Source organism: Thunnus thynnus, chromosome 23 (genome assembly GCF_963924715.1).
Source record: "Thunnus thynnus chromosome 23, fThuThy2.1, whole genome shotgun sequence".
Lineage (NCBI taxonomy): Eukaryota > Metazoa > Chordata > Actinopteri > Scombriformes > Scombridae > Thunnus > Thunnus thynnus.
In genome coordinates, this window is record NC_089539.1 from 8,397,908 (window position 1) to 8,542,086 (window position 144,179).

Below are 144,179 nucleotides of genomic sequence, written 5' to 3' on the forward strand. Positions count from 1 at the left end.
TTTTACTTGCACTGAAATGCATCTTCACCAGCCTGACTGTTTGGCCTTTTCTGAATGGAAGCTGAATACTTTGTGTCACAAAGTAGTTTCAATTTTAACCTTAATTGTTTATTTTTACTCGTACATAGAGAACTTTACTAATTGCAGATATCCCTGGTCTGTTGATGTGCTGCTATGGAGAAAACTCTGATCATAGTCAGATGTGACCCTAGTGGTCACACACACACAGACTGGTCATCACCAGCAGTTATAATGTGAATGTAGCTTTGTATTTTGTTTTGAGATAAGTGTGTGGTTTTATGATGTTTTGCAGTGTTTGCAGCTGTATTCACAAAACCATGCTGCTCTCAAACTGCAAATACAAGTGTTGTTAAATACAAAGTTGTTAGCTGGAATACAGTAAGGTAAAAAGGTAATACTCTGGGTGTTTTCCATCAGAAGAAAATAAAATCATGATGAGCAAAATCAAAGAATAAAGGACCACTTACCAGCTTAAAAGCTTTCAGCCCTTCAGTCTTGAGCTGCCCCAGGTGCCATAATAATGTACCTCAGTCACATATAGCAGGAATATGGTAATTTATATTAAATGAATATTGTTTAATGAGTTCTTAATACAAAATAACAATAAATATATTTATGCTACAGTTTCATACAGCAATGCCAGTAAAAGAGTAAAGTTATTGAAAATAACTGTTGTGATTTCATTGTATTTATTGTAACACTGGACATAGTGCATTGATACATAGTCATGTACATTCATTCTTCAAGAAATGTGACCATGTATTTACAAATATATACACTAACAATATATTCCACAGCTGTGACATTTCATTGTTACAATTTGATTCAGTCAGTCTGATACACAGTATAGGCTTCAGCAGTTTATTAGACGTCTGCATCTGTATTAACTACTAAACCCTGACAACATTCATGATCTGAACACTTTCAAAATGGATTGTTGAATTAATGGACATTATGAAATGTTTCTGGCTAGACAAACAATCTGCCAGAGGGGCAAACCAGGCCTAACAATTGTTCTAGAGGAAAACCTATGATATTAACGTATGTACAGTATTAAATATTTCAAACACTGGCATTAAGGTACAACTTGCGTATAAAAAATACAAAGTGCGTTCTGTAACAGGTATCACGTTGTCATTCTTTTTCTGGCACTTTTTACAGATGGATTTTCCATTTCCCTTATGAGGCAAGCGTAGTTGATTTTTCTATAAGGGCAACTGTTGGGAGTAATTTTTGCGGTGTAATGTGTAAAAAGGTTTGTGTGTGAAAATAAAACACTGTTGCGTTATCTAATAAATATTTTTGACACTATTTTTGACTGTACGTTGGCTCACTGTCCCCACAATCTGTATTTCACTTCATAAAGATATTTTGAAGCGGTCTATGTGTGTAATTATTTTTCAGGTTCATAATACCTCTTCTTCATTGCTCGGTATTTCCTGAGGAAATAAAGAGCCTCCAGTTCCTTGATGACAAAGTCTCCACGGGCCACAAGCTTTTTGATCTTTTCAGGATCTGTAACATCTTTATTCTTCATGAAGGCTGACTTCAGTCGCTCTCTGAAAAAAGCTGCTCCCTGCGGGTAGTCACGGCCAAGATACAGCAGCTTTGGGGAGCGAGAAGCACATTTAGCTGAACCATATGTGTATATAGTACTACAGTAGTATTAGTAGTAGTAGTAGTGTATAGTGGACAAATTCACTTACATTTTTGTATAGCCTGATAACCTCACCCCTTAAAGGGTTGGCCATGTCAGAAAAAAGAGTGGCACCGCTCACTTCTGAAATGAGGACAAAATGAAAAAGAGAAACAGTGAGCAGGAGAGAAAGTGGACAACAAAATAATTAGCTTCAGCTAAATACCTAGCAACATTTAACACACACTTCATTTCACAAACTCGCAGAACAACAACGTTAAACGGTATATAATTATTTTACATGTGTTGGTTTGTTGGGTGGAGTCACTCTAACGGAACGATAGAGTAGGGACGTCTCCTTTCTCACTTTGTCCTTTCTTCGTCTGCGGTGGACTCATAGATGCACGTACAGCACGTAAGTCGTTTTTTTACGTCGCAAATAAAAATAGACAACTACGCATGCGTAGGCGTTTCTATGGTTACTTGGACGCTGGAGAGTTTTTCTTTTTCAGCATGGTGAGATTTTACCATTTTCTTTTTAAATAAACTGCCCCAGTTTGGCCTTAAACCTTATCATACTCGAAGTGTTTTAACTGAAGTGTTTAACGCTAAATAGTTCATAGTTAAATCATAGAAAGTACGGCTAAAAATAAGCTAGTAGCGTAACGTTAGTGCTATTTACCTTTAGTTGTCAAGTTAGCAGGAAGAACCTTTAGTTTAATGCGCTTTCTTTCCTTAAGTTTCTTACCCTGTGCCTTTAATTCGTGTAAATTGAAACCTTCTGTGACTTCATTTCTGTGTTTTCTCCTATGAATGAAAGCCGCCCAAGAAAGGAAAGGTATGAGCAAAAGGCAGCCAGCACATTCTCTCAATGTTCCTATAACCACGTTATGTAGTCGAAGATATATACAGCGAGGCACAGAAAATACCACCCACCTTCTACTGTTGGTTCATTTTCTCTAACACAAAAGAGTACAGTCACTGTACCCCCCTTCTCCTCAGCAATGCATCCATACCCAGTAAGCTGTCCCTGTTAAACACTGATTTGTAATGTTTTTCGAAATTCAACTAACCAAAAAAGGGACGTAAATTGAACAAGGCTCAGAGGGCGAAGCAGCTGCAAGAGGAGGAAGAAAGAAGACTGCAAGAGGAAGGTAATCCCTGTCTGTCAGAGTTGCGTCTCTCTTCATCTTAAAGATCCTCTCCAGACGTTTTAAGATGTATATAAACTTACTTATTTGAATAATAATTTGTCTGATATGTTTTTTCCACAAAATTATCAAATTATCTTGTTAAAATCATTAAAAGGACATCTCCTCCTTTTCCCTCATTAAAAATTCCAGAAACTATGAATATACATATATTTTCATTTCTAAAGTTTAACTGCAGGACACAAGATATCTCCTACTTCACTGTAAAGTCCATTCTCAGCTTCAAGTTTCCACATCACACTTGTGTAAGTTGAATATTGGACCAGGTTTGGCTTCCAAACTATTTGTGATGTTACAAATCATGCTCATAGGTCAACCCCTTAAAATTGGATTTTAAAATTCTAAATGTAGGAGCAAGAAGAAAAACACATTTTTGAGTGGAACTGGACTTTAACTGATCTTAAAATTTGTTGTTGGCATTGGCAACCATACAGTGTATGTGGTTGGCATGAAGCACAATATAATCCCCGAAGCAAACAATAGTGTGTTTAGGAATGAGAGAAAAAAAAGTGTTGAAGTGTGCATCATATGTTCTTTCCCCTTATAGAGGAGGCGCGGCTACAGGCAGCGAGAGAAGAACAGGAAAGGTTGGAAAGAGAGAGAAAGGAGCAGGAGCTGAAAAGGCTTGAGTTAAAGGTAAGTCGTGTAAACCATTTTCAATGGTGACACACATGAACTTACAGTGTATGCATTGTTATGTGATTCTTTTTCCTCAAACAGACAGTGCTGATCGAAAACAAGTATTGCTTTGAGTATGGATATACTGCATTTACATTGTTCATGGATGTCTTTTGCTGGCAGGACAGCGCACGCAGAGCGGATGAGCTGGATGAACTCCGCCATCTACTGGAGGAGAATCATACTGCAGTAACCAAATGGAAAACTGATGCTGTGGAGAAAGCCAAGGTGTGTGTTTCTGTCTGTCTGGGTTTATTAGTGAGAGGGAGACTATAAAAAAGGGATATCTGTCAGCCTTAAGTCCATGCTCAAGAAACACCAGCATGGAAAAACAAGGTGGATACAAAACTTTTTGGCCCTGTCCACGGTGCAGGATAAGCAGGAATTCATTGCCAGATTTCTTCTGGCTGATAAGAACACACAGTATGTTCTTTGTGTTCAGTGGGAAAGGTACATGCGATGTGATGGCACACCAGACCCGGCAGTACAGCAGGACATTAACACATATACCAGCTTATGGAGAGATGACCCAGAGGTCAACATCGCAATTGTGCTCAAGCAATGTAACCTCGCTCTACAGGTCTGTACTGTGTGTGTGGAGAAGTATGTGTGAGTCCTGCAATTGGGCGTTGAATCAATGGAGAGGAATTTGACTTCAACTATCAGATACCTCTGTTATTACTTTTGATACTGTTACATGCACTGTTAATCACTGACCATTGTTAATCATTGAATCAAACAATTAATTGATAAACTAATTGATTATGATATAAAAATAATTGATGATTGCAGCCCTATTTTAAATTCTGATTCAGACACATTCTTTCAGTTCATTGATAATCATTAGAAATCACAATCTAATTTCAAGAAATGTATTCTAGTGTTACAAAATAAACTTTTTCCTTTTAGCAGGTGGAGGAGCTGGAGGGTCTGCTCAGAGACGTTACAGATCCACAAGAGGGCCAGAAGTACCAGGAGGCTCTCATAAATTTGCAGGAGCTAATCCACACTAAACACCTCCTCACCACCGAGGAGATCCTTAAGGTTCGATAATCATCACTCACACATAGCGAAGCACTTTGTAACTATAAAAAATATGCCTTACAAATTGTGTGTCTCCCTGGTCACAGAGGGCCAGTGCCAACATCGACACTGAGACAGGCAACATGCAGACTGTGGTCAGAGATGACAACGTTACACTGTGTCTCTGGGCCAACCTCAAGAAGAATCCAAGGTTGTGTATGACTGTGTGTGTTTGGGGTAGAAGGGGGGGGGGCAGCTGGGATCTGCAGCTGTGACTGCTGATGGGTAGGGGACACCCGTACTCACCCGATGAGCACAAACTGTAGCAACTGTTGCGATACTTCTCTTCTGTTGCTAACTGGTCCATCCAGGTTTAAAGGTTTAACCTTTGAGGGGGTTGGCATGGGCTTTGAGCTTCCCAAGCAGCTGGCTGTGAGCAACATCGCTATACGGAACTTCCACACACGCTATGACCACCTGTCTTTGCTGGCCAGGATGGCTCACCTGAGAATACACACACCAAGCTGCAGGTCAAGCTGATAGTGCCTTTTACTATTGCTAATACCACAATTACCTTTACAGTAATAATAATGTTAGCATTTATAATTACCTTGTCTGTTTGGTCCCAGGTCTCTTGCAGGAGGTGAGGAGGCTCTAGCAGATATAGGTGTACCTGAGCAGGGGGAGACAAATGGAGAGGGGGAGGTGAAGGACGACAACGGCATGCAGCAGCAAAGAGCAGACGAGGAAGGATTTGAAGGGACTGGGAGCAAGGTAAAGGAGGAAAGAATTAGTTACTGGGCTGGTTACATTTCATGTTTTTATGCTTATTGCATCTTTATTTCACAGAGTGCAGCCAGTCTACAGTCAACAATCAGTGCCCAGCCTGCAGAGGGCCAAGGCAGCCAGATACAGACCCAGATAGAGGCGCTTGGTGGTAAGACAGCCAGCCTAAAACTTCCCAAACGTAAACAAAATAATGTTGATGTTGTCCAATGTTGATTTAGACTCTTGCCCACCAGCTAAAGAATGCTGTCAAGAGTAAAGATGGATGAAAAGCCAATGAAGATGCTTTTCTTCTACCTTTGATGGTTCTGTTTTTCTCTGCCTGCAGATGAGGGAGACTTGACTTCTCTCCCAAAGCAGCTGTCCATGATAGACTGTGGTGAGTCTTTCCAGGTGGTGGACTTGATGGAGTACACGCCTCTGGGTGGGGTCTTCTACTATGACGTGTTCCACCTACCACCACAGGCTCATCAGGTCAATGGCTGGGAAATTAGACAGGTGAACAGAGAGGAGTTTCAATGTGTGCCCAGCGGTACACCCCTTAAGTTAACCCTATTTTTCTGATTTTCTCTCATACCATACCACCACAATTGTGTTTTTCTAGCTTTTGGACACAGGGCTTCAATTTTTCCGCTACCCCACGGAACAGTCCAACTTAGATGACAACGAGGCCCTTACCTGCCCTCCTGTTGGGGTGTCTGTGACACTTCCTGAATCTGTTGTCTTCTTGGAGGCTCCCCAAGTGGCTCGCTGGAATGCTGCAGGTAGGCGCATTGCAATACACACTGTATAATCCTGTATTATACATAGTAACATAGAAAGGCATAAAACATTTTTTTTTTTTTTTTAAAGTAGACTAAATTGGAAATGACAGATCAGGTTTTGAAATACATTTTAAAGGCACCAAAAAGGCATACACATTGAAATTGTCTCTTTTATCCAGTGAAGCAGTGGAGAATGGATGGTATCACTGACATCTCTTACGTGGAGGCGGAAGCAAAGATCTCCTTCAAGATGGACTCCTTCCAGGCCTTCGTGCTGATGCAGGAAACATATGCCAACTTTCCTTTCCAAAGCTGGGAGCTCCGGCCGCTCGGCCAAGACTCAGCTCTTTTCACCATCAACGGAGCACTCATTGACCTCAGCATCACCATCCAGGTAAGAGACACGAAACAAAAACACAAGGATAAATCAGTGGATGTAGTCTGACTGTTATAATATGTACTTGTGTCTATTTTACAAACAGGGTAACCAGTGCATGTTGCAGTCAGAGCGAGAGATAGGCCTCTCTCACCTCGTAGGGAAGTGGATGAGTGGCCCCGCCCTGCAAAGAGCCATGCTCAACGCAGGGATCAACATCTTTGTGAACGAGTACACTGACAAATACGTCAGCACCTGTGGCAAGGTCTGCATCTCCTAACTGTTGGCTTGTAGAATAGAAGACAGACAATATAACAGGTTTGAGCTAAATTTGACCTAATTTGGTTGTCCGTGTTGTGTTGGATGGACAAACCTGCCAAATAGTACATACTCGCATATCTGTGTAGAACTTACTGGAAGCGGAAGATAAAACCTGATCTATTTCCCTTTAAGTATCATTTTAAGAGAACATTGCTCAAGCTGGTGACATATTAATTGTCATTGTGCCAACATTAACCTTTGTCTAAGTAGAGCCTCTTAGAGCTGTTGTTGAGGCTGTAGACTCTTAGTCTTGTTATGTCAGTAGATTACAGTCCATGCATTTCCCACAATATTACAAAATGTGCTGTATGGTTTGTCTCCTCTGCAGGACCCACTTACAGAACACGCTGCCTACGAACAGATGGCCCTCTTCGCCTCTGCCTGCGCTTTTTCGTGGAGCAAGTGGAATGCCAAATGTGGAGCTGAGCATCTGGTCATGCAGGTATTTTCTTTAACACATACATTAGATACAACATTTATTTAATTTAGTATTTTACCCTTTTTTCCTTCCAATGTGGAATGGCCAGTTCCCTATGAACTAGTCTTTTTGCTGCCATGTCCCTCTGTTTGTCTGAGGAGGGTGTAGACAGTCGTCTGTGTGCTCCAGTACACATGGAGCCTCCAGCTACATGCAAAGGTTCATTCCAACCACTTCCGCACTGGCACCCTGACAATCAGTAAGGTGTTGTCAAAACAGCAAAAATGCTGCACCACAGCCAGTTCACAGGTGCCACAGACAGGCACCTGGGTGTCCTCAACATAAACAGACATTTAGTAGACAGCCCAGAGGCAGGGCAAGAATGAGGAAGAGAGAAGTTATGTAATGCCACACTGTATGTAAAAAAGGACACTCTCTCAAACAATCAGCAGGTGATTGACTGTGGAGTTTCTGGCCTTTGTTGAGTGAGCACACCAGAGATGAAAACAGAAAACACCCAATCCAAACCACCAAATTCACTTTGAATTGTTTTGTTGTTTGTTTTTCCTGTTTATATACATCTTTCTCTTACCTCTCCTCTCCTCTGCCAGGTGTGTGAGCACCATGGCCCCACCCCTGTGCCTAAAGGCTTGTGGAGTCTCTACCTGCTGGGTGCCCAGAGGAGTCAGAAGCTGGAGATCACAGAGATGAGCGAGGCTTTCTCTCCAGACCATTTTCCAGGAAGTGAGTTTCACTCCACCTTCATCCACATGCTGCAGGACAACATGAGCACTGATGGCATAGTTAGGACCAGAGAGTCCAACTATCTCTTTGTTGACACAGTACAGAGTCTGCTCTGTGCCACCAGACCACTTATGTATTCATAAACTTGTGTGAGGAGTTACATTTTTTTTAAATTAACAAATTAAAGTCATTTTAACCTCCTGAATTTGAAATGTACATTTGGATGCACATAGGAACACACACCTTCTATTGTAGAATTGACTACTTTATTTATGCAAAGTTTCAAGCATCTTCTTTGGAACATACAAAAGTGTATGAAGTTGAAAACGGTGACAACCACAGCAAGAACTCAAAAAAAAAAAGGAAAATAAAAAAACTCTTTGGTGTTAAGACTGTAACAATGTATAATTATAACTTAAAAATAAACATTCACATCTCCCCACTCAAAACTAACAAACTCATAAATATAGATTTCAAAACACTTAAAAACACTTAAAATGAATGTTTATTACCAGTGTTTATAGACTTTAAAGTTATAAAATGTCCTCTGCAACCACTGAGGAATTCCATTAAAAAGGCTAGCAGTCCCCCTGTATCTTCAAGTGCATGAAATGTGTTTAAAAAGCCATCGTCCATGATGTTCGTCAATGGAAAACTGCATTCAGACTTTGTGGATCAGCGCTATCATTCTGATGAAGTTGTGACATGATTAGTCAACATTGTGGCAGCTCTGACAACTGATCAAGCTGGATTTTACAGATCGTGTTGGGTCCAGGTGAACAGTTGCCAGGAGCACTGATAGGGAAACTGCATCATAATGTTGAGCAGCCCACCATAAAAGATATTGGTTGCCACCTCCTTTATCTGCTGCTTCTTTTAAACACAGACACACGCATACACACACAGACTAACTAATTTAGCAAACGTTATGTGACACATAAAATCCTCCGTAGGGTTAACTATCCCCTGAGGACTGGACTGTGCTGTCAATAAGAGTCTGTCTAGGAATCTTCAGGCACCAGTAAATATCCAAACAGCCACCGCTCAGGAGTGGTACACTGTTCTTTCTTCATCACCATCCCAGTGAACAGATAATCTCTGTAGAGGGCTGATGGGCATAGCACCATCCACCCCGGATGTCGGGCTAGACGGGGGGCTGTCCATTGTGACGGAGCCCTGTGTAGGGCCACAGCAGCTGCTGCATGGTCATCCAGGAGTCCCCGGTCCCCACAGGGGCTGCATCTACTGCTGGCTGCATCACCAGGCTGGCCAGCAGTGCCAGGAGACCTGCAGGAGGAGAACCATGAACATTTCAGTACACAGAATGGATCTCACTATCCATTGTGCCATTAGAGGAAAACATCTATGCAGAAACATGGGTTGGATGTTAAAGGTGTAATAGCAGCTGTGTCACTGGGGTTACCAACTGAGCATCATAGACTAGGCCTGTAACACTTTAAAGAAATCCATCAGAGTTTATAGGCCTTAAAGAACCAAGCCAAAACAAAGAGCGAGCTCAAACCTTTAAAATACTGAACTCCTGTATTAGAAGTGCACGTGCAAGCTGTATGAGAAATTATCTTGATTTAAATGTGAAAATGCTCATTTAAATAGGCTTTAATCAGTATTTAGAAATGATCTACTGTATGTTATCTATAACATAAAAAATGAAAAAGAATGAAAAATTGATCTTAAAACCACTATCACTGAGAAACTGAGTGTACCTGCTAGCACCACCACCATGGCCAACCAAAGCCAGAGCCCCCTGCTGCCTCTGGCTACTGCTGCAGTCGCAGCTGCCCGGGAGGAGGTTAGGCTATGGGACAGAGACTGGGCTATTCCTGGATCTGTAGATGTAGGGCTTGATAAGGGACTTGGGCTGGAGGGGGGGGCAACAAAAGATAACAAAACCTTAGAGAACAGGATGGTTAGAAAATTAGGCATGGGTGATGGTTGACACTGAGAAAAGATGTAAAATTGTATCCAATAAAGCAAGAGAGTGAATAAGTTACCAAAAATGACATGTTGTGATGAGAGGGAGTTATCACAGAACAGTGCCATGAAAAACATAACACTTCCTTCTAAAAGCTGTGGGTCATTTGTGGTAACTAATGGATGGCAGGCAGTGAATTAGCTGCAGCTTGGTGCAATCTACAGTATTACCACCTATCTCAAAGTGTCAAAGATACAGAACCATTCACATTATCTTCATCAGCATAATCAAAAAGCTCTCAGCAGCACAGTGAAGAGTGGTTGGCATGGAGGTAGATTTGAGCAATTATTGCATGGTTAGGCAAAAGCAGCAGATGATTTTGGCCTGGAATCTGTCAACAGTAGGAGTGCTGCTTCAAATCACTTTACAGTCATAATGGGAGTCAGTGCAAGCTCAGAAGTGGCCTTGTATTGGCACTCCTACCTGCTAAATACAGGCCTTTTGCATGCATTTATTGTTTTTTGGACAGAGATAGAATCCACAAGCATTTCACACTTTGGACTCTCCTCCCTACACACTTACAGCATTACAAACAGCTCATCCTGACTCCTGAGCAATGTGGAGGGAGGAAAAGAGGAAAGGACAGTTCAGAAAAACACATGATCTGCTTGCAGAAAACACTTAGTAGCCCCACAAAAATAAAGAAAACAGTCAAGTGTAGTAGGTTTGCACATACAATTGTTAAGGTGGCTGAACATGTTAGTAAATGACAGAAGACAGCACCCTTTATAGATGGCTTGGGTATCAGTTAGAGGCTTTGCACAGTGCAAATCTGAACTTGAGACCCATGCATGAAAAACAAATCATGAAGCTTCCAAAGTCATTTGTCACATTGCCCAGTCCCTCCAGGATTTCAGTGTTTTTCTGGTGATTGTTGCGATCAAAAATGCTTGATTTTGCAGTGGCTTGTCTCAAAAACTGCGATGCTATTTGCAAAGTTTCATGTGATTTTTTAGCTCTAAAATTGCATGAATTGGCACAACTACTACCTAATGAATCGAATCATATGTAATCACTTCCTATGATTACTGGACATCACAGAAATAACATAATAATAAAAAATATTTTAGTGCTCATCTTTTTTAAATTTTCTCAACTTAAAAACCCTGATACGACTATGATACCATTATAAATCACAGGGATTTTGCAAAATTGCAAGCCCCAGCAAATACTGCGGAGCGTGGTTGAGTTTTCAAGAATCATTGCAATTGCAAGATCGCGATTTCCTGGAGGGACTGATTGCCATACACTGATCTCAAGTCAGTTAACAGCTGAAGGAAATGGTTCATTTCTGCCCTGAGTAGAAATGCTCAATCAACATGAGCCCCTGGAGCACAGAAGCTAGTCCAGAACAGACCCTTATCATGAAAGCTTCATCACTTAGGAGGTTTCATATGGTCATCCAACTTATCAACAATTTAAAAAAAAAAAACCCAAACACATAAGGATCATCTCATATTAAATCATTCCTTTGATTTACTGCTTGCTACTACAGAAAAATTATTTTGCCTATATATAGCTAATAATATATCGGCTAAATCATTGGATTGGATGTTAACGTGTCACACTACTGGACTCACATAATTTCTGTGAAATGCGCTGCAAAAGTACCACAGAAATTACTGTTAAAATTGGACGAATATGGAGTTTTGGATAAAAAATTGGAACCACCTAAATGATGAACTCTTCCACAATTCAGCTAGCCTCTTAGCTTTGCTGGCAGAAAGTGGAGCTGCAGTAGGCTAGTGGTGGGTATTTGGTTGGACTAACGTCTTGAGAGGCAGAATGAGGGAGGTGAGTTTGTTGCCCAGCTCACTGAGACTGGACCTCCTCCTCTCTACCACAGGCTGCTCCTTCTGCTCGTCCTCCGACTGGAAGTCGGTGCTGTCGCGGGCTGTCCTGTGGGCACGCGTGGGTCAGGCATTCACAAACACACTCTTCAGTTGCACATTCATATACAAGCATGACTGTATTACCACACAGGTTCAGTATGTGTACATGCACACATGCACATTTCATGCAGCCAAACCAAGCAGGCAGATGCAGACACGTACACCTTTAAATATTCATGATGTAAAATCATTTGCTTAACAAAAAAGATATGTTTGAAGTCGTTTTCTACAATATAACAATGCAAGCCCCACAATGCAAATTATATGCTCCAGTATTATATCATGAATGCACAAAACAATTTCACAACCTTTAAGATATTTGAAGAGCATTAGAAGTGCTTGATTCACATCATCTAAGCTTCAAGTTTGGCTTAGTCAGTCAAATATGGCCAATTCTACTCTTGTTGTCCAAACATTTGAAAGCTATATGGTGCTAAAATAATAGTCAACACTGTCTCTTACTTTACATTTTATAAAGACAGGAAGAAAAAACAAAACAAAACAAAAAAACGTGCAAGAACTGGAAAATGTCAGAATGTAGGCTTCTGATAAACACTTCCCCATGCGACCAGACACATGAATGATGGCTGCCAAGTGGTTTGAAGTCATCATCCCTGTTTTTTTGTGTTCTTAAAGGATAACACTGCTGTTTTGAGTTTGTTCTGGCTGTTTCGGCTTTTCTCTTTCCTTTTCCCTACACCCAATCCACATCTTTATGGGGGCATCCTTTTCTTTTAGCAAGGACAGAAGTTTAATTTCAAGCTCCTTTTGACATTGAAAAGTCTGCAATGGATCATCGTATTATTTAAAAATACAAAGTGATTTGAAGAAATATTAACTTGACCGTGACAGAAAGCTCTATAAACCTGAATTCTCAAGTCAACAGCAAGTGCACTGTGGGATAGATAATGATGATTTCACACCAGAAAGCTGCCATCTTTATGCATCTGGGTCCACAGTGAAAGGACTTGTGCGACGCAGTCTCCTTCTCCTTGGCATTTCTTACCCCTTCATCATGAGAGAAGGCTCTTCTGTGTCAACCCAGGCCGCAGAGCTAACAAAGCGTTTTAGTGGGGGGCGTGCTGTACTCTTTCCTGCCACATTCCTGAAAACCACCGTTATCACATACAGGCATAACAACAAAAACAACCCTCATGTCATGTTATGGCATATCTCTGTGGCCTGAGAAAAACCACAGCCACAGCGAATAGATTCAAACCCATCAGAAACAATGCTGGTGTGTTTTAACAGTTGAGTCATATAAAAGCTGATCTTGCTTTTTATTTTAACCATACACCCTTTCACATACAGTCTTGGTTAGCTATGCTTGATATATTATAATCCAGGTTATAGCATACACATACTGTACATACACAAATGCAAATACCTACCATGGAGATCGCCTGGTCAGTCTCTCTGTCTCAGCCTCAGAACCGTCTTGTGTTTTGGGCTGTGTTAGGAGATCAAAACATTTGAATCATGATCACCATAACCAAAAATGCTTCTTTGTATAACTTAAAGCATAATTACAACCAATTTCAACCAGGATCCACCATACTCAAACATAAAACATGTTTAACTTCATTTGACATAACCCTGAGTCATTTTTTCTTAAATTTGTGCTTGCCTGGTTGTCCGGAACAGATCAACAGATGCTTAAAAAGCCCCCAAAATGACTCAAACCATGTCCTACATTTAAGATGTTTAGGCCACTGTGGGAGACTGTTGCAGTCTGGTTATACATGATCTGACAAGTTTGTTCTGCACCATTTTACACTGTATTGCAAATAGTTTGGCACTTGAATTGGATCAGTAAGATTTTGTCTATGCTATGATGGTAAGCAAAGCGCTGGCAGTGTCGTCCTCACCATGTCAAAGTGCATGTTGCCTCCACCAGAGCGGGGTATTCCTGCTATGCTGACCCGCCGGGTTGATGACTGAGGGGATGCATGAGGGGAAAATAAATAAATAAATTGATTAATTAATTAAAAAAAAAAAAAAAAAAATCAGAATCACCTCATTAACAGACTTGGATATTTTTAACACATCAAATCAACATCAATCCTGAGTAATGGAGAATGATGAGATTATATGTAACCTAGCTGCAGCTGACCTTGTAGTACTGTGATGTTGTTGGCTTCTTGCCACGGAAGTCATCTGGAAAGAGGAACAGATCAATGACTTTGCATGTGTTGTGCTTTGTCTGTGTACTGCTTGTAACTGAGTATCATACTGTATTTAAACATACATCCATCTGATCATAGTGATCATATGCTATTGTCAGTATATTAAGCCAACGTTGGCCTTGTCAGTCTAAGTCTGATATGTTGTAATTTCTTGGCACATTTAATCCAATTAGCTGTTCAATTTTGTGATTTTTTTAAATTAAAAATTTACACCTTTTATTTTAAGGCCTTTAAGAACTTGCTTTAAAGAAGTGGCAACCACTTTCAAATTTCAAATATTTGGTTTTAGACAAAAAACGTGGGAAGAAACACTGAGTATTTTGTATTTATTAGCACAGCAATTGTCAAATTTAAGCACAGAGTAGCAAATAATTGTAACACCAGTCTAAAAATTCACTTTATGTTGCACCTTGATAGACATACCCACACGTTTATGTACTTAAACTCAAACCTCTTTCAGTTTGGGATCCAAACGACCTCTCGTTCTGCATTAGTGTCTCTCTCAGCTCCAGCAGTTCAGCGTGCTCCTTGGTGTACATCCTCCTCAGGTTCTCCACGTGCTGGATCATCACCTCCACAGCCTTACCAATACGACTCTCCTAACATGCATAAGACTCCATTGAATCATCATAATCAAAATGAACTTAATCATATGGTGGTGGAACTTGTTTTGCTGGAACAACAGTGAAAACAGACTTCAGTTTATAGCATGATCACACTACAAAACAACAGAAACCAATGTTGACAACACAAGCCCACCTGATGAATGGCTCCTAGCATCTCAGAGCGACTGGACACCCTGGTCATGGACTGGATGAGAATATCTAGATTCTTCTGGAGCCGCTGGATGATCTCCATGGACTGGTTGTCGTCCTCACACAGAGGAGTCAGAGCCTGAGAGGAGAGGAAGGGAGAGGGAAAAATGATGAAGACAGAAAGATAGAGAGACATAAAGAAATATGAAATTAAATGACTGCACATGGCAGAGGAATACTTTTGTAAAGGATTTTCCACTCATACTCACTGACTGACCTCTATTCAGTTACATCTGGTTGATGCAGTCATTCTTATTGATGCAAGACATTGTCCACAATATAGTATATACCTAGCAATAGGCTGCAGAACAAGATAAAGGGTACCATTTATCCTCCATTCTCTCTTCTACATTATGATGCTTTCAAGGTTCATGCAGCTCTCAGCCCATTTATTTACAACAGCCAATAATAATATATTGCTAAAAACAGTGGCAGCCTCAAGTGGTCTGTATCTATCCATTAATGTGAGTCGCAGTATTTTTACTACACTAACAGCATATAATAACATATCCAGTGGTGTGGCTTTTCTACTAGGTGGGGTATTTTGGCCGTGAGCATTCGCCATACAGTGTAGCAGAGAGCCAGCTGCTGGTGGCTGTGGCTAGGCTAGCGGTTTCTGAAAGTATAAAAAAGTATCTTCTAGTGGCCACTTAGGAACTGCTTTCACTTTACAATTATCACCACAGTACCACAATGATCTGTGTACGTTTTGCCTGCCCTCAGGAGGGAAATATGATCTAACAAGGAAGCAGCAATTAGGCGGAAAATCGCCCAATCTGGTAACATTTCTTGAGAATAAAATTTTCTGCACCAGATCCAGTTATTTTCGGTGTATGGTGTCAACCAATCAGGGGCCACCAGGAAAAGCCAAACATATTACACACATACTGCTGTTGGGTGGAGAAAAGTACACTCTTCAACACACAGACAAAGATTATAGGCAGTGATAGTCATTGCATTTTTCTGTAATTATATGTGATTTATGTGAGATTAACAACTGAAATTTACACACAAGCACAACACAACAATAACAAACAATTTTTTCATTAAAATATGTATTTCACAATTGTAATGGCAAGAGGGGCAGTGCCCCAGTGCCCTTAATGGACCACACCTATCTTTTGCAATTTTGTTTATACTCAGTAGCAGTCTAGTGTGACAGGTGGATGAAACGTGTTCAAACATGTGAGTTTCACCTCTTGAAGCCACACCACTCACCACAGAATATAAAGCCACAGCATGCTGTGACTTTATGTACAGCATAGACAAAAAATTAAAAACTGGAAGGAAGACAAATTACAGAATTCTAAAAAAATATTATACAAATGCACAACAAATTATCATTCAGGAGTAACTATCAAAAAGTGAAGAGTTGATTCCTTCAAACTGAGAACTAAAATTTACTCTATTTGCCAAAATAAAATTCTGGTATCAGGTGATGGCGCAAAAAGTGTACAAACCACAGAAAACTGGGCAGTTACACACCTAGACACACACACACTGACCTGCAGTAGGCCCTGGCAGCTGGAGACCTCCCTGCGGACGTTTTCCTCAGCCAGGTCACGTGATCTCTCCTCGAGGCGGAGTCTCTTCTCCAGGGTGAACATGTCACACTTGAAGCCCAGTGCCAGACGCTGGAACTCCGTCTGCAAACACGAAAAAGCACTTGACTCACTTTCTCAAAATTTTGGCTTGCTAGACATACTGTGTCCTGCCAACTGTAGACATGATGACCATCTCTAACATTTCCTTGTTTGATCATGAGAAGAGTTTTCCCCCTATCAATGTCAGATTTATTGTACTGCCAGAAAAGTTGCACCAGATAAATTATGAAACTCCCCACCTCCCTGTAGACAACCCTCATATTTCAAGAGAATCAGATCAGTTTACATTAACAAAAGGGATGCACTAACATTGAATGGGTATACTGTAGTGCAAACTTACAATAGTGCATATGATGTACATATCTGATTTCAAATGAGGAGTAATCAGTAAATCTACTTGTAGAGATACCTAATCCCCAAAAAACTGCTCTGTTTATTCATCTTCATTCAATCTAAAAACTGTCCTTAACACACCAATGGCTTACGTAACTAATGATATGAATCACAGCTCCAAGATCTAATGGTATGCATACCTCAATCTCCTTGTCATTCTGTGACAGGCTGCAGAGAAAGAGACAGCGATTAAACAAGCCTTCTCATATGCATACTATTATGGATTTAAGTGTTGTGTTACCATGATCACTGTCTGTCTTACCTGTTCCTGTCCTCTTTGAAGGAGTCACTGGTGTCAGAGATCACTGACGCCTCAGCTACAGAGGGAAATAATAAGCAGGTGAATCAAAGCACAAGAAATAGCTGACCAAAATAATGCAATCACCATTTAAACGTTCAAAGAGTGAATGAAAGACTGATTTTAAAATTGGGTTTAATTTGGTATCAAAGAGAGAGGTGGTTAGTAACATTTATAATATCTAGTGTATAACAGTGAACAATGAATATAACACATACATTCCTTCTCAGTGGTCACGCTGGTCTCGCTTTTGTCCTCCTGAACCTTGTGCTGCTCAATGGTCTCCATGCTCTGTGACAGCTCCTGCAGGTTCCGGACAAACGTTACTGCCTGTCTTGGCTCATTCTCACCGTCCTGCTCTCCTTTTAACTCTGATCCCTTCACTTTCCCATTCCACTCAACATCCATATTGCTCCCTCCCTACTTTCCCTTCTCCTTTAAAAAGGTCTTTACATAATGAAGGTGAATAGTGAAGATTTGAAGAAGCCGGCAGTGTAGTTGGCTCTTGATTCTGAATGATCTGATCCTGAGTGGAGTTAAAATAGAAAGTATGCTCTCTCTCCCTTCCTCTCCCTATCACTCACACACACTCACACACACACACACACACACACACACACACAAACACACAAACACTCACATAGCTGGAAAAACTGCATTTCTCTTCAGGTTGTAATGTCACACTGAATGAATATACCAATGGCACAATCTTGTCACTGATTTAATCATAATTACAACATCCACATTCACCATGATCATGTGATGTTTCATAAAATCTAAGAATAAAAAATAAGATTTAACAAACAAAAAACAACAAATACAACGTTATATCTAAATCATAAATTAAAAAATATTAAACTGAACCAAAGCTGACTTGTAAAGGTTTCTAAACCAGTCTTTTATGCATTAGAATGGTTATTTTTCCTCAATTACAGTTGAAAACCTTTTATGATTTATTGCTTATATACATGATTTCAAATCTTCATCAAATTAGTATGTGTTATTACTCATCCAACACCCAGTTTAGAGGAAAGTGGGAGTAGGGCAGGTCTTACCAGTTCCTTTTTATTTTTTCCATGATGGGGGAGGGAATCCTTTTTGGCTGCTGAAGCACTATCCTCAACCTGGCTGGGGTCAGAGGTCACGCTGCCCATGCCTGATTGGTTGGCATGTATGACGGACGATCCTGACTGAGGAGAGCTGCTGTCAGAGAAGGTGGTCGCTCCGCTGCTGGTGAGCCGGTTTGTCCCTAGAGGAAGAATAATGTGTGGGTGGACAAACTTACACATACGTACATGTAAGGAGGCGTAAACAAACAGTCAACTTGGAAAATATCGGCTTCTCCGTTTCTCTCTACCTCATTCATACACACAGATTTGAGAGTTTTCTTCCCACCTGCCATGCTGGCTGCTACTGCTGGAGACTCAGCTGTACTGTCCTGCACACTCTCCTCCTCTTCCACCAACACAGGTAGCAGGCTCGTGCTGAAAAACACATGCACACTCTGCACCTTTACACAGTTCTAAATCATTTGCAAAAAATACATCTAGACCTAAATGTCATTAACAACAAACACACAGCTGGCTTTCAGAGTTTTGATGCAGAGAAAACATTTCTCTCAGCACTATCACTGAAATCTTGAGAAATTAACTCCGCTAAAATGTTGGATAGTAAATCCGTGTGAAAACACTGTTCTAAAGGTTTTCTGAGCTAACAGTTGGCAGTGAATCACTCACCTGTCCTCCGCTGCTGATCTGTCTACCGACTGGTCCCGGCTCAGGCTCTGAGATGGACAACAGTTGAGAGAGGGAAGGAGGGGGTGAGAAAAAGACAGGTGGCCTTGTAGCACATTTTTCTGTTCTACATTACAGGAAATGGTCAATGATTAAAAGACACATGCAAACATACATTCACATTCATGGTGCGTACCTGTCCCATGGCAGTGAAATGCTCTCTAAGCTCTACAGAGTGTGGAGGAGAAAGATTGGGCTGATTTCTTATATAATGCAGTGCTACATGGAGAGCCCTGCAGCTCGGTGTGTGTGTGTGTGTGTGTGTTGGTGAGAAGGGTGCTCAGAGAACACGTTAACACTGGCACAGTGCTCAGTGGTGGAGGCGGACTATGTGCATGTACTAACACACATACACACAATGGAGCAAGGTGAGCACTCAGAGCAATGCAATAGGATATTGTGTAATGAGTGTACATAATATCCGATTTGACACTGCTCAAAATAAAGTGAGCTGCTTTACAGGGTCAGTGAATACAATAGTTAAAAGAGATTTCAATGTCATTTTATATCCAAAGCAACTGTGAAGCAAAATAAATCTGTCTGCTGATCAGTTACCTTTCAGCCATTAGCATTATCGTTAACTAGTGTCAGGTTCGTATCTAATACATTTAATTTCCATGTGATTAAGTATACTTGATGGGGGGCCTAGATTCTAAAAGTTGAAATCATCTAATCCTCAATGATGATGTGAATTTTCATATGAAGCTTTTTTATTTGCTCAATAATTCAACTTTGATTTTTATGCCTGCAAAATAATCCAGGGCAACATCTTAGAAATGTAGTATTTGCAATAAAATAACTGACAGAAACCAAATAAACAATACTCAGTGTAAGATAATATTGGGACACAAATTACTTTAAGTGAATTTGTCCCTGTGTAAGATCTTCACACATGGGAACATAAATCCTTTGAAAATTTCACTCTAGTAAAATACTAAAACATCATTTATCTCACTGGGACCAACATGAGTTTGCATTTTTACTGTTATCACAAATATCAATAGTGAAATAATGCTAAGATCAATAACATGGTATTAAATTTTGTTTACAGTTGTATGCAAAAGTTTGGGCACCCCTTGACATGATTTAAAAGATGTAACCAGAGCCTCTCTAGGATATGGAACATAAACATAATATTTTCAGGAAACATTAATGCAAAGTAACTTTTTATGTCATAAATTGAACAATAAAAAAATAAAAACATCATTGTGGCATGTGCAAAAGTTTGGGCACCCAACATAGTCAGTACTTAGTAACACCACCTTCTAGTTCAATATTCTTGGGCTATCTTGCATGCACAGCTCTTTTAAGATCTACTCACAGATTTTCAATTACGTTTAGGGCCATTCCAAAACCTTCAGCTTGCATCTCTTGAGGTAGTCCGTGGTTGATTTCAAGGTATGTTTAGGAGCATTATCCTGTTGTAGAAGCCATCATCTTCTCAGCTTCAGCTTTTTTATGGACAGTGTGATGTTTGTTTCAAGAATTTGCTGGTATTTAGTGGAATCCATTCTTCACTTCACCCATGCAATGTTTCCTGCTGCAACACAACCCCAAAGTATGATAGATCCACCCCCATGCTTAACAGTTGACAAGTCGGCGAGGGTTTTTTTTCATGAAATGCTGCTCCTTTTTTCCTCTAGACATACCTTTGCTGATTGTGGCCAAAAGAGAGAACTTCATCAGTCCACTGCACTTGTTTCCAAAATGCCTCAGGCCTCTGTAGATGTTGTGTTGCATACTTCTGACATTGGATTTTATAATGAGGATACAGTTTCTTAGAAGTAGAAGTTTCTTCTACTGATTCTTCCATGAAGGTCTTGTTTGTGCAAGCATCGCTGCACAGTGGAACGGTGCACCACCACTCCTGAGTCTGCAAAATCTTCGAATGGGGGTTTTGATTTGCCTTTCTGACCAGCATACGAGCAGATTTCTCCAAGAGTTTTCTTGATCTTCCAGATCTCATCTTGACCTCCATAGTTCCCCTAAACTGCCATCTCTTAATTACATTTCACACTATAACTGCAAGCAGACAGCACTTTGCTATCTTCTTGTAGCCTTTTTCTGCATTGTGGACATCAATAATTTTCATTTTCAGAGTCTCACACAGCTGCTTAGAGTTGGTTGCTGAGTGTTTGCACAAGGTTTGAAGAGTCAGAGTACTTGTAAAGCTTTGAAATCGGCACCAGCTTACATTTCCTAGTGACAATTGTCGACATGCCTCAGGTCTAATGAACTGATTAAGGTCTGAGACCTTGTAAAAAGAATCTGAGACTTCAGAACTCTCGGGGTGCCCAAACGTTTGCACATGTCACAATGTTGTTCTTTTTTTCTTTTTTTTAATTTTTGTTCAATTTATGACATAAAAAGTAACTATGCATTAATGTTTGCAGAAAATATTGTGTTTTTTCCCCATATCCTAAAGAGGCTGTGTTTATATCTTTTCAAATAAAAAAAATCATAAAAATGTGTTATTTGTCAAGGGGTGCACAAACTTTTGCATACAACAATTGTCTACCCCGAACATAAATATGGCTGAAACGACATCTACCATTTACAAGTAAAACTACAAGTCAGGGCCTATTTGAATATATCCAAATTATTTTGATCATAATGAACTCAACTCCTTGTTATTGTTAACAGATTAAAACCAGGAGTTGCTTCTGGATCATCAAAAACACTTTAATTTGACTGAAAACCCTCCTTGACCAGGCTTCTGAGTGTAAAGGAGCATTTTATTGAAGAGAGCACGAGAGCCAGTCTTTCTTTACTCACCTCAGACTCTCAGCAGGGTGTCCCAGCATGCCACAAGCAAGTATGAGACTAAATAAAACAAGTTGATCGATCCTTCAGCAGGATGCAAAGCCAGCTGCACTGAAACAGCATCGCAACTTAGGCGAGGTAGTGAAAACCTATCATCAGCCTCAGTTCTGACATGAAAACACTGTAAGCCTATTTGAAGCAGATGCTGAGCATAATTACAATGAAGCAACCTTATAGTATACTGTATATGTATAGACCACATATAGAAAATAATATTACACCATAGACCAAATCAAAGTATTTCATTGTAAACACTAATTGGTCCAGACAGACAGAAAACACAGTAAAGATCCAGTATGTCCAGGCTTTTGCTAATGAGCTTTGTAACATCACTGTCCTCTTTCTGATAAATTCACTAATTGACAACAATTTTGATAATTAATCGTGTCAGTCGTTTATTAAACAAAAAGGCAAAACGTTTGCTGGTTTCAGCTTCTCAAATGCAAAGTTTTCTCAGTTTGATATTTCTAAACTGAGTATGTTTGGATTTTGGAGTGCTAATCAAAGTACGTGAGTTATTTGAAAATTTGCGAATATGAAATTTGCTTACTGGGGAATTGTGATTTTTTCTGATGTTTAATTAACAAAACATCTGATCAATTAATTAAAACAAACTGATCAAAATATTCCTTATTTACCCTCCCATTACGTTTCCCCATTTCAACCTTGATTGAAGATCTGCTCTGAATTAACATCTTCCTTTTTCATTGTCATGTCCAACTGTTAGGAAATCTGAGGCATTTCCATTTTAAGTAAGCTTAGCAGTAACGAAAGCACCGACCCCTTAGTAGCAATATGAAATATATTGTACTTTGTCTCCTCTGGCAACAGAGCTCAAGGAAGCTGATATCTCCCTAATTCACTGGCTTGAGCAGTCAAGAGAATAAAGCCTTCTCATTCTCTGATCCTTCCCATACTTTACATCTCGGCCCTCTCCTCTGTACGCAGGGAAAGCAATCTCTGAAGGAAAGCTGGGCCCTGCCCTGCCCATTGATACCCCCTGACCCCTTCCTTCAAAATACACCTGTCTCTCAGTAAAGACACATAAAGTAGCAATGAAAGACAAAGAGGATGAAAAAGAGGAAGGGGAAGCAGTGGTGTACTGGTGCTGAAAACAATAGAGGAAGCTGTATTCCCTTATGCATTAAAACACTTCCCGTCTGCTACTGACCTTAGTGCGGTGCATATCTGCTGTGCTTGAGTCAGTCTCTCCGTCTTTCTCTTCTTCTCTCCTCTGGTCCTCAGTGGTCGGCTGGATGCTGACCACAGGTGAAAGGTGTAGGTCATGTGTCAAGCACTATCCATTTTTTCATTCTTGATTTATACATTAGGTACACTTTCCATCCATCTAACAAGACACAACTGTCACCGTATGAAACAGAGAGAGATGAGGAACAGCCCGAGTGTGTTTGTAGGTGGACTGTGGCTATGCAAAGCATGGCTGCAAAGATACTAATTAGCCAGCACACTCCTCCCACAGTGAGGAAAAACACCCATTTGACTAGCAAATGCGGCCAAAGTCATAGGGAAATGACAAAACTCAGTAAAATGGTGACATCAGCTGTGACTATAGTGGCAGTGATAAGACCTATCGACTTCAAATTTAGCAGGGATAGTTTATACTGCTAGGAAAATTAGACAGGACACTGGGTGAGGTTGTGGGTTAAGGTCAGTTTCCTGACTATGGAAGCTTCTGTTTTGTGCTCTCTAGGGAGGACCTGCCAATTCAAACACCAACTTCAAAGGTGTGTCTGTGGACAAAATTACTTCCTGTCCTGGAGAGAATTAACTTATCAAGAACACAGAAATAATAAAGGTTGCTTTGCAGCTTGGGATGGTGAATGCTCATTTTCTTATGTACATCATCCGTGTCAGGACTTTTTAAATGTGGTGGACTACATATATATTTTTGTTTTTACTCTATGCGATTACAATCTTCGTTTTGGAAAATCCTGTTTTGTCTGTCATATGGTCATTAGTGATCCCTCTCCAATCAGATATAAAGAGATAATACTTTTGTTTTATAGGCCTATTGCCTTTCTTTTTACATTGCATGGAAGTAACAACAAAAGGAGAACAAAAAAACAGAACAACAAAAAAAGTCCTGCTATATGTTAAAACCATGACTGACAGTCTTTACTGTGATTAACTTACAACATGTATGATTTAAGCCACAACTGTGAGAATTTGAGAATTGATGACTTTGGCGCTCCCTAGTGGCAGTATTAAAAAAAGTCACACTGCAGCAGACAGCGATGTGCTTTTTTTTTTTTTTTAACACCCAAAAAATAGAATAACAGCAGATATGAAATATATTAGCAACAAACTATATCTATGACCTTCCATGACATGAGCATTCCACAAGGAAACGCAGGAACAGTCTAATACCCTGATTATGTGCCCGGTCTTTCAAATACAATATCAATTTCTTCATTCACCTCTCACTCTGGGTAACAGTCTCATCTGGTCCAGGCGATGTGCTGTCAGGAGGAATCATCTCAGATGCTGTGGGAGAAGTGTTACCCGATGTGACTGTCAGATTTTGGGCTGGACCATCGGAGTGAGACAGTGCAACCTCACGTGTCTCTGCATCTGGTTAGACAAGAGCAAAATGTTTAATCTTTAAATACTATTTTTTACTGTCAAATATCAGTGTACATTCCAGGGTTACCAGTTATTGTATTATCAGCTGCTGTAATATACAATGACTTCCTACATTTCCCAGGGTACATTTTTACAAACCCAGAGAAATTAGCCAAATGTGACTTTGCATATGAGCTTAAATGTTGTTTTAAACATAATCCTGATATCTGAACATCTAAACAAAAGACATTAGTTATCCAGTTAATGAAGTCTGTGTGTTTTAATGTAATATATGATATTACAAGGAGTAATGCAGAGCTAACAACAAAGAAGTACAACATTTTACAAAGCAGTCATGCAATTCTGGATTACCAAAAGACAATAAAATCAGTGTTCATACAGTGGTTTTTACCAGAGTTTGACATTCATCTTGCAAAATTCAGTAAAATCTCCTCTAAACAAACAGCAAACATACCAAGTGAGTCAGGAAATGAGTCACTCTTTGGTTAAGTTGTTAAACACAGTAGAGCGAGAACAAAGTGAAACAAAGATAGAGTGAGCCACATAGAGAGTGAACTAAAGAGAGAGAGGGAGGTGGAGGTCTTACTGTAGTTCTCTGAGTGGGACGGATCAGGGAGAGCATCCGCCTCTGGGTGTCTAATGCTGACAGCTTGTGAGTGGGCGCTCAATGGCACTGCTGCCTCTTCCTGAAACACATACACACAGCCACAAAATGATAAATATTCAAAAAAAACAAAAGGGGTGAAAAGATCAAATAAGCAACACACATTAACCATGTACCAAACAGCAGGCACACAATCAGTCAATAGAAACAAATCTCAGATGAGAAGACGATACATAAGCAGCCAACAAAATCTAACAGCTGACAGATAGCACAAAGCATCTGCCCCTCAGTGATGGATTACTGCAAAGACCTCCAATTACTGTCATCTTCATAGGAATTCAAAAGCAAACACCACTTTCATACTGACTGCATCAATGATGGAGTGTTTCAATTAGTTTCATAAACCTAACAGTCATGAAATTAATTAAACACTGAGGACTGCAGTTAGTGGAAACATCCAAGACCAGAATGTGTAACAAGACATTGAGATTACAGCTACGTAATGTGTATTTTGTGTGGAGAAAATATATTTGTCTTCATATGCCACTGCATAATTTCTCCTTTTGCCACTAACAGCCAGTCCTTTAACCTCAGTGTGACCAACGTTTTATCACTGTCATTCTATATAAGGAAGTAGACAGCTTCAGCACAAGCTGCCAGACTGCTGCCTCTGTAAGCAGAGGCAGTGAATAATGATGTGTGAAGAGCTATTTGGTAGGCAAATGGCAATGAGAGAAAAAGAAAGAGATAGAAAGAGTGTTCAAACAAGGGAGGGAGAGACAGTAACGTGTATAATGTAAGAAGTGACACAGTAAAAAATTTATATTCAGTCAGTCATTTTTAAAAGAACAAACCAGCAGTTTTGCATATTTTTGACAATATACATAATTTCCTGGCCTTCCAGGCAGTCACTGCTTCCTGTTCATTTCAGAGTAGCAGAAAGATCTACTTGCAGAGACTTCAGGCTTGAGTAATGTAATCTATCACAATGATAAGGACCATTTTTAAAATCCCTCTAGTTGATGGTACGTTTAAGCACATTCTCATATCTGATTTTCATCTTGGCTGCTGAAAAGATTAGATTTTATGCTATGTTGTTGGATCATAGTGATTGTAAAAACTTCCTACTTCCCTCCCACCACTGCACAAGAATGTGTAAAGTTATATTCCCAAAACAGCAAAGAGCTGTATGCCAAATGTAATATAAAAAAAACAAACAAGCAAGGAAGGTAAGCTGATCATCAAATCTCTTTTCTTGTATTGTCATGCTTCCTGCAGTTACACACCTGGCTGCCCAGTACAACTACAGTACAATCATCTACTGTTGGGTTCTGAGTAGCTGGGGATTCAGTGTCCTGCTCAAGAACACCACTGCAGTAGTTGTTGTTAGTGGAGAGCAATAAAACCTACATTTCTCCAGCAAGAAATGTACTCTTCACAGTACAGACCAAAATAAAAATAGCCAAAATTAATCCTTCAGCAACAAACTGGCAACGCCTTTTGACACTGGTATTATCAAGTGTAACACTTTTAACACTGTCTTAACAGTGTTATTAAGAACAACCACTACATTGTTTTGATCTTATCAAAAGTTTATTTTTCCCCAAAGACCATGGCATTGTTTCATCCAATTTTTACAGAGCCCCTGAAGTCCTTAAAGGTGATACTTCTTTTATCTTGTGCGAACAAGTTGCTATCGTGTGCGAACAAGTTATTATCTTGTGCGAACAAGATAATTTACTATAAATTCATGTGTGGGAAACATTTAACCCTTTATTAATGATTCATAATCATTTAGAACTGCAGGACTGCTGACTAATCAGTGAATGTGACTATCATTTACTATTTACAGTCCCAAGAACTTCTTACTTAATCTTTTCGGTGATGCTAGAAGACAAAAAGGCAAAATAGCAAGTTGAATGTTTCAGTAGGAAAATGCTGCAAAATTCTGAGGCTTTGTGTATGTCACTGAGCAAACGACCAAGTAGACCATCAGGATGTTTAGAGTCGAACCAAAACCTTAACAATCATGAATCATTAATAAAGGATTAAATGTGTCAAACTTTACGATAAGTCATCAGGTCTGCAGTTATACTTAATAAGTCATTAATAAAAATAATTACAGTCTGCAGCTATAAATGTTAATAAACTGTTAATTAATGGATTTTCATATGGACGCCCTGCAGCCACCCTTTCTTTCTTCCTTTATGTGCAAGAGCAGCAATAATTTCATTGTATGACATTCTGAGGTGAACATAAAACTTGGCTGTGTAAATCTGAAGTTGTCAAGCTGTATGTTAGAGACACACGTGAATTTATAGTAAATTATCTTGTGTGCACAAGATCCATAACTTGTTCGCACAAGATAAAAAATGATCACCTTTCGGGACTTCAGGGGCTCTGTAAATTTTCAATGGACAGCAACATTTTGAGATTTTGGGTATTTTTTTCAAACAAGCAGATAAAATTAAAAAAAAAAAAAGTTAGCACATGGCTTTCATCATAAGGTCAAAAATTGTATTATCTCATAATCACATGCGAGCCATCACAAATTAATTTAGGAATGTGGTTTTCAGTGATTGAAAGATGCAGTTTGAAAGCTATGTTCATTTAGGCAAAATATTTTTTAAAAATTCAAAGAAAGAACTAGTCATATTGAGCCTGGTACCAAGTTATACAGTTATACAGTTATACAACGTTAGCAAAAGGAGACTAATGATGTTTGAGATTAACTAAATTCTACATCCAGAGAATCTTATTCTCTGGAATTTATTACTGTAAATGACACAGAATATTATATTTATTAGTACGCAAGCCAAATATTTCAATAATGTAACTTTTATCCAAGCTTGTGCTATATTAAGAAAATATTAAAATATGAAGAAAACAGAGCAAAAGGATAATACACAAAGGTCACATCCAGTCACAAACTGAAATAAAGTGAGCACCTTGTACATGACTCTACATGCACCTTATCCCATAAGAGGATCATTTCAGAATTCAATTTACCTGCAAAGGTTGACAGTTCACCTCTGGCTCTGACTCAGTGCAGGCTGTAGAGTCTGTGTGACAGGCAGAGAGGAATAAGAAATATAAATTCAGGAAGCAATAAAAGGAGGAAAGATGAGGCTGAGTTTGAGGGCAAAACAAAGAAGTTGTTTTTATAAAAACCCAAATCCTTGTCCAATTCAACCAGGGGTTAAGAGCCGTCAAAGAAAGCAACCCCACCTTTTACCATAAAAGCTCAGACTGTCTATTATGCAAGGCATTGAACTGAGGGAGAGGCAGAGGGGTTAAAATACCATGCATGGCTAAGGTGGCATTAATGACCATTCACACTCGTTTTCTGTCTCTCTGCCTGCCAGCCGCTCATGCAGGCAGAGGAATGGGGGATTACTGAGCTCACTTCATGGCCTCAGACCAGTCTTACCTGGCCATAGAAGGACCTTGTGGAAGAGAGGATTTCACACACTGTGTAGACACACTCTCTTTCACACACACAACCTTTAGAAGCCCAGGGCCACAACAACCATAGAAGGCAGGGGTCTACTTCCAAGGGCCTCAGAGTGTGTGTATCCATACAGTGAGTCAGAGTGTGAGAGAGAGAGAGTGTGTGTGTGTGTGTGTGTGTGTGTGTGTGTGTGTGTGTGTGTGTGTGTGTGTGTGTACTGAGGCTTCAAGGGTGGCTGAGTGTCCTTTGACTCCCATGGATTACAGCGGAATAATCCAATCTCTCTCTCAGACACAAATCAACACTTGAAGACAAGTACAGAGTCAGTAAGTCCTTGTTCACCTACAGAGTTTATCCTGTGAGACACTTTGTAAGACACCTGCAGACTGATGCACCATCAGGAGGTGTGTGAACTTGAAGTCTTTAACTAGTTGGTCTGACAGACAGCTGTGCCTTTAAGCTTCACAGCTGGCACTTGAGAGTGAGAGGGACTCCAGCAACTAAAATATTGCTGCTGGCAGTACATTTCCTCTCTCTACTGATGGTCGCCTGAGTTAATATTAATATTAATATAGGAAAGCAAAAGGCAATCATGTTCAGTTTAAGCATAAACACATGCATACCTAATCTTGACCTAAAGGTGCACAGATGCATTCATAGTTTGCCTTTTGGATCTACTAAAACACAGCAACATAGGCTCAAGTAGATAACAAATACAGCATAATTAAAGAATGGACTTACATTATTCCATTTGTTAGCTGTGTTTATATCCTTTCTTCATTCATACTATGGTTTAAATTTTGTCACGATAATAAGACAAGATGTATTAGCTCACATTCTTGTTGCATGACTTACATCTATTAATCCTACAGACTTGGATCCAGAGCCAGGAACAGAGTGAACAGGCTAAAATAATATTAAACTATGTTTAGCCGTATTTGGCTGGCTTCAGGAGGTTCCAGTTAGCCCTGGGCTAATTCTGGTGTATACTGGATTTTAAAGGCTCAAGGAAGACTCCTAAAAGTTCTCAACTTTTCCTGAGATGACGCTGAACATTTAATCTGTTGAAAGCCAATTCAAAATAGCTAATAGCTGTAGAACAGCTACATGGAAGTATACCAGCATGAATAAATCTCAATCTATTCTATCAAACTTTTTCATTATATGCAATACCTAAATATCTAGAAATAGAAATTATTTTTTATACTTTAAGATTTTTACCAAGTAACACTACCAGTCCAAAGTTTGGACACACTTTCCCATTCACTTGAATGAGAAAGTGTGTCCAAACTTTGGACTGGTACTGAATATACATGTAGCAAATGTAATAATGATTGCTTGGCAGTTGAACCATCTTGATGTCCCCACTCACCTTGACCCCCTCCTACTGCACCTCGTCCAGGCTGTGCCTCCCCAGACAGGGTGGACAGAGGAGTGGATGTGTCCCTAACTGCTGCTGTATCCACCACCATCCACTTCTCCTCTCCGTCCTCCTCTTCTCCTCGGTCCTTCACTTTATCTGCCGTCTCCTCAGGTCTGCCCTCTGTTCGCCCGTCCTGTGCTTGGCAATTCCTTTCTGCTAGCTCATTCTTCAGGAAGTCTTGGAGGGCAAACTCCTCATCCCAGTCCAAGTCATCTCCAGTCTAAAAGAAAAAAAAAAGGGGAAAAATAGAGAAAGACAAGACCCAACAAAATGAATGCAAAAGTGAGATGGGCAAAAACCTAAAGCTTCACTCTAACAAATCCCACTGTGGCAATATCCCAGTGGAGGACTGGAGGTGATGTGGTTAAGGGTTGGAAAACTGGGTAGAAAGCTTGAGCAATGACACCAGCAATGACCACTTATTAAAAAATCTGTTACCAAAATATAAAAAACAAAAAGAAAATGGAACGCGTAGGTTTCTATTCTTAAAGTAATCTTTCAGAAACACTGAATGTTAACTAAGGCCTTTAAGATGTTATCAGTTTTGTTGATTTACAAATCCAAGAGCTGATCTAGAGCTATGCTGAATAAATTCATTCAAAGTGAAAAAATGATTTGTAAACAACAACTATGTAAATCTATCCACCTCGGCACCAAGCTCATTATGTTTTGCAGTAAAAACAATGGTGCTGTAATGGAAATGTTTGAGAGCATGTCAGTGCATTTTGTGTGAGGAGCAGTGCGTAGGTGTGTAGTCGCATCTGATTCTATGTGTGTGTGTGTGTGTGTGTGTGTGTGTGTGTGGGTGCACATGTCCACTTCAGCCGCCAACTCGCACTCAGCTCTTCTCTACCAGATACTCCATCTGTCTGAATACAGTATGAGCTCTGTCACTGTTCTCAAAGCACACCAACCAGTATTCTATTGTGTAAAATTAATGTTAATATATACAACCACATACATGGAATTCATTAAAATTGAATATACTCCAAACCCAATTTTGAGTGTCATGCCAGTGGATATTTAGACAGTAAAGGTGAATAGTAAAATCAAGTTGAAGCACCAATGGTCATAGACTTAAACCACATGATCTGGCTAACTCTCTCTCCCTTCATCTATCTCACCTCTTCCTCTGGTGCAGGTGTCTGGCATGAGGCCTCTCTGCTGTCCTGAGGAGTCTTTAGCTGCTCCAGCTCCTCACATAGCTGCCGCTTCTGGTTCTCCTGCTCCTGCACCCTGTGTGCAACAACACAAAATCTTGTTATTAAAAAGGATTATTATTTTTTCAAGAGAAAATTGGGGAAAAAAAACATGCAATTTAACAAAGCATTGTTAACTAGCCAGTGAGATAGATACATGGAGAGAGCTCCTGGAAGACTTTACAGTGGACATACTGTACCCAATCCGCAGGCCCATGCAGTGTCCCATTCTGTTGCCCAGGGTGACCAGCGCCAGTTCTCCAACTGGCCCAGTAATGTTTTCTTCACTTCACAGTGTTATAGATCCAGTCCCAGTCGGACCCTCTAATCTCAGACTACAAACAGACCCTCAAATGTGTCCTACAACAACCTCCCAATCCAACCACTGTCTTATAGTTCAGTCTTGCTCTGAACAACTTGAATTAGCCTACACTAGAGCAGGAGGTAGAGTTACACCTACAACGAGCCCTTTTGTTTCTCTTCTCTCCAAACAATATTAAAGTTCCTGAGTTCCACCCTGGCAACTGAGCACCAGTAAATCCCAGCTGGACAGCCTGTTAGCCTGATCAGTTCTCCCTCTCTGGTCTGATACTGTACCACACTAACTCTGTGATATAGCTGAGGGGATGGCCATCTCCATACACACACAGACAGACAGACAGACACACACACACACACACACACAGGCTCATCCACCGAGGCAAACCCATCAAGGCACACTGAAGTCCACAATTGGCCCAGACCCAAACCTTGTGAGGCGGGCCTTTGAGGTCATTGAGGTCAGAATGACTGACAGGTCTTTCCCCCATTCAGCACAACTGACTGGCCAACTGAAACAGAGCATCAGTTAGCAGGAATGCCCATTTCAGAGACAAGTGCAGGGGTATGAGGGGTCTCACACTGATTAGTGTATGTGGTTTTATTTATGTAGATGCTAAAATTTTAGAAATATAGACTTCTCTGAGAAACAGTGCTCCTCCAGTGGAATAAATACCTTTACTGGTTGCATAAAATCCTCTTTAGCTCTGCCTAGTAACATCCTTTGTTATTTCACTCTGGACCATGTAGCATTTAAGATCCTGGTAGCTCTGCAGACACCCTAACAAGCTTAAAGAGACAGCTATAGTCTTTTATGGACTTTGAATGTCAGCTAGGCTAACCAGCTAACCCTGATAGCTCATTATGCCTAGACTGATTTTTTTTAAGTTAGCAATTACGCAGCTAGACTTAATCAGCTTCCAGCTCTCTTAATGTCTTCTTCAGTGGCGTCAGTATTACCTTACTTAGCCAGAAAATGAATCCTTTAGCTCCGCCTGCTGGAGTCTGACTCAACCAATGAGATCACTGCTGCTCAAGAACAACTCCACCTTAAAAAAACACTTCCCTGCCAAGTTGTCTTAAATTAGCCAGTACAAGATTTGCTGCAATTCACTTCTTCCTCAGCTCTCAAACAGAACTTCACCTCAGCATTCAGCAGCTAACACATTACAAACTGTTTAATGTTGACATACACAGCAACAGATGCACAGGCAGATAACAAAGACCTGCTCACCTGACTGAAAGGTGCAGGATATCGGTTCGGGACCTCCTCAAATTACTGGCCATTTTGATCAGCTCCTTCTCTAGTGAGTCCGTGTACTGGGCTAGCTGGTCCAGGCTGAGGGCCCAGTCTGCCCGCCTCGCGTCCAGCTCGGCCTGCACCGTCTGTGGGAAGACAAGGCCGAGGGTTCAGCCTCTCGCTCTGTTGAAAGGCTGTAGACCACTGCGCAACCTGAATATGGGGGCGTCTTTCACACCTCCAAAAAGGTTTTGACACCTAGCTGTTACAAAATTTTTCCATGTCAGTCAGTTGAAACACTGAAGAACCAACAGAGGACAGACTTGAACTGGTACAGCTCTACTCCACTAATGATCTCTGTCTCATTTATATGTTTACTGCTGTATGGCAGTACGTGGCTAATGAATGCAGAGTGGCAACAATGCTGGAGGAGGGGGAAAGAGAGAAAGAGAGAGACAAGAGAGATAGAGAAAGTCAGTGTGAGGGAGGAGGGGAGTGGGTTGTGTTCACGGTACAACACACTGACTAAACAGCACTGCTTGGATGGGGCCTGCTAGAGAGTTATATAAGTGAGAGATCTCTCGAGAGGAGAGATAGTGGGTGGGAAAGAGAGAGAAAGATAGAGATAGGCAGTGATAGACAGAGAAAAAGAGTGCAACAGGTGGACAGAGAGAAACAGAGATGACATTACATAATTTTCATGATTCATATAAAAAGAAAAAGCAAAGATGAGGCCCTTTTCAGTCTTAAACCAACTTATATGCACACACAGACACTTAGACTGCAGTACACTGTGAACCTGCAACTTTTCTTAAGCTTATCTCAAGAGAAGTAGGTAGGCTGATACTGAACATAAAACTGGAATATGTGTGTGTGAGAATATGTCTGACCTGAAGAGTGGTGTCTGTGTTGCCCCCTGGCTGTGCGCTGTCATCTAGCAAGCCTTTAACTGTAGACAAGACAGAGTTGGTTTCTTCTCTGAAATCCCTTCTCTGAAACACATAAGAGGCAGCAAGAAGTTTACATGCAGTGCAGTGTAAAACATAAGATGATACAATTATAATGCTCTGACCTCTGATGAGAGCCTAAGAAATGTCAAGCTGACCAAATGACTGAACTTGACTGAGACTTCAAGATTACTGTCACTCTGTGCACCTCAACAGTTACTCCAACATGACAGTCTATGTTTCATTTAGAAGGGGGAGACCATCCAGTTATTATGCTGACTCATTTTAGACACAATCGCTGCCTTTCAAAAAAGGCACAATACACAATATAAGCTGAACTTTCATAAATGTTGCTCTTTCTTACAAAATATAAATGCTACAACTCATGCCATACTGGTTTTGTTTTGAACAGAGTGACATTTAGACTAGCAACTCAAATAGGAAAAATAGCTTAATTTAACATATAGAACATTATATACAAAAAGATATTTTATACAATTGCGCACGCACACACAATCACACTTGGTTACCAGTTTGTTGAGGAGCGTTTTGAACTCCAGAGCCATGTGTTCAGGGCTAGGTCCCTGCAGCATCAGCAGCACCTCCCTGTCCAGGGTCTCATCCAGTGGGGAGGCAAAGCTCGTGGTAGTGGACAAATGATCAACTCCATGAGGGGGCTGCAGAAGAAAGCAATAAATTTACATGAAGGAGCAAAGGAGCAAAGGTCTGCATCTAATGTTTAGACAGTACTTTGTATTTTGTGTGTGCATGTGAGAAGCAGTTTGTGGAAGAAGATTAATCACCTGGCTGTAGGCAAAACATTTCTCCAAACAGCAGCTGGAATCAGCAGCAATATAAACTAAGATTACATAACACAACTAGTGCTAGCTGTGTTTGGTGTGAGTGCTGTGTTTCTGTGTAGGGTGCATTCAAGTTTATATGTGCTATCAGGAAGAAGACCAAGAGATGTTGCATCCATAAACTCTGTGTCAGAAATAAAATACCAAAGGAGATTGAAAATAAACATATCAGGGTATAAGATGGAATTAGAAGAGAAGGAATGTGTTAATAAGGGAAGAAAAATAGAGCAGGAGGGAGACAGAAAGGGAGAGAATAAAAGTGATACATGGAGAGCATGAAAGATTAGGTGAGCCAATGAGAAAGACAGACAGCAGGGGAAGTGCTGACCTCCAGTGGTGACTGTGCCAGAGCCAGTTCTGTCTGTAGGGATCCTGCACTGCTCTGGTTCAACCTGTAGGCCACTGACAGAGACAGTCCAGCTCTGTGAGAGACAGGAGGACGGGGGTGGAGAGGTTTGGTGAAAACAAGTTGCAAACATAAAGACATTCATTAAAAAAGTGCAAAAGAGTGGTAATGGACAAATCATTCCCAAAGTTAAGGACTAAAACACTACAACTCAAGTTTTGTATAGGATAAAGTTTCATACAGTGGTGTCCGAAAAATACAGTTGGAAAATAATTTAAGTTTTCAGTCCCTCAACCCTCAATATCTCAAACCCCTCCACGGTCAGGTGATTCTTGGTTCACTTACCCAGTCAAGTCTTGGTGCATCAGCTGCATTTGGTTCTCCAGCTTACTCTTGTCCGCCCTCAGCAGCTGGAATCGACAACAGAAACTCAACAACCGTGACTCAGTCCATGCTGTAAGATATTTAGAGGTCAACTATGACATCAAAGCTGTCGGCTAAAACACCCGTGTGTGGAAGGACAGCAGGTGACTTAATTCCCACAGTCGGTCACCACCACCAAAACGCATGATGGTAAATGCACTAACACACTGGACATAGCAGAGAATTGTCTGTACAGTAAAACTACTGGCATGGACATTTTAAGATTTTTCCTGTATTAAATTAGAGTATCACATTTATCTTGAAAAAGACTTAACATTACAGAAGATGAAATATTTCTAATTCAAATTAAATGTTATTATTTTGTATTCAAAACTTAAGACATCTGATATGCTTCTGAAATGACCAACTTCATCAGTGACCCTTTTTTACAAACTCATTTGACACAAGGATTTACAAAGGATTGGGGAGAGTCACTACCTTATTTTCTGCAAACAAAAAAAAAAAAAAAGAAAAAAATAGTATCCCAAATGGTTTCTAAGGTGCATATAAAAGGCTGCATTGGCATGAGAGATCAGGAACATGTGAAAGCAGTAAAAGGCAATCTATGAGAAACTAGTGGGAGCTGCTGATGTATAGAAACTGAAATAATGATATGATGGAAGTTCATACAGTACAGTACTGACCTCTGTGATGGAGGAGTATTCCTCCACTGTTGCCCTCAGCTCGTCCATCTGTCTGCTCTTCTGTAAAATTAGGTAAACAACAAAAGACCAGTTTGAACAGAAAAAAGAAAAAAACATGAGGCTAAGTTCCCCTCAACCAGAAATTTAAATTTATTTATCAGCAACAAAATTGGTAACAACAAAATATGAACTCCAAGACTCAAATATTTTACAGATTTTTGCTCTAAACTCAAACTTTAGAAAAAGGAGCCTTCCTAATCAGCACTATTACCCATCCCAACATCAGTATCTTTTACTATGTCAAGTAAACTTCAGCCCATGCAGCTTCCGACTCTTGGTACCTTATCCATTCTTGTCTAAAGAAATGAAAAAGTTACATAAAAAGGCAACAAATTCTGCTTGAAGCTCAGAATCATGCTAAATGGATTCAAATATTTTTTTACAATGATCAGAGCTGCCACAAATATCTTTACAGTGGCAATAAAATGGATAATAAAACAAGATAAAGCACTGACCTCTAGTATCAAAGCTTCCTTTTCACTAACAACAGCATCAAATGAGTGAATTTGCACCTGAGGATACAGAAAGGATGGTTACGCAACAAAGTACAGAAAGCACAATACAGTGGCAGCACAGTGGACTGTAGCTAAAGTATTGATTTTGTGAAGGTCATTTAAATGCAAGTGCAAACAAAAGGAGTATGAAAATTCAGAAATAGACAGATGTACAAATGCAAAGTGTGAGTAAAACATGAACAATATTTTGGACAGATAGTAAAGCCACCTGAAGGTCAGCGTTAATGTCACACAGCTCCGCTATTCTCCTCTGAAGCTCGTCCATCTCCATGGTGACCTTGAAGTTCTGGGGACCATCAGAGGGGAGTTAGGGCAGCCGGTCACATGCTTTCATGAACAAACTTGTAACAATATACTCTCTGTAAGCAATCTATGAATGGGTGAGAACTATTGAAGTTGAAGCAAGTCACCTCTTCTTGAAGAGAAGCAATCTTAGCAATGAGACTCTGGTTCTCTTTCTCCTGAAAAGAAGAAAATCAATCAATAACAACTATGGAAATGAAGCTCAGTCCTTCATTTTCTGGTCCACTACATCCTGACAGTTGACAAGCTGAAAAAAATCTTAAAGATGATGTAAAATTTGAAAAAAATGAATAATTTTGTGATTTTATTTAAAAGATAAAAGATTTTAAAGAGCAATCACTGACTGACACTCGGACACTGGAGCACCGTTCAAAGTTTGCACCATTTTTCCAAAAGTACCAAACATTTTCCAAGTTGAATGGTTTGTTACTTGGATGACCTTTACCTTTCTGTTTGCATGTTGCAGCCCTACATGCAAACATTTATGGCTGAAACACAAACCGCAAGTCAAAGCGTTCACCTGTCATTAAATTTCACCTGAATTTCAAAACACGGCATTTTGTTTTAGAAGGGGGTGTGATTATCAATTAAAATTGCTGCAATACCAGAGAAATAATAAGACATGATTGCATGTATAGTCAAAGTGGGCTTCACAAGTCTACACGTCAATTTTTTTTTTTTTTTACAGGTGATGCTATGAACTGTGGTCTGCAATACATATCAGCAGCAAACATTTGCATGTATGGTAAGAGTGAAACCCTTAAACAAAACAACTTAAGCCTACAAGTTGTATATGCATTTATTTAGATTCTCTATGTGCTGCTTTAGTTTCACTGACCACATGTTTGCTGTGTGCGGATGCACGAGCTCTGCCTTCCTCTGTGCAGCTCAGAGTGGCCTTCATCTCTTCCACCTCCTCTTTCAGCATCTTCTCTTTCTGGGTCAGCTGCTGGTGACTGTGAAAAAGGTCACCAGAGATGGAGCGTCAGCAGACCACCGAGCATTACCGCACAGCGTGTCTGCGCAGTGTGTTTGCAAATGAGGGTGTACGAGTGCATCTTACACCCTGGCCTGGCTGCGGAGCTCCTCGTTCTCCTCTGCCAGCTTTTGGTTGCTGTCCTCCATGCCCTCCACCACCTGCTTCAACTTCCTCACCTCCTCCTGGAGCTTTTGGTTGCTCATTTGGAGGTCAGCAACACAGTACACCAGCTCTGACGTTTCACTGAGGAAGGAAAAACACAAGTACATAGACCAAGGGCATGTGTGGGTGGTGATGCTTTAAAGATAGGCATGGTATAGTCTATTCATACAGACATGGACAAACTCTCTAATTCACACACCACTTACAATTCTGCTCTGGATGCCTCCCCTCCAAAGGCTTCTAAGCTTCCTGAGGTCATATTGAGCAGCATGGACCTCTTGGCTACAACACACACAAATAACACAAAATACATTATCAAAGCTCCTGCTGTTATCAAAATTAGATATATGTACAATACAAGGAAATTAATACTAAGTGTTGACATGCGCACTCACCAGACAGGCTGTCTCTGAGTTTGACTGAGTCCTGGGTTATATCATCCGATGGTTCGTCCCTGGGAAACAACAGAAAAATTAAAACACATCAAAATGTGAGGGATAAGTTAGTTTTACTGATCTCTTCCCAAAATGGCAGTCATGCACTACGCCTTTGCTATAGGAGCCTTAAAACTTGTTTGAAATGAAGCACTGATTTGTTGAACTGTTTAATTTTTGGTGCCTGGCACACTGAGTACAAAAAAACAGTCAGCTCTCAGCTCAGTCTGAATCTCATCCTTTACAACCCAACAGATATACAAACAGACCCTGGCAACACTGCAAAGAGAGCTTGCTGGCTGACGCACAGAAATATCTCATTTGAAAGTTATGTATGTGTATTCAGCCACTAAATGTCTATATCTATATCTATATCTATATCTATATCTATATCTATCTATATCTATCTATCTATCTATCTATCTATATATATATATATATATATATATATATATATATATATATATATATATATATATATATATCTTCACCTACAGATGACGCTGGGACCCTTTGGTCTAATCGACCAGTTGTAGCAGTTACATCCCTTCAAAGTATGAAATCTTTAAATTCAAGTACAGCCCACATATCAGAGCATTTTGAAAACGCAAGAACACGATGGTCAAGACGCATCATGTCTCACTGGTTTGTCAAAATTTGACCACTTACATAAGACCGAACATCCTATAGTATTAATATAAATGTTCAATTTTAACCCCAGAATCTGTGTACATATTTAAATAATGTACTGAGAGTATAAGAATCTTCCATCCATGTCTCATCAAACCAGACTACAGATGTCAAACGCACATTCGATATAAACCTGACACAGAGTGCGTTGCAATGACGATACAAAACTACCTCACAGACTAAAGACATGCTGTTAGATGGAAATGTACACCGTGGAAATTATGGGAAAAAGTGCTCACCAGTAATCTCTCATCTGATGCATAACCCGCCTACACACAGTCTACTTGCATAACTCAAACAGAGTATATGAATGGCTCTCTGAAAGGCTAAAAAGGAAGCACAGGGCTGGTGAAGATGGTGCAAGCTGTCCTCGCCTTCTCACATAATGTATAAGAGGTTAAAGACTCCGCAATCACAAATGTGCGGAAGCAAACAGCAAATATGTGGAGCCAATTTAGCAAATCATCTTGTCATAGTGTGGACCTGGATTAGAAAATGATCTTCAAAAAATTGTCAAAGCCACAAAACATCATATTGAAACTGATGACAGGCAAACAGGAGGTGTCTCTCTTTGACAAAAATGAAACCAGTGACTGCATGTCCTCAAATCTGAAATCTCTACCATTTCAAAAGCTAAACACATGACCTTGCAAACCCTTGTGTATCATGTACATCAGTATTTTGGCTTTTACCCATTGTTGCGGCAGTCATCAATCCACTCCTTCATTACGGCGTGGTATGTGTCCAGGTCAATGGAGACGTCTTTGTGTTCTGGGTCCAGCATGTTGCAAAGCTCCTCCAGTCCACTGTCTTCTGAGCTGCGACTGGTGGTGTGCCGCAGGTAGTCCACAATGTGAGACACATACACTTTACCTGGAACACAAAAGCATTAGAGTCACTATAGAAAACATTTTACCTGTTGAGACATAGACTGTGATGTTCAAGACAATTCAGTTTACTGCATTTCGACGCTTGTCAACGCCCCCGGACAAAGGTGGTATATTACGACTTTAGATGTGGGTTTTAGGTGTGGGCAGCAAAAGCAGCAACCATGGTGACAGCGAGAATCACTACTGCAACTTATTTTTTTGCACAGTTGGTTCCATTTCTCAGTGGTGACTTCATTTTTTTTTTTTTTTTTTTTTTTTTAAAAACAACTCTTGAATCTTCACACAGTAGTCTAAACTTTTTTCTTTGCTCTGACACAAAGGGGTTTTCAAAAACTCAAACTCAACCACCAGCAAAGCTCCATGTGTTGTACTTGTTATTTTGTACAAACAGTAATTTGCAATATTTCCACAAAAATATTGTGCTGAAATATATTTAAAACCTAAAATGGTTACATATCAAAACAAAAAGTCCCATTTTAAGCTGAAGACCTTCACAATTGCTTTTATTTTACTTTTCAATCTCAATAACATCTATGAAAAAGGGACCGTTTTTGGAGCTATATTTACATTAACATAGATCCAAAGAGGACAGAGGTAGAAAGATAGAAATAAAAAAAAGACCCATCACCTAAAGTGCAATCAACAAAAGAGACTGTGAGCTAGGATGCATTCAGATCCAGAGGTGAAGGGAAGAGAACAAAAGTGGTCATTTTCATAAAAAAATCCTCAAAATCCTTCTAACTGCTTCAAAGATTCCACATCTCTGGTGCACAAGATGGTTCCCTCCATGCAAGCATGAAAAAAAGCTGAGAAAACACAGAAGTCTCTGCACAGATGACAAAACTTGAGAGATACTAAGATAAATGGAAGACAGGCACAAGAGGAAGACAGACAACACTCTTCTACACAAAAACACACACTAACACAGTATGCTCAATGACAAGTTATAATTCATCATCAGGCGTCTCCATTCAACTGACATTAGTGACTCTGTGTGTGTGTGTGTGTGTGTGTGTGTGTGTGTGTGTGTGTGTGTGTGTGTGTGTGTGTACCTCGGCGTTGGGTGTCACAGGCATGGAAAATTGTATCGAGCAGATTCTCCTCACAGATCAGACTGATTTCTGCCATATTCTCCTTCCTATTTTCAGAGGCCAGTGAGTTTCCTGATCATGAACACAAGGCCACAGCAAACACAGTGTGTATTGAGTTGTGTAGAAAAAAAAAGAAAGAAAGAAAAAAGCACATGACACATTTTCCTTCAGGTACTGTACAGTAACAACCGTGACGGCATGATTGGAAAACACACTTATCACTATGAAGTGATGAAAGGACGTTTAGTTTAGTACCACCAATTACTTTTATTTATAATTGATTAATCTAATTATTATTTTTGATTATTTGATCAATTATTTCACCCATAAAATGACAAAAATAATAAAAGTGATTGCAACAGCCAAACTTTAAGTATTCAATGTACAATGATCTGAAATCAGAAAAAAAAAGTTTGGCAATCAGGAAGTTAAAATCAGCAAATATTTATTAGTTTAGCTTGATATTTGCCAAAATACTGTCAAAAATATTGTCAAGACTAGAGTCCATGGCTGCTTTAACCTGTTGAAGAATCCTGGGCCAAAAATGAGCTGCTGGGCCTCGTGTTTAGCCTCATTCTTCACTCTCTCTAGTAGTTTTTCTATGCTGCAATAATACCTGACCCCTTGTTTAACATGTGGTAATTTGGTTTGACACAAATCAAATTAGGAATATGGAGCATGTAAGCACAAAACATATAATATACTATTATAATGATAAACTTATAATAATGATATAATGAAGGTTGTGAAACTATATTTTGACACAAGACAGACTTCTATTTAGCTGTTGCAATCAGATTCCCACTTTTGAAAATCAATCTTGGGCTAAAAAACAGTTTGAAGAAAAAAAGATAAAAGACACTCCAAGACGCAGAACTTCTAGTCTACAACCAGTCTAACTTTTCAACTGCGTCTCACAGTCTTCATCAGCTGATGGAATTGCCTCTTGAGACGCCATGGAAACGGAAAAAGCTAGTTAGTGGACCTTGAGTTAAGCTTTTTTTTTTTTTTTTTTTTTTTAAACTTCCATGCTCAATCCATTTTATGTTGGTCGTAAGAACCCATCTATGTCAACCTGCACATCCGAGCTGGCCAGCAGCCATTCCTCAGTACCTTACCTCCATCTCCCAAAGACAGTCTTTTGACAACCAGAGCAGGGTAGGGCAGCTCATACTCTGTCAAGTTCCCTGTTTCTGCAGAGCAGAAGTTGAGGTTATAGGAGAGGGTGCTGTTACTCGGGGTAAAAGTACGAGAGAGCGGTGGGCTCCTGCTTGGCCTCTCGCTCTCAGGCTGCACCGAATGGGGTCCTCTTGTGAATGTAAAGTAAGGGGAGTCTTTGGACTGGCCTGTGGGCGTCGAACAGTATCTCTGCCATGTCTTAACCTGTCTTAAATCACTTCCATCAGCAACTCTCCTCTCTCCCAGAGTACTAGTGATGGTGTATGTAATGTTAGTTGGTGTGGATGGGTTGCATGCTGGGGTGGATGGGGTGGAGAGCGGGACAGAGGGACCAAAGCTGCTCCTCTGGGAAGCTGCAGAGCTCGGCATCCCCATTCCTCTCCCCTTCTCCCTCACCCTCTCCTTCCCACTCTCCCCCTCGTCTCTGTGGAGTGACCCTTTCTTCAGGATGGCTTCCAGGTTGTGTCTGAGGCCACACTGGGGGCTGTCGTAGCTGCTGGAGGAGAGCTTTGGAATCTGGAAAGGTGAATTTGGCTCCCGGTCACCGCGCCACTGAATGGTCTGCAGTTTGCGGCAAATGCTGTCCACGGGGTTGTGGCGACGCGTGGGCTGGGGCGTGTAATAGTCCATGCTGCTGATGGCGAGGCTGAAGTGCTGGCGTCCTGGCTCGAGGAGAGGCTGAAGTCTGGGGAAAGATGAGAAGAAGACATTTAGTTTATTGGCAAGGAAAGTTGGTTAAAATCTGGAGAGAAAATCATTAAAAAAAAAACCCAAACCATGGTTATTCTGCTGGTAGATGACCAACACTGCATAGAGTAACACCACATCTCATAGCACACAGTGTACTGCATAACTGATTCAGTCTGATCAGGACTGCTTGGACTTACTCCTCCAGTGTTAGAAGCAGAAAAGGAACAGGTAGAGCTAAAGTGTGGAAGCAAAAAAAGAGCCATCTGGGACCAATAAGGAGTACCCTGCTGTGAAAAAACACCAGCTGTGGCATAACACAGGCCACCTAATGCCAAATAGCTATTATGGCTGCAATTATTTTCAGTATTGTTTCATTTGCCAGTAATTTTCTTAATTAATTTATTGTTTTGCCTATAAAATGTCAAACCATTGCCCACAGTGATCCTCAACCCCAAAATATTCAACGTACAATCATATAACATAGAAAAAAAAATCTGAAAATATCCACATTTAAGAAGCTGCTACATGCAAATATTTGCATATATTTTTCTTTGAAAAGCGAATCCAACGATTAATCGTTTATCAAGATAACTGCTTGTCAATCAACTACACAAAATCAACAAATCATTTATAGTTTGTAATTGTTATTAATTCCTATTTCAGTGGCTACCATTACTGAAAAACTGTTCAAGTGATGGGATCTGGAAAAGGACCACAAACACCTTATCAGGCACTGAATGCTTCACACAGTCCGTTGAGACGGTTTACTGTATATGCAAAATTAGTCCACAAGGTTTCAGATGTTAAATCTTGGTCCTTAACAGACTATGGAGAAATAAAAGCAAATTGTGTCCAAATTCAAAGCGTCGCCTGCTTAGCCTCCAGGTGTGCTAATTAGCTAATTAATTCTGAAAGTTAACGTCAACTCATTTATTGCTGTGATTGCCTGTAACCTGTAACACCGTTTGAACTTGGATATCACAATTAATTTAATCACAGTAAACATGTAGAATGACATTCAGCTACTCTTAATTAAAAAGTAAGGCGAATAAATTCAAAGGTGTAGATAAAAGATGTACGGCCACCAAAGCCACACTAAAGGCACATTATTTGCACCTTTTTTTTTTTCGTCCGCAACTCAAGCAGCAATATGTCCATGCAAAAAAAATCAGACATGCACCTGACCAAGTCTAAAAAACCCTCCTTTTCTGTTACTCTCTCAGCCCTGATTTAATGATTGTTGAATTATGTTTATGGGATAGATACTGTCGTTACCTTGTACAGCTTGGATGAGTATATAGTCCGCAACGAAATGTTTGACAAACTGTCCAGGGGCACGCGCTGAGAGCACGCGCAGCAGGTAGTTTGAAGCAAAGCGCTCGAGACAGAAAGAGTTAAAACCACTGTGGGTGTTCAGACTCTAACAACGAGCCCGCACCCCCACCCTGTGGCCTGCAGAGGACACAACACCCGATATAACAGGCTGGACGACTTCAAATCTATGATGCTGCTGAGTTTTAAAAGTTTAGTAAAGTAAAGGAGAAAAAAAGGTTAAAAATATATTGTTACGTCAGTTTCTCCATAGTTCGTCACCCTTTTAGTGTCGCAACTTAAATCAACCACACTCACAGAGACAACGCCCATGTAAATACTTCAGTGATAATTGATATTTTTTTATATATATAAAAGTACAACAAACTATAATAAATAAAAAAAACTATACAGGGGTAGTGATGACGTCCTTTATAGACTAGCGGTGGTTCTCAAACTTTTTCACGTCAAGGACCCCTAAACTGGCACAAATTAGACAAATTAGACCCCCATTTGATAAGAATTTTTCCCAGGGTCTCCCATCTGTTAAGATTTTTGCTTTTAGATGTTTTATTACAGAAAGTGTATGAAACCCATGACCAAAAAAGTCATACATTATGTCATTGTGTTACTTATGATTGGAATTGTAGTGAAAATAAATGATTCTCCTTTTTTTCTGGGGACCCCCTGGAACTCCCTCAAGGACCCGTGGGGGTCCCTAGACCGCACTTTGAGAGCCACTGCTTTATAGCACCGTAGTGTCACCGTGTCCACTTGCATGTTTGTCTGGTGCCATTGCAACACAATGGGACTGGTTTCAACCTGAGCAATTAGTAAGCGGTTTAGCTGAAGGAACCTGAAGGTGCACGGCGGCTTTGATTTTCATCATGGCGACCTTTCAGTCAGACGTCTCTCCTGCTCTGAAGGTAATATGTGTCTTATTCTACAACAAGACTGTTGTGGGTATAAATATTGGTGACGCAGGTTGTGCTTTAATCCACTAGGCACAGTAGATTAAATGAGCATGTAGGAATTTATATATTAAAACAGTCAAATTATGTTTTTGGTCACAGAGGTCCTATATGGACAATGTGTGACTCTTGTGCTATATGTTATGCCAGTTATGGCTTGTAAGGACCACTGATGTACAGTAACGGAGTCAAAAGGCCTATTTCTGTTCACATCTACATTTAAAAAGATGCTTAAATTTGATAAAGTATACTTCAATAAAGTATACAGTGCAGTGTGGCTTCCATTGTACATAGTGATGGTGATTGTATATCAAAGCGCTATTATGATACAATAATTAATCAAAAATATTTTATACATAAAGAACCCTGAGCCAATTTGGGTTTTGAAGTTTATATGAATGTTTTGCCTCAGAAAAACGCCAAAAAGTAGAGTAGCAAAGACACTCCATAGGGTCTCTACTGCAATTTTATGGTTTCTTTTATTTGTTTTGTTTGTTTGTTTCTTTTTAAATAGGAATAAATTTGCAGTATGCACCTCAAGGATAATTGTTAAGCGTGAAAAAGAAATCTAGTTTATTGCCCACCCTGGCAATAGCAAGAAATGAATAGAAATAAATACTCATTATAAATGCAATGCAACATGTTATTAGTAAATATTTGTAATTTTTTTGTTTTTTTTTGCATAATGAAGTGACAATGCACATTTGAAATCTACTGTTATTATTACTGTAACATTGTCCAAATTGTCTTCAGGGAAGCAGCGCCACCCCAATGGCTGACAACAGCATTCCAAGCTTCAAGGTACTGAAACAAGTTTTTCTAATGAGTTGTGGTTATTGATCTGTAGAATGGATGGGATGCAAAGCCTCAGTGGTTCAGGCCCACTGTCTAAATGCCATTCTTCCTTTGATGATTTAACAGCACCTACCCTCAGTAGCTGCTCCAGCTGCAGCATCTTGATGATTCCTTGGCTTCCTGACACTTAAAAATCCCCCCTATTGCTCCAGATAGAAGATATTCCAGCCCTGTTTCTTGTCCTCATGTTGCCAAGAGCAGAACCGAAAGCCCCTGAGAGCCACAGTCATTCGCCAGTGTTGTTATTGTAACAACAAACACATGGAAGACATATCCAACAGAAATCCCAGCGCTTGATTAAATCCACTTGACCTCACCAAGCCTTTTCTAAGACTTTTGATTTAGCTCTCATCTTCCCTTCAACCGGAATAATTTCCATGTCGTTGCCATTTTCGTGGTTTTTAGGGGCGAAGGATGGACACCACCAGTGTCCGCTCCTGTGCTCGACCTCCTCTTCCTCCTGGCTGCTCAGCAGAATCCACTTTCCCAGCTCACGCTAAGTAGCTGAAGCTTTGCTTGTTTTCTGACCCTGAACACCTGAGCAGTAGACAGCAGGCTCAGGTAGAGATTAGGGTGGATATGTGCAGACACACTCACTGACACAGACACACACACACAAAGGTGAGAGCTGGCTTTGGTTTGAAGAGATGTGTGCTAACTTTTGCTTCCACTGAAAGAAATGAAAATTTGAAGTGAGTCAATGAAGTCTGGTTTGTCCCGTTAGATTCTTTGATATATGTGATGGACTTTATCAATCAACTCACTAAAGATCACGGTAAAGCCTGTCATCTGAGACAGACTTGGCAAATATTTGAAAGGCCCTTGTCTTGCTGTGTGAGTGCTTGCTACAAAAGCCCTGTGCTTCTTCTCTCCTCCCTGCACTGCTCTCCTACACACTGGAAGATGGTTGGATACACAGCGCATTCATATTTATAGCCACTTAATCCCAGCCAAACACTGGCTGGACTGTGTGTGTGTGAACTGAGGGATGCAGGTGACAGTGAAGAGGGATTATGGCGCATTCTAAGGACATAGATAGTGCTCTTTCACTATTTAAAGACTGCCAGGCCTACTCTGTTATTTTTTGAAGTGCCAAAAGATGACATAGAAGCAAATATTCCTGGCTCTTTTGCAGAGGAAAATATAGATTAACAGTTGGAGAGCAGACTAACTTCTAAAAAGGAAAATGAACGACCATTAAAAAACTACCTGCAAGGAAAAAAAATAAAACACTGTAGGAAAAAACACAGTAATTTAAACACATGCATACAGTGTTGTGCTGTGGCTGCACACCATTTTGTAATCCAGGATTATGGTGCAAGCAACCTTCTGCACCAGGAGGGAGGAGATAAAGATAATCCCAGCCAATTGGAACAGATCATTTACTGAATGGCAGGGCCAGAAAGTGTCTCTTTAAAAGAAGGTGCACATTATTCAGTCTTGCAGAACAGCAGGAAAGGACAGCAATGACTTTTTTCTCGCAGTTTGAAGAAGAAGAATATGACTCTTATTTCTCCGCCTATGGGCACTTAACCCTGACTTTTGACCATTAAATGGCCTAGATGAGAAAAAGAGGTTCCTGCAGATATAGATAAATATCATACTGTTGTTGACTATGATTCATTCCTATATGTCCACAGTGTCATAGATACTGCAGTGTCACTGTCTTGGTGTCTTATGGCAATCTTTGAATTAACCTGTCACACTGACAGTGTTGTAGTAACCCCTGCTGGGCAAACACATATATAGATAGTTAAACAATTGGAATAGTTAGTAGCATGAAGACAGTGTCATTTGAGATATTAATATGTAAAAAAAAATCTTCAATGAGTTAAAAAAAAAAAAGTGTACATTTTCAATTTTGAGTGATGTTTCTATGTCTTTCCACAATGGAGAACTCAGGGTTCAACCTAAAAATGACACCTTTTCCTTCAAAATTATGAGGCAGGTTTAAGTTATTGCTAGTTTTGTTTAACACATTTGTTCAACTTTGACAGCCACTGTCAAGTTTGAATTTATATATAATATAATGTGTTTTTTCTCTGACAAGTAGATACAATCATATATCAGTAATGTTATACACATTAAGAAGTGAGGACTGCAAATTAAGCCACAGCATGTAGACAATATGCCTGACATGGTGCAATAGAGGTTTTATGAAACAATATAAGAGTAAAAACAAGAGTAAATTGAGGAATGTTGAGGAGGAAGATAACACAAGACCTCTGGAAGCTAATAAGGGGCACTTTTTCTTTCTTTTACAAGTAATTAGTTGGTGAAATATGAGCATAATAATCCCTAAATTAAAAAATGATACAGGCTTCATTATTGCATAAAACACTCAGACTCAGTCTGAATTGTCACTATTTCCTCTGCTGTTGTCTTCTGTGTTTACACCAGGCAAGTGACCTGGTGATCCAGCTGTCCTCCACTCTAAAGGCCAAATCGGAGGTGTTTGCCTTCGGGACGGTCTTCACTGACCACATGCTGACCATAGAGTGGAGTGCAACTGAGGGTTGGCAGGCTCCATTCATCAAGCCATTTGGGAACCTGTCACTTAATCCGGCCTGTTCGTCACTACACTACGGCATACAGGTACAATGAAGGATTCAAACTTTAGCCTTACTTTTTATACCTTTCCTTTGCTAAAATGTAGTTAGTTTTTTACTATGTGATTCAAAAATAGCGCTTCATATGACTCCTCAAAGATATAACCTTCTTCTTCTCTTCTCTTCTCACCAGCTGTTTGAAGGGTTGAAGGCGTACCGCGGGGATGACAACAGACTGCGTCTCTTCAGACCGATGCTCAACATGAACCGCATGGCCAACTCTGCCAAGAGAGCTTGTCTACCTGTAAGATGGATGTGAAGAAAGAGGTTTGACAGAAGAATGAATGAATGGATGGATTGATGAAAGGATAGGTGACAGTGATGAAGGAAATACTGTTTTTGCCGTCAAACTGCAACTTAAGCCACAATTTCAACTCTCTCCTCTGATATTTCATCTAAGTGCCTCCCATCATTCTTTTCTTGTCTTCTCCCATGCTTTCTCTCCCTCTCTCCCTCCTCCAGGCCTTTGATCAGTCAGAGTTGCTGGAGTGCATCAGGAGACTTGTAGAGATTGACCAGGACTGGGTTCCTCAGTCAGACTCAGCCAGCGTGTACATCAGACCGACATTTATCAGCACTGAGGTAAGGTGGATCTATAGTGGTTCTGCTCTGCTTTTTGGTCTTGGAACTGCAACTGAATTTGTGTATCTTTATGTGTCCCATTGTAGCCATCTCTGGGTGTAAAGAAGCCTGCTCGTGCCTTGCTGTATGTGATCTTGTGTCAAGTGGGCGCTTACTTCAACACTGATGCAAAGGGCCTCTCCTTGTGGGCCGACCCAAAGTACACGCGGGCCTGGAAAGGAGGAACTGGAGACTGCAAGATGGGAGGGTGGGTAGGCACATAATATATGCATGTTTTAGTTTTTATTCACTGATAAACAATGCAGTCAACTCCAATATGATCATCTAGGTGGTGAGAACAAGTCAACAAATCTTTAGGACCACACTCGTCAAATTTTGGTTTGATTCATTATTGAAGATAAATTACAGTTTGTTCTAGTTTTTTACACTTTATCTGGAATCTAATCCAATAATTCTCAGTTAGGATTCTTTAAAGAAAAGCCTTCATATCCTGTCAAAGTCTCTGCTGGAAACTGTCACTTAAAAAAATAAAGTGCATCCTGCTTTTTTGGGACAGGAGATAAAATAATGTCTCTCACTTCACTGTACAGTATTTACAGTTGCATGCGGTGTTGTAGACAGTAAAGTAGCTAAAGTCATTTCAATTGTTGCTTTGAATTGCTGCAGGAACTACGGATGCTCTCTGTTTGCCCAGTATGAAGCAGTGGATTATGGGTGTCAGCAGGTGCTGTGGCTGTATGGAGAGGATCACCAGATCACTGAGGCAGGAACCATGAACATCTTCCTGTACTGGATCAATGAGGATGGAGGTTAGTCACACTTGGCTGACCACAGGCTGTGATGTAGGTTATTGTAAAGTGATTTTTTTTTTTTTTTAATAAGTAGGATGCTTTGGATATTAAACAAATGTGACCTCTACTGGCAGGACATCTTCATTACAACTTCAGGGCACACAGCATCTTTTTTCTATTTGCCTCAAAAACTTCAGATTTGAATTTTTGTTCCTGTTTTTTAGAGGAGGAGCTTGCAACACCACCTCTTGATGGCATCATCCTCCCAGGTGTTACCCGGAGGAGCATCCTGGAACTAACCAGGAAATGGGTGAGAAAGACAAACACACCACTTTCTGAGCAGTCATTTTTCTTTGCCTCTGATGTCCAAATCTAAGACTCTTATTATGTTTCCCGTCATATATTAATGCAAATGACATAAACATTAAAGGTCAACATGCAAGGATACATTTCCTCTGGTCCGTCTGCCCTCTTCTTCTCCCAGGGTGAATTCAAGGTGACGGAGCGTTACCTGACCATGAGCCAGCTGTGCTGCGCTCTGAAGCAGCAGCGGGTCAAAGAGATGTTTGGCTCCGGCACTGCCTGCATGGTCTGCCCTATTGGACACATTGTGTATCAGGGAGAGGTAAGACAGAGGAGCATACAAACATATTCTGTATCTATCACTGATATTCACTAATATAAATCAAAGTCAGTTACATTTAATTATATATTAATTTATATGAAAATAACCAACAACTATTTTGGGCTTTCAAGAATGGCATACTTTTGTTGAGCTAACAAGTGCTCCTCAAATTTAGAGAAACAATAAAAACCGACTCATGGTTGCAGGCATTTCCTCTCTATAATTCCAGCTGACTTATCTTAAACCTTCTTAAGATGCTGTGACTCAACAAATACAGTAATTGGTGAAAATATCTGTCCTCAAACTCTTTTTTGTACCCTGAAAATGATCACAGCCAATAATAATAATAATAATATACATTTATACTTGAAGACATCTTATCTTGCCCTTTTCTGCTCTTGTAATAACTTGAGTGGAGAATCCCTTTTTTTACACCATAAAAAAGTTAAATGAAGTTATTATAACCAAGGCTCAGGAACAAGACCACGCCTCGCTCTCTCTCACTAATTCAATCACCTGTGCGTGTCTAACCCCTTTCTCTCTCGTTACTCTCGGTTTACAACACCCTCCCCCCAAAACCTCGTTCTTTTCCTCTCTCCCCTTTCAGTGGGTGGCATGGTGGCTCAGTGGTTAGCACTGTTGCCTCACAGAAAGAAGGTCCTGTGTTCAAATTCTGGCCGTCCCAGGTTCTTTCTGTGAAACCACAGGGGGATGATGAAGTAGAAAGCTCACCCAGATGCGCCCCCACCCTGAGTCTCAACCCCGGGGTTCCTAGATGCTCCAGCCACATCATGACTCCATTCAGCGTCCATTCATTCCCATGCAATTGACCCCCTTTATCCCTCCCCTTGACGCCAATCATACTATAGTATATAAGACCTCAACCTATCTCCGGCTCCTGTTCATCTCCCAGCAATCAACCCCCTTCATCCCACCGTTCATGACCCTGATCCAATTTTTCCTGAATCTTGTCACCAATCCAAATAAACAAGTTTTTATATTGTACAAATGGTGTGGTCTTTGTTCATGAACTTAATATATGAGTAGTAAATTTTAATTACTTTACAGTAAGCACTTACATGTAAAATAGTTTTAAACTTTTATATGGTTAGTGCTTTGATGAATGTGGCTCATGGTCTCTTGTGACCACATGGACTGTTTTTATCTTTAGCAGGATGTCAGAACCCTGTGGCTTCCTATTTTAATATCATTATATGTTTATTTAATATCCACCATGTTCTCATCTTTTTTTTTAATGTAACAAGTAGATTCACAGAGCTGATTGTGTTAATAAAACTGTATGTGTTTTTGTGTGTTTTTCTAGAACTTGCACATACCCTGTCAGGAAGAAAATTCACAGCTGGCTTCACGGATAGCAAAAGAACTCACAGATATACAGGTTGATGGACGCACACACACACACACACACACACACACACACACACACACCACAGATGTTTCCCTTCGCTCAGTAACAGCTGGTTGAACGTCTGTGTTCTTTACACTCCTGTCACCCTGAGGATTGTGTTTTCATGTAGTAATGGGTAGCTTTGAATAAAGCCTTAAATGATGTGATTGTAGATTTTGGAAGGAGAGCATCCTAAAACATAAAAGCCTGGAACATTGGAAACTAAGTCTTATTAGGTCTCCCAATCTGAAATGTACGGATATCATAAAGAGAAATAGATACAAATGCTCTCACTGACTCACTTCCCTGGAAATATGGTTGATCAAATGCAAGGCCTAACAAAAACAAATATTCCCTCCAAATATGAACTTATCTTGCATCTCCATAATTGCACTGCAGGAATGTTATCTGACTGGTTATTATGTAACGCAGTAAGATAAAATTACTGTTTTTTGAACAAACCCTATCGGCCCTTATTCATTGCACACCCGCTACATGTATTATCTTGCCTGTAAGTACATTATAAGTGAAATATCTTTTTAGGTAATGAGCAATGATTTGCTAATATTGCACATTGCCTACAAACATGCGACATCTACTGTTGACACAGAACTGCAGGTTTAAACAGATCCATAATGTTCTTCGCTGGAGGCTTGATTGGTGTTAATGAGTGTGTTATGTATCGCTGACTGTGTTACTGTGTTGTGTAATGAGTCTATTCGTAGTATGGGTATGGAATAAGAATGGAATGTGATCCAGCCCGTACATTTTGGCAAAAGCCTTCACCAGAGTGTAAAGATAAGATATGACATGACACAAATGAAATAAGAAGGTGTGTGGCTACAGAAATCACACAGGAAGTCAATGAAAAAGCATTACAAGAACCTACCTAATGTACTGTAGATTGACTGTCACCATAGTGGAATATGACAATGTAACAGACTGACGTGATGTTATACTCACTAGACAACAGAAACCAAATTTCTAATCTAACCACATACTCAATACCTTGTTCTATTTTTCTTTATGTCACCATCTAATCATCATCTAAAACTAAAGGGTACCTTTTAGGATACCTTGCAGATTTCTGTTGACCAGAGGTTCATTTCATGAACGAATGAATGTATAACTCCAGTACTGACCAAATCAGTAACTTTATTTAGCCATGCTAACATCAAGGCTCTATGGATGTCTATGTGAAGGTCGGTCTGTTGGTCTACCATTTGGATCCAGACTGACCTACCTCATCTATTGGATCGATTGCCATGAAATTTGGTACACGCACGTTCACGTTCCCTAGATAATGAATTCTAATGGCTTGGGTGATCACTTCACTTCCAAATACCTGCAAAACTAAGACATTCCCTCCAGCCTCAGATGTTTAGTGGTAATTTTTTAAAAAAAAAGCCACTCTCACAGCCACTAGCGTCACTGTGGACTCTCTATGTAGCGCTGATGCACTTGAGCTCCCCTCACTGGTGACCAAAAGCACTATTGTCTGCTCAGCTGTGATATACAATGTATTACTTCCTCGGTTAAAAGTTTACTGATTGCAGAGTTTTTAGGCCTTTTAAGTGAACAGAAGAAAGTCAAGAGGCAACGCCTTAACATGAAGCAATACGAATGGTGATTGTTAGGCTTAAAAACAATGAATCAAGTACATACAGTCAGTGACTACAAATCTTTGAGCTAAACTGAACAACATTATACTGTACATGATGCCACCTCTAGGTGACCTCCGTGCTCGATCTAACCGGTGTGTCCCTGTGGTTTACCAGTGTCTCACAAGTACTCCTGTCTAGAGCAGAATCAGAGGTCGCTGTATCCTGGCTTGATTGTTTAAGAGTCTTGGATTTGCATTGAAAACTTTGAGAGCTACAGGCTTTCTTTGAAACTATATGAGCAGATAGTGGCCTCTGGGTCTCCTAAACGTCCTTTAAACACTGATTAGTTGATGTGGCTTATCTCTCCAATTGAAATCTTTTCTTTTGCTTTGTCTTTCTCTTTCTCTCTTTACTTGTCTTGTGCTGCATCTGTGTTTGTTTTTTGTCATTCTGGTCAGTCACGGGCAGGAGATTAGCATATCTGCTCTCTCCATCATCCAGGCCTTGTGTGCATATGTGATGTGTGTACCGTTTGTGCATGTTATGAATGTGTTGACCACTTCATCCCGTACGATAACATCTTCCTTCGTCGACAGTGCTTCAGAGAGACAGCGGAAGACAGAGACAGTTGCCGGCCTAATGGTTGAGCACGGAGAGTTGGAGATAGGGGCAAGACAAACTCCTGAATTCTCTCTCTCATTAAGCTCGCTGTAATTGCACAAACCCAATTATTGCCTCAGCCGTTTGTGATCTTCAAAGCCAAGATGCTGCAAATGAAGCCTCGAACAAGTGGGAGAGGAGGAGGAGGAAGAAGATTTGGTGGAGGGGGGGAAGGAATGGGCGGCTGCGAAGCTTAATGAACAATAAAATCGACAAAACGCTGGAAAACGCTGCACTCCTTCCGCAGTGCAGTTAAATCTGTTGACATTTCATTTGGAGGGAAGCAGTACAGTGTTATCCCCCCCACACACACTCGTCCTCCCGCCCCTCTTGAAGACAACATTGTGCAACAAACAAACGAGTGGTCTGAGGCAGCAGATGAAAGATGGGTTTACTAAGTCGCCCTGCTGTTCCTCTTTCAAGTTAATTAGAAATCACATTCTTTTGTTTCCCCTTCGCAGGCGTTTATTTACTTCCTCACTTCGACCATTAGAACAAATTTGCAACATGAGACACAAATAATTGGATTTGTCTCCGCGGCTGTCATGGATTGGGGAACATTTTGTTTTGATTTTTATTATAGTCCCTTTTCTCTGTTGTGTTGTGTTCTGTTGGGGGCTGAGTTTGCAGATTTGCTTACGGATATTTGATTTCATTTTTGTGATTTGAGTTCTGCTCGCAATTAAGCGGTGGCGGGCGAGAGAAGTTTAGTGCTAAGTGACATGAGATTTCTTTTTTTACTACTTGGGACACAGAGGATCAGAGATTCGCTTGTAACCTTTTGATGACCTTTGTTCTCTTACAGTACGGCCGTACATCCAGCGACTGGACTTTCCTGGTGTAGCAGACATGAAGAAGCCTGGAAAACATACACACACGATGATAAGTGTTTACAGAGAGACATACCATAATGTAATAACAAAGACCTATGCAAACATGTATGTGCAATATTTTTAGTCTAACTGCAATATGCTGTAGAGCCAAAGTTGAAGCCAAAATGGCTCTGCGGCAAGTGTGTTGTAGCACTTTACCTCCTTTTAAACTTAAATTAAAGGCAAATACACAACTGTCCAAAATAATTAACAAAAGTAGGCTAATGTCTAATGCAATAATGCATAATAACTTACAGTGTTCCTGCCACCATGACTTGTTCTGCTACTTCTCATCTCCTTTTCTAACCAACATCCAGGATTCAGCTGTGGCTTTGATAAAGCATGAAAAGAGAAAAAAATATGTCAGATAGCACAGTTGCAAAGGATTTCATATCACTTGTGTAAGAGTTACGAAGCAGCTATAGGGGGACTTTAACTCATGTGTAGTATGGCATGAAAACATGAATTTAAAATCATGTGGTCTAAAAGTTTTACAGTAAACTACAGTTAAGTAAAGAGCTATAAATCCAGATTTACTGAGTGTTTTGGGAATGAAATTTCAATTTTCAGTTTGAACTATGATATATCATATCATATATGATAGTCTTTTCAGCTTCACTTAAACCTGTGTTTCAGAGTTCATGCTAATGTCTCAAAAAGTTTGAAGGTTGTGTTATAAACAGAATATTCTTTTAAAACTCTATAGCCAGGGAATTGTAACCATTACCTTTAGGTAAGAACATCAAACAAATGTGGTGGAAATCCATAGGTAATACACTGTATATTACCACACTTAAAGTACAGTTGTTCCATTACTGCAGTATCTCACGGGGCTTGTTATTAGGTCAGTAGTGCTGGACAAATAAAATTCAATAGTCTGTGAAATGGCCCAAAGCTTGTGGGGGTTTTGTCAGTGTTCTGTCAGTTTTACAGACCACTTACTCGTCTCTTGCTGTAAATATACTGTAGCACAAGAAACGTTCAGCTGACCATTGCACATTTTTACTATATTTAAAAGGCGGATCCAAGTACCTCCATATACAGTGATATCTTACTGTGATCATTATGTAGTGTCTTATTTCTTGCAGTTAAACCTGGATTCATTTATTTGTTGTCCACTTGGGGCAGTGTAACAAGCTATACAAAACTCTGATATATTATCACCATACAGAGTTGATTTGACAGTCACCTATTTACACACCCAGCCATACGGAGCAACAACAGCAGTCATTTAGAGCCTTGACTCTGGATACCCAGTGATAGTTAGTCCAATATTCACTCTACTTTTAGCTCTGTTTTGGTCTTCACCATCTCCTGAGGGAAATATCTTGCTCTTTAGTTGGTAAATGCTCCACTATCACCAGCTAATTGCTAACTTTGTCTTTTGTTTGGTGCTGGACAGTGGATTTATCAGAGCTTTTTCACTGAAAACAGTTGCTTGTTGTGTTAGGCAGGGTCAGTGTTGAGAGTGGTGAGGGTGACCCAAAACTGTAAAGTTGTGGGCCAGAAAACCAAAACAATGAACTGCAAGACACTAAGGCTTTATAGAGCTGAGGGCAACTGCTGAGTGGGGTGATAATTATCTCAGGGTTCATCACTAGTGACCCCTTTCACATTACACATAGTAATTTGATCCATTGTTAATATAAAAATATTGATTATAGCAGCTTTAAACTACTATATTAAAGATTTTCAAAGTATAATAACACAAAATTTATCTAACATAGAACAAATGTTACCTCTATGTGTCAGTTTGTTCCAACAAATGAATTTATATAAAATAGTTAGTTGTGTGTTTCATCGTTCATAATATAATATTTGAATAATATTCATAATATTTTAGTTTTCCTTGATATGGTACTTAAGGAGATGCGGAGAAAGTATAGAAAGCATTATATGTGAAGAGAGTGTTCCCTCACACATCTCACCTCTGTATCTTTTATTATATGGAGGATGTTTCAGTCAAAAGAGCTATTTTGTTCCTTATTTTCATTAAAAATATTCGTGGCTATCTGGAGAAATAAGTCAATAAATAAGAAAATAAATAACTAGATAGCAACTAGTAACTATAATAGCAACAAGGCTGAAGAGTAAAAAAGTGGTAAATAGGTTCACTAACAGAAGCCCATTTCCTCTGCTGTTAAAATTAGGCGGTGGTGTTGATTTCAATTAGATTGACTGATATAGTAGGTTTTTTAAAATTCTTTTTGAAAATATTCAGGTTTAGAAATAATCATTGTTAAATGTTGTTAAACATCTGGGTAGATGTTTTAAAAAACAATCAACAACATGACCTGACATTATGACACCAGTGTCTGGTTTGTCTTCAGTGTCTTAATTTCCACACCTTGAAGCTTGCATTAGCAGAGGAGGTCCCTAAACCTGTGTCAATGTCAGAGAGTGGTGTTGGGTGATCTGGGGTGTTCCAGCCATGGTGTGGGGAGTAGAAGTAGAGTGGACTCCTGGACTGGATGAGGAAGCCTGGGATCCTCTCAGGAGTCAGAGCCAGGCTCTGCAGAGACGCTTCATCAATCCTTAATGATGCTGTGGAGTGCAAGTGTTCTCCTGCCACCATATACACACACACACACACACACACATGCACGCACGCACACACAGAAACACACACACACATAGAGAACCTGGAACAGAACCAAAGCCATCAGCATAATGGAGTCATAACAGAAAGCCATCAAACCTGAGAGCACTTGGCTGTTTGGCTCTGCACACATGCGTACACACACGCATGCACGCAAAAATGTTCACATGTGTACACACTCTAGTGACATAATTGATGATACACTTTAGAGGTTTAAAATGAAAACTAAGGAGATAAGTTTTGTCCACTATTAAATTCACACCTTTTTAACTGGGATCTCCTATGTATGTCCGCATCTGTCTGTGCAATGTATTCACATATGTGAGAATGTGTGTTTATATGTGTGTGTGTGTGTGTGTATATGTGTGTGCCCAGTGGCGTGCTGGATGATTTTTGGCTCTTTGTGAAGACAGCTCATTTTGGCGGCAGCTCCTTCCTTGTGTGCAGTGGCACAGCTGGTGTAAAGCCCAGTGAGTGTGCACGAACACACACACACACACAGACACACACACACACACACATACTTCAAAATGCCAAACACCATCTAGCCGGCTTAATCTAGGCCACTGGTGAAATAACCACAGCACGTATCACAGTGTCTTATCCTCTAGTGTGGATTCCTTTTCTTGCCTTTCCTTTCTTCACAGTTAAACACTTTGCTCAATAATGATTAGCTATAAATTAGTTTCTCAAGCTACATTCCATTACTCATCCACAGGGATCACTAAAATTACATCTAATCTAATCTAAATTACATCTGGACAGGTGCAGACACGTTGCGTTTAAAGGCATGGTGCCTTTAGTCAGAAACCACTTCAGGAAAACTAAACATCATATTCAAGCTGTTATTTCATTGATATTTACTTTGAGATGACAAATGTTGATTGGAGATTCGCTTGTCCACCCAGAGAGCTGACATGCCTCTGAGGTAACAGTTCATAACTACAGTATGTAACAGTGTTTGAGTATGAAGAGATGGAAACACTAGCTAGGTGCTGATTTAACACACTCAGAGTTACATTAAGATCTGCAGCCTGAACAGCTGAGACTCTAAACTTTCTAAGGAAAATGCAAATGTTCTGAGGGTGTAGTTACACTATGATGTTATATTGTACTATATTACATTACCAGTACCATTTAAATGGGTTTTATCAATTCTTCTCTGATACAGTGTCCGCCAAAACTTCACATCGCATTGGGTTGCACAGTTGCATACTCTGGTAAGTCACTGTATGCAGGCCTACAAACATTTTTGCAAAGGAATAAACAAAAGCATGAAACTGCTCATAAAATCTGACAATTACATGACAGTTAATATATATAATGCAGTTTTTCCACCATATTCCTGATGGTCCTGCATTATAAAATAATGGGCTTCATGTTTACCAGTTTCACATTTCTGTTTTATTTGTGTTGTTTTTTTGTCATCCAGACATTTAACTTGTTTTACACCAGGCACCCTGCTCCAAACATACATCTATCAATTCTATTAACTCTGCTTCATTGGCATTAAGCACAATTAGGTGTTGTATATGTTGCCAATGTATCTCTCTCCTTTTCTCTCGGCTCATAGTTTTTTTCCCTCCAGCTCCTTCATCTCTTTTATACACTTTTTCTCCTTCCATCCCTGCCTCCCTCCGTCCCTCCCTCCTTTCCTCCGTCCTTCACAGAAACCAGGGACCCCAGCAGGCCGCTCCCATTCAGCCTGAAGATGCTGATGATGTTTTAATTGTCACTTCTTGTTAAGGCGGCCGTGACATTCACGCAGGGACAGAGGGGAGGCGGTTGGCGTTATCAGAGGAAATGGAGAGAAAGGGAAAAGGGAGAGAGAGAGAAGGATAGAGAGAGAGAGAGAGAGAGAGATGGCACCCATTCAGCTACTAAGAGTGGTATTTGGCTCTAAGCAGTGTGGCTCCTTCTCTCTCTTCCCTCTCTCTCACCCCGCCAGGGCATGATCTGATTTGACAAGCGCAACGCTGTCATCTTGAGTTTGTCCAATTTGAAATTCTAATTAATGAACTCGGCGCCACTTTGTGTTTTTGTCGTTGTTGTTGTTGTTGTGTTCTTCCTCTTCTTCTTCCTCTTCTTAGGCCAGTTTGTCTTCTATTTGTCTTTTCTTTACCCTTCCTCCTTTCCTCACTCCTCCAGTCTTCTTTGGAGGCGGTGTGAGTGAAGAGGCCGCCGGTCGCTCTGGGTGAGATTGTGGTCTCACACCATAGCAGATGATATCAATGGCTTTGGGTCACCCAATTAGAATCAAACTGTGCATGTGTATTCTGTTAGTGTACTGCATTTGTATGTGTATGCGGGAGGGTCTATGTGTGTGTGTGTGAGTGTGTGTGTCTGTGTTCTGTTTCTCTCAGACTCCTAATGAGGAAGCAGAGAGAGGAGCAATGGTTGCTGATCGCTGATGCTGAAGGGCAGAGAAGTGGTCAGTCTCTCTTTCCAGAACTTCACACATTTACTGGACTCTCAGAGAGGAAAAACTCATCGTAAATGCTCTTTAACTCCTTGCACCTTGCATTTTTCAAGCACAGCTATGACCTCGTGGCGCAATAAACATCATTTTCAGATTTTGATGGTGGTAAAATCAAAGAGCAAACACATCTTTCTAAGGATGCAAACTGACATTCATCTCAAGCATTTGCAGGGAGAAATACATCATGAATATCAGTGACTTTTGGTCACCCACAAATTTACAGTCTTCTCAGAGATCAAATCTGTCCTTCTGCTCTCTAACACCCACAGCAGCGTGCATTGCTGGATTGATGTTCTTGGGCCAAAAACAGCTCATGGCTCAATAAACGTCTGTGATCATCTTCAGGTTTTGATAGCAGTCAAATCAAAGTTTTCTTCTTAGAGATGCAAACTGATGTTCATATTATACAAAAAGAAATACATAGAAGAGGTATAGAGACTAATACAATGAAACCACAATATGGATCTTTGCAGGTAAGTCCATTGTCAGTAGCGTGTGAAATACAGTACAATGACCAAGCATGCTTTGGGTGGAAGACCCACGGAGTGCTGTCAGTGAACACTGATAGGCTGCCACTCAGACACTCATGGGTCACTATGGGTCATTTAGAGTCTTGAATCCACCTGTGTTTTGACAGGAGGAAAAAACCCCAGTAAAATCCTGCTTGCTGTGAGACAAAATCCAATACAGGGCCTTCCTTATTTAGATGGGTGACAAATTAAAGGAAAAAAAGATCTTAATAAGCTGTTGGGCCTCCACAAGCTTCCAAAACCAAACTTTTCTCTTAATTATATTTATGTACTACTAAGAGAAACATATTGAATCACATTTTTAACATCTTTTTTATCAAGATAATTAAAAGAAAGGAAATGTTTTTTTTATGAACGCATCTACCTAGTTGCAAAATGTTTAAATGTATCTAGAAAATGTTCACTGACAATGTGTTTTTTTGTTTTCCCTATATCCACTCTGCACTACAACATCCGTTTGTGTCAGCTAAAGCATAATTAATGTTTTTTATATTTATGTGTAGGCACTCATAGTCATTCATAGTCATGATCTTGTTAAAATACTGAAAAAAGGCAACGGTGACATGAGACAGGATGCGTTTGCTGAACCAATATTTAACTGAAACAATAGTCTTTTCCTCACTTCAATTAATGTATTTTTGTTACCCAACCACATGTGCGACTCGGGATATGAATCATAATCTCTGATGCCTCTGTTCTGTGTTTTGTTCCCTCATTTGGTGTTTTGATTACATCATTTTCATTCGCATCACACCATTCAGTAACCACCCTGCGCCCTGGACGGAAGCATCTGCATTTGTTATGCTCCTTGTCTCATTTATTGAGGTTTTTCCCTTTAATTTCATTTCATAAGCATCTATATCTACTCTGAAAGATCACATTTGGTGTTAACTTTAACGGAGCACATGGCTATTAATGAACACTACAACAAAATTGACCCTGTAACCTTTTTGGTTGATCCATCTGCCTTACCACTGCGCAGTCCTGCTCTCATTTTAAAGTGAAGTTACAGTATGTGGGGCAGAGAAACACACATTAATGTTGTGTCTTTCTTTACCAGCGGGTGGTGCTAGCAGCCTACAAACCATAGACCTCCACACAACTCTGTTTTAGCAGAGCGTGAGAGACAGAAAGAGAGAGAAGAGAGGGAGTGTGTGGAGTGAGCTTTTGGAGGCCTGCCAATCATGATGCAAAACCACTGCAGAACTAATCTATTTCCATGCCCGTCCTAATCCACCAACACAACGATGGCATCATTTAATCACAAAATCATCATCATCATCACCACTATCACCATCATCCTCCTCTCCCTCACTCCCCTCCCCCTCCGCTGCATTAATAAAAAATGTATTTTTTTTTGTAAATAAGAGCTTGTGATTAAGAGCAGATTAGCGGGTGCCTTCAGACGGACAGACAGACCGTGATGGGTTTTGTTAACACGAGAGTAACACTGGGTGTCAGTTGTGTGCGTCTGACATTACATCAACGTTATCCTCCTGCCGCTCATGTTATCGCTCTTGGCTTAGAGTTTTAGGGGACTTTTTAACAGCAGTGCTGCTTAAGAGCTTAGAGTAAATGGATGGATGGATAGATGGATGGATGAAGATCAGGCATGCACACACTCATGCACAGAGAGATCAGTGTCACTCACACAGCTTCAGCGCCAAAGCCTGATTTGCTTTGTGGTAAAAGCTGTTTTATTTCTCATCAGTGTTGTAATGGAGATGCTCTGCTGTCACATGGCACTTGAAGTCTCATTTTGTACTGAAGAAGAGCATTAGGAAAATCAGCCATTTTGCTGTTCTGGTATTCACCTCATTCTGTACTATAAAGTGTATCTGATTTTACTAATATAATAATAAAACCTTTTTTCTGATGGTTAAATTGTGGACATTGAATGCAGTAAAGAAAAGAAGTTAAAGGGGGACTTATCTGTTTTTTTTTTTTTTTGTTTTGTTTTTTTATATTTTTGATACCTTGGTTTAAGACTTCACATTTATTGGTTCTACTGAACACCAGTGGGATTGTTAGGTTTGCAGTTAGTGTTGTTTCCTAAATATTTTCACTTTAAACAGTCTGTCCCATTGCAAAGAGGATTATGGCTTCTTTTGTTAATGCTTTGTAATTAAAGGATGATATTCATATATATATTTTTTTGCCTTTTTTTTTTTTAAGTCCAAACTCTGGAAAATCAGTTAGCTCACTTTAGGGACTGTACAAAAATTATTAGTGGTGTGTGGTGAGGAAGCTGAGCAGTAAGGTAAATATGTCAAAAATGTAAATGTATCATATAAAGTGAGAGTGACAGCTTGTGGTAAAAAAAATTAAAAATTGCCAGAAAATCTGGTAAATCATTTTAGTATGTTTGCTATCATTTTGGCAATTATTGCTAGTTCCACTTCTATTGTGCATTTTGGTGGCTATATGCAAACTATTACTCCATTCAAATCCTAAGGTTTAAATAGGAGTAAATCATCATAAATTCTTTCTGCAGTTATTAATAGCTAATGAATTGTACCAATAAATAGCTTTATGTAATGGGGAAGGTGGAAACCGTACACTTTTCATACAGTCCCTTACTGCACAAACTCTGCACTCTATTCTGATTTTGTGCCATAAAGCAACCGAGCAGATTTTTTTTTTGTTGTAAAATTACACACAAGATGATTCACAACATAAAACGCAGTGCAATACTTCTTGCCAATGGTGTAGGTTGTTTATGATCATTATAGAATCATTTTATAGATTGAGATACACAAAGCACCTTTAACATTAAAATCTCTCTATGTTTTTTCTTTCCTCAGGTACAGTAAGTTCCTGTCAGTGAAGCATGTACTTTATTTGCAGGTGGGCACATTTTGTCAGGCAACGCAGGACACCGACTTATTATTCAGTGGTGTGCTGAATATTTGTGTATGTGTGTATCAAACGGAGACGTCGGTCCTGACGGTGAGTAATGTTCTCCAGGCCTGGCGGCTGGCACTGCTCTGTCTCCCTGCAGGTGGGAGTGAGTCACACACACAGGCATGCACACACTTACACACACACACAGAGCCACCCATTTCAGCCTGACCACCTCGGTGTGCCAGCGCAGGCAGCGACCATGGCAGCCAACTGGCAGCCAACTGGCCAATGAACAACTGTCTGTCTGTCTGCCTGTCTGTCCGTAAAGCAACAGCACATACCACCACAGCAGCTAGAGTGAGGTTTCCTTTCTCTGAATCTGTTTGCTCTCTCTCTCTCTCACACACACACACACACAGTCATTCTCTCTCATTACTCACACAAGTCTGACACATCCCTGTCAAATGCCAACTCACATTAAGGTGGGGAGAAGGTACCTCTCTCTCTCTCTCATCTGTTTATTCTGTCTCCCTCTCTGTCTCTCAATTTCACTTGAAATTTAAATTCAAGCTGCTTTACTGTAAACAGTATTAATCAAGGAATATTACTATTGCCAACACATTACTTATATATAACAGTTAATAAATAGACTAAACAGTATATACAGTATATCCAATATATATCCAATTATGTCATCTGCAGTCACAAACTGAATCCCAGGATTTTTTTTCAGGATTGTTGAAGTTACTGAAGGAAGGAATCCAGTTTCTTGAAATATTTTAAAGGGGTATTGTATATTAGCATGCTCTACCACTGTGCTACATACAGTACAGGCGTAGCTGCAACATCCATAAATGCATTTTACTGGAGGGATTAAAGTGCAGAAGAAGCCACTGACTCAACTTCTCCTGTCTATCTCTCCACTTCTGTCTCTGTTTTTTTATTTTCCATGTAGGCCGATTTGTATATGTGTATGATTCATAATGCTTTTATTTCATTCTTATTATGGATTGCTGATTTTTGTTGTCATCTTATGTGATATAACCTGTTAAATGTTTGGGTACAAAGAAAATAAAAATCAAATAAAAAGTCTTGCAAATAACATGGTGTTTTGTCCAATACTGATGTCCTGTTCAACTGGCATTAAAGTCATAGTACTGTAAATGACCACATCAGAACACACAACTGAAGGCTCTATCCAACTGTGAGCTCTGGATTTACAAAGACTCTGCATACGTGTCTGTGTATGTGTGTGTGTGTGTGAGAGAAAGAGAGAGAGAGAGAGGGGGAGAGACTGCTGTGTGTGTCTGAAGCCCTTTTCCATCATTTGCTAATCAGATATCATAATTTGCTCCAGCAGAATATTGAAATATGTCTGCCGGTATTTGTATCACTCCATCATGGTTGAGTAAATGACGATGTGACAGGCATGGATAACCCACCAGACGTGGCGTGAGAGAGAGTCTGTGTGTGTGTGTGTGTGTGTGTGTGTGTTTCTGCATGTGTGTGTGTTTAAGTGTGTTTAAATGATGTTCTGTGGAATCGGCGATGTATGGTTGCCTCTCAGCGCGGATAAAACAGTTAAACACAGTAATTGCCATTTACTCTCAGCTGTGCTGGCGTTCCCATGGGAGAGCACAGCGCTCAACGGGTACGGCACACACTCCCACGCACACACACACACACACACATACATACATACATACATACACATCTTATTTTAGAGGATTTCATCTTCTTCTGTCTTGTTTTTGTAAGGTTTGGTCCTGAATGTGTACACTGCTGCCACACCACTCTGTGTGTGTCCGTAGTGGAGGTCTTGCAACCATCACATCAATATTACACTCTGCCCTGGGGCAGCTGAAGGCTTCTGGGTTACCTTACTGCTCCCTCTCTGTTTCTCTCTCTCTTTAAAATAAGGCAGGAGAATTATATGTATTTGCTTTGCCAAAATACGCCTTTTAAAATTATTTATTGTTGACTTTTGTTTTATATAAAACACAATTCTGTGTGTGTATGTGTGTGTGTAGAGAGAGAAAGAGAGGGAGAGAGGTGTGTTTCCTGATGTATAAATTAAGAGCACATAACTTCTCCTCCAGGTCACTGAAACAACAGAGCCGTCACCCGCCTGCCAAGTATGAATGTGGGGTGCAGAGAGGGACATAAATGACCCATTGTGAATGTGTGTGTGTATGTGTGTGTGTGTGTGTGTGTGTTTGCCTTTGCGTGTGTGTCAATGTGAATGAGTGTTCATTTATATGCGTCTATACAAATGAGTGTGTGTGCAGTGTATGTGTTTTTGGATGTGTTTGAACATATGTATTTTTAGTACAGCGTGAGTATGTGTGTAAATGTGTATGTGTGTGTGCTTGACTGGGTTTCTCAGTGTGTGTGTGATTAGGTGATCGCTGCTTTATATTCCCCACAGAGGAATAAAGAGAGTATTTCCCCTGAAAAAACAACAGCGCACAAAGGGTCCTTTGACAAGGCCGTGTGTGTGTGTGTGTGTGTGTGTGTGTGTATGTGTGTGTGTTTGGGCAGGGGGGGTTGGTGGTGCAGGTCTTGGACCCTCTGAACTCCCTTCAGCTGTGACCCACTGCTAGAAAGGCTTGACAATACATAGTATGTGTATGTAAAGACAACATTACTCAGCCAGTCTTGGCCGGAGTCAAGGCTGAAGACAGAACGTTATCTTCACACCAGCTTTCATTTTAACGACATGTTAATGATGCTGTGTTATTTTATTTGTTTAAATGTTGTTGGTGTATTCCAAGAGTTATTTTGTGATGAAGTGTTTTCATTGATTTATTCTGCTTGAAGTTCAGTTTGTGAGTTCCTACATTTCCCAGAATCCCCTTTAACAACTGCACAGAACTTACCTCAAATTTCAAGGATTTGCTGAATTTCAGCTGTGGGTTTGAAAGTGCATCTGGTTTGAGAAACAAGTAACATGAACCATAAGTGCAGTACAAATAAAGCAAAACATGGTGCACAGTTTGACGGAGTGTTTTATCGTCTTTCAGCTCATTGTTTTTGTTTAACGGCTCACATTTTTAACGTTCTGAGTCATTCTCACTGCTCTCATCAGCGTTGTTTGCAGCCACAGTGGGCAGCTCTCTCAGCAAAAATGCTCTAATAAACTCATTGTATGCTACCTGCCCAGCAATGAATGCCAATGTTGCTCCATGTCCACTATACTGATGTGTAAACAGCAACTGTTTGCTAACACATTAGCCATATCAACCTCATAAGTTGATCATATTTGAATGTTGTGTTCACAGCTTGTTGCACAGCTCCCAAGTGACCAAAAAATTAATTCATGCAGGTTTAAATCATGAAATTAAATGACAGGATATTAAACACTCCCCTCTTCTCTTAATGGCTTGGCAGGGTGAAGAGGTTCATCTTCAGTGACTCGAGCATTCTTTAGATGCAGCTCATGCTCTCTGACTGTGTCTTGTTTTTTGTATAATAATTTAAATCTGTGGTGTCCTTTATTTGGGGTAGTATGTATAGTAGTACTTTGCTGGAACACCACGACAATCTTAACTAATGCAGGATAAATATTACATCTTATTCTTATGTAGGAGATACAGAATATTTTCTTTCTCCCTTCTCTAACCCTTCTTTCAACATTTCTCCCTCTCTCACCTTGCTGCCAAGGTATAATACCATGTTGCACCAGTGTCACCAAGTGTTAATAACTTAACTGTCATCACAGAATCCCACGCCTCATGCCCCTTTTTAACCTTACATTCATTTATATCTCTTCAACTGCTCACATCAAAGGTTACTGCACTTCCATGCCTCCAAACCCTTCGATAAAGACAATGATTAGTAAAAGCCAGCCAGACAAACTGACAAACAGACAGATATATAGATAGATGCTTTCCATTTTCCCCAGAGATCAACACTGTGCCACACACCAACAGGCACACAGGGGGATTATTTGGGAAAATTCCAGGGCATTTGCTCCAGAGTGGCACCGCGGGCCTCTGAACACCGACGATTCAGCTAATGTCACTGTGTGAAAGCATCAATCTGTCAACAAAACCCTACTTTGTGGGTCAAAAGGCTTTCAGCATTGCAGCAAAAGACAGAAAAAAAAAAAACACCGGCTCCACATTTCACCAATGAGTGAGAGAAAGAGGCCTCGAGTGAGACTGAAAAGAGAAAATTGTTACCATTACCTTGGAAAGGCAAAGAAAGTACAGAATAGAAAAAAAAAATTCTCCATGAGAAGGAATAATCAAGATGGTTATTTTTCTGCCGGATACCGCTGCTCCCTTGCATTATCAAAATTGATCGTGCCTATAATTTTACAGGGGGAGACACTGAGAGAGAAAGAGGTACGGAAGGCCCTATTGTCGGGCCAGCACATATCAAACTGTGTGATATTGTAGCAGTTAAGTGGCAATTTTGTTGGGTGCAAGCAGATTTATTTCCCCTTGCAGAGTGATGCCATTCTGTGCTTTTTTAGTGACTTTAGTTGGCAAAGGTGACCTGATCACAATCAAATAAACCCTCTCTTTTGTATGCATGTTGTGTTGCCTGTTTTATTTTGATATAAATCTTTAACCAAGGCAAAGTTTCCATTCAAACCTCCTCTACATTTAAATATAGTCAATTAAATGTTGCTCAGACAACATATGATCTTAAAACTTTTCAATTATTCACCCAGATTTAGTCCAGTTTTAACCTATGTCCTGACCTGCAAATTTCTTAATTAATACTACTGGGTAGTTATATCTGTCATCAATACTCAACATCATACAACTCCTTTCTCCTTTAGATGCAACTGGTGTTAAAAACCAACACCAACATGTAAGGCAAGGGGAAGTGTATGGACATTTAAAGGAAGGTTGAAAACAAAAAAGGCCAATTGCATAATAACATTGTGCTGTGTTGTTCCCACAGTGTAAAATCTGAGGGAAAAACCTACACTGCAAGTGCAGAAAATGGATGCAGACGGAGATGTATCACAGACAAAACACACAGTCACACGAGTAATCATCACACAGTCTCACACACATTGACCCGTGAACAAACACGCACCTCTCTGCCCTCCAGAGGTACACTATCTGCAGCAGGAAGTCCCATGCAGACACTTCCTGTTGGTCCCAGGAACAATGGCTATTGTCGCAGGCCGCGCCACGCTGATATGCCGTGACCTCACCTCCACGTCTCAGCTGACAATAAATCCTGCACCTTTAAATGGAACCAGTGATGATAGATTAACAAGGTAACGGCGCCAAAAACATAAAAACAAAACAGTATCAGGGTTAAAAATGGTAAAATACGTAAGTTTGGGGCAAAAATGCGAGCAGGCATGGTTGTTTTCACATCATATTTTTTTTTATGTATTTTTTTTTTGTTATTGTTCCTGTTGATTCCAATTTAGCAGCAAACTCCTGGCGCCAAACTCCAGGTCAGACAAAGCAGAAAGACAATGCAGTCACTCTTAACTGAAGCACTTAGCTGAAATAGCTCACAGAGTTTCTTTACATTCATGCCTTCAACAAGTGAAGAATCCATCCAGCCTCCTCCAGCCCACCAGGCACCATGGTGTTGTCGGATTAATCAGTTCATTTTGGTCCATTGAGACTTTTGGACAATCAGCATATACACATGCACAAGTCAATACTAATGCTGAAACTTTCTCTCTCCATAGTGAGGATCTGACTGCTGTGTTCTAGCCCAAGATTTCAACAAACAAACTATGCATTTTTATGCTCCTTTTTCTTTCATAATCTTATGTTATTTAATGAGTTGAATGAGTTCACCAGCAAGTGCTGAATGGGCTGACTGGTGTCTGGTTTTCTCTCTTACTCCCCCCCTATAAGTCTGTCTTTGAGTGTCAAAAACTAGACTTGAAAAGTGTCTGGAAAAAGTTTGTAGTTTACTCTTTCACAAGAAGTGAAGACTGTGGTCGTATCCCTTGGAATTACATTCATATTGGATGATTCTGCAGCGTACAATTTATGTTCAGTGTTGAAAGATTTTTACAACAGTTATTTACACTCATATACAAAATAACATGTATGTTTTTCTTGTGAAGTACAAAACGAGCAAGGAAATATACAATGTCTGGCTGGATAGGAAACTTGATCTTTCCCCAACCATAACAAAGTGTTTTAGTTGCTTCATCTTCATCATTGTTAACCAACATGTTATTGATCACAAGGAAAAATTCAATATCAACGTTCTCATTGGCAATGGTATTGACTTAGATGTATGTTAGATTGAAATAGGAAAATTGTTTGACCCTGTTGAGCTCATAAACAACACGGACATTTGTTTTCACCCACTTTCTGCTTTCCACTGTTCCTTTTTGATACATGATTCTCCTTTAAGGTGAGACAAGTTTCTTTGTTTAGCACATTTCAACAACGAGGCAATTCAAAGTGCTTTACATAAAATATTAAAAGCATTAGGGCAAAGTACAAAAGAAAAACACTATAAAAGGACACAAATACAATCAAAATAATAATTAAAGAGCAAAGAGAATAGAAAATTAAGATAAGCTAAAATAGAATAAAATAAAATACAATAGTAAAAGTTGCAGTGCAGTGTAGGGAAATTAATCAAAAGCCAGAAATTTGATTTAATAAAAGGCAGCAGCAGACAGAAAAGTCTTCAGCCTTGATTTAAAAGAACTGAGAGTTGCAGCAGACCTGCAGTTTTCTGGGAGTTTGTTCCAAATATGTGGAGCATAAAAACTGAACGCTGCCTCTCCATGTTTAGTTTTTCCCCCGTGGACAGAAAACAGACCTGTCCCAGATGACCTGAGAGGTCGTGGTGATTTATAACAAAGCAGCAGATCAGATATGTGTTTTGGCCCTAAAACATTCAGTGCTTTGTAAACCAACAGTAGTATTTTAAAATCAATTCTTTGACAGACAGGAAGCCAGTGTAAAGATCTGAGAACTGGAGTGAGATCATATCTAGGAACATGGCTTGAGAAGATGGATTCAACTGAAGAGACACATATTCAAAAGAAGCAACATTTCCATAAGATATTTGCTTGCACTGGAGGGAATCATTAAACTAAATGGCAACTCCACCTCCTTTCTTATGCACTCTGGCTTCACTCATAAAACTTAAGGTGGGAGGGGTTGACTCGATAAGAACAGCTGCATTGTTATCTTAGTCTAACCAAGTTTCAGGTAAAAACATAAAATCAAGATTGTGCTTGATAATAAAATCATTGATTAATTTTTTTTTCCTGCCAAAGACCTGACATTTAATGAAGCTAGATTTAGTGTGTTAGAAGCATTATCTCCCCAATTTTTTGGGACAGGCTGTGGCTGGCGAGGAATGGATGCTAAATTTGATAAATTTGTTTCTTAGCAGATTCACTATTACCTATCAAGACAGGAATTGAGGAAGCTACAGGCACACTGGGCCCCAGCTTTTCCTGGGAAGAGTCATGAGTACCATTACCCCTGTAGCCTGGACCCAGCAAATATCAGTTAGAGATTGCTGACTCAAAGCCAATAGTGAAGATGAATACTGAGGGGGATTTAGATGAGACAAAACTGGAGGTTAGTTTGGTCCCAGCAGTGACCAGCTCTTTCATCGGGTCAGTGAACTCCAAGAGGGGGTAGGAGAGGGAAACTAGAGAGGAGGATGACCTGGATGGGGTTTGAGGGGGTGAAGAAAGTGAATCCTCACAGTTGGTGAGTGGGGTGGAGACTCTTCCTCTTGGCTCTAACTCTCATGTTTAAAGCTCTCTTCAGGCGGGGGCTGAGGTGGCTCTCCTTCAAGATTTCTGCCGCTTTGTGTTATATCTTCTTCTTGTTTTGATTCCTCTTGTCTCTTGTCCTTGGCAGAGGAAACAGATTGGTGATGCAGAAAGTAAAATAGGATACAGATTAAAAAAAAATACTCCTGATTTGTTAAGGTAAAGTTCATCTGATTTAAAAAGATGTCTGTGGTCCCAGAAAAAGTTAAAAATGTCAATTAAGTGCACTGATGAATGGATGGTATATGCAGTTGAGAGGCATGTGTTCACTGCCAACAATCTGCTGAATCTCTCAAGTCCTCTTCTAACTGGCAGTAGAAGGCCACTGCATACACCAAACATGATACATGCAAATGCCCATGATGACCTTGTAAAGCTGAGCTAGAGGTGCCCAGTAAAACCAGTCTACTGCTGTTGGCCAAAGTACAGCTCTACTGGTGCACTGAACAAGTGCCTTCCTCAGCAGAAGTTATTGCAGGAAGCAAGGGTGTAATAACAGGCAAACGTTCATACAATCAAAATAGCATAGGCTAATTGTGGCCTTAACAATGGGGGTCGTGGGTCAATGTGTTTCTGTAAAAAACTTGCTGAACACTGAGTAAGCGGAACCAAATTGCCTTTGTTTCTGTACTGTACCTGTGAGAAACAGTTTTTAGGAATATTATCATGATGAAGTGAGTTGGTGCTTCCATATATGTAGCCTTATGCAGAAAAAATGAACCAGACATAACACATTCACTTCCCCAGACAATCTAGGGATTCAAACTTCTGTGCAGCATGAAATAGATGAGAAAACTCTAGGTAACATATTGTGTAGAGAGAGATGCATAGAGAAAGAAAGAGCATTATGTTCATTAATCAGCTGATGACACAGCTCCAGTGGCCTTAGTGGAGTAGGCAATAATGGAACACAACCAAGCTCCCTTACCTTATGTTTAGCATGATCCTCGAGGGTGTTAGAAAAGGGTTCCAACATTCGACAATACCTTTTTTCTCTGTGACACGGTGCATGTGTGTGTGTGTATGTGTGTGTTTGAGCATCCCTTCGTCCCCATCTGTACAGAGCAGCTGCCGTCAGGATGCTTCTGGGGATTAAACGCCTCTCTCACACACAATCTGCCTCCCCCCCCACCACCGCCCATCCACATCTTCTTCACCTTTCCACCTCCTTCCATTTCTCCCTCTCATCCTCTCTTCCTTTCTCTCTCTGTCACTCTTTCATCTTATTGCCAATTCTCCATCTCTCCGTGCTCATATTTTAAAGTCTGATTGTGCAATTGTTGTGCAGCACCATGTCTGCCCAGATGTCAGAGTCCATAGGCCTGCATCCCATGTGCGTAGAGTATGCAAAGCATGTATTCAAATGCAGACCAAGTAAGGCCAAATGGATTCCACTACAATGTGGACTACGTGGACAGACGATTGGGGCTTTAAAGCTGCACTAATCAATATTTTTACATGAGCAATTGATTAAATACTTAAGTGAAAGGTGTTATTTGTAGTGATGAATCCACAGAAAATTAACACCCGACTCTGCAGTTCCCTTGAGATCTAGCGCATTTTGTTCTGGAGTGTTTTTGCATTTTTCAAGTCATTGTTTTGGTTTTACGGCCTTCAACTTCACTGTTTTGGTTCAGTGTCACTGCTCTTACTGCATGCTTCCTGCCCAGCAACAAATGGTAGTGAGAGTTTGCAACTAGCTAGTGAACAAAGTGGAGGATTTAACTGCTAAAGCCAGAGTTGGTGGAGCCCAGACAGAGGTACAAGGAGAGTGAATATCATCAGGTGGCCTGAAACACATCTCCAAATGAATGCTAATGTTCCTCTATGTTCTCTGGATGTATAAGTAGGTGACTGTTAACATCGTAGCCATATCAATACTATTAAATGATAATATCTCAAGCTTGTGCGTGAGTTCTTCCCCCAAGTGGCCAAAAAAACCAATGTTGCTTTAAAGTTTTGACCTGTCATGTCTAATTTTATGTGTATCAACCATGTATCTATCAAAATAAATATATATTTATGTCCAAACAGTCTGATTTTGGTTGCTTTGTGCAATCTCCATTGTCCAGAGTTCATCTCTTCACATCTGAACACAGCAGGCCTGGAGTTAACAGCACTTTATTAAATCTGATTATCAAATCCAAATCCTTTCAAATCCCTTGTTGTATTTAGCTTTAAAGAACATTAAACAACATAAGTCATTAATAACTTCACATTCAAGCAGTCAGTATCTTCTAATACTCAAGTTTTCCAGATAAATTGTATTACAGGCTTGCAGTATTTAGCTGAATGGCTATCTGAACGTTTTGTACAATACTCCTTGATAATAAAAAGGAAGAAGAGGATGAAAGATTGGTTATTAGATTTGAAGACTCTTAAAAGAAGACAGTGCACTGTAATGAAGCATGGAAACACGGTACTAGATTCAAAATCAAACCTGCTATGACAATCCAACCCTATGTCTGTATCAAACCACACTCTCTCTCTTACAGTGTTCACCATGTCAAATGTCCTTCACAGTCTCTGAATCTAACATCAGTGATATGCACGTTAGCTCTATCTACACCTCCGTGTTTACTAAAGATGAAATCAAATAAAAAGAAACACACTCATAGTGAAGATTTTAGAAGTTTTAGCATGTGGATGCTGTTTTTGTCTGCGAATGAGTGTCTACACATGTTTGTGAGAAAAACTGTGTGTGACAGAAAAAGAAGTAAAGTGTGTGCATGTGTGTGCAGCGTGTGTGTGTAAGCATGGCTTGAGGGGTGAGAGAATTTTATCCTACTGTCAGAGAGAATGTGTCAGATTTCCACTCCTTTGTTCCTTGTCGCCGAGCCTTGTCGTTACGTCTATCCGTGTGTGTGTGTTTGCCTGCCATCCCTGTCGGCTTTAGTTATTAGTCACTGGCTCTGTCGAGAGGCGCCTTTTTTTTCCAAATAGTTTTGAAGTCATAAATCCATAAGCAGACAGATGTAAGCTGGCGACCAAATACAGACATATATTAGGCATTCCCCTGGATCCAGCAAGCTGCTTGATGGGACATAAATGTAATCATATCCTTTCTCCCAAATCCCTCAGAGCTTTCACATTCTCCCCTCACCACTGTTGATAGACTATTAAGATACAGATGCTCTTGGTGTATACGCTAAGTCGGTCGAGATATTTCTCATGTGTACCATATGTCTTCCCTTAAATTTTGATACACTGCATCTACTCTGAAGTGCTGATAAGACATTTTAAGCAAATATAGTAAGCATTGTGGTCCAAAGCGTTGCGTGGGCAGCAGGCCTGGACCGACTGCAAAGAAAAGGCAAAATGAAAGAATCAAACTGAGTGAGCACATTTTGAAAAAGGTTGGAAAAATGGAACTGTTTTTTTTTTTTTTTTTTTGAAGTTTTGGAGGGAATCTGTCAGAGTGTGAGAATGAGAACAAGATAGGTTACATCCTGTCTGTCGTCCAAAATGTAAACCTTTGAAATTATTATACTCCTATTACTGTAATTGAGTTTGACAATAATACCAAATGCTCCAATAATGCCAGATTATGAATTCATTATGATATGCTATAATAATGCTGGCCAGATGCTGCCGTTTTGTCTGTCCTGCAAATGAATCTAATCCAAACTGAACATCTGACAATGGAGGTTTTCATAACCCCCAAATGACTTTGAACAGGTTGTAGGTTGTATTCATTTGCAAAAACACTAATTAAAAGCAGAAAAAGCACAGGAAATCAAAGATGCCTGGAGAATGATGATTGCAGCGGACAAAAATCCTAAAGCTTGGTTATTTCTGTGCTTTTGTAATTCTATCACATATTAAAGGTTCATTATTAATTCATTAATTCTGAATGTCAGGTATACAACATTGTCATGGGTAAACAGATGAAGCAGCTTGCTGAAAGCTCAGTTCATAATTGTTGTGATCTACTAATTATTTTAAATGACTATAATTGTAATTAGAAGTTATAGATTCAAATATTAGTTGTTTTCTGTTATTTAAATCAAATTTTTGCCCAAGTATAGTGAAAAATCATAACCTCATGACCCAACATAGGTAGACAGTAACTTGTGATGCCACTGTTTCTGACATTTTTTTAGACAAAATTCAATCCAAACAATGATCAAGAGTAACTGATAGAACACAAAATCACCACCAAACTAATAAAACTATTTGCTTACTCAAAAACAGAAGTCTGGCAATTCTTTCTCATAGAAATGTAACTTTTAAAAAAAGCTATATAAAAGATTAGTTATTAGCTTATACTTGTCAAATCTTAATACTGTATATTTTCAGATGAGGTAAATATACTCAAGGAGCCTTGAGGGTGACAATAATAATAGGAGTTTGGTTTCATTGTGTCGGAGCTGTCTAGTGTCTGCTCACAGGCGCAAAGAGGTGGTTTGGAACAGGAAGCGCCGCCTTGACCCTTACTTCCTCCATTGCGCCTTGTTTATGTTCCAACGACTTCCTGCATTTCTCTGTCATTTCTCAGGCTTGGAATAGCACGGCCGGCGGATGGATATATCATGATATATTTGTCTGGCAGAGCTTATACGTGTAGAAATAGCAATGTAAGCTGAAGGGAGAGCTGCGTCCTACTAACTGGAGATTATTGTGGTGCAACTGTAATGTTACTTTCCAGTCACTAGAGGGTGGTTAAGCCTGAGCTATGTGATCAAGACCCAACTGTGGAAATACAGTACATGACAGGAGGTAAGATTATTGACATGTTTCACTAAATGATGTCTCCTCGGTGTGAAGTACGTTCGGGCATTCAAACTAAATCTTCTCTGAATTGTAATGGAGAAACACAGAATTAGATTTATAAATGCAAACATGTCCTTTAATTGGGCATGAGAGGGAATTTAAAATGTTAAGTTATTTGAATTAGACTTTTACAGCAAATTTCATCAGCTGTTTAAATGTTAAATGTTTGCTATAATCCCCTTTATCTCATCAATGATTGCAAACAGTAGTAATTAAACAACATAGGGATGTGAGTGCGTTACCTATAGTCTTTCTCTCAGTCAGTGTTTGTGTGGGTGTGCATGATTGTGTGTTCATGGAGAGATTTGTGATGGAGCTGGTATGAAGCACAGCCTATAATAAATATCTTTACCATCTTAACTTGAAGTGACATAAATCCACTTGATCCCTGCGCTGTTCAAGATGCTTTTTTTTTTTTATTTTGAGATTAGAGAAATGATTTACTGGTGACCTATTTTGCTTTGTTTTAAGATACTGACCCACTTGTTTTAAACAAATGTATAACATAAGTGCAACTTCAGTGGAAACAAAAACATTTGAATCTCCAAGAGAGATTAATAGACTTTGTGAGAAGAATGTTTTTGCAATTAACTGATTAACTTCAGTTGATTGATGATTGATGTGCTTGTGACCAACAAACGATCACAGCAACAGTCAAGACACATAATAAGACACATAATAATAAAACACATCAAACATTACATACATCTGTGGTTGGAAGATATTAACAGTCCAAGAGGAAAATCTAGTGCAAAATAAGAATAAAATGTCAGGTGCTTTAAAATACAGTAATAGTTAGTGCTTTGCTTTCATAAAGTGCTGATGCAGAATTGGGGAGCCATTTAGTAATTGGATGGTTCCGCGGTAAGTGCTGCAGCTATTCGCCAACAGAGGACTGATTTGTGCTTATGAAGGCCTCCTATGTCATTGGTTTGATCATTGGTGCCCTGCCTTCCATAAATGTGCTGGTTTTGGGTGGGGGGTGAGGGGGGCACTGTTCCAGTTCCTTGTCGCCCCAGCAGGGTGTCATTTGGCCGAGCTCTTAAGCTTCAGGCCCCAGGGGTCTGGTGCAGGCTGCCAAATCCTGCGAAGGTAGCTGTACTACAAGTAATACATGATGCTCAGTGTGTGGCTTTGTATTTGTGTCTGCGCCTTTTGTTCTTGTTAATAATATCAAAGACAGACTGTATTAGGCCGTATATTCACCAGAGAAAATCATGAATTGTATAATATTGAATCATAACAATGTTTTTGTTCTATAATGAGAATATGATTAATGGTTATAGATGTAATGTAATTTTTCTGTAAGCAATGAATTACATCAAACATATTATTCTTGGTTGAAATTTTAAACGGATGATATTATGTTATATGGAGTCATAAAAAACTCCTCTAACTTCAAAGGAATCCGTGGAAATGGCTGAGAGGTCAGAAACAGCCTTGTGCCCTGAGAAAAGAGAGGAAATTGACAATAAGACCTTTCTCAGATTGAGCATTAAAAGTTATGCTCATATCATGGCCCAGGCGTCCTGATTCCCATTCCTCCCACACACACACACACGCACTCGAACACACACAAACACACAGCAACAGCCATAAACTACAGAGAAGAGGAAGGGAGACAGAGAGAGACGGCTGCATGATCTTGATTTGGAGCAACGTTAAAGAAATTAGGACATTTCTGATGCCCAGTTTTGAAGTATAAAGACCAACGCTGATTTTGGATAATTTCCCAAAGAAACCCTAAATATAGAAACTAATACAAGACAATTTCTTTATGAAAAAAGAACTGTGTGACATATTAGCAAGAAAAGAAGCAGATATTTATCGTAGTTAAACAAAGAGACAAAAGAAGTGTGAATAATCATAATTTCTGGCAACTTGATTTTATAAATCTAAAATGATTTTTAATAGCAATAATTAGTATTTTCATAAAAATAACTTTTTTTTGGCTTGGATATTGTTGTTGGCACATTACACATATATATTTGTTTATTATTATTGAATTTTTATAACATTGTTTCATTTGTAACTAAACTTGTACCAACATTACTGCAATCTGATGGCCACTAAACCTCACAATATATAACTCTGATAAAGTCAAAGAAGACAAGAAAAGAAAACCATACCACGGATATATTTATGTCAATAGTCATTCAAATGCAACATTTTCTGATAGACCTTTAAAATGGTCAAAATGACAAATATTCATACTGTGACTGTAATGTCAGCAGTCCTAAGAATCCCACTAAGTAAAAATTTGTGAAAGTATCTTAATAAGCATACCTGGACACAAAAAGGGAATTGACAAGTGGTTATAATTAAGATAAAAGTCGGGCTAATTGAGCCCCAGATAAACCAAACTCTATTACAGGGGCTCTGTACCAATATTACCATACTCCTCTTTGTGTTTTAGAGGACCAGATACTCCAGATTTTTGTGGCTAAATTTAACTGAAATTAACTTGACAATCAGTGATGTAACATTTTGTGGTGGAAGCACTTTCAATCGGAAGTGAAAATCAAACTCAAACTAATGAACTTAAGAGGAACCACAGAGAGAGAGATAGAGAGAGAGAGAGAGAGAAAGAGAGAGAGAGAGAGACAGTTCCCTGAGCTAGCTAGCTGCTAAACGCTGAAGAGAGGAGAATGAATTTGGAGTGACATCCCAGTTATTGCTCTTGACATTTGTGCATCGTCCGGGCGCAGTAAAAGCCGCACCTAGGGGAGGTTGTGTATGTGTGTGTGTGTGTGTGAATGAGTGTGTGTATATGTGTGTGTACTGATGAGCTAAGCGCAGCTGAGGACAGACAGTGAATGAATAATAAAGTGTGTCAAACCTGACCTATGCGGTCACTCTATTTAGACGTTCCTTTGTTTGACCACCGCCCCGACCTCCTCTCACACATCATACACACACACACACACACAAAGACAAAGCCTCTTGTGTGAGCTAACTTTAGAATGAGGAGACGCCAATGAGTCCCTTTGTTTTCTGCAGCTTTAACATACAGTAACTGTTGAACTGTGAAAGTGAATTGGACAGGGATCAACCATATAATATACTTTTGACAGCCTTTGAAGCGCATCCGCTCTGCCCCCGCGCATTTGCTGATTGCCCCTGAGCCCTTTTTCTCCTCTGCACAGGCATACTGTGGCATTTACAAGGTACAGTGGGCAGCAAAACGCACATTAGAAACAAGTTAGCATACATGGACAGAGAGAGATACAGTGAGGCAGTGGGTAAACCATTTTATTTGGTTGGAGTGAAATGGTGCCTGTAGTAGTAAATAAAATACCTGATAAACAATGGTCTGTAGTTGGTGTATGTATAAAGCAAACATTATACACAACTAGTCAGTCAATTAATTAGGAACCCCATTTAAGGATATTGCATCACTTTGATGCTGCCATAAAGATACTTCTCAGATATTATTCTAATGAATCTGTGCTTCTTAATATATAATATAAGATTCATTCAGTCATTTTGATTAAGACTGGATGGTGTACTCAAACTGAGTTGATGAGTGACAAATGGAGTAAAAATGATCATCAAGTATCTTTAAAATATGACACACATGTTCACTCTGAGTGTGTGAACACACTGAGGATGGTAGAGCCCCAAAAATCTGTGTGTATCAGTGGACTGTTGCTATTGATTTCACAAAAAGAAAAATGCAAAAAGACAAAATGTGTGAGAACTTGTCTCACTTAATTGTGAATTCAGTGGATTTTTGCTGCTGGCTGGTATAAACCTGAAGGACTTGAAGGGTGTAATACAAAGGTCATTAGCAGAGCCTGTTGGTTCTTCTGTTACGTCTCTGACACTAGAGGGATGAACACCAATTATAGATTTGGGGTTTTGATGATGGTAGCAGAGCTGATTATTCTGTTGCTCCAAAATCTTAGATAGGTGTTTGGGTTGTGGATCTGGTGACTGTGAAAGCCACAGCCCAATTGGAGCTGTAATGATTAGTGATTAGCCGATTAATCGATTAGTCCAACGTCTGGCAACTATTTTGATAATTGATTAATCACTTCAGTCATTTTTCAAACAAAAATGCCAAATATTTGATGGTTCCAGCTTTTCAAATGTGAAGATTTTCTGTTTTTTCCCTTTCCTTTATGACAGTTAATTGAATATCTGAACATTTTAGACTGTTGCTTGACCAAAACAAGCAATTTAATGACATTACTGAGGCTTCTGAGGAATTGTGAATGCCATTTTTTCACAATTTTTTAACATTTCATAGTCTAAACGATGAATCAACAAATCGAGAAAGTAATCAACAAATGAATCGATAATGAAAATAGTCTCTTCTTGCAGCACTAATTTACATTATATTCATACTCAAACTATTCAGTGCCTACATTCCTTCTGTTTCTCATCCATCAATTCAGGTTTTGCCTTTAATTTGTCATTTGTTTGTATTTACCAGTCTGTACCATGTTCAAGTAACAGAGAGGGTTAATGGAATAGCCACTCATGCCTCAGGTGAAAAAAATTGTTATTTACAGACTGGTTCGGCATCTATCATTATCATCCCTAAATAGGTGAATATAAAGTCCTATCACATTTCAGGCTAGCCAATGAGGATTTCAAAGGGTTTTGACCAATGGAGGAAAAGGAGGTGGGTGTTGTAGCGTGCATAAAGTGAGCATGTGAATCTTAACAGGAGCAACAGACAACAAACTTTTTACAGCCACATTTCATGCCTACAGCAGCTGAGTGTTTCATACTCAAAAGATAAAGTTTACCTTTTAATTAAGCATCTCATGTGTGAAAAATAGTAAGCACCGACTGCCTTTCAGTTATAACGTGCTTGACTGCAAACACAATTATCACCTCACTGCTGTCACAATTAGCCTGTTGTCAACTTTTTGTCAGCATATTCACTGCACAACTTTGGCCAAAAAACCCAACATAAAAGCCTTATATAAACACTGTGCTTAATCATTTCAAAAGGGCTAGAAGACACATATGCCTTGTTTACTGTTTGTTATAAATGTAAATTATGTAACTTGCTTTTTTATTTAAACATTTCCAGCAAATGTTTAACCCATGTACCAGTGACTCACATTGTCTATAGTTGTACAGGGATTTGATAACTTTCGTTCAACGGTTCACAAGATGTTTTTTACATTGTTGTTAATACTGTAGTGGTTTCTAATGACACTTGCTATTTGCTTAAGACCACCAAGTTCTGAACTACAGGGTCACAGGCGAAATAGCTGGCTAGTTTACTAACCTGTTTGCCACTCGCTGGAGCCTAGCTCTGTGGCCAGCAGTTATGTGGCTTGCTCTAGCAGCTATGTTAAATGGATAATAAAGCTTTGACACATTGAAAGCTATTCCTGTTGACAGTCTACAGCTGCATCTTGCTGCAGGGCACAATTCGCCCACTATCTTTTCAACCCTGTTTGCAAAATTAGCTCTGACCAATGTGGCTGTCCAACTGTATTGTAATACCAACAGAGCCTTGTGGGACCACTCTAGACTCTAACTATGCTAACTGTCATGAATTATTATGATGATGCATATAGATTCATGTCCTATATCCTAAGAATATGTTGAGGTGTTGTTGGTGTATCCTTTTGATATATCGTGTGGTAAAATGAATTTTGGGGAATTTGGAGATCCTGGCTGACCTGCTGTACTTTCAGTGGCAGTTTTGGCTCGGTGGCAGTGCCTGTTCTGGAGAGGAAACAAATTGACATCTCCTCCCCTTGGTGCCTCAGCCTTGTGTAATTTGCCCGAACCTTGGTGTGTATGTGTGTGTGTGTGTGTGTGTTATGTGAAGTGAAGTGAAGTGAAGTGAAGAGAGAGAGCGCGGGAAAGAGGTGGAGAGCGAGAGAGAGACAGAGAAGTGACACAAATCAATGTGAGCACCCAAACCACCATCACCAGCAGCAGCAGCAGCCTCCCCCGACCTCCATCACCTCCCTGCCTTTCCCTGGGAGAGGCGGACAGAGACAGAGTCACAGGAAAGACCGTCTCCTTAACAACGCAGCATCCGGTAAGTCGTTACAGAGATAGAAATACCTCCCACCATACACAAGTTGTAGAAACGATGGCAACAAGGGTGCGTTGGCAGTGTGACTCGGGTCTCCAAGGCGCAGAGCGCACAGAGCAGGGCAGACAGCAGTCAAGGCTGAGCGCCTTTTTTCTGCTTTCCCGTGCACCAGCTCCTGTATGACTGCTTTCGCTGCTGCAGCAAAGACAGAATAATGCTCAGAATAGGACAGCGCGAGAGAGCCGCTGCCAGTCCTCCTCCATTCATATGTTTTAAAGCCTGCTGGGGATTAGGGATTGGATTGAGGGAAGCTTTTTTCCGCCAATCACCACCCTGCCTCCCGGAAAGCAGGCGAGAGATGGTGGATGAGTAGAGGAGAGGGAGGGAGAGATAGAGAGGTAGTAGAGAGGTTGTTCTCTGTCAGACTTGACATGAATGTTGCATTAATATTCATATAAGGACTTATTGACTGTCTGTGGTATTCAGCGGTGTTGCTACAGTTTCCTTACATAGATTTTACTGTGTGTCTTCAATATCCATTAGTGAGTTTCTAAGAAACTTGCATATGGATTTTTTAAAGGACTAAAACAGTAGTTTTGCAGATTTTAGACCATAAATTAGCTTTAAAGTTACTTTTTGACTGTATCACATACACTGTTCTATACATCTGTATCTACCTGTTTCAACATTTATCATATTTGGTATCTTTGGAGACATTGGTATCTTTACTAGAATTAAAAATGAAATACTTACGTTTGGATAATCCTCAATCATGCAACTTGCTTTTGTAAAGAATGAAGTACAGATGGGTGTTATAGTGTTGAAGATGTTAGGTAGGATCGTGCACTATACATTATTGCAGTTGATTTCCAAAGCATGTCAAAAGTTTTAAGACTGATTTCCCACCTGCCAGGAAGCCACTGGTTTCCATTCATACACTATGAAACAAATGTTGTCGTTTGGGTTTTCTGTCATGTGAGTCTAAATTGTATTGGCAGTACTAAATAAATTCCTTGACAGTCCTTGAATCTAGTTTTTATAGTACGACAAAACAATAAAATAGGATACAAACTCACAGAACGATTGGTGGTAGAAACAATACAGTCATTTTGTTAGAATAGAATTACAGATAGAAACACATGGTGACGTTTTTGAACTATTCATAACTGGAGCTCACTTTAAATAGTTGCTGTCAAATATAGATGGTGGTCAAAGTTTTGAATATGCGCAAATGGACATGTAATACTGTTAAAACCCTAAATAAAAAGATGAATCATTTTAGATGTATGTTGGGTTTTTGGCCCTAAGCAGAAGTTGTTTTGCATCTTTGACTGTGTTATGTGTGTTCAAGCACAACTGAAATGACAGAATCCCAGTGGGTTGTCTGAAATGTGCCAACTTTTGGCACATTTCATTATGTGTATTGACAATTGATGCTTGTCTTTTTTTCTGTTCATTTATTATTAGTCTTTTCACATACCACAATATATTTTAGCAGTAACACAATGCTACTCAAAATCAACCATAGAAACTCTTTATCTATGTTATTTTTCCATCTGAATTCTGAATGAAAATAAACAAACAACAACAAAAAAAGAACCAACTTAAATCCAAGATTCACATCTGAGGAAAAGTTCAATCTTTTCCAAAACTGACATGTAATAACTTTATAATAATCCACTAGTCCGGTTCACATCCTTTGTGTGTTTGTATGTGTCAAACTCTCCAGGCGTTTCTTTCTAACAAGCCTTACATGCCTTGGCATCCTGCCAGCTAATGCCTGCCTTTATGGCTCAAGTGCTGTGTGTGTGTGTGTGTGTGTGCGTGTGTGTGTGTCTTTGCGACTTCACAGGAACCTCCTTGAGCTGTGTGCTTTGTTCATTATGAGTTCAGAGACAAACTTTGGTCTCAGTGTTCATTGATGATTTGAGGAATCGGAGGAGCCTGCTCCTGTAAAAGTCGAAGCTCTTAAACTTCATCCGGTTGGTGCAGGACACATAGTGTGTGATTGTGTTACAGATGTGCTGTTCTACTTTTTCACTGCCAAAACAAACTGCTGAACCATTTCTGCTATTGAACAGTGTTGTCTAAGACCAATAGTAAGGGCTGAACTGACTTACAGAACAGTATTGAGGTAAAATCATTTTTCTGCATTAGAGAGATCTCTAACTTTAATTTATGCGTGACAAATGGGACAGATCAAGTAACTTTACTATGTTTTCTGACATACTGCTCTCATGCTCTCATATGGATTTTATTATTAGACCTTTTCTTTGCTATTCTATATTCAGAGCTTTTTTCACCCTATGAGCTCATTTTATTTGAAGAGCCAATCGGAGGCATTGCTGAGTCATACAGTAACTGCACTGAATGTGAAGTGTGTCTGCTATTTACAGTCATACAGTATCAGTTGCTGCTGCCCCCCATTTATTATTGTGGCCGAGCGAGCTTGGCAGCGGTGGGTATTGTTATCAGACTGAAGCATCAGGGATTGGTTTCCGCTCCGTTTTAGACAGTGATGAAACACAAACATGTGCTGTACACAGAAATATACACACAGTCGCACTGGGTTTGTTCTGTGCTCGGGTGTGCGTCCCAGTGAGTGTGCGCACACAAGTCCCGGGGCCCGGAAAGCGAGACACATTGTTAGATGTAGGTAAGAGTCAGACAGAGAGAGACATCTGTCAGTCTCTGAATGGTATTTTCCCAATGCGACTGATGAGGTGCTCTCTCTCTCTCTCTCTTTCTTTCTCACACACACACACACACACACACACGCCTACAAACACATATACCAGTGGAGGGCTCAGGTGAGAAAGCAATGTGTGTGTTTGAGTGTCAGTACTTTAACGGGGTGTTGATCTCCTACAAGACAGGAAGCAGTAAACAAATTCTCCAACATGTGTCGGCTTGCTGGAGCATATCCTTCTCTTCTTCTCTCTCTATCAAAGTATGTTTGTGTGACTTATGGCATAATGAAACATAACAGCTGAGTGAAAATTGGAGCAGCTCTTCAGTTTTGTTAGTGCACTTGCAGTGGAGTTTGTTTTGGTGAAAGAAACTGCAACAAACAGCTATCAAAAACACATTTGTTGAATAATTTAATAGGCTTACAGAATCAGTCTACTAAACATTTGACAAGTGGCTTTGGATGTTTGGAAATAATCTAAAATCAAACATGACCTCTCTGAAATGTGCTGCAAGTGCATTATTTATTATGAGCCGTCCATACCTCCAGATCCCCGGGAGGTAGAGCTGGGCAATAAATCAATTTTATCATCTATTGACTTTAAATGGAATTATATCGTAATGCTATGATCTTTTGGAGTCATTGTTTGACAAAATATGCCTGTGGTAATTAATGATTCCAAGCAAATAGTGATGACAAACGTACAAAATGAGCTGTCAAAGGTTTTGTTTTACACGTGAAGACTTTAGTCCATTATAATTAATGATCAGTTTGATCATTGTATAAGTGATTTTGCCAAAATCAAAACAACAAAGTCTTCACACTGAAAGCTGCTAATGCAAAAATGTTTCCAGTATTTGGAAAAAAAAAGATTATTATGAATATCGGGATATTAATTTTAGCCATATTGCTCAGCCTTTCCTCGAGGATTGTGTGGTTCTCAGGGTCTATACAGGTCAAAGTTACAAAAAATTGTTGAAAATGTGTGAAGGGAAGGTGGTTGTAGATGCAGTTCACCACTTTGTTTGAAACATTCTGATTCCTTTAGGTGCCCTCCTGTTGTCTCGCAATTATTCGATGCATTCGAATATTATTATGTGCATGCCGATATAAGCTGACACTTCAGACAATTAAAAGTTAAAGGTACCCTGTGGAGTTTTTTTTTTTTAACAAAGTTATTTTTTTTTTATTCACTGTGTCTCACTAAAATGTGTTGTGTGTATCTTTAACGCCTAAGAAATGTGGAGTGTGTTTCCTTCCTCACAAGATATTTGCAAAGCCAATTTTTTAAATAGTTGAAACCTGAATTGTTTACAGCCATCCTTGCTAGCTGACAGTGTTCTTCTTCCCTTCCTTCCCTGGTGCACTGGTACTTTTCTTGGCACGTTACTTCCACCATAATTGACAACATTGTCAGTCACTAGAATAGCATGAAACAGAAATAGGAGCAGAATTGTATAAACAACAACAAAACAGGGGCCCACGCATCAAAACATTGCTCTATAGCACTACTAGTGGTCAAAAACTCCACAGGGCACCTTTAACTTCTTGAACGATTTGTACCACTTTTCTTTGTGGTGCCATTTTTTTTTTAATACATTCACTAATTAATTGTTAATTCACTGCAATCCAGCTGATGGAAAGACTCCATAAATGGAAACAGTCTTCTCTGTCCTGTCTTTCAGTGTCTTGACTTGACTTAACATCAGGGATGATAATCTTAATATAGTCTTTATAGTCTTGATATTCAGTTGTAGCCCTTTTTTAAAATCCATCTGTCAGCTGATAAGTGACTGGTGTAAATTTAGAGAAAAACCAATACCAGATAATATATTTTATCCAGATTCACCTCATCACTGTACTTCATGAAAGCTCAAGTGTCTACTTAAGTGTACACTGTGATAAGTGCAAGTCTACCTCTCTCTCTCTCTCCCTCTCTTTCAGTCTGTATTCCTACTTAATCTTGTTCTCTCCTCTCTCTATCCATCTATCTAATGATCTATCCATCTTTTTCTCTCTCACTGTGTCTCTCCGCAGACTTTGGATGAGGCTGAGGAGAGCGCTGCCAAGATGTATGAATTATTAGACTAATGGGCTTAAGTGGCTTGTCCTAACATTGTGTCTCTCCAACACATAGTCATACAGGGGCTTAGGAGAATACACAAAGCAAGAATAAAAAATTAGAATGAAACCAAAATACCAACCCCCTTCATCTCCGTTGTCTCCTCTTTTTTTTTGAGGTCGGGATTAAAATTCATCAGAAGGAACCATTAAGTTTCCCCTTTTCTCATGTTCTCCTCTCCCCCACCTCCTTCCATGTCTTGTCTATTTTGTAAGCGCAAAGTGATCCATTGTTGTTAAATTGAGAGATGTGCCATGTGCCTCCATTCCCTGTGGAGGCTTTTAGTAAGTGAGCTGTTTCAATATTTGACTTTAAAAGATGGCAAATCTCCTCAAAAACAGAGAATGAAACTGGGACAGATGAACTGCAGTGTACATATATTGCATGAGGAAAAGATGCTGGTTGGGATGAATTGTAGGAGGAGGAAAGGAGATTGCGCTGATGCTGAAGCTGAAGCTGAGGACTACAGGTGAACTTTGAAGTACCGATGTCATTGCATTTTAAAAAAGTTAAATCAGGCTTCCAAAAAAAAAAAGCAAGACAGGGACAAGAAAGAAGGGAAACAGTCAAAAGGAAAAACAGCTGCGTCATTTTATGAGGAATAACTAAATTCAGCTGTTTTAAAGAGAAAGAAAAGAAGGAACTTTGTAAAGTAATTCTGGATGAAAACCACTTGATTTGGGAAATGCAGACTACTGAAGTTTCACTTAGCTTTTACTAAACTTATTTTGACACAGAACAAGAACTGGGAATTTTGTTCCTAATCACTTACACTGAATTCACTTTAGAGAAGGATTTCTGTGTGGGAGACAATTAAAACAACCAATAACTCTGTCTATGAACATACAGGCATATCAGTATTTAAATAGACTTGAAAAAAAGTGAACCATCTACTTACTCTATGTTGAGAGTGATAGCAGGTTCTAATGCTGTGTTTTAGTGCTGGGACTTCCATTTTTGTATATTTGGATTGAGGATTGTGTAATTTTTGTTATGCTTCGTCAGATCTCTGCTGATGGAAATGTTCTATAATGTTTCAAAACCTCATAGTGAAAGCTTCACTCAGTAATTACAGGATGTTGAGAAAAGAGGGCTGAAAAATGCTGGAATTTCAGATTGTGCAGACTTTCTTACATAAAATAAATTTTTTTCATTACTGATTACTCTGATAACCAATACAGATACATTTGTTTTCTTGTTGATTCTGTTATTTGTGAAGGCATGGCATTATTATCTACGGTTTACTTTCAAAGTACATTTTGTTACTCAGGTGTCTGACTTATTCATGTAAAACATTGGAAGTGTTGCTTATTGTTTCTTTCAGTTGTCATTCTGTATCGTGGGTGTAGAGTAGGTACTGAGGATTTATAATGCTTTTAGAGGAGTTATGATGTTTTGTCATACTAATTTACTTGAAACTTGAGAACTCTTTAAGATATGTTTTCAAGTTGTCATAAAAGCTCATTTATAAAAAATATGAGTGACGGACGTAAAAATACTTGGTCTTACACAGCTGCAATGTATAAATCACTTCACACCTTGTACATGGGTTTGCATTTAGCTAGACTTAGGAGCACAGCTCCACAGTCACTGTCCTATGAATAAAACCATCGCTGAGTGAGTGAATGTCAATTAATTGTTTACTTACTATGGGAAAGTATTTATTGACATGTCCTGTGTATAATGTGAAACACTGTGGAGTTGAGGAATGAACTTTGATCCACAGTAGTGGCATGGCTCTTGGGAACACATTGTTGTCATTAAATTTGGTACTGATATTCATGGTAGCCATAGGATGAATCCTGATTACTTTGATGACCATCTGATTTAACAGCTAACACGCTAAACTAAAATGGTGAACATGGTCAACACGTAGCACAGACATTTTGTCTTGTTTAATGTAATCTCATAAACTGTACTGTACTAGATCTTCAACGTGTCAAGTTCATGGAGCTTTGGATAAATTTAAATGTAAAAGTTGGTTGGAAAAAAGGTATAGAAATGTCTATACCTGTCCTTTATATACTCTGTATCTTACATCAGTGATTTGTGCCCACCCTAAAAGGAGCAAGTATTTTCAAGCCCATATTCCTTCTTTCATGCAGTTGTTGCCATTTTAGACAGATGTCAGAAATCTCATTATTAGAATTTCATGTTTCACATTTTTGACCTTTATTGTCTACATGAGCTTCTGGATATCAGATGGTCAGTAGGATGATTTCACCTGCTGTACCAGTGGAAATCTCTGCTATCTTCTCTTTTTGTCTAGTTTGTACCTTTTGACAGTCCATGAATATATCAGATCAGTTTTTGCCTACGCATATAAACACACCATAGGAACACTGTGCTCAAATCAGTGGGTCAAGCAACTCCCTCCCCTACAAAAAAAAACACCCCTTCAAAAAAACAAAAGATACGATAAAATAACGAAACAAGAACTGACAAAAAGAAGTACACCCCTTGAGGCCCTCTTAATGAACCAAAGTCCAAGTCGGACAGAGGCTGCCTATTTCCAAACTTTTTTTTTTTTCCTGTTCCTTTGTGCATCAAACTCTTCAAAAAAACATAACAAGCTTCTTTCATGGATCAAACGAGAGCGGCAGTGCTCATTGTGCCAAAGCAGGATAAAAAAAAAAGAGACAGAGAGAGAGAGAGAGCAAGAGAAATACCTTATTATTGTTATCAAAGTAAAGCCAGCTCCTCTCCTGCTGCTCTTATGGGACCCCTCTCACTCTCTCTGCTCATAGACCCAGGGGGAATCTAAACATGACCCGCATACACACCCCCCTCCTCCTGGAACACACACACACACACGTGGGCCTGTCTTGGTGCACGTCGTTTCATTTGTGAAATTAGTCCATTCTCTCTGACCCTGTCTTTTCATCAGGCGCGGTGGTGCATATTTTAGTCCCTTTCCTGCGCTTGTTTTACTAATTGGTGGCTATACTTTGCCCAACACTGATATCCTTTGATCATCTCAGATCATTACGTTTACCTCATTAATTTGCTCAATGTGATTTTTCTCCCCCCCAAAAATTTAAGGGTCCGCGCAAAATTGGATTAATAATAGATCATATGAGCCAAGAGAAAGTGTAATTCCTTTGTGATTTCTCCTCTACTTCTCCTTCTGTTTCTGTTTCTCTCGCTGATTATTGTGTCTCATTGTCCTGTGGCGGACAGGCCAGGTTCAAAAGAACAGTTTGACATATTGGGAAATATGTTGATATGTAAGATTTCTTTCAGAGAGTGAGATAAGCAGATCAATATCAGTTTGTGTTAAGTACAGAGCTGGAGTAAGGATGTCAGGTCTAGCTTAGGATAAAGACTGGAGGCATGAGGAAACAGCTAGCCTGCTTCTCTCAATAGTAGAAAAATATCCCCACTGACATCCCTGAAGCTGTTTTTATTTACAAAGTGTATTTTGTTTGATCAATGCCAAAATCAGACTACACAATAGCAGCCTGACAAATGCAAAATGAAATTGAGCATTGAACACAAAATTGCTTGTTTTGTCCCATGTATTGTGCCATATTGGATAAAAACCAGTGCAGCATCTGGGATGCTCTTATGGCATCCCAACAAAAGACACTGTTATGTCAGAATTTTTCTGCCATCTCTTGTCTGAGTTAGACAACCTCTGCGAATGTGTTCATTGGAGCGCACAACTGTAAAAATGCATTTCAGTGAACCTATAACCATTTGACTACCACCCTCCATCTATAATTTTTTTGTAATTTTGCTTTCTATTCTGTACACACAACATCTATTGCATGTCTGCTCATCCTGGGAGAGGGATTCCTCCTCTGCTCTTCCTGAGGTTTTGTCCCCGTTAAAGAATCAGGGGTCTAAGGATAGAGGATGTTGTATTGCTGTACAGATTGTAAAGCCACCTGAGGCAAATTTGTGATACTGGGCTACATATTGACTTGACTCGAGTTAGGAGCATTATACCAAATTAGTCAAACCTGTGGGTGCAGTGTGTTCCTCTGCACACATATACACAAACTCACTCTTTTCAATGACTGGGAAGAAAAAAGACAGATGGAGAGTGTTGATGAACAGTTCCAGCCAGTATCAGTTCATCCATAAAAGCGTGTTGACTGGTGCTGCAGGTGGAACAGTCAGTCCATTGCATTCTCCTTAAAGTCATGCAAGTCGTGCAGTCTGCCTTGATTCTTGCCCATGTCATGGCAAGAATTTATCATGGCCTAATTGCACAATGACACCTGACCTCCTCAAAAGACAAAAATATCATGTAGTCTGATCACAGAGTAACCATTAAGTGAATGTGCAATTCATCAGTGCAATACTTCTGTGCCTCTGGCTGAATCCTTTGTTGTCAGATCCGGTCGGTGAAAAGTTTTGGTTTTGGTCACTTCAGGAATCTGTACACAGTCACTGCACCTGGCTGATGTTCGCCAAGAGCAAAACTCCAAAACTCCAAACTTTCTGTTTGTGTACTGATCAAACAAACAAAATACCACATTTTAGTTTGTCAGCCTTAGATTTTCCTTTATGCCAAGCTAGGGTAACCAAATAAGCATATTTCTGAAAATGTTGCAGTATCTCCTTAAAAGTGGTAAAGATATGCATGTCATACATTCATACATACACATTCAACTCCCACTTCTACATCATTTTGCTTCACACAGAGTCGGCCCGTTTGTTCAAACATACATTAAACATTACACGGAAACACTGTAATTCATCCAAACTGCGTCAAGTCCACAATCATACTCCACTTTCACTCTCCAGCTGTGACTGGAAAGGCTGTCAGTACTTCCTGTATCACACTGTTTTCCTGTATTTCATCCACTTTTCAGTAGCAAAATCTCCTGCAAAGATATCTTCCCTAACAATAGGCTGTTGTCTGCGCTTTGTTGTTGACAGCTTCATTGTCAATACATACAACTCCAAATTGTGTCGCACATAAAGACGTGTATCTCCCTCTTCCTTTCTCCTTCCTCTCCCTCTTGTTCTCATCGGAGCAGATTACATCTCAGATCACTCTGTCTGCAGGCGCCGCTCGGCATTGTGCTGTAGTTCTCTCTTGTTGTCACGATGAGCTCTGCGCCCTCTTATTATCATATAGATAAGTGAATGTTTGTGTTGCAGGAAGACGGGGAAGCGCAGCTCTAATGTAGTGTATTGTGTACGTTGTTAAAATTGGCCCCTGCCGCCTCTGCCATTCAAACAGCCTGCTCCTCTGTCATAGTTGTAAACACAATCGCAAGATTGGGAGTTTTTTTTGGGGGGGGGGCCTCGTGTGTGAGAAAACGATGATGTGTGTTTTTTCAGTAACTTGTTTTTGTGGTTTGAAGTGGTGCATTATGCATGTGTCTGCTTACAGTACGTGTGTGTCTTTACTTGCCTACGTAAGTCTGGGATGTGTGCGTGTGTGTGTGTGTGTTAGAGTGTGAGTGACATAGGAACCACAGATGGTGACGCTTTATTCTGGACATTACTCCAAGGTGAAGATGAAAGAAAAGCATTTGATGATGGTTTACGTTGCACAGTACAGTCAACCTTTTTAAACATTTTCTGCCCACATTTACACATTCCCTATTTATGTGTCATTGTGTGTCATATGTACAAAGTGTGTGGTTGTATTGTGTGTGTTTGTGTCTACAGAAGAATTTGTTTGGAAATTTTAAGCACAAGGAAAATCCCCTGCAGCATTCATGGCTCAAATAGCCTTTGCCACTTGTGTAGAGTGTGTGTGTGTATGTGTGTGTGTGTGTGTGTGTGTGTGTGTATGTGGGGGTGTGAGAGAAAGAGAAACACTGGAATAGACATCTTTACTCTCAAATCCTCCTTCCTCCCAGCGCTCCCACTTACACACACGCTTTCTTAAGTCTAATATTGACTGAAGCATCACTGAAACATGTAGCTCTCACAGCATCAGTGTACTAGTTAAATTGGATATAATCTCTTTGCTGGGCTAGTTAACCCCAGTTCAGCCTAGTGTAGTTGAGACTCCTCCACCCCCAGTCTAATCCAGCTCGGCTCAGTTGACTTCAGTCAGTTTTAGCATGACAGTGTGAACTCAGCCAGAGGAGCTGGAGGCCGTGATGTGATGACTCAGAGATTGAAGGAGACAATCTGTTCCCTGTTCAGCCCCAGGTGTGTGTGTGTGTGTGTATGTGTGTGTATATATGAGTGCACACGTGCAGTGTGTGTATACATGTTCCTGCAAATGCTCCTCAGGGGTTTGAGGTAAAAAAAAAAAAAAAAGAAGAGAAACTTAAAAAAGTGATAAAATATTTATGTTTTTAATATTATTGATGTAACAGGACAGAAGTTTGTGTGCCGAATTTCCTTATTAGCATTTATAATATCTTCAAATATTTTGATGTGGTAAAAATGAAATGCTAATGCTCAGATGTTGCCCAGGTTGAGTCCAACAATCAATTTTCTCCAAAACATACTTTAGTTAGAGGTTGTTTTGTACAGCACTACAATGGCTTGAGGGGCAAAGGAAACTTTCTGCATCATATTTCTGAAAGAAACTGCAGCCTCTTCTGGTTTGGAGATTTTTTTGTTTCTTTAAATAAGTGAGCAGCCCTAGGTCCAGCTGTGCATCTTGGAGGTCTCACTGACTGGAGTTAATGTAGGTGTTGCAGAAATGTTAAGAGCAAAAGTCTTGAATACATGTGTGTAAGACAGGAAAATACATTTGGGTAATCGGTCGTAAGAGAGTTGCAGCAGTGCCATAAGGTAAAGTCATATTCTACAAGGTGATTAGATCTGAACAATGACACATTAGAATTGACTGATTTCAGCATGCATGTGCATGATTACATGTAGCTCCGTGAGAGCTTTCACTGTTGTCTTCAATTTATGTTTCCTTCTCTCTACACCTCTACTGTGTAAAAAAAAAGGAAAAATATTAAAAAGCTAGTTAACTGCCCTCTGCTTCTGAAGAAAAAAAAAAACTTGAAGACAGTTGACATGACGTCTCCTGTAGAAAGAGAGAATAATGGCACAGTAAGGGGCCGTTTAACTCACCATATGTTCAACATAACAGCAGTGTTTTTTGAATTTTTATGCTTGTGTGAATAAGTGTGTGTGTGTTCTTTTGTTTGTCATCTTTTTATCTTCTTGTGTACTTCACTGGCTTTTTACTGTATGTTCAGATTGTTAATGGGTATCACTAATAGTGGATTGCAGTCAGTGTTGGGTAACATGACTTTAAAAAATAATGCATTACATTACATCATAACTGCCATTAAAAAGTAACCTGTTACATAACAATGTTACCTACTGAGAAAAGTAACCCGTTAGAGTACTTATGTATTACCAAAAATGACAACCCCTTTGTGATTCCTTGCTCATGTTGGTTATATATATATATTGTGGCAAGCAGTGCAGAATGAGACACAGTTCTCAGCAATGTCAATCTTTTGTTGACATACAGCACAGGAGAAAGAATCTCAAAAACACAGCTGCAGCATCCAGCTGTGGTCAAGAAATGTAAGTCACCTCACTCATGGTTAAAACTATAAACCAGCACAAAAATGACAATTACCATCATAAACCGCCATGTTCTGAACAGACACATTACAAACACTAACAAAAAGTAACATTTGCATTTTGGAACATAAAACAGCAAACTTCACAAACTAGGCCTACCCAGTCCAGCACTGGGCATGATGGGAAATGAGCGCTGTCGCTACATTACAAATAGATGCATAAAAAGAAAAGAGACAGTGCGAATGCATCGGGGATTTTCTTTTTTTGTGGCAACAAGAGAAACAGGGAGATACGGTAATTAGTGACAGCCCTCATTTCTCATCATGCCTGGTGCTGGACTGAGTAGTTTGTTAAGTTTTCTTATGTTCCAAAATGCAAATGTTACTTTTTGTTAGTGTTTGTAATGTGTCTGTTCAGAACATGGTGGTTTATGTTGGTAATTTCGTGCTGGTTTATAGTTTTAACCGTGAGAAAGGTGGCTCTTACATTTCTTGACCACAGCTGGATTTTTGTTCTGTGCTTTTGAGTTTCTGTCCCCTGTGTTGTATATCAATTAAGGGTGTACATTGCTGAGAACTGCTTCCTGCCTCTCATTCTGTGCTGCACGCCACAATAACATAAGTAACGGATGTTTATTTGAAAAAGTTACTGGGTAACTGATTACTTGAATTGCAAAACTAATGCATTACATTACTCATTACAACAAAAAAGTAATCTGGGTAATGTGTGTGTGTGTGCCCCAATACTGGTTGCAGTATTACATTGTGTGTGTGCTTCCGTATTTACATGTCTGTGTGAAAGCTGTGTATGTGCCAGGCTGAGCACAGCTTCCCTCTGATCCAACACCACCACCACCTTACACACACAAACACACACAAACACACACATACACTTCCTCCCTCCTCCATGCGTTCTTCCACTTTCAACATCCTCCCTTTCTTATGGAAAAGAGCCAATTAGACTTGTGTCTGTTTGTTTTAAACAAAATGGCTTTTAATTAGCGCGATCAAAAAGGCTTCTTTCTGCAGGCCCCAGGATCCACTTTGTAGTTCCCCCTCCAGATTGCACATGGGTTTGATGCCACCTGATAGGACGCCAAGACAATCAGAACACTTTTATAATGAATACACACATACACACAGACGCACTTTATCACTTTGTCTCCATCTATCGCTTGTTCTCTCTTAAAGTCTTTTGGTCTTTTGTTGTATTGTTATCACGACCCTTCCTTTCTGTTGCCCACATCCTCTTAATTCTTCCTGTGTCGCTCCTTTCTTCTCTTTTGTCCTTTCTGTCTCTGATCTGTGTTGTTTTAATGATGCGGACCAGTATGGCTCCCTGCTGGACATGAACTAGTGTCCTCCATCTTCCTCTTTGACTACATTCACTTCTGAAATTGCTCGGTTTTTAAAATGAAATTTCATATCTATATTAAGATGCAACCTTTATTTTATGTAAGTATGACCTGGCAAAAAAAACATGTATGTCAAATAATTGGCACCATCAGGTTTAGATCTGTGGTTTTGAGTTAAATGTCTTGACAACGGTGGATGGTTTTCCATGAAATTTGGTACACACAGTCATGTAACCCTCAGGATGAGTTGTGATAACTTTGATGATCTTCTAGCACCATCATTGGGTCAAATTTTTATCTTGTCTAACACTTTGGTTTATGACCAAATACCATCAAAACTTATGACATTCCCATCAATCTCAGCTGTACTTTATGTCTTTGGCGTGTTAGCTTGCTAAAATGCCAAAGACATAAAGTCACTAAGATGGTGACCATAGTAACCATTGTACCTGCTTGACATCAGCATGTTAGCATCACCATTGTGAGGTTGTTAATATTAGTATTTAGCTCAAAGCACTGTTGTGCCTAGCGTTACAAAGCTGCTAGCATGACTGTAGACTCAGCATTTTAGCCCTGTCACCCTACAGCTCCAGCAGAAGGGGATTTTATCTACATGTGTGTCTGTCTGTATGTCTGCATGTGTGTGTTTGCATGTGTTTCTAGGTTTTGCACCTGGGGCCTGTACTACGAAGCAAGTTCAATTTAGTCTGGCTCTCTTTAAGTGAGCTGGCTTCACTGACTGGTATGATGAAGCTGACTATCAACTGGCTCAGTCAACTCTGGGTTTTCCTACCAAGCTACGAGCGCTTCATGTGAAAGAGGAAGGGTTGTTGATTACGAACAACATCATCACAACCATGAATGAAGTACTTCATATGATATGAGATGAAACAGTGATACCAAGTACCTGTGGAAAATTTCTGTTTTAGGAACAGCAAGAAGTCATTTCAATGAAGTGAAAGGTAAACACCAGCCTGTAATCATACCACAGAGTAAGATGCTGAAACACTAGAAATCATTTCCACATATTAAAAGTAGGCTAAGGCTTAAAATACATGTAAGTATTATTATACATGACTTAAGTACAGAGTGAGTATTTTTTGCTATTTAGTTGGATGATGAAGAAACCATTCTGAATATATCATGCACATAAAAAGAACTTAAAACTAATGCCAGACTGTTTCTGCTGCCGAAGCAAAGAATGGAAAAGTAGTTAATGACTGATGAGGTCTATCTGACCCAAATGTTGCATTTATAATCATGACAGCCAATTAACAGCGCATGGATTATTTTTCTAATAAAAGACAATCTTTTGTTTTTATTTCCAGTTATCATCACACAGTTGTCTCATGTTATTCTGAGCTGCAGTGATGGAATCAGAGTGTAAAATCATCCGTACCATCAGCTATCACTCCAGGGATAAAATTAACTTTGCACAATAGAAATGTAGCTTAAATCATCATTATGTGTTTAGTAAAAGATCTCTCCATTTGTTAGAAGCTCTGTTTTAAAACCAGAGTTGAAATAGAAAGTATGGAACAATAAAATGTTTCCACTGAGCTATAAAATATTGTAAAATCAGGACTTTTGTCCATATCGGGATCCTGTAGGAATGATGACTCTTTTTTTCCAGTGATCTGATTGGTCAGTGGTCGAGTTGTTGACAGGTTGTGATCTGATTCTCTGAAATTAACCTGCTCTGGAGCAGGTTAGCTGTTCAGCATAAGTTTCCATGGTGATTTATCCCAGTTAAAAGTGGGCCAGCTTTGTGATACTCCAAAACCTGAGTTAAGCCTAAAGATAGCTGGCTAGCCTACAAATCATAGTACAGGCCCCTGGAGTTGTACATGCTTTGTTTATTTTGACAGATGCTCTCCTACTCCTGGCTGTGTCGTGCATATACTGTATATGTACTGTATGTGTGATGTGTGTCAGCTGATGTCCACTGTATTGTTGGTTTGTTGCTGACAGTGGCTGCAGGGAGTAAACATGTGGCCCAATCAGCTTGCTGCTGCTCAGCTCACCATGGCTCATAATTGACATGTGTGTGTCTCTGCGTGCTGTATGTGTGTCTCAGCTGAAATAGGTTCAACTGACAGCTGTCAGGTTGCTTGACTCAATCATGGGGTACATCCCAATTCCCTTAAATTGCATCCATGTTTCCCTCACTTGCGTCCTTTCCTTGCGTCTTAGTCTCCCACTTAGGATGTATGTAGGGACACAAGGAAACCATCCGAGGAGAGAGGAAACAAGGAAATATGTTTTTAGACAAATGAGGCGTTCTTTCCTCTGAAGTGTCACGTGAAGCAACGTCCATTTCTGATGACTGCGGCAGCTGATCACAGCTGGATCAGCTGTCAGTCGGCTTTAACAGCTCTAGAGACTTCTGATGGAGTTTGTGTCTGCACACATGTGCACTGTGCTAACACTAATAAAGGTGCATAGTTATCACTGCCAGAGCATCTGTTTTCTCTCTGCAGCCTGTTACCTGTTCAACAAACACCTGCACATGAATAAAAAAATGGCATTCTGTATTTAAACTGCGCACTGTGTCCTGATCAGAGGCACAGGAACCATCCCTACTGGCATAATGCATTTATATTATTTATTAATTATTTGGGTATGTATTTATTGATATTCTGATTGTGAATTCATTATTTAATAACCCAGAATATGATTAGGGTGTCTTTTGAACACTGGAAATGATCTATTAGGCTAAATGTTTCAGGGAAAATAGAAATTATGGAACTCATATCAAACTCAACGCTCAGGAATTTTCAGCCTCACATGTCATTGAATGGAAATGACGATAAATGATGTAACATATAAATGTGCTTATAGTGTTTCTTGCTGACAGACAGACTCTCCCTGACTTTAATTTGATCCATAATACAGGTTAACAGGGGAAATAACAGAGCATGAAAAGAAAAATCTTTCTAATAAATGAAGAAAGTTGTTTATGGTTCTTTTGTTGATCAGACGGTCATCATATTAACACAGATTTTTAATTAGATGGTGAATCAGAAAACAAATAAAATATAAAACTTGGGAGTGATGCACTTGAGTTTAATCTGTAATCTGTCTCCACTCAGTGATATGACGTATCAGATCAGTCTGATCGATTTACTGTGTTCACTGTGACACTGACTGTGCTTCAGGTTATTATCACAACTGCTAATTGGACTGATATGGCAAATAGGATTGCAGACTTGGCAAAGACATTTAATTTTGTGCTGCTGGCTTTAAATATTAAAATTAAATAATAAAAACAGATCTTGACTTGATTTGACAAAGGATGTGAATGATTTCCTGTAGAAATGCTTGATTTGATAATCATCATTATTATCATCATAACAACAATTGGCTGAACTCCTGAAGACAGGGTGACCAGATGGGAATGGGTGAACTGCGGGACAGGGGAGTTGGGGGTGGGCGTGGCCTCCAGTACATTACATTCAGGGGGCGAATTCACAAAAGAATTGTGCAGCTTTTGCGGCCGCTAAACCTACACAAATAAGACAAAAAGAAACTGTGTAATTCACAAAGCACCTGCGAAGGGTGAAATGCACCCCAAACTGTGCTGCAAAGCAAATAGCGTCTCAGTGCTCCTTTGCGATTTGCACGTATGTAAATCAGATAATATGCATACATTTGCTGCAAAATTGGCTCCTTTCTATGCAAATGAGCCTCATTGCAAAAACAGTCCAATTCACAAAAAACAAGTTCAGCGCTAATAGCCACACGCAGTTAGAGTGAAATTATTAGCTTCTTCAGAGAGTTGGTGGTAACTGAAGCCACTCAACCACACACTCATTCCTCACTATCTCTCTTTCAGCTACTTAAAAATAAGAATGTCCTGACAGCGCTGATGGAGCTCAGGATTCATCCATAAGGGCGGATTTATTACAAACAATTCCACCATATAAAGCTGGAATCTGTGTGTAACGGCTGACCTGAGTAGAACACAGAACATTTATTACTGTTTACTGTGTTAATGAAATTATCGCTGCTGTGCCGCATGCATAAATGCGTACATGTAGGTACAAGGGAAGGTGTGAAGTTGGGGAATAAAGGGGTGACAATCTGGGAGCTGACAAAGAATTTATACTGTAGGTAGTTTTTTATTGTTTTTTTCTTTGGAGGAAGAGTCACTCTTGCAGGTTTGTTGTCACACATGAGAAGCCTTTTGAACCAAGACTCAATAGCACAACATGCATCTGTGGGAACGCTGTATGCCACAGTGTCACATCCATAAAGCACAGAGGAGGCGGCATTAAACTGCCTTTTGTTTTAATTAGCAAATGTGTACTTTTATGTATATTTGATGTATATTTTATGTATACACATAAAAACTGATGCTTTTATTACTACAAAACTTCTATAATCAGTATATGTATGCTATAATTGTATAAAGATTCTACACATAGGGGCTTTAAATTAAAATTTAATTGAAATAAGTGCAGCTTTATGAATCGGCTGTATGCAGCTATAGACTCTACAAGCTTGAAAATAACATAAAACATGTTTGACTAAATTTCCATCTTTTCCATTAAGCGAGGCAACGTTAATTACCAAATTTTGCCCGGCAGTGTGATGTGACTTGTTTCAAACATTACAGTATGTATCCCTGTGTGCTTAAAAACCAAAGCAACAATGACAAGAGGGAGCTGTGACAGTGCAGAATGAGTAGGCATTCAAAGCTGAACAGTCACAATTTATGGATGATTCCCTAGACAAACGCCTTGGCAGTATCTTGGCTTTAATGGCTGCACAAGCCTGATTTATTGTATGAGTTAACCCTGACCCTACTCCAGCTCACGACATCACCTTCATCACTACACACTCACATACACATGCACAAGACTCCGTGCATGTGCCAGACCCTGATAAATGGACAGAAACAAAGCACGATAGGGACCAGTAACAAGATAATACGGATGATACGTAGGCTTATGTTTGAGATATATTAGTGTATCTGTGTGTATGTATGTGTGCGTGTGTGTGTGTGTAAGCTGCACAGTCTCTTTACAGTACCTACTACAGTTACGGCCTTATAGTTGATATGAGTAGCACTTAAAGTAGACCCCATTTGCTTGTAACCTTCCCTCTCTTTACTTTCCTACAGCTCTCTGTCACAGTGAGTACTCAGCTTTGTGCAAGTATATGCGTGTGTGCGTGCGTGTGTGTGTGTGTGTGTGTGTCAACGCACTTAGCATAGAGCCCCCTGGTTTCCCTTCATTTCCATATAATTAGATTGTGTGTGAAAGGCTACTTCCAGTGCATTGATTAAGTGTCAGAGGAGAGGAGACAAGCATCTCTGGGCAGAAGAGGGACAGGAGGGGGCACGGCACTACAAGAACCTGTCACACACTCACACACACACACACACACACACACACCAAGCCCTTCCTCTCCTGTCACTGTTATATACAGTGATGTCTCGGCTACTGAAAAAGACACTAACAGAAGGATATGAAAGTGTGTTTTTAATAATGACCCATATTGTGTACAGCATGACATTGCCCCTGTTTGCTCTCCTTCTCTTTTTGTTTTGTGTGACAGAATCGGAGCAGACAGTCTTAGCCTTGTGTTTTCTTGGACTAGCCCCCGTTGTCTCTGTCTTAATTTATGTTTTGCTGTGGCTGAGTCTGACTCGGGTGTTATACGACCGCCTGCTAGCCTGCCCTATATAAGGACAAAACAACTGGACTGGGCTGAACTGAGCTGAGCTGGGCTAATGGATTGCACTCTATCCACGACCGCATGTCTACAGTACCTCAAGCCGAACTGCATTCCAGAGGACTAGTGAGAAAATCCCTCCTACATCTCTTGCTTGTTCATAGTTTTTATTTCTTTTCCTTGCATTTCTTTTTCATGGTTGACAGCGCTGGTATTGTCACTCTGCATTGGCTGGACTCCTTAAAACTTTAGCAATTCAGGAATTAAAGGTTTTTGTTCTCCTTGTGAGTCACTCTGTGGTGAAATAACTTCAACAAAATGTCAAAGTGTACTGTGTAGTAATTTTAGTAAGATTTAGGTTGTCATTTTTCCAGAGAGATGAATTTGTGCAAAGACAGGGGGGTTGAGGACTCAGTATTCAACACCTTTTTGAATGAAACATAAAGAACTACAGTCATTTTTATATAACAGAGTTCTGTTGATGTCAAATTGCAAGGGCTTCCTTGCACATGTTCAGCTGTTTCATACAACCACAGTCTTCTACTTCTGGACAGCGAACAGATCTACTGGACCACACATGGTTAAGGTCTTGCCAGAAAGACTCTCTGTGGTAGGCCTGGTTGTTAAGTTAATAGAGGGACTGTTTATTTTATTCTTATTTCACAGCCCAAACTTGAGAACCTGTGGTGTTTTTGTATAAATGTTGGGCGGCTGCTGCCAACCACTAGAGTAGTAGTAGAGTAGTTACTATGCAGCTGGTAGGTTAGGCAGCATTATCATTCATCATCATCATTCATTAGGAATTGTGTTGGTGTAGTGGAGGGTGGACCCAGCTAATGTTCCTTTTTTTTAATATGACGAGACTTTTTAGGAAAAAAATGGAGGCAAGCATCATATCAAAATGAAATGCGTAGTAGATAAGGGAAAATATCAAACATAACTGAAAACCACAGTTTCCTTCACAATGCCTCAATCTCCAGTAGTGACATTGAGTCTATGTATTCGAGTGTAAAGTTTGGCTTTGGGTGGCACAAGAGGAAACCTCACAGTAGAGGGCTCATCCTCTGAAGAGAATGAATGTGTTTAGCTAATTTCATGGCAATTTACACAATACCTTGTGATATTCCTTGTGTATAACTGGATATTTTGGTCTGATGGTTTCACTTGTCAGGAACAAGTCAGGATGGGTCACCAAAATTCATTAGGATTCAGGACCATGAATATCACGGATATATAGATTAAATTGAAGGTCCAAAAACACATAACTACCAAGTTTAACACTTTTATTGGAATATTTTTGATTTTGGTTTATATTTGCAGTTGTTTGACACTTGCTGATCTTTGACTTGAGGCCTTATTTTCCCACCTCTTGTGCTGCTGCCACCTTGCTTGAGGAGATGTAGGGGCGTAAGGAAAGGCAAACCAGGCAAATGTTTGGGGCCCCCCAAAAAGGGGCCCCCGATGGCCACTCATACTGGCATATTTTGCAATGACAACTATAAACTTCCTTAAACCTTCAATAAAGGCACTATACAGTGCTGCTGCCCCAAAAAACCCAGAGGTCCTTCTTGCTACCATATGACAGCTGGATACCATTAGTTAGGACAGTCAACGAGCTATCTGTTACTGTCATACATGCAACGTTAGGTGTAAACGTCAACGAAACAAGCGTACCTTTCTGGTCACCAGAAACGACAGAAAAAACGAGGAGGAAAAACGACACCAGGACAGTGGTAATTGGATATAGTTATGATAAATACACCAAGATTTGACTTTACACTGTGCAGGCAATGGTAACGTTAGCTAGTTAGGTAATGTGTCAGTTAATCTCATTAAGCATTACTGTTCTAATGAGTCACAGCTTGTGGCAACATCTCTTAAAACATTTACTTTCTAATCAGTTGACAAGTGTTATTTGCAAAATGACACACAGATATAGACTATGAAAAAGCAAGTCACAAGTTAATTAAGGTTTTAACAATATCTGAGTGATACACAACCTACTAGCAAACTTTTACATATGGTATTGACAGCTGGCTAGCTATCACTAGCTAACTATCCAGCAAGCTAACAAGTTTAGCTAGCTAACAAATTTAGCCATTTTTAAAGTTAAGTGATTCATTTGTTTTGTATTTAGTTGACATCTGGGCACAAAATACAAATAGTTAATATGCATTTGTTATAAACCCTTTAAAGAAAGATGCATGATGAGATAATGTAGACAATTGTGCTTGCATACAAGACAGCTTGATGTTTAAGTTATCTAGCTAATGTGTAGTAGATATGTTAGCTTAGCTTCACATTGCAAGCCAGTTAGTGAGTAAACTTAGGAAGCATAGTCTCATTTTAGAACTGACTGTTTTACCATCTAATTATCTTGTTGTGGAGCCCAATATAGGCCAATTGCACTAGTATTTTTTCAATCTTTGCACAAAATCCCTTTCTTGCCATGTCATTTGTTTTCCATTTTTGGCCTTAGGAGCATTGTTGAAATTCTTCCAGCCACTGGAACCATCTCCATCTACCACTTCTGACACTGACACTGACTGTAAGTTCAATGTATCCTAGGCTTACTGCCCCTCTCCCTCCGCTCACCTTTTTTTTTCCATCTGATATCTCTCTATCTTTCTCTCCTTCACTCTCTATGTGCATTCATATGCATTCTTTTTCCTGCAGCAGTTCCATCAACTTCCACACAATCACAAAATGCTGTCCTTGATGAGAGAGAGCATACAGCACAAGATGAACAAGATGAGAATGACACCCTGCTGCCTCCCCATCATATTATCACTCCTACAGAAGGTAACCCTACTCCAAGCCCTCTCATAATATTAGATAGCCTTGCCCAGTGTCCAATTGAGACAAGTGAATACTCTCCTCCAAAGAATTGGAATAGATACACCAAAAATGGCACTACTCAAATTCAAATGGAGCTTTATCGGGATGTCAAATGAACATTTTACATTTGCCGAAGTGTTAACAATAGAATATAACCCGCCACAATTATGTACAAATACACTCACATGGTCTAACAAAGCAGATAAACAAGTTCATGCATTCAAACATACTTTTGTGTGTGTGTCTAGGTGTGTGTATTCAACTTTGTCACTGACAGGGGATGTTTGTAAGGTGGAAGAGGATCATCTGTTTCCCGATGATAATGAGGACACCCTGCCCCCCAGCGCCAGCATTAGAGCATGGACAATATCTGATGACCCTGCAGAATGGTCTAGTAAGGTACCAGATGCAGAGCGCTGTTGTGGGGCCTCTCAGAGTCTAGGATCGCCACTGGGGAGGTGCACCAGGTTTGGTGGAGAGCGAACAGGATTGGACTTGACAAGTCAAGTGGGGCTGCTTAAAGCCCCAGCTGAGTTAGGATAACAATCCCTCCCCTTCCACACACACACACACACAACTGTACTGTAGCTGCTCTCTGTGCTAAGTGCTAATTAGCAGAACAAAGCATCTGTTGTTCTTTTAAACACATGACAGTTAAATATTTCATCTATCCGCCTGTCTCCACCGATCCTCAGCTCCGCTGGAGGAGCAAGAGGAGGCAAGCTGACAGCACACACACACTACACTACACTACACACACACACACTGTTGTAAATGTACACAAGCATGCACACAAATGAATATACAAGCCAACATACACAGAAACAGACATGCTGAGACACACACACCGCCTGCGCTCTCATGTGAGTTGACAGCAGCATCAGCGTAATGTGCCATATTAAAGTGAACAGGACCTTTACTATAAACACCATTCCCCCTTAGAGAGAGAGCTAGAGGCAGAGAGCTGGAGGTTTGGTCTGAGAGAGACAGGGCCAATGGCTAAGTGCTTATTACCCTGCCTCCCCTGACACACACAAATATACACTTTGTTCTTCCACTGTCTGAGGTAGGGAAGAGGGGGCAATATCGAGAAAGAGAGATAGATCACAACCTGGAGAGAAAAGAAAGGTTAAATGAGTCAAATGATTTGAGATAGGAAAAAGACACATCTGATGCTCTGTCTGTCTCTTTCCCACCCTCGTCTTTTTCCTCTCCATCTTTCCTCCTCTTCCTCCCTCCATCTCTGTCTCTCATGGCTTGAAGGAGGAGTGTGGGGGCAGAGCGCTCTCGTCTTGTTAAACGGCTGGCAGATGACAGAAAAATTAGAGGCATTTCGCTCGACAGGTTGTTGTGTGTGCGCGTTTTTTTCCCCCCTTTTTTCTGCTTCAAATGTTTTTTGTCAGTTTGTTTTCAGTCAAGCTGTCTCGGCAGCACAATAAGTGCAACCAGTGCACGCACGCATACACACACACACACAGATTCATAGACATGCAAAAACACTTGCAGGTTTTTTTGTGTTCTCATAAGAGACAGATCTGATTTTGTGTCCTGAGATTGGTGGCAATTGGAGGAGGGAGAAGAGCCATTCGCTCACAAAGACGTCTTCCTCTCCGCTAATTATCGAGACAAGCTTTGATTGCCTGTTTGGAAACAGTTTTTCAAACAGCTGTAATGACGATGATTAGGCGGCGATGCAAATTCTGTGCAGGCGGGGGGAGGAGCGCGCAGTTGGACCGTCCAAACATCTCGCCACCTCGTGTTTACGTGAAGGTGTGTGTTTTTCGCAGTCGTGTTCGCATGTCATTTTGTCACTTCCTTGTGCCTTTCTCCGCGTCTGTTTGTGAGATGTCGCTATTTTAGCTGACAAAGGTGCCTTGAGGTGCTAACCACCACCTTTTGAAACAGTGAATGCGGTAAAATTGTTATTTTTGTGCTTTTTAAGGTAAACACTTCCATTCTGTTATAACTGGTGACATGGAACTAATGGATACATTTTCCTGTTACTGTAGGAAACAAACAAACAAGCATTAGTCAAACACATGCTGACGCTCATTGAAATAATACAATACAAACAATATAAGAATATAAGTGTGTTAAGTATATAAAGCAGTTTTTTTCAATCATGTCATTTTAAAAGACTAAGATAACACAATCTAATGGAAATGCTATAACACTGGCACCTACTGTACATGTTTTCTACATACAGCCCCAGTGTATGTGTGCACATCGATCATGGCGAGCCTACGCAGGAAAAACATGTGTTCTTTAGCACGGCAGCATGTCAGGAAAAATTATACAGGTTGGTCTGAAATTTGGTGGAAAAACTGAACTTGAACAAAAACTTAGTTTGGCTCGTCAGACATTAGGCCTCCCACTATGTTGCATTCATGTGATGGTGGTAACGTGACTACCAGGATGGATTTTGTGGAGGCTGTTGATTTGCATTTTTTAATTTTGGTGGACGTTTGCAGACGAAAGAATGAGCCACAGACAGCAAAATGAGCTTTTCTCACAGATGGTGGAGTGACCGAAGGGTGAAGATGAAGTTGGTGTGAGGTGGACATAAGCAGCAACATCATCTGTGCAACTGGATGCACCAGAGTTTGTTATTGTGAGGAACATGTGTACCGTAATGATTTATTAATGGTGAAAATACCACGCGTAGCCTCACTGTTATGCATCTTTTCTATTGTGGTCCTTCTCCATTAGAGTTGTTTAAAGTATTAAATCACACTGTTGTTCATCCTGCTTGCCAAAGGAATGAAAGTTTATTGCTGCAGTTTTTATGGATAGCATTCACCTGGAGGAACCCAAGCTGTCTGACCCTCATTAGAGTGGGGAAGCATTTGAAATGAGAACCAAACAACCACACAGTGTGGCGGCCAGCTTCTCATTAGAGAGGGAGAGAGAGAGAGAGAGAAAACAAAGAGAGAAAAAGAGAGCTAGAGTGTAAAAAAGATTTAGAGATTCTTGATTTGATTACTGCTGCCTAGACAGACAATACAGTTCAAGTGATGAGGAGTCTCATTTGTTTCTGTGTGTAATGAATTAGTGTATATGTGTGTGTGTATTTGTCTGTGTTTTAGTCTCAGGGATGAGCTGATGAGGACAGAGGCCATTCATGTTAAGTGGGCTTCAGAGAATTTGTGTGTGTGTGTGTGTGTGTGTGAAAGAGAAAAGGAGAAACAGAATTAACATTACAGAGTTCACAGTATGAGTGTGTGTTGCAACTACATGAGTCAGCGTGTGTGTGTGTGTTTATCTTAAAACTTGTGGTTTAAGGCTTTGGCAGAACTTTGCAGATAGATTGATCTATGAAGACTCAAGAGCACACACACAACCTGCGGATGTGACTCTATGTCTGTGGATAATATTCTTTTACGTTTTACATATTTTAATCTACCAAGATTAGTATTTTTTTGAATTAGAGCACTGTGGTTTCCTGGATTTTTTTTTATAACAAGAAATAATGTCACTGAACTGGAGCTGTGTAACTTGCAAAGTAATTCTCATTGACCCTTTGTCCCATTAACTAATTAAAACAGTAACTGTTTTATTTTGGCTCAGGATCTATCATCACATTATCCATCAATTGCAGGCTGGGGGGTTTGATACCTGGTCCTCCCGTCCTTGTGTGTCCTGTCCTTGAGCAAGAACCCCAAATTCCCCCAAAGGTTAGGCCAGTGCCGTGCATGATAGTCACTGCAGTGGTCACAGTGCATGCCAAACAGCCAAACTGTCACTTTGTATATTAAAAAAACAACAACAAAAACAGAGAATTGAGTGTTTTGAGCAATGAAACAAAAATGTGAAAATGTGTTCACTTTGCTGTGAGACTGATTTTATGATGGTAAATTATAACTTGAAAAAGACACATCGAGACAACTGGTTGACTAGCCCTGCAAAGAAACATATACCATTATTTTGGAAGACATTACTTTTATCTTATGATGAATTTAGCATAACTAATGAGGAGAGATGATCTTCTGTATGCTCTGTTCCATCAAGCTCATCTGTAATGCTGAATGTCTCTGTGATGTTGATGTTGCAGCCAGAAGCAAACTTTCAAACTTCTTCAGACATCTCTGTTGCTCAGCATTGCTGTGCTGTGCTTCCCATAGATCACCTGTCAATCAAACAGTGTGGACAGGACTGGAATGTTTCCTTCTGAGGGTTTTCTGATGTAGTTTCTGTAACTGGTGCTCTTTTTCACTCTCTGTACAGCAATGGCATCTATTCTTGTCCTTTCTAACTACTCAGCTCTTGTTCCTGAATGAAAAAGGAATCTCTGTAGCTTCTACCAGGAATCACATCACTTCCTGCGCAACAGAGGACTTTCCCATCTGACACTGCGTATTTAGAACAGCAAATGTAAACTCTTTCATGAATATGTCATTCAATGCTACAATATGCAACAGTAGAAAAACTGACATTTATGTTATCACTGTAAGAAGAGGCTAGAGGCCACAGCTGCTGCAAACACACTCCAAGCAGGTATGAACACACACACACACACACACACACACACACACACACACATATGTAACTCACACATATGTTACTCACACGGAATAAAAATCTTACACACAGAAAAAGAGGTATAAACTCGCAGGTGAATCATGCATACACACACACTCACACACACGTGGCAGTCTTTTGAACACCAACATGTGTTACACCTGGGATTAGCTAGATGTTTGTGAGATCAAATGTTGTCCACCATCCCCCATCCTACTTCCTATTATCTCTAATGTGGAGAATAATCCTCTTGTGGAATTAATCTCCTTTAAATAGAGTTTGTTACCATGCTGAGATAGAATTAAAGCTCTTTTTCCACTTCTGGATGCAATGATGTGTGAGTGTGTTTGTACTGTTCTACTTGCATGTGTTTGTATGAGAGAGAAAGTCAAAGAAATATACAAACAGTTAACGTGGAGAGAAATTTGTCCATCAAGATTACAAAATTGGTGTGTTTTCCTTAGGAGTGACTGTTCTGTTAAACTGTACACATCTGTTTATGTTTGAACCAATTTGATGCATTTTAATCCTACGTTGGTCTGTCAGTTTATCTGAGTTTGTCCCAAAGCTTTGATTCTCAGCCCGAGCGTGATTGGACACAACAGGTTCAGCTGGTTCATTCTTTTATTTCTCTTAATTGCCTTTGGCTTCAGTTGGGTTATGTTTGTTTGACTTATTTCACTTCGTTCATTGTTTTTTCTACATCAGAGCACATGAAACGTTGCATTTTGTAGCCTTTTTCCTCTAATATAAAGATTTATAGCTCAGAGAAGCAAAATTTGAATATAACTCCTTGTCCTGCATAGTGAAAGTAGCATGACAGCAGCAAGTCGATCCATTTAATGAAGTTCATATCAATCAATCATGGGCATAAATGGAGAAAAACAGACTTAAAGCCTCTGACACTCTGAAACACTTTGTAACACATTTGACACTACTGATTTAGAAAGGTGTGTTTATTAAAATTGAAGTCCATCTATTAAGCTCGACAAATGTCAGATCAGTGACCAAAACACAAGGCTGAAAAATGTCAGATGTAGATGGGGTGTGAGTTTTTAAATTAAGAAATGTGTTGATTTGTTGATATACAGCTTCTGCCTTTAATCATTGAGCAGAAATCAAGAATCAAAATGACAGATCATTTGATGGATTGCCATGAAATGTGTTACAGATATCTGTGGTGTCCAGAGGATGAATCCTATTTACTTTAGTGATTCCCTGCCTTTCTGCCCAGTTTTACCAACAGGTCAATGTTTTCATTTATCCAGTAAAATGTCTAGCTGATGGATTGGCACAAAATACTGTACAAACATTCATGGTTCCCAGATGATGTATCCTAATGACTTTTGTGATCCCCTGACTTTTCCTCTAAGGCCACAATGAGGTTGGCATTTGTATAATCTCTATAAACAGATATCTGAATATGAATGCTAAATCAATGCTAAGATGGTAAACATGATAAACATTATACCTGCTAAACATGAGTATGTTAGCATTGTCATTGTGAACTTGCTGATGTTAGCATTTAGCTCAAAATGCCACTGTGCCTAAGTACAGTATGGCTGTAAACTCTTAGCTGCTGCCAACTTTCAACTTGAGCTTGGAGTGAAATTTGTTCCCATGGGTTTGGGGGGGTATTTGGTGAAACTACCCGCTGAATATTGAGCCATCGTTGACTTGTGTTAATATAACTGCAACACAGACGCAGAGAGCCACACAATGCGAAAAATGCTAACACCGCAGTCTCTCCAGCCTCGCTCCACTCCCCATAGCAATGACTTGTTGTTGCACGCTTTCAGTTAAAGCAGATGATGATCGGTGTGTTCACGGACAATCTGTGAAAAGTGCTGCCTTATCCTTGTTACATGCCTCAGCCCATCATGAACTTGAAGAAAAAACAAAAAACAACTGCTGTTCCTTCACTTAAAAATAACAAATTTGAAATCGGAGGAAACAAAGATGAAACTCACGTGAGATCGTGAAATCTGTGGCAATTGTGTGACTCTGTCGTTCAGTACGTGAGAGTTGGCAGTCCTGTAGTTAGTCGCGTTGTTGACATGATGGCATGTTAAAAAGAACATGGAAGTTTTGTTTGAGCCTCATCATCAGGTACAAGAATGCAGTAATAATTTCTCCTCATTTCCCCTCGAATTAAATGCTTCTATTACAGTTTGGCATAGTTTTTTTTCAATTTTGGCTAATTTGGTTGGCTGACAGTCAGGTGGGGTTGTGGTCTGATTGTCCACATAGTTTAGCTGTTCAACCATCTGAGCTGTCTTAGTATGAGCCAGCAGAACCATGAGACTGTCCTTATCTGTCTTCAGAGGGCAGACCAGGATGCTGCCCCACACAACAACTCGCAAATGATATTTCTCTCCCTAATGTCGTCGGTTCACTTGGAACATTTAATCACATTAAAACATTAAGCAGCACATCTGGTACATACGTCCGCTCAGACGTCTTCAGACATCAGATTTTGTTTTAGAGACACAGTGACAACTTGCCAAATATGTGTCTTTGTCGCTGTCTGTCTCTCAGACGGAGGTGAGAGAGACGGAGAGAAAGGAAAAGAGAGACAGACAGGAAAAAAGGAGAGCTGTAATTTAGCTGGCTGACAGAGGAAGTGAAATCTCTTGGGGGTGTGTGAGTGTGACAGTCTAAATGAATAGAGACATCAGTAAGTGCGTGTGTTTGTGTGGACATGAGGAGGGATCTGTGCTTGGTGTGTTTTACTCACCCTGTCAAATCCAAGACAGCCCTAAGTGTTTTTATCAACCTTCCTCCTCCTCTCTGTCACAGCTCTGTGTGGAAAAGTGTGTGTGTTCATGTGTGTGCTGTGACTGCCAAAAGGGAAATGTGCAACAGGTAGGTGGTAGGAGCGGAGTGTGCACAATAAAGTGTGTCCTTTCCTTTCTTTTTTGTCTTGTTCACGTTTACTTCCCCATCTCGCTTCTGTTTACTAGGGTTGCCAGGTTTCAGGAGAGAAAACACGCAACCTAAAGTATCCTGAGCGCCAGATCTGGTTTACCGCATAAAGCTGTGACCCTTTTTCTACTCTAAAGTGGTCTTGATTATTCTCTTGTAAGTAGTCAAACAAATAAAATGATAGAAATTATGATTGGTTTTCATCAGATATGGCTAAATGAATATCTCAAGATATCTTTCCCATTTTGATACTAGAATCAAGTCACACCTGGTCTATGTCTTGCTTGCTGAAACCTACAGGATGAGACCTGAGCAACTAGGTGCTAAGACAACAGAGAGAGAGACAGAGACAAAGATGAAGAGAACTGCTTTTACAAGCTTGTAAAAGTGGGAAGAGTTATAGTTACTGCTTAAGTGAGAAAAGGTCAGGAGGTCATCAAACTTTTTAGTTTGGGGGTCATTAAATTTAAAGCAAATTGAACGGAAATTTAGCCACCAGTTTTCAATATCCGGTGTACATTTTGAGCTAAGGTTGGCACTAACGGAAAGCTCAAGAAGTGTCCAGAATTGAAAGGGTTCATTCTCTGCAGAATATAATTGTCATGCCAAAATCCTTAATAGAGCCTGGTATTTCCTGAAAACTTTAAGCCTGATGGTGGTGCCATAGGAAGGGTCAGGAATTCACCAAAACATGAGGATTCATCGTCTTGAGGTCATAATTATTCAAATCTGGAAATAATCTTAATGAAAATACGGCCTTTAGTTTTCAAGTTACCTTGTTGTTTATTGACCTGGTGGTTGCTTGGTGTGGTAATGGTAACTTCTCTTCTTTTCTTCTCTTTTTCTTTCCTTTCCTGTCCTCCTACACTCCTACACTGTATCTAAAGCAGAAGTAGTTGTGCAAAATAATATGTAACTCTCAGTGATTGGGTCAAAAGGGCAAATCTGCAATGGATCCCAGCCCCCACAAATCTATGGTTCATGCTTAGTCTGGAGAGCTCTCAACTGAATCCTGCAGTAAATGTGTGTATATGTGTGTATATGTGTGTGTGTGTGTGTGTGTGTCTTTTTGACAGCTGTCAAAAGCAAACTCAAACACTAACAGTAAAGTCTGGCAAGTGCAGTGACTGTCTAGTTAATATCAAAGATAGATTGGAGCTGGAATTCTGGCTCTGGTGGCAAATTGATTTTTCCACATTTTAACTGTTAAAAGGACATGTCATAAGCTTCTATTTTGCCTTTTACCATTCAGATCTTTGAAATAATATTTGCTTGTGTTTGTGTGTGTGTGTGTGTGTGTGTGTGTGTGTGTGTGTGTGTGTGTGTGTGTGTAAATTGTATATTGTATTGAGAGAAGCTGTCACACTTTGTTTTGGTCACACTTTATTTTACAGTACATTAATAAGACGTAATAAGCTGTACTGCCATTTTCACATTGTGCATCTGAAACTGTGAAGTTCAACACAGATTTCTTAGGTAAGTAACATTATTATATTAAAATCGCTGATTAAGGTGGCTACTCCACAACTCAGGCGTGTAAAAAAGAAAAAGTTATTTGAACAAATTCTGTTCAGTAGTTCTTGTAATCTGAGGACTGAGTGTCACTGAGCAGTTCAAAGTTATTGGACTGACATCTGTTCATTAATTTTGGAAATAACGTTAGGGAAAATTTATTCGATGTGTACTTGATATTTTAGTTTGGCTCATGAGCCATCCGCTAACATGGAGGGGGCGGGACTTATGACCTGTACTGCAGCCAGCCACCAGGGGGAGATCAAGATGTTTTGGCTTCACTTTTGGGGATCTGTCATGATGTCCATATTTATATACAGTCAATGTTGGCTACAAACAGCTGTGGAGGCTCCTGTGTGTAGAGTGGTGATGTGTGAACTGTACAGCACCCTTTCTCTGTGCTGGCAGAGAGCTGGTCCAGAAAGTGACCAGAAAACCAAAACTAACCAACTGATTTCATTCAAATAACTTTTCAGCTATTCAAAAATCTTTCATTCATGCATCAGCAGTTACTTTTTTGCAGATGCATTGTCTTAGGTGGGCTGCTGTCCTATAAGAAAGAAGTGAATCACTTTAAGTTTTTTGTTTGTAGTCACACTTGATAAGATAACTTGATAATGAGTTATCTTTGAACTATGATGACACAACATTGTTTTTCATTGCATGCATTTATAAAAGTCTATTTTGCACGGGGCTCCCTATGCGCACAAAACTTCTCAACACTCACTTGCTTGCCAGATTGACTTTTGCAACTTTAGAGGCGGGGATGGAATAGACAGTCCACTCCTTCGATTGGTCACTCAGAATGCTGACCATGACCTTTGATTGGCTGTTTGGTTTGATGAGTGACACAGTCGAAGACAAGCAGTTGCCTGAGAGAACAAAGGGAAATGATGATATTTAGTAGCTGATTCTCCATTTTCACCACTTACACTTATGAAAAAGTTTTCCACATCATAGTAAAAGCCTGTTTAAACCCACTTTCAGATTGGTGAAACCTTTATTTTGCTTATGAAACCAGGAAAACAATTTTCTGATATTTTTCCATCCAGATCACATTAGACCAGGTCCAGATCAAAAACAACTATACTTAGACTTGTCAGATCTGTGTTTTGTCCTGACTGACAGTCCACAACTCAAAGAGATTCAGTTTACAATCGTAGAAGACTAAACCAGAAAATATTCACATTTAAGGAGCTGGAATCTGAGAATTTTTACTTTTTTTCCATAAATGATTATATAAACAATAATCAAAAACAGTTGGCGGCAACTAATCGATTAATCAACTAATTGTTGCAGCTCTAAAAATCTTAACAAATGGAAGCATCACATTGACATTTTCTACACTTTTCTTCACTTCACTGTGTGTCATTAGATTACAGTTTGGAAGAAAATCTGCTACAGACAAATATTTGACAAATTGCTTATTTGAAAATGAATAAATGTCCAAAGACAGTTCCTGACTGGGGAATTGTACATAATATTCTTCCTTGCTTGCTTGTTGCATACCTAATTTGTCACAGCTCTAATTTTTAATTTGTCAAGTTACAATATTAAGTTTTCAAGTCCTGTCAGTCCTGTTTTTAAAAGACTGAACTGTGTAGAAATACCAGAATTCAAGGCTTAAATACAAAGGTATTGCCCTTTTAAATTCTGTGTCCCAACTCCTGGTTTATGGCACCAAAGGAAGTGCCTTTAAAGACAGCACTTGTGTCATGCTTTGGGATCTGTGTGTGTGTTTGGAGAGAGTGTCACAAGACCGCTGCTGTGGATATAACGTTGTCTTTGTTTTTGTGACATTCAGTGTCATTTCTCAGAAGCGTAACTTTAGCAGAATCACATTTTCATGTCTTCAATTCCTTCCTCTTACTTTTGAAGGCTTTTCTTTGTGACATGTCCCTTTCTGCTTCCCCTTTCTTCTGAAAGAGGTTTCTCATTCTTAACATCTTTTATTTTAGGACAGCGGAGCATGATAATGGGGAGTGAGTAGGGTGATTTTTTGTGCGGTTTCAACTACTGCTTTTACTCATATACGTTGTTCTGGTAAATGATAAACCTTTACCACTTAGTCTATACATTGGATCCATTCAATAACACATTTCCATAAATTACAATTTCATTTACCTGTAGGGCTTTGAGGATTTTTTGGATACATACCTGTTGTGTATTGGGACGTATAGTATCTATTCTGTAAAAATAACACTCCAAACCTAGATAGAAGTAGATAAATATGGGTGAAGTGTGCCAAACAGTTTTAGGCGAAAAGATTTCCCACACTGGAGTCATATGACGTTTGAGTCTCCCTTAATAAATAACCTTAATTTATCTCCTGATTCCATTAACTGTTTGAGTAAATATATGTGACATTTATACAGCAGCTATTTTTACACAATAGCTTTCATACATTTCTGACTCAAGATAAACTCTACTGTATAATCTAGGGATTTTCTGCTCCTTATATCTCAGATAAAAGTGCATTCAGCATCTAACAAGTAACTGTGTAAACCATGTGATCTGTTTTTTTTCTCTCTCCTGAGGCCAGGAACTCAGTGAAATGTGAGTAAGCTGGCCAGTGGGCAATTGAAGTGGTTGCAAGCTTTTGCCTGTATGAAGGCTTTTGTTTGGTCTGGACATCTAGAGGTTTTCAGGAGGGTTTCGTCAGACAGACAGACGGTAAAAATATACACCACGTACGTAGTGGTTGGTGGAAGTACTCATGTATTATGAGACGGGTAGTGCCAGTAAAAGATTCTGATTAGCTGAGTCACATTTGAAGCTGTTAAGCAGACCTATTAATTGAGACTATAACTCTCTGTTGAGTTTTATTGCAGCAAAATATTTTCATTTATGTATTTATACTGCACTTACTGTGCTGTAATAACATCCTCAAGAGGTTTATGTCCTTTAAAAGTTAATCATAGATGATAGATAACGGTCTGAAAAGCTTCATGCTGTACAACTGAGTAACTTAATAGCTTTTTGGTTACCACACTAGTTTGTAAGTGGGCGTTCAGACCGAAAACAGCCTTGTGTGAAAACAGTGAAGGGTCTGTGTCAGGGGTATGTTGTTTCAGGTACAGGTGAGATATTATATAGGATCTAGGTAGTGCAGTTGGAGTAACAGATAAGTCTGAAAAACACAATCACTGAACAGTGATTCATAACAACTCTGGGAAGTTATGACAGATGCAGTGAATTTATCTTTTGTGGAAAACATTGTGAGATAAACAGTACAAATACAACATTCACGTTACAAAGTAATCCACCAGTTTGTGTGTTTGTATGTATTTCATCGGCCAATGCAGCAACATTGCATCACATTGCAGTCCAGAAAAAGTTGAGCCAGGTTCGACTTTTTTTGCCAGACGAGCCTGCATTAATTTGCCGGAGCCTTCTACGTTGTCACCCCCACTGCATTGAATGACTGGTCCCATTCACACAGACCTCAAGACTAACTACTGCCAGACAAGAACAACAAGAGTGGATGATTCTGGAAAAACCATGGATTGCGTTCAATTCTAGTGTTGTTAATTCTGGACTTCTGCAGTATTTGTGCATGGCAACTAAAGTGTGGTTAGGTTAGGAAAAGACTATGGTTATGGCAGATAAATTATGGTTATGGTATGGTTAAGTTTAGGCAACTAAATTACTTGGTGAGGCTAGGAAAACATTGTGGTTAGTGCAAAGTAGAGGTTAATTGCAGGTTTGTGATGGGACGCAAACTCTGGTCTCCTGCAGTCAGACTTGCTATATCCACCATCCCGACCTCCACACCCTTACTTTCCACCTCGCCACATATAGGGCACACTACTTCCTGTGTTGGCACTGGACGTAAATCCTCAGGAATAGAATCACCTCACATGGTTGTAATTCACAAGGATACACGGATGGAATTGTTAGATGTTGATGTGGTTATTCAATAAAAGCAACATACCTCAGCTATGCCCTACAAACTTAAAATTGAATTGACAGTACAATGGAATACAACAGAATATCACTGAGTATCTGAATTTCTACCTTCCCTTTTACGCCCTCAATATAACTATGACTATGAATGCAATAAAAGCCGAATGGCCTTGCTTTCAAATTGCTTTGTACTATACTGCATATGAAGTTGTGACGCATCAGTGTAAGTCTCATGTTCCTTTTTATGCCCAGTAGCTACCGACACACTCACACCGCCACATACACACAACACATTTTACTGGGTGTGTCTGCTTTCAGTAATTCGTTGAGATGTTCACACTTTCTTTTGGCGTGTTTGTCTATGGTTAGAGTCAGTTTGATATAGGTGACAATGCTCGGAAAAACACCAAGAACCCGACTACGCATACTGTGCCCAGTTCAAGAAAAAAAAAACCCCTCTTATTTATCAGTATAAACAAGTGAGTGACTTTTGTTCTGAGAAAAAAAAGAAAATGCTGCATCATACCAGCTCATTCATCCGTTCAGCGTTCTCTCATCAGCCAGATGACGCAGATGGCACTGGGATGAATCAGCTGTTCGGCAGACAGATCTGGTCTCAGACTAGTGATCAGCACTCCTACATGTGGTTCACTGGAACCTATCTGACCAAAGCTGATCCCAGATCTGAGCCTGGAGGGGTCGGAGTACTGGGGAACGCTCCTAAACAGGAAGTGGAAGAGATCAAACGCACCAATCAGATTGCGGTGTGGCGAGACTAAACATCATCACCGACAGGAAGGAAGTAGCTATGTCTGAATTACACAGACTGCCATGAGTGAGTATGTGTGTGTCTGTGTGTGTGTGTGTGTGTGTGTGTGTCTGATTTACACAGACCAGCGTTTACATCCCACACCCAAATATTTACCTCTGTGCAACTGCCACCCTCTAACACAAAGCTATGATTAGGCATAGGGGAGTGTGTATTATATGTGTTTGTCAGGCGGCCTACAAACTGTGTGTATGTTTGAACGTGTGAGTGTACTGTATATGCATGTATATGTCTGTGTGTGTGTGTGTTTAGAGGGTGTGTGTGTGTTTAGAAGGTTCGTGTATGTGTGTGTGTGTGTGTGTGTGTGTGTGTGTTTAGAGGGGTAGGATTGGAGATCCTACTGGGACCACCTTGGTGAACAATGGCTCTTTTATTCCACTGGAGCATTTGACTGGACTCTGTGTCTCACAGCAGACACGCACACACTCACACACAGAACCAGACAGGAAGCACACATATCCATACACACAGAGGCTTCACACAAACGTGCACGCATTAATTTGCAAACTCTTTGGGGGTATCCAGTGTGTGTGTGGGGGGGAGGAGGAGGGAGGGGTCAGTTTTCGTCGTGTGTGTGTGTTTTTGTGTGTGTATGTGTAGTTAGGTAATTTGGCCCACTGGTCTGCAGCTTCAGACACTGTGGAATGTAGTAGCGGTGGTTTATTACATTTTTGGTTTGAGGGGGCAGGGCAAAGGAAACAAAACTGGGGGCAAATCTGTAGTAGCCAAAAGCTTTCTAACTCCAGAAAAGCCTTATCTGGTTCATATTATGTCTTGACATTTTTAGAAGATGATTTTTTATGGGTCTTCTTTATTTGACACCATATATTGCAAGGATGAAGTTAAAGGACATGGGAGGTCACACAACAAAGGAAGTGATGTGCAATCAAGCTAGAGATGTTGTGAGCCAAAACAGTTCTCATTCAGTCCATTGTACTTGGAAAAAAAGTGACAGCAATGAACAGCAATTTTCACTCAAATCAAATTATAGTAATATTACAACTGAAATGACAAAAGAACTTAAGTTTAACACTATTTTAAACATGAACAGGTATTGAAAGCAAAAGCAAAAGACTAGGCTAATGCCAACACTGGCAGTGTTTGCTCCAGCAGATGGGATGGTTTTAAAGTGTATAATAGTGAGCAATGAAGAACAAAAATATATGTGGCCAAACACAGCTTGGTGTAATTTCTGCCTGTGTATCATCACCTCAAATCCACCTGTACAAAAAAAAAACCTCTCCACTGTTGCATGGACAGTGAGAGTGAGGAGAGGGAAACATACACAACACAACATAGTTCTGGAGGTTAAGAGTTCACTTATATATATCTATTATACTGTAGTTACTGACAGTATGAAAAGTTACTATATAAAACATCACTACTGAAAACTGAAACTGAGTGAACACTTCATGTGTGTTGTGCATATCCCTCTGTCTGTGCCTCTGTTGCCTGAAACAGATAATGACTATAGGTTTGCCATCTGCAACTGTCCCAATCCCTCTTCTTGATTGCATTGAGCTCCAAATGACCAGATGTTTCATCAATATTATGGCATTAGAGCTGAGCTCAATAGGCAGATGTGTGTCTCTCTCGACTGATTGTTGTCATGATAGAGAATAGTCTGATTACCTCCTCTGATTAGGCCAATGGGCCACTAATCCTCCCACAGCCGCTTCACATCCAGTGTGTCAGCCCTGCCCTGCACCTCTGAGTATGAGAACAGGTTATACAACCCATACACACACACACACACACACACACACAAACACACATAACACACACAGAGGTAAACACAACGACAGTGCACACACCGAACAAGACAAGTTGTAATATTGGAAATTACATGCAGAGGCTATACTTGTTGGTAAATGTGCACTGCTTTTTCAGGTAACGGGAGGACACACACACACACACACACACACACACACACAAACAGTAGTACACGGAGGTCTTATGCCATGGTTTATAATGCGAGCTTGGCCACTCACCCCAAATGTCATGTTTATCTGATCCGTATTAAAGATCCTGTGACAATGGAACAGATGGGGCTGCCTTTTGTCCTGCAAGTGCACGTAGGACACACACACACACACACACACACACACACATACACATATATATATATATCCATGTAGGCTCCCAGCTCTTCTCTGTCTCTCTCTGCCTCTCTCTCTCCGTCTCTCGGTGGGCCGTGTGAGTAGGGTTGAGGTTGTGTGATTGTGTTTAGCCAAGCAGAGTGATTGTGCTCTACAGGGGAGCCAGCCTGCTCTCACCACGCCAGACGGACAACATAACACACACACAAACACAGCCGCTGCAACTCCTGCACTATATTTTTTAAATATCCCATGCTGGTTTCGCTGTACTAAAAGCTCAACGGAGGTCAAATGTATTCATCCGGAGTGCACTTGTCAGTATTTTGATATTTTGCTTCTTATCACAACAAAAAGCTACAGAAATTCAACTGGCTACCAACAATAAAAGCCCATTTCTGACTCATTGGAGCACGTTCTTCATATAACTTACTATTGTTTGACTGGCAGATGTTCCTGTATTTATTTAATGAACGCTAATGCTGTCCAATCAGCGGATGGCTCTGCAACACCTAAGCTACCTGAGCTGATGCAGGATGGTGCTGGAGTGGTTTAAAAAGTCGCACAGCTGAAGGTTTAATGGTCTGATCGCTGCAACATGTGTCTATCAAACCAGGGTATGATGCATCAAAGAAAGTGATAACCTCACTAAGTGTAAGAAAATCTTTAGATATGCCTCACCATGTCAAGAATCAGCACTGTCCTGCTGCTTTTACCAGTGTCAACGCACATCAATCCTCCAGAAAAGCTGCAATGTCATTACATTTGCATTAGCACAATATCTGTACCTTGACTTCTGGCTGTACGGTGTGTGCTACAGGCGACATGATCAGTGTCTGTTGCTTTTCAATCTTTTAGCAGCCATACTTTACTAGTACAGAACACGGACTTCATGAAACTTAAACTTATTCATCTTGACAACTGCTTAATCATTTCCTTTAAATCCCATCCTGAAGTCACGTCGAGTATGAACCGAACCAAGCTCACGTTTCTCCCCCGGCATTCATGCTTTATCATGTCTTCTAAAATTCAACCCTTTTGGTCTGGAATTATTAGAGTGAATTGTCTTTGGAGTTATTTTCCAAAGCCATCCACTCTAATCTACCAGCAGATAGTTTATTTATTATCCTTGGCTCATCAGAATCAATGGTAAACCTCACTACAGCTCAGGAAATCATTTCTCATTTCCTCATCACAATAAGACAAAAACTACCAGCCAAACCATCAAAATGTAGCTGGATGACATTAATACACCACATTAGGGAAGATTAATAAGTTTTAAAAACACAAACTCTCAATTTTGAATCACTTAAATAAGTACCACTGAATACAATCAACACATTTCACCTTATCACCTTTTGCAGTATTACAGTGTCAAGTTTGTGTTGTTATCACTGTTCCTGTTTTTCACTTACTGATTGAATCAATATATGTGAAGTAAGTTACTTTGTGAAATTAGATTTGCAACATCTGGACAAGGACTCAAAATGCTAAGTAAACTCAATCGAAGGCCTAGTGTGCTTGACCCTCAGCTTAATTTCTGTTTATATGTTTCCTCTCATGCAACTGGGAATATACTGGAAATATTTACAGTCCACCTGCATCTAGATGACTCAAGGTTATGTTTGGTCTTCCTTTACTCTCGGTGATGTGAACATGTAAAGGATGCATTGTTCTCTATGTGGGGGGAGACTGTAAGGACATTAACCCTGCTGTGCCATCACTCCCTCAGGCCTGCCTCTGTATGGAAGCACAGCCACGTCTTAGTATGTCTGTCCATATACACACCATGTACACCATGTGTCTTAAAATTAATATTTAAACTGTACTCGGCTGTAATATACTGTATGTTATATGCTTTCATTTTGTAATTGCATACCGGTGTGTGACATCTAAATTGCGTGATTTCAGGTTGTTTGAGTGCACTTCTCGTGTATGTGTGCTTGCCTGTAAGTATTTCTCTCAGTTTTGTGTGTGTGTGTGTGTGTGTGTTTTCTACTGGTGTGTGCTTAAGTGGCCATTGTGCGGACACAGTGGAAGAGAGGGAGACCAGCTAGCAGCATAAAGCCACCAGTCCAGCTCAGCGGCTCAACCAGCAGCCAGCCAGCCCCACTCGGCATGCACCTGGCGTCCCCTCACACACACCACCATTATTAATTGCTAATACATATTTATGTGGCACAAATTTGCCATTTGTTTATGCATAAAATTATCAATAGCGCAGGGCGCTTAGCCAGAGAAAACGGTGACCTTTTTAAAGAGTAATAAATGGAACTGTATGTGTATGTGTGTGTTTGTGCATGTATGTGTGTGTGTGTTTATCTAATGGCTGATGTTTAAGAGGGAGGTGTTGGGTTGGAACAAGGGGAGGAGGGTGGTGGTTTTGCGGCCTGGACATGGCAGAAAGGCAGCTGAGGCCTGCCAAGGAGATCCACTGATCTGGATGTTTACCCACAGTTTGTTTTTCACAGGCAATGAGCTGTTTTTGTCCTCGGCTTCATTAGCTGTGTCCATGTTCAGAGTGTCTGTACCGGATGTGCCTATGAGTGCTTGTGAAGAAGAATCTGCGCATATGTGTGCATCAGTTAGCATATTTTTTTGTCTGTGTACAAACGTGCAGAAGTGTGTGGAAGTGAAAAGAAACTGCGAGCACCACACTTTCTCTTCAAGTGAACCACTGAGGTCACGCCCATTAACGTTCTACACTCAATAGAGTTGCAAAGTAGGAAGGGACACTGGTTTCGGTATATTTTTTTTCCCCATTCTGTATTCCCATTTAAAAATAAATATTTTTAATGATATCCTTAATGTGACTTCACATATAAACACTGGAGTATCCATGATGATCATAAAGGTTTATGTGATGACCACCAGTTTTAATTATTTCAACTTTTTGTATACCCATGAGCCACAGCTGCTGTTGCTATGGGGAGGAAGCCGATCAGAGGCTCCAGTCAAAGCTGCTGCAAATTCAGTTGCAGTTGTGAACATAACACGGTGCCATACAGTAGTTGCCGAACTGACCAAAAAACTGACCCAGAATCAGAAACTGAGTTGACTTAAGCTGCAGATTGTATTATCAGTTTATCAACATCATAAACTTTTGCTTCCTCTTATTGTTAGCAGCACACTTAACAGAATTTTAAGCTCTATGATTTGATGTTTCTTGCCAAAATACACATTGGGAGTTGTACTATAGTTAACTTCTCATCTTGCATTTTTATGTACGCTTGTACCTTTGCCTTTTTTTTTTAAAGAACCAGATATTTTCTAATACAGTCGCTTTGTACTGAGGATTTAATCGGGAGAGTTTCATGTACAAGTGCACTTCCTGGACTGAATAAACTACACTGGGATGATTAAGAACAAACTGGACAAGAAAACACTGGTCAGGACTGAACTGGGCCAAGTTAGACTACACCTGGCTAAAATAGACAAGACTCTTTACTGAGGACGATTGCACAATTAACTGTCAACACAGCTAGAGACAAGGTACCATGAACAAAAATGAACCATTAGGAGGAAAAAAAAAAAGAAGGTGCAGCACTTGTTCTGTGTTTTAATGACTACAACAGCAAAATGATTTATTATTCAGGGCAAGTATTGTCGCTCCTTTTGTTCTCTTCCGCAATTAATTGAACAATGAAAACAAGCACAACAACAAAACAAATAGCAACATTAACCAGTGTAATTCCCAAATCTGGAGGACAAGGACAAGTGCTTTAAACAGCCCTCTTAAAAGGAGAATTTTGTTGTTGAACAGATTCCCTAGGGGAAAGATTCATACAAAATATAATACAAAAAAAAACTCATTTTTATAAGGTGTATTCAGTTGTTGAAAGTGCTTGAGGTACAGTTCTGACCTGTATTAGTCGACCTTTATGTTCCTCTTCAGACTCGTGTCACTTACTTCTACTCTCACTGTAGTTTTACCCTCTTCGCTTCTCAATTCTTTTCTTTTTATTCTTTGTACCCTTTCTCATATTTAGTAGTTCCTCTCTTTCTGTCTTTGTCTCCTTGTATAGTCATTGATTTTCCTCTCTGCTTTGCTCTCCACTGTCCTTCAGTCTCTCTGATGATCTTGTCTACTCCGTGCTTCTTTTCCCCTGTTTTCTCCTCTCTTTGCAGTAATATCTCTTTAGTGATGTATTTTCTGTTTGTGTGTGTCGGAGTGTTATTGTCAACCTGGCTGTTTCCCCAAGTGTGAAATCCAACTGAATCTCTCTCTGTTTCTCTTTAACAGGGTTGGCCGGGTCTCTGATGGGTACCCACTCCACAGCAGAGCCATCTCTCCAGGGACTCTTGTAGGTCAGCTGCTATTTTCATACCACACACACACACACACACACACACACACACACACATCGAGTGACTGTATTTAAGTATGTAAGGGCTCATGGGACTCTTGCTGTTAAACTAAAGGCACACAATGGACTGGGTTGAGTGACTGCGTCAGTCTTTCTCTCTCTCTCTCACACACACACACATGCACACTTTCTCTCTCCCTCTCTCTATAACCTAGCTTTCATGTGGCCTTCATGAGGTCACACACAGGGCTCAAGTCAGTTTCCATGACTACACAGTCAGCATCCAGCCAATCGGCATTCTCAGCTAGCCACTATGGGGCCAGTGGGCAGCCAGTAAGCATCATATCTGTACATCTGACATGGAGGGTATAGGGGGGGGAGGAGGGTGTGTGTTTGTTATTGTGGCTGTGTGTGCGAGGGAGGGGATTACTGCAGAGGACTTAAATGTGTCTTGTGAAGTGTACTGACAACAGTTTTTCGTCTTAACAATGACAAAAATGTATTTAAAGTAACAGCAACACCTCTACGTGTAATATGCTTTAATGTAGACTGATGTACATACATAGAAATATACAAACTAAATAGCAGCCAACGATTTTAATGAGGACATTCACACAGAAAGTGTGCATCAGTGAGGAAATCAGGAGAGCTGCTATGAACTAAAGATTGGTCTATCATTGCAACATCTCACAGGTTACATCTCTGGCCGCAAACGATCTAGACAGACACGTCTCTATTTAAAATACTGTAAAAAATATTATAGGATGCTATGCAAAACACCTCAGGAAACACTCCTCTTTTTGAGAAATGTGAGCCACAAAATCCCTGTTGGAAATTCCATGTACAGGAACTGAGACTGACAACCGATATAGAAGCAAATAAAAAAAGGAACTAAAACCCCTCATTTGACCTGACATCACAAAGTGCGTAATAAGCCCCTGGAAATGGTGATGGTGAGCACTCTGTTGGTTAAAATGTGTCCAGCTGCTGATTATCAAACTAATGTATGCCCAGTGTCTGTTTTTTCCTCTCGCATCCCCACCTGACTGTGATTGAGCGAGCCATTTGTCTCAACTTTTCCCAATTTGTAAAAACTCGGACGGTTTTCTTTTTTCCTGACATTGCGACACGCGGCTCTGATTAATTACTGTAGAGCGAACGTACAATGTGATTGATCATTCACCTTCTGATCTGAATCAGACAGGACCTGATGCATCTCATCTCTTTATCAGTGTAGTTAACAGATGACGCATTTAAACAGTTGTCTCACTCATCAAATATACTAATTTTCCCTGAAGCATAATAAGCCTATAATATTTCATAAAAGGGTTAATTTTCTTCTGATATTAGCAGAGGTTCTCTTTATTTCACCTCCACTACAAAATGCTGCGGGGTACTATGTAATATCTGTGCCATGAAAACTTGGAAAAGCATCAGCTACAGGCCTGAGTGCAAGCTGAACAATGAGTGGTGTCTCATATATTTTTTTCTGTCTTGTAAATTTCAGAGAAAACATCAGATCCTATTTATTATTATGTTTCCATTTTAGGAGTTTTGCTTCCAGTCAGAGTTTGGGGAATGTTTGACCTTTGCTACAACTCATTTACATAAAGTGCAACACCATGCAAAGTTTAACTGATGGATACATACAGCATCTGCTGTCTTTTCTCATGTACAACTCATGTAAACTCTGCTGCTACATTCCTCATATGCTCTGCGATTTTGTTGTACTTGCCATTTCCCAGCCCTGGGGGTTTGAACTAGTGATGGACTGGGAGCTGGAGAGGTGGAGAGGTGAGAGGGCCAAAAAGGTAAATAGACAGACAGGGAAACAGCATATGGAGGTTAGGGACAGTGGGATTGTTTGCTTTAGAAATGAAAGCCATGGGAGATAGGGACAGCAAAGGACAGCTGAGACAAAAGAGACATATGGAGCTTTGCAGCATCAAATCTTCTGTATTTTGTGTGTTCACTCTGAAATAGCTCAGTGACCAACTTGTCCCTCCATGACTTTTCCAAGATTTTCATCACTGTCCTGTCCTCTTCACACACCTTGCATGAATTGATAGGCAGATGATCTCCATCCCCAATTACTACACAGACAAATAAGTTCACCTTCTTTAATGTAGCAACTGGCAGTAGGGTAACACTGACAGAAAGAAAAACATACAGTTGGCCCTGAAGTTAGCAACAACACCTTAGCTTAACTTGACCAGGCTCACTTAAAGTGGACTGACTTTTAAGGTGGACCAGCAATTCTCATTTTAGTATCAATGTCAGCTGCTCTTTAACAGAGAATGGAGAAATGGCTGAGTCTCTTTCTTGAGTTTTTCATACCCATTCCCACATATGATAACAAGTTGGACAGTAGCCTTAAAAGAATATACAGGAAGTCACAGAAATAGTTACATTCTGTTAGATCTGATCGCGATCAATCTACCCAAGCTTAGCTACTCAATCACTAACATTGTTTTAATGTTGTTACATGTGATAGAGTACAGCCTATTAAAATTGCCTGGTACCTTGTGATCATCAAAACAGCTTTTATTCTGTAATCTCCAATATTGGGCTATTTTACATAGAAATTTAACCACTGCAGCAAGCGGACTGGTACTTGCCGGCCAACATGCTGACCAATCAGCTGACTTGTCAAATTACTAGTTCACATCTCATTCCCAAAATAAAGTAGTATATTGTAATGCACAAACAAATAAATAAATACAGTAAAACAAAAATCAAACCTCAAAATTCAAGAGGAAAGTAAAAGTAAAAATAGACATTATATCCTTTAGCTGAACTGAGCTGAGCTTGACTGTCAGGGCTTGAAGAAAAATCTTCATGTCACACTTGTTCCCAAAAGTTTTTCTGTCATTTTGGCTGATAAAAGTTGTCCCTAACCCTAACACTTCTGAGTTCTTAGTATCAGACTACTGAAATCCAAATGTTTACAATTAAACAAAAAATGAAGATAAAACGTCATGTTGTTGATCCAACACCTGAGCCGATTGGCTCTTTGGTCAGGCGACAGGTCTCCCATCATGCTCTGGGTCCTCTAGTTGGTGGAGAGCAGCTGCGGCACCCGGCTCTAAAAACTGCAACTGCCTTGATCTCGAGAGTTTAACGTTGCTACGCGTGCATGACTTCAGAGCAAGTCGAGATCAAGTCGGACACATATCTAACTGGCACGCATTGTGTGGTGATCGCCAGTGATGGATTCTGGGCAGGCCTGGCTCATCTCAAACAAGCCTATGGGAAACTGCCTAGATGCCTACTGATGATGTCATCAACTAGGGACACAGACCATATTAGCCAAATAAAACCACCAGCAGGGGGTGCTAAATGAAAAAATAAAAATAACTGACTAATACGGCAGCACAATTACAAACATAAAAAATTGTGCGAGGAAATGCAGTATTTATAGCTTTGAGGTAGCGAATACAGACATTAAGATGAAGATAAGTAAAGAGACGGACAGACAGGTGAGTTGACAGATCAACAGACAGACAGTGAGGTGTGAGTTGGGTCAGTTTAGTTGGGACATATGGCTCCTGACAGCCCAGAGACTCAGTACTTAGGGACCTTGAGGACAGAATAGAAGAGGAAAGACCCACATACCATCTGGACAAGGGACAAAGATTGGGAGATAGAATTAGTAGAGTTTGTGTGTGTGTGTATGAGAGAGCGGGAGTGAGGGTAAGTGTAGCCCAGTAACAATGCCAGGCCAGTTGAGAACACCGGCCTCACTCTCTGGCCCTCTGAGAAACACACACACACACACATACTTCTTGTATACATGCACACATAATACATGTACGCACAGTCTACTAGGACAGATATGCAAACATACATTTTCTGATGCAAACAAATGCACGTAAACACATGGAACACAGGAGAACATGAGCACACACACACACACACAAACACGCATACACACACTTTGACTGAAACAGACTCTGTATGTCACTGCTGTCTCTTCATCTGCCAGAGCGGCCATCCAGAAAGCCCTGTCCTCAAAACTGATTGTGTGTGTGTGTGTGTGTGTGTGTGTGTGTGTGTGTGTGTGTGTGTGTGTGTGTGTGCTTTTCCCCCCTCTCTGTCAGATACCACTGGAGTGGTATGCTTCACAGGGCATTATATTGTCTGACATATGGGTTTTGCTCCTCTGCTCTGTCCAGGAAACAAGGCCAAGCGGGCAGGCTCAGAATGGAGCCCTTGGGTTTGATGCAGTTTCCATCAAGTCCAGTTGTCTTTAATGTTAGCGGAGTGAAACTGGGGTACTGGTGGTGCTCTGCTAACGGGGTCACCGGCCTCAGCACTGGGTCACTTTGTTGTGTGTTGGGTTCCTGTACAACTTCTGGGTCAGCGCTGGAGGTTGGGATAGCAGGTTGTTAATGTGAGTCAATGTGACAGACACTTTCTGTGAATAGCTCACCTACATGCTGTAAATTGCAGCCTTTGGTTTCCAATCATTTCAGTGAAGTATGAAAATGAATCTACAGAGGCTGAAACTTTCTTGAGATAGTGGACATTCAAAATTATTGTTGAGTAACAATGCAGAAACAAGGAATGTTGCTTGTTTGGTTCTTTCATGGAAACGCCGACATCCAGGAGTTGAGAATCAGTTTCAAAGCCAGACGTAAATGTACAGCTAAGCAAATGTAACTGCTGACTCAAGTCTAAATTGTTTACAGTATGCCAAACACTGGTCAAATCAAGAAATAAGAAATGTCTAGTGAGGTGGATTCAACCGAGTGCACTCTCTGAGTGAGTTAGAGATGTGACCTTACAGGTGGAGGGCAACCTCTGTCCCCTGAAGCATTTTGCTACTTCATACTTGCTTTGTTATTAAGTTGCTTTAATAAGTTAGAACTTAGAAAATAAAGACATTTTAAGAAGGACATTTTCTGCCTAAAATGATAAGTATGAAGTACTGTAGGAAGAATGCTAATGAACCAGGTCTCTTGGATGAGGCCTTGCACTGACTGACTTTTCCTTAAGTAAACCAGCACAAAGAAAAACACACACTAAGAATCAAAAATAATAATAAACAAGAATAACTGGCCTGTTGAAAAAATATATTAATAAATAACATTAACATGATGAGCAGCTACAGCAGAATCCCATAAAACTATTCAAATCAATTAAATTCAGTTTGAGGTGAGTAGGTTTGCAAACACCACAACACTGAAACAATTACTTAAAATCTTCAACAAATCAGATAGTATGAAGATAAAAAAAGTGATTCAAGTGATTAAAAGGAAATGTTTTGTATTTTTACTCTAAAGTTCAGTTCTATTATATTACTTTTTTGGTAGTTGCAGCCCACTTCTATTAAATAAAAATAAGTTTGAGGAGGTTGATAAAACAAAATATCTGTTATTTTACATCTGTATACAAAGTTTGCATTTACTGGGCTGCAACTAACAATTATTTGATTAATTGATAAATTGTTTGGTCTATGAAATATCGTAAATAGTAAAAAAAATGCTCAGAGAGAGTGGTTGACATTCTTTCTTAAAAAGTGACTGAAATGATTAGTCGATCAACTCTCCAGTCAACTCTGATTAATCAACCGTGACAGCTAATCTTATAAAATGATTAATTGGCACTAAATTTAGATGAATTTAAATGTGGTATACTCTATACTGTATGTAAATAAGCTTGATATTCCCTTTAGAAAATTGGATCATTTCTCAGATTTTTCACGATATTCCCGGAATCCAGTGACCAGAGGAGTCATGCATACACAGTAAAGCACTACGGACATGAACTTTTCACTTCCACCAGGATTTAGTAGTTTCAAAAAAGTAGGGCATAGACCCCCACCCAGGTGCTTGATATTTCTAATGCGTGTGTATGTGTGTGTACGTGACACAGAGTGGGTGGGTTGGTGTGTTTACAGGCATGTGGGTGCTGAGGAGCTGATGGCATAAACAGATAAAGCTGTGATGGAGGATGTACACTCTTTTGTTTGAGTTTAAGAGACAAACGGCTGTCCAAAATACACACACAAGCATGAATGCACACATACACACACCACCCCCACTCTGCCGTGTGTATACACCACACGTCAGGTCTTAAGTGCTCTGTAACAAAGGGCGAGTTTATCCCTGGGATTCACTGTAAATACAATGGTGAGTAATGCTACAGGGACTGGCCTGTGGTCACCGCAGACATGATATAGAGAACGAAAATAGGAGGAGAGGGGTGCAGTATTTTATAAGGACTTTCTGGCCTCCGGTCTGCTTTTAAAGGTGCTGTGTGTAGCATTTTGTGCGTCTCAAAATTAAAACCACATTTCCCATAAATCTGTTGCTTTCCCCTCCTTGGGATCGCTCCATGTTCAGCTGTTTCAGGCGACAATAACAGATAGAGCAAAGTTAAGCGCCAGTAACAGGTCTGAACAGAGGAACTGGAATAAAGTTGTGTATTTCTCTTCGCAGATAACATCAGTGGTTCCTCTTTTGTGCAGAAAAATAATCCAGCTGATTTCCTGTGCAATATGTCCCAGTGGAAACGCATTAAAAGTAAAATCAGTGTTCAGTGAGTTTGATATAATTACTTTGTTTCTTGATTTGATGATGATTTTATGAAAAAAGAAAAAAAATATTGTAATAAAATATTGAGAATGAAACAAATAAGACCCGAGCTGGGACGACTTTTTCGACCACATTATCATGTCCATGTAGAATTGAAGAAAAATCACAGAAAATCACAGTAGTAATTAAAATGAATGATGGCTGAATTCCATTTAGCTGCTTGGGTTTCAGGTCTCTGGTATTGTGCATGCTGACTCACTGGCACACTGTCATGGCTTACTGGGACACTTAGAATAGAACAGAGACGTCACTGATATTATTATTAACATATGATTTTCCTACAAGGACGAGTCAAAATGCCTGCTGCGGTAAAGGAATATTTTGTTAGAATCTTTTTTACTTTACCTCACAGTAGGAATGTCCCCATTAAGCCCCCATGCCGACCCGAGTCCTTTAATATTATTGTATTTTCTGAAACTGTAGTACTGGTATATGCTCACACTAAATTGTCTTCTTGATTGCCAATATAATTATGTATCATCAGGGTAAGTGTAAATGATCAGCAGAGACAGCCAGGCTTCTCCGTAAACATCTCATTTGATTTTTGAAGCACTTTTAGCACCTCATGATTAAGATAAATTCTCTTCAGCACTCAGCACATGTGGAGGTGGTAGGGTTTCAATGTCTTGTTCACGAACACTTTGGCAAGCTTGTCAACACAGGGCAAGGACGATCTCCGTAACCTTTTTGGCAGAAACATCTGAAACCTCTGACAGCATGGCTGGAATAAAGCTATTGTTATTGCAGCAAGCTGTCTCCATACTGTCAACCCCCCCCCAAAACACACACACGCATACACACTTATATACATACACACATACACACACACACACACAGAGCACAGCAGTGGGAGCACATCATCTGTCACCCAGGGCCCAGGCGGAGGGGCGACAGATTGTCTTTGCGGTGTTCCTTCAGGTCCCATTGCTCCAAACACACACGCACACACACACACACACACACACACACACACACACACACACACACAAATACACACACAAACAATCTGCCCACTGACGTACTGTGCTCAGTATTCCCTCAGAGTGAGGGCAGGGCGGTCTTGTTGCCTTTATCTCAGAGGAGTATTAATACAACACACCATGATTCACAGCATTTCTACATGGGAACACAGAGGTGTTTCACTTAAGTGGTGTGCAGTGTCTGTTCTCTCTGTTCTCTGCTTGAAGAAAAACAGATTTTTTTTTATAGCCGGAACACACACATATACTGCTTATTTTATGCAAATTTATCATAGTTTATATGGCTTTTATGCTCGGGCCTTTGTTGCTGAACAGTAGAAAAGTAGAATTACGTGCTGATGAGCAGGAACATTTGACACAGAGACGCACACACAAGCACACACAGTGTGAGCTATGTTATGGTTAAAGATTAACCACGTGTGTACAGATCAAATAGGGGATCACTACTTGTGGCGCAGAACAAATGAATCTCACATCAATGGCTTTCTGCAACCATATGATATGGCATAGTGGGGAGATCAAAACGCCAGTGTGACGTATTTAACCGTCACAAAACAGCCACATAAATTAAACATCAAGAGTACGCATATAGCCTGACCCAGTGATAATCAAGGATCTTTTTAGTATCAAAGTGCTGCTCAGTAAACACCAGGCCTTTAAAGATCATCATCAATAAACATTACCTGGCTTTGTTCTTCGCTCTCGGGGAAACCGCACAGACATAGATATGCCTTCCTTTCTCATTTTCCCATCGCTCTTTCTCTACCTGCTCATACCCACTTCCTCATAGACTGTACTTGTGTGTGTGTGCAAAGACCTACGGGCCTTATGGAATGTCTGAGCTCACACCCTGCCTTAATGCGCTTTCTGTTCCTCTGTGGAATTCTCTCTCCTTGAAGAGAAAGAGAAAGTGAGATAGAGAACAGAGGAGAAGGAAGAGAGAGATAGCGCGCAGGTAGTTTCATTACCCCACCTCCCCTCCTCTCTGGGTGCCTGGGTTATGGCCAATTAGGCCTATTAGCAACAACAAAACACAACAAAACCCGGTCGGCAGGCAGGCAGGCAGGTAGTTAACGGTGGGAGGAATTGTTATCTCTCCCACCGACAGGAACAAAGAAAATGCTCTCCAGAGTGCCGGAGACAGAATTTATACCTCCCGGTGTTCTCAATTCTACAATTAAACTCTTTACTGCAATTTCCCGTTAGTTGGAGTCTCCAGAGGGACTTTCCAATGCACCGCAGTGATGTTTTACACCTGCAAAGTGGTGTGTTATGTAATTAACCAAGTTTGAAACAATTGCTCAGAAGTACAGAGAAGCACCACCACTATGCAGCATTTAAACAAGACTGTTTAGTCCTGTAATGCATGTAGTGATGACACATTGACCTAATTAATTATCACTTTATTTTAATGGTATTCCAGCTCTCTGGCTCACAAGGTAAACAGCTGCTTGAGAATCGGCTTTTTGATAGAACTTTGATTGCGCATGAAAGTGAAAACGAAACTTCAGGTTTTGTCCCAGATTGATAAAACCTCATTTAAAAATCATATTGACATTCGTAATAACTCTAAATAGATTACTAAAAATCCAGCCCTGTAATGTAACCCTACACAACAGTATGTACAATACTCTAACCAACAATGTAGGTTATGAAGACATATAGCTTGTGTGTTTCTCTGGTAGAACTTCATTGGATTTCTAGTTTTTTGAAAGTTAACAAATAAGTTGTTAATTTGTCATTGCCTTCCAAAACTGTTACAAATCACTGCTGCAATAATAAAAGCATTTTCTGATCTTACACAGTTGAGGTTTGGCATGTTTTAGGCACTTGGTTGGGGTTAGGGAAAGACAATGGCTTGGGTTCAAATAACTAACATGGTTAAATGAAGCCAACACTGACTGTTGGTAGGAAACACAAAGCAAACTTCAGTCTTTTCAAAGTCTGATGTTCTGTTGACCCATCCAACCAACCTAACATCCTCCCTCTTGTGGACTGTCGCTCTATAACAACATCACACTATACCTTTGTTTGTTCCTGATCGACAAGTGTCATAATTACTATAACCACAAGGAGGGCTTTGTCAATTCAACGTAAATATGGCGTCAGGACTTCTGCTGTCAATTCTCGGACTGAACTAATCAGGCCCAAACTGACTGGCCAGGTTATGCTACATCCTCTGGAGTCCCTCCACCTTGATCAGGTCATATTTCATTTTACTTGACAGCAATTTTATCTTTTGTTTTTAGGTTACACATACAGTATTAATACAGCAACACAGATGTACATAAAGTAAAAGAGAAACTAACAAGACAACAATTCATTGTTGTCACAAAAGGTAAAGTCTGAGATATGTAATAACTTCCTGGAATAACAATAATTTATAGAGGCAGCAGAAACCAGATAAATGTGTGTTTTTTATGTCCACAGTACAAAAATTCTGCTGAGGCATAAAAGAGCTGGGAGTTTTACTCTGTGCCGTGGCTCTGTGGCTTTTTCAATGTCCACTGGAAGCGTTTCAGTGGTTCAGCAGCCACATTTCTAATAAGTTCAGAGTTGTTTTGCTCTTAATTTTCTTGTTTTACAAGCATATTGAATCACGTTTGCAGCTTGTTTAAATGTGGTAACAGATGCTTTGTGGCTGTACTTGAATATGACCTTTTATTGCTTCGAACTTTCTCTGTGGTCACTAATTTTAAATGTCAATATAGTCGATCTCACAGCACAGCTGCTGTCAATAACCTGTATTTTTGTTTGTTTTGTCAGGTGATGGAATGATCACAAAATAATAATTTCATCTGCAGTAAACCAGCTTGGCAATGACTGCTGGTTAACAAAGTATTTATGAGCTGTGATTCACACTTCTAACAACAGAAACAGAAAAAATATGTAAACCAAAACACCTATTTGGCTGCATGGGCCAGAATGTGGGTCTCAACGAGACCTGTTGCTATCCCTCCGTCTCTTGGTTTTTTCCTTCTCTCTCATTCTCACTGATTGCAAACATGATAAACTAGTTTTGCTTTAGCTATTAGGGATGTGCAGAGAGCTCGGTATTTGTATTTGTATCTGTGTTCAAATAAAAGTGAAAATAGGTGTAAAAATCCTGTTTTTGTTTTATTATACTTTGAATTTTAGGATATTAAAGTGTTAAAATAAGTGACAAGAGAGAGACAGCACACCCTGTAACGTGTAGGGAAGAACTTCAAAGGTGATTATAGCTTTGAACTTTTCATTTATTGCCTAGTTTTTACAACCTTACTTTGTGGAAAGGAGAAGGGGAACAACAGATTGTGCGTCATGTAGCAGGTGGATGTGACTGCCCTCGTTGAGACCCGCTGATAGACGTAACAGGGGAGCAGAGGAGAGAGACTGAGATAGCGATGTAACCGATCTGCACACTGGTATTTAACATGTTTTTTTCTTCTCGAAAACTTTTTAAAATATTTATATGAAATAAATGAAAAAATTAATTTTTTGTGCTTTGCCGAATAATGTATTTGGATTCGGCACCAACCCTAGTAGCTATGTGTTAAGAGAAAGTCGGTAATAAATAAAATGAATCATTGAAATATATTTTTAAGACAACTGTCATAAAATACAGAAATTTCAGATACATTCATAAGTGAATCTCATGCTTCAGAGACACGAGTCAGTCCAGCAAAAATTGACTTGAGGCGTATAGATAGCGGAGTGGGGACAACAGCCAGGCTCACGAACCCTGTGAGCACCTGCTAGAACGGTAGCGGATCATCTCCGACAGCCGCAACGGAGCCAGATCCTGTGTACATTGCGGGTTGTACAATGGTAAAACTGTTTAGTTTTAATACAATATCGGCTCATTATGTATAGTGGTTCTTTCTTTATACATCACTGCTTCAGTGCTCCATATAATCTACACCACAAACACAGAGTTGAGACGTTGTGTAACTTCGCTGAAAATCAGTTGCATGCAAAGAGGATTAGTGGAGATTAAAACAAAAAAAGTGTAAGTGAAATTCTCACTAGTACCTGACTGAATTTGGCTCTTGCAGATGTGACAATGTGGTGGCCAGGTGACTTTGCCTTTTTTTTTAAGTAAAGAAAAGACCAAGCGCTTTTCCACCTATGAGGCAGTGGATATTGAGAGAGATTATCATTAGGGCTACATGGGATGACTGGAGATTACATCCTAAAGATATATATTCCACATCTCCTTTCATCTTCTCAGTCTCTCTCTAACCTTCATTTCCTTGTTCCTCTCTCTCTCTCTGTCTCTGTCTTTGTCAGTCTCTTAAGACCCTCTTACTCCACGCTCAGATTAAATGCTCCATGCTCTGTATAAAATCCATTAACTCGACATGCCGATACATTACCATCACCCAGATGGAAGCAGAGTGTGTATTGTGTTAGCGTCATGTTGAGGCGGAGGGAGAGACAATCAAATAGAGATGTGCAAAACAAAACTGGGGATGGATGGGAAGAGAGGGGAATGGAGGGAGGGATGGAGGGAGTAGGCAGGGAGGTAAACTAAATGTGACATCTCATATTTGACTTTTCACTTCCCATTTAGCTGACACGTCCAAGATAAGTGGAGGAAAGATTACTGGTCTCATTCTGTTAGACAAAGGCCTGTGTGTGTGAGTACATGTTTTGTTTCAGCATGTAAATTTTAAATTTTAGGCCCTTTGATGATGAATAAGAGAGTAGTTAAGTGTGTATGAGCAGACAATAGAGTTTCATTTTTGCATTCATTAGAATTAATGTATTTTCAATGTACCAGTTTGGATCAGCTATATTTCGATTGCAAACACTTGAATCCTTTTTTAGGGAAATTATCGTTTCATACAGTGTAGGTCTTGGTTTGTGGTTTTCGCTATTGTTCCTTTTGGTAATGACAGCTGTACATTGTACTCACCTTTGTGGAAATCTAAAGACATGGCAACAACTCTGTTTGTCAGTAGCACCTAGTATGGAAAACATGAGATGTCAATCAGGTTTGTTTTGTTTTTTTAAAAACCCAGGTTAGCCAAACTTAGTTGAAAAAGAAATTAAGGCAAGTGACAAAATTATGATCCAAACTTTCTGTTGTAAACATCCATCACAGTTTACAGACCAACATCCTGGTTTAGCTTTCAGTCCAATTCATGGTTGCTGCACACTCATGTATAATGGAAAAGTAACGCACACCAAGGGTTGTAGTGAGGTGCTGATCACTGGAAGTAGATTTGAGAGTAGGAAAAAAGTGTCGCACACTCTGGCTCCATATGCTTTTTCTCTTTTTATTCAGATGACGTTTCAGCCCTCCGGCCTTCATCTAGATCAACAATAATAGTAAGACATAGACACTGGTATATTATGTGGGCCACACCCAAGTAACACATCTGATGGTGATTAGACAATCATGTCCCACCTATAGGGTGAGAAAAAACAAACAAGGGGCCTTCAGCGAATCAAAACTCTGAACAAACAGTGAAAGGAACTACAGCCAATCAAATCACTTCATACGAAGTGACAAGAAACATTATGTCATTATGTTACACATCAGTTTTCTAGATTTATGGATCATTAGAGAGAATAACTACTTGTATGTCCCATTCTGGTCCTATTCTTGTTAAGTGATGGCATATTCCACACAATTTTCATTTTTCAAAAGTATGCAGACCCTCCCGACTGTAGTGTGTATATTAGTGCATGCATGTCCACATGCAAGTCCACAGCTGGCCAAGTCCACATCTGCACTGAAGTATGAACAAAGCTTACAGTCCTTGCGGTAGTCGAATACTCAAAGTTTTCCTCTGCAATGAGGGATTATTACTGACATTTTGGTGCACTCACTCTCTGTTTACCACAAATTAAAGTGGTTTACATAATTTGGCTACAACCTGTCTGATTGTTTGACTGCTCATTTTGTGCACTTTTTTGCTACACCACCCCCAAGGATGAAGCCTTTTGGTGATCCTTTCAACTAGTGCCACAAGGTCAAAAGTTTCACTTGTCACTCCCAGTTGAGAGAGGAATGGAGCAGACACATTTGTCATTCTCTCCCATGACCTTACCAATTATAACTTGTTAAAACCTTAAATTTAACTCCATCTTTTTAGTAAAGGCAGATGTCATCTTTAACTTACAGCATGGCCTCCAAAGCCAAGCAGACTAAGAAAGAAGGTACCAAAACTAGACTAACTGTCCACTGAAGTTAACCAGATAAGTATGCCTGTTCTGACTAGCCTGCTAGAGGAGCACTGCAAGTCTATATCATCATCCCTCTCTACTGAATTCAAGTCGGCATTCACATCACGAAACTAAATTAGATGCAGTACAGGCCACAGTGACTGACTATGGCAAGCGAATTGCATGTCTGGAGACCAACAACAACTTAGCTGATGAACGCTTCCAGGCCCTTGAGGCATCGTGCTCCATCCTAGCTGATGCATGTGCTACACTCAAAGCCAAAAACGCCGACCTGGAGGGATGGAGCCGGAATATTAGGATTGTAAGTCTACCAGAATCTATTGAGGTTCCCCGGCCCACAGATTTCTTCTCTGAAGCCCTGGTAGAGATAATCGGTGACCAAGTACTACAGGCTCCCCTGTGCCCATTGTACTCTATCTGCTAAGCCATGACAAGGAGACTTGGCATGCGACCAACTCTTCTATACCCAGCAAGGCTTCTAATCACCAACAGAGAAGGCAACAAGAAATGGCTTTCCTCAGTTGAGGAAGCCACCGCTTTTACAACATCATGGCCAGATGCATAATAGCAGTATTCTAACTAACGCTACCTTAATCTTCATCATGGCTGCTCAGCTGGTGAGAGTGTTGTTGACTTGATAGTGTTCAGTTTTCTTTATTCCAGTGCTTCAGCTAATGTTCAGTACTGTCATTGTTTGGTTACTTGGACTGCCTTAATTTTATGTAACTTTGTTTGGACTTAATAGGGGTATTTTTCTTTGTCGCCCTCGTTTGCTTTGGTTAACCGCACTAGCATGGGCCTGGTTAAATTAATAGGTTAATAACTAGTTAACCTCTTTGCTACCAACTGCACTTGTTTTGATATATTTCTATAAAAAGGGTATCACTGCACCAGCTTTATATTTTCGTATTGCCATTTTCTCTTCGTCTTTTGTGTTTCTGTATATGTCAGTTTGTCTCATGGAATGTTAAGGGAGTCAGTGGAGCCACCAAAAGGGTAAAGTTATGGCACACCTACAACAGCTCAAAGGGGATATTTTCTCCTCCAGGAAACCCATCTCAGGCCCTCTGATACTTCATGTATTAGGAGACCCTGGATGAGTCACATATTTCACTCCAAGTTTTCTGAGAGGGCAGGCATTGTAATCAGCAAAAATGTAACATTTAAACCTTTTAAATCTATTGAAGATCCCAATGGTTGCTTTGTTACTGTCTTGGGCAGGTTGTTCAATATCCCTGTGATTTTAGCATGTACTTTGGGATGATGACAGATTTATTACTTTTTTTCTTCATCTCTCTCTCTGATATAGACAGTCATTATCTGATTTTAGGTGGTGATTTTAATCTTATTCAAAACTCTAATCTTGATAGATCTTCTTCTAAACCACTCTGTCTAATTCTGCCACGGTACTGAAAACATTTTTTGGACCAGCTCAGTTTAAGTGACCCTTAGAGATCCACCCATCCGTCTGTAAAACCTTTCTCCTTTTTCTCCCACATTCATCATTCATACTCGAGAATGAATTTCTTTCTTATTGACAATAGACTTTTACATTGGACTAATTCTAGCATGTACCATAGGATAGTGATCTCAGATCATGCTGCCACATCAGTTCACATATGTTTCCCTAATCACAGCTCTTCATCCAGACAGTGGAGGCTTCCCCTCTATCATTAACCAAAATGCAATTTAAAAATTTCTTTTCTGATGAAATCTCTCACATTTTCCAAATGAACAATACTCCCAACATTGCAAGAGGCATCCTGTGGGAGGTGTGTAAGGCTTACCTGCAGGGACAAGCTATTTCTTTTGCTTCTCATTTGAAAAGAGCAGAAACAGCCAGGCTGGTGGGGATATTGGATCAACTCCAGAGGGTTGATATGCAATTCAACAACTCGCCTGCCTCACTACCACCGAAGCTTAGAGTGGCGCTCAGCAGACTGCAGCTCCTGAGGACACAATGCCCTGTGGCGGGGGACTAGCGTAGCAGACTACAATAGCTCAGAGGCAAGAGGAAGTGGTATGCATGGAAGCAGAAGAGGGTTAGCGAGCTGGTCTGTTAGTCAAGCTAAAAGCTAACATGACCATCGCTCTTTCTGGTCAACGTTCACTCCTTGTGATAACAAAATGGATTTGATCTGACTGAGACTGAGTGAAGAACTGTTGTGTTTTTCTCCTGATGGAAACTTAGCTAAATAGCAACATGCAGGACTCGACTTTTCAACTCAACGGGTTGCTATTCTTCAGTGCAGATCAGAATCAACGGTCGGTGAAAACCCAAGGAGGTAGACTCTGCATATAATTATCTCTAATTATAAATGATTTGTTCCTTAGATTTGACATAGGAAATTCTGCCCAACTGAATCCACAATACACTGCAATTTCAAAGCGTAAATGCTCAGCCATGGTGTTGACTGCTTATTTTGCTCCTGATATGTCTTGTAGCATATGAAAAACATCATATGGACATATTAACAAGGTTAAAAACTTGATTTTCATTGGAAGGGGTCTTTAAATGTGGACCAAAAGATCCTAGCTAAGGTTTTAGCTTCATGTTTACAACAGGCCCTACCGACTTTGATTTCAACAAACCAAACTGGCTTCATGGTCAGAGGGAACTCCCCCACCCTGACACTCTTGAGGTAATAATATCCTTAGACATTGAAAAAGTATTCGACAGGGTTGAGTGGAAATACCTTTACTATGTTTTGGAAAAATTTGGCTTCAGTTCTGATTTGACTGCTTCGATTTGGTTGCTCTACAAATCTCCTGTCACTTGTGTTCTTACTAATGGCGTGAGGTCTCGGTCCTTTGCTCTCTGCTGTGGGACGAGACACAAGACTTTGCTCTCCCCTTCTGTTCATTAAGGCCATCAAACCCTTAGCCATTGGCTTTGAGGGTAGAGGAGATTTGAGGGAATCATCAGGATTGTTTCACTGTCCTCATATGCAGATGATCTGCTGTTATATGCCTCCAACTCATCCCTCCCAGTTATCAAAGACATTTTAATTCAATTTGGCAAATACTCCGGATATAAGTTAAATTTTCATAAAAATGAACTTCTCCCCATTAATGCTCTATCTTAGAAAATACCATGCTCTCTCTTCCCATTCAGAGTTGTCTCTAAAGGTTTTAGATTCTTGGGTGTGTTTATAACAACTTCATTTAGTGACCTTTTTGCTAAAATCTTTCGCCCTCTTGATCAATTTAAACTTGACATAACTTGGTGGTCCTCTCTTCCCTTGACCCCATCTGACCTTGTTAACCTTAGATATGTCACTGTTTATTGTTCATATTACTGGTATAAAATAAAGTTACAGTTACATACAAATACAGTTTCTCTAATACTTTGGTTTATGATCAAATATTTGCTAACTAATGACATTCCCATCACCCTCAGCTGTCTTTTGTGTTTAGTACTAATTAGTAAACGTTAGCATGCTAAGATCTGTCAACATGCTAATATCTGTATAGAGTACTCTTCTCGATACTTGATCTTATTGCCAGTGTGTGTATTCAATAAGAAGCCAGAGCCATGTTAATTGTACTCGTCAGCTACCACCACGTCTTTTGTGAACTGTAAAATCCAGCATCTCTTTATTTTGACTGTATGTACTGTATATCTATTTACATCCTGTCAGTCCATTAATTGTGAATGTGAATGACAAATGTACTTGTGTGTTTATAGATTCAGTATCTGTCAGCCTCTATAGGAAAAAACACACAATGGATCATACAACAGTGTTTACCTACTGTATAGAATAGCTTTGCCACTCATGTGAGAAGTGTCATATTGAGGAGTGTGTGCATTTGTGTGTGTGTATATGTGTGTGTGCTTGTGTGTATTGCCCACTCATGTGAACAAGAGAGGCTGCAGTTATCTTCACCTCACACACTGGGAACACCTCTGCTGTGTGAATGTGTGTGTATACAATCACACATTTTTGTAACCTTTGTGTGTGACTGATTGACTGTGTTTGCATGTATGTATATACTGTATGTGTGTGTGTGTGTGTGTGTGTGTGTGCTTGTGTGTATGCATGTGTGTGTCATAGGCTACTTTCCAGGACAAACTTCAGACTTTAAGACCAGTTGATTGGGGACGGCTTGTCCAATTGGGGACAAAAGTAATTTTAGTAAAACGCTGATTTTTGGGTCAGTGGTTAAGGTCAGGGTAAGGGTTAGGGTTAGGCAAGTAGTGGTTATGGTTAGGGTTAGGGTAGGTCTCCAGGAAATTAATGTAAGTCTATGTAATGTCCCCAAAAGGGACCTAGGACGACATGTGTGTGTGTGTGTGTGTGTGTGTGTGTGCCCGCGTATGTGAATCCCCTGCAAGGCCCTGGGGTTACAGGCAGCTTGGTGACGGTGCAGATGGGATAACATATGACATGTGAGTGACTGAGGGAGTGTGTGTATGCATGTGTGTGTATGTGTGTGTTTGTGTGTATGCGTCTCTGTCCATCTGGGCTCCCCTCTGATCGGCCGGGGCTCCCTCTGCTCTCTGTGGCCCACTGGGGAGCCAACGGGACGACAGAGAGAGAGAGCAGTGAAGCCCGCCTACCTTCATCCTCTCTCACCTCCACCGACTCTTTTTCTACAAAACAGCTTTATAAACATTGTTATCAATATTAAAATGATGTTTTGTTTGTCTTAGGAACATTCTGACAACTTAATCTCAATACAAATTGGAAATGATTTCCCATTCAAGATCTTTGCTACCATATGTAGTTATTTGATATTTGATTGTCATGTAATATTTAAGTGAATTGTCATGTTTGCTTGCTAAACTTTGCTTTTCAGTAAGCAAACATTTCATGATTAAACACAATTGTCTCTTAAAAATTACATGTATGTAATACTACAGCAAATACTGTATGTTTTAAAAGAAATCACGCCCGAATTCCAATTTTTATTAAAACTGTGAGGAAATTAAATAAAGTCACAAAATTTTCACTCTGAATATATTTCCAAAATGTTAACGATGTCGATGTATTTTATCTCTTTTCCCTACAATTTCCGCTCTTGGCAAGTAAATCATGATTCATGTTTTCAGGGTTATGTTTAGGCAACTCAAAGCTCTTGGTTAATGTTAGGGGAGAGGTGATGGTCTTTGTTAAATATTAAAAAAGTAAAGTAAACAGTGACTAGAAGCACAAGATTGGACTTGTTTACTTCTTTAATCATTCACAAACACCTCAATCTCTCACTGATCTCAGTCAAAGTGTTTTAGTTTCCTAAATCTAACCACGGGCAAGACTCAGGATGTGAACCTCAGTACCTGTTATTAAAGTCCTGTGCATTGTAGGCCCACCATCCTTCCAGACCACCTCCCTATGACTTCTGTGCATTACCAGTACATAACACTTTCTGGATTGGAATAATTGTTGCCACTGAACATAGTCCAGGCAGCAATTATGTTTTCTCTCAAACATATTTTTGAAAAGCCCTTCAGTAGTATATATACTGCATGCAATTTTGATGACAGGATCAATAGATGTGGTGTGATTTGTAGGTTTGCACACAGTGTACTCAATGTATGTTCATCCACGCAAACCAATTATGGCACACAGTGCCTGTGGTCGATGCCAACATACAGTACTTGCAGTGTAAATCACTGTATATCCATTCTCCAATGAATAATTATGCTGTTTTTTAGACTACAGCACAAGTTCATGTGTGATAACATGCTGCGTATACAGTATCCTGTTTGAAGTTTAATTGGATCATTTTTGTGTTCAATCCAAGTTTTTCTTTAGCTGGCATTGGCTTCAGGTTGCAGAGCCAATGGGTTCGGATTTTTACCACCACAAAGGCGAGGCGCTGAATGTACAGGACACTTTGTGCATCTGACATTGTGCATTGTGTCCCCATGAGACTTGTCGCACTCTCTTATTCATGGGATCCAGGTCCATGGCTATTTTGTGAGGCTGGCCAGGGCCGCGTGGTGTTGAGGGGAAAGGCTGCGGGATTTGGACTGATGGAGGCATTGGAGGGATGGTGTCTGTAGTTGGGATGAGAGGGAGACAGCGGGGAGCTGGGCAGTCGGTTTGTTCCTGTTCCATCCATGGGCTGGAGGCCAGA

General features: G+C 40.0%; 5 protein-coding genes and 2 long non-coding RNA genes across 27 annotated transcripts in view; 3 read left to right on the top strand and 4 right to left on the bottom strand.

Annotated features, from left to right (window-relative positions):
• Nucleotides 1-691: 691 nt before the first annotated feature.
• On the bottom strand, nt 692-2,087 carry lyrm5a (LYR motif containing 5a). The gene is made up of 3 exons (XM_067582470.1): nt 1,959-2,087; nt 1,728-1,801; nt 692-1,627 (listed from the first exon to the last, which is right to left on the bottom strand). Exons 2-3 carry the CDS (start codon nt 1,770-1,772, stop codon nt 1,415-1,417), a joined length of 258 nt encoding a protein of 85 aa, XP_067438571.1. The 5' UTR covers nt 1,773-1,801; nt 1,959-2,087; the 3' UTR covers nt 692-1,414.
• Nucleotides 2,088-2,090: 3 nt separating this feature from the next.
• Nucleotides 2,091-21,236, top strand: dnai7 (dynein axonemal intermediate chain 7). Of its 5 annotated transcripts, XM_067582465.1 has the most exons (19): nt 2,098-2,173; nt 2,478-2,495; nt 2,739-2,811; nt 3,416-3,504; nt 3,670-3,774; nt 3,989-4,126; nt 4,456-4,590; nt 4,677-4,780; nt 4,941-5,099; nt 5,199-5,343; nt 5,419-5,506; nt 5,684-5,853; nt 5,960-6,119; nt 6,299-6,513; nt 6,602-6,760; nt 7,145-7,258; nt 7,846-7,978; nt 20,596-20,725; nt 20,825-21,236. In XM_067582465.1, exons 1-18 carry the CDS (start codon nt 2,117-2,119, stop codon nt 20,676-20,678), a joined length of 2,145 nt encoding a protein of 714 aa, XP_067438566.1. In that variant the 5' UTR covers nt 2,098-2,116; the 3' UTR covers nt 20,679-20,725; nt 20,825-21,236. The 5 variants fall into 5 exon arrangements, with proteins under 5 accessions (XP_067438565.1, XP_067438566.1, XP_067438563.1 ...); XM_067582462.1 differs by lacking the exons at nt 20,596-20,725; nt 20,825-21,236 and having other exon boundaries at nt 7,846-8,183; XM_067582463.1 differs by lacking the exons at nt 20,596-20,725; nt 20,825-21,236 and having other exon boundaries at nt 4,459-4,590; nt 7,846-8,183.
• On the bottom strand, nt 8,466-48,784 carry lrmp (lymphoid-restricted membrane protein). Of its 7 annotated transcripts, none has more exons than XM_067582455.1 (39): nt 48,704-48,784; nt 42,077-42,822; nt 40,920-41,030; nt 39,670-39,850; nt 38,249-38,307; nt 38,060-38,135; nt 37,776-37,934; nt 37,551-37,668; nt 36,820-36,870; nt 36,618-36,695; nt 36,350-36,406; nt 35,835-35,894; nt 35,113-35,177; nt 34,750-34,843; nt 34,092-34,238; nt 33,505-33,606; nt 32,609-32,760; nt 30,982-31,093; nt 29,807-30,077; nt 27,993-28,045; nt 24,966-25,065; nt 24,214-24,367; nt 22,947-23,034; nt 18,896-18,942; nt 18,555-18,643; nt 18,215-18,408; nt 17,378-17,462; nt 17,124-17,178; nt 17,002-17,029; nt 16,370-16,510; nt 14,809-14,943; nt 14,501-14,648; nt 13,977-14,020; nt 13,732-13,800; nt 13,255-13,313; nt 12,870-12,968; nt 11,742-11,870; nt 9,703-9,857; nt 8,466-9,265 (listed from the first exon to the last, which is right to left on the bottom strand). In XM_067582455.1, exons 2-39 carry the CDS (start codon nt 42,765-42,767, stop codon nt 9,123-9,125), a joined length of 4,599 nt encoding a protein of 1,532 aa, XP_067438556.1. In that variant the 5' UTR covers nt 42,768-42,822; nt 48,704-48,784; the 3' UTR covers nt 8,466-9,122. The 7 variants fall into 7 exon arrangements, with proteins under 7 accessions (XP_067438556.1, XP_067438559.1, XP_067438555.1 ...); XM_067582458.1 differs by lacking the exon at nt 48,704-48,784 and adding an exon at nt 46,038-46,240; XM_067582454.1 differs by lacking the exon at nt 48,704-48,784 and adding an exon at nt 44,103-44,203.
• On the top strand, nt 44,355-56,774 carry bcat1 (branched chain amino-acid transaminase 1, cytosolic). Of its 2 annotated transcripts, XM_067582468.1 has the most exons (11): nt 44,355-45,064; nt 45,863-45,910; nt 48,365-48,559; nt 48,707-48,817; nt 49,036-49,155; nt 49,242-49,402; nt 49,822-49,964; nt 50,171-50,256; nt 50,431-50,571; nt 51,896-51,970; nt 55,049-56,774. In XM_067582468.1, the coding sequence occupies exons 1-11, from the start codon at nt 45,026-45,028 to the stop codon at nt 55,085-55,087; spliced, it is 1,158 nt and encodes a 385-aa protein (XP_067438569.1). In that variant the 5' UTR covers nt 44,355-45,025; the 3' UTR covers nt 55,088-56,774. The 2 variants fall into 2 exon arrangements, with proteins under 2 accessions (XP_067438569.1, XP_067438568.1); XM_067582467.1 differs by lacking the exons at nt 44,355-45,064; nt 45,863-45,910 and having other exon boundaries at nt 46,781-48,559.
• LOC137176273 (uncharacterized) lies at nt 50,458-58,356 on the bottom strand. The gene is made up of 4 exons (XR_010925833.1): nt 57,463-58,356; nt 55,371-55,445; nt 55,022-55,102; nt 50,458-50,542 (listed from the first exon to the last, which is right to left on the bottom strand). It is a non-coding gene; the product is annotated as an uncharacterized lncRNA (long non-coding RNA).
• A 17,412-nt stretch (nt 58,357-75,768) lies between these two features.
• The window catches only part of sox5 (SRY-box transcription factor 5), a 271,640-nt gene continuing 203,229 nt past the window's right edge, over nt 75,769-144,179 (top strand). Inside the window, exons 1-5 of one of the 3 annotated variants that reach the window (XR_010925839.1) lie at nt 102,706-103,147; nt 103,894-103,962; nt 104,091-104,216; nt 104,501-104,651; nt 124,282-124,346. The gene's annotated coding sequence lies outside the window, so the exon portion shown is untranslated. Of the gene's footprint in view, nt 76,031-102,705; nt 103,148-103,893; nt 103,963-104,090; nt 104,217-104,349; nt 104,652-124,281; nt 124,347-144,179 lie in introns of those variants that run through there. The other 2 variants (XM_067582514.1, XM_067582515.1) reach the window with 2 other exon arrangements.
• The window catches only part of LOC137176310 (uncharacterized), a 275,304-nt gene continuing 241,359 nt past the window's right edge, over nt 110,235-144,179 (bottom strand). For 4 of the 8 annotated variants that reach the window (XR_010925846.1, XR_010925847.1, XR_010925843.1 and 1 more), the window contains 2 exons: nt 117,640-117,833; nt 113,348-114,079 (listed from right to left, as the gene is read on the bottom strand). This is a non-coding gene — a long non-coding RNA (uncharacterized lncRNA). Of the gene's footprint in view, nt 112,577-113,347; nt 114,080-117,639; nt 117,834-142,999 lie in introns of those variants that run through there. The other 4 variants (XR_010925841.1, XR_010925842.1, XR_010925844.1 and 1 more) reach the window with 4 other exon arrangements.

What these genes read in the sequence shown, in the direction of transcription:
- lyrm5a (XM_067582470.1), bottom strand. Translation starts at nt 1,772, where the DNA reads ATGGCCAACCCTTTAAGGGGTGAGGTTATCAGGCTATACAAAAAT. An exon ending in TTATCAGGCTATACAAAAAT is followed by an intron (nt 1,628 to 1,727) that starts GTAAGTGAATTT and finishes CGCTCCCCAAAG; the next exon opens with CTGCTGTATCTTGGCCGTGA.
- dnai7 (XM_067582462.1), top strand. Translation starts at nt 2,117, where the DNA reads ATGCGTAGGCGTTTCTATGGTTACTTGGACGCTGGAGAGTTTTTCTTT. An exon ending in CCACCGAGGAGATCCTTAAG is followed by an intron (nt 4,591 to 4,676) that starts GTTCGATAATCA and finishes CCCTGGTCACAG; the next exon opens with AGGGCCAGTGCCAACATCGA. An exon ending in ATGGCTGGGAAATTAGACAG is followed by an intron (nt 5,854 to 5,959) that starts GTGAACAGAGAG and finishes GTGTTTTTCTAG; the next exon opens with CTTTTGGACACAGGGCTTCA.
- lrmp (XM_067582455.1), bottom strand. Translation starts at nt 42,767, where the DNA reads ATGGACTATTACACGCCCCAGCCCACGCGTCGCCACAACCCCGTGGAC. An exon ending in TTGCTTCTCTTCAAGAAGAG is followed by an intron (nt 36,696 to 36,819) that starts GTGACTTGCTTC and finishes GATGGTCCCCAG; the next exon opens with AACTTCAAGGTCACCATGGA. An exon ending in CGTGACCACTGAGAAGGAAT is followed by an intron (nt 17,179 to 17,377) that starts GTATGTGTTATA and finishes TTCCCTCTGTAG; the next exon opens with CTGAGGCGTCAGTGATCTCT.
- bcat1 (XM_067582467.1), top strand. Translation starts at nt 48,275, where the DNA reads ATGATACAGGCTTCATTATTGCATAAAACACTCAGACTCAGTCTGAAT. An exon ending in GGAGACTGCAAGATGGGAGG is followed by an intron (nt 49,403 to 49,821) that starts GTGGGTAGGCAC and finishes GAATTGCTGCAG; the next exon opens with GAACTACGGATGCTCTCTGT. An exon ending in AAGAACTCACAGATATACAG is followed by an intron (nt 51,971 to 55,048) that starts GTTGATGGACGC and finishes GTTCTCTTACAG; the next exon opens with TACGGCCGTACATCCAGCGA.